At 39.6% G+C, this 136701-nt stretch overlaps 2 protein-coding genes across 6 annotated transcripts; one reads left to right on the top strand and one right to left on the bottom strand.

Annotated features, from left to right (window-relative positions):
- Positions 1-24335: 24335 nt before the first annotated feature.
- Positions 24336-100090, bottom strand: DROSHA (drosha ribonuclease III). Of its 3 annotated transcripts, XM_075052328.1 has the most exons (33): positions 100047-100090; positions 98530-98702; positions 96560-97417; positions 93199-93288; positions 92003-92234; positions 90956-91097; positions 87961-88115; positions 84809-84889; positions 81980-82066; positions 81785-81871; positions 78696-78767; positions 76456-76537; positions 75305-75379; positions 71790-71959; positions 68100-68224; positions 64800-64899; positions 61716-61823; positions 56908-57015; positions 54328-54466; positions 53601-53661; positions 51600-51659; positions 49529-49628; positions 46668-46770; positions 44124-44194; positions 42997-43041; positions 39815-39972; positions 38867-38972; positions 35049-35190; positions 34003-34085; positions 33786-33889; positions 31638-31730; positions 30758-30804; positions 24337-27796 (listed from the first exon to the last, which is right to left on the bottom strand). In XM_075052328.1, the coding sequence occupies exons 3-33, from the start codon at positions 97408-97410 to the stop codon at positions 27666-27668; spliced, it is 4008 nt and encodes a 1335-aa protein (XP_074908429.1). In that variant the 5' UTR covers positions 97411-97417; positions 98530-98702; positions 100047-100090; the 3' UTR covers positions 24337-27665. The 3 variants fall into 3 exon arrangements, with proteins under 3 accessions (XP_074908430.1, XP_074908429.1, XP_074908428.1); XM_075052329.1 differs by lacking the exon at positions 98530-98702 and having other exon boundaries at positions 24336-27796; XM_075052327.1 differs by lacking the exon at positions 100047-100090 and having other exon boundaries at positions 98530-99862.
- Positions 100091-100110: 20 nt separating this feature from the next.
- On the top strand, positions 100111-116621 carry C20H5orf22 (chromosome 20 C5orf22 homolog). 3 transcript variants are annotated; one of them, XM_075052331.1, is made up of 9 exons: positions 100111-100319; positions 102898-103043; positions 104243-104392; positions 108011-108473; positions 110015-110077; positions 112243-112364; positions 113263-113329; positions 113922-114071; positions 115466-116621. In XM_075052331.1, exons 1-8 carry the CDS (start codon positions 100209-100211, stop codon positions 114063-114065), a joined length of 1266 nt encoding a protein of 421 aa, XP_074908432.1. In that variant the 5' UTR covers positions 100111-100208; the 3' UTR covers positions 114066-114071; positions 115466-116621. The 3 variants fall into 3 exon arrangements, with proteins under 3 accessions (XP_074908432.1, XP_074908431.1, XP_074908433.1); XM_075052330.1 differs by having other exon boundaries at positions 100113-100319; positions 113922-114061; XM_075052332.1 differs by lacking the exon at positions 100111-100319 and adding an exon at positions 100349-100542 and having other exon boundaries at positions 113922-114061.
- The last annotated feature ends 20080 nt before the right edge of the window (positions 116622-136701 follow it).

Below are 136701 nucleotides of genomic sequence, written 5' to 3'. Positions count from 1 at the left end.
CCTCAAGGGGGCTGCCACCCACTGGGGCAAAAGGAGCAACCGCGAAGGAGAAAAGTGCTTCTTTTGTCCTGACCTTCCCTGCCGGGATGCCCAGGGTGGCTTCCCCACTGACTCTCTGCCCAGTTTCGCTATCTGTAAAGTGGGGAAATAATGCCTACCTCATCAGGATGTTGCAAGAATTATCTAAGTCGTTCGGAAAATGCTTTAGAGACGGAAAATGCTGGCATTCTGCCAGAGGAACTAAATTCTCGTGTTTCAGGTGTTTGTTTTCTCCGCCCCCAACCCGATTCAAGCCCTGAATGCACAAGTAAGCAAGAATCAATTGTCATTCCAGTGGCCTGAAAAGTAGGGTTTATAACTATAACTCATTTTAAAAAATAAATTACTGGGCCAGGGTTGTTAAAGACTTCACCAAAAGGTAAAATTTTAATCACAAGTCTCTCTGTCGTGTGTTTATCTGCTTTGCCAAGCTAAGTAATTTTTGTCCGGGGTAGGGTGGGGGAAGATGCCATAGTCTCAGGCCAAAACAATTTTCTTTATAGCTTGTGCACCACTAAGTATTTCTGTTGGATTGTCAAACGCATGCAGTTGCTGCTCTTCAAATCCAGCCAGCTAGGAGAGGCTATCTGGAGAAAACCCTAAGGCACTGCCATGGGACATATCCAATTCCAGCAGCTAAAAGCCACCTTGTATCCCAAAGCAGGGACACAGCCCATGGCACTGTGCCAAGGAAAGAAGGATTTTTTTAAAAAATTTTTTTTAGTATACCTCTTACATAACTAATCTCTTTTATTTCATTTTGAAACAATATTTAATACTAGAATTACAAGCATGCATCTAGTTTCCCCCTCCCCCGAATCCAAAGTGAATCAGTTTGAAAACTAAACAGCAGCTCCAATTTACTTCAAAAATAAAGAGAAAAGGGAAAAAAAGTTAATAACAGAAAATTAAAAGGGATGAAAAATTAATCCCTAGAATCCATCACTCCTAGAGAGTTAGAGAGAGCAGTAAGGTTCCCGAGCGTTAGACTTTTACAAGCACAATGACGTAATGTCGTGTCTCGCGACCCAGCTCACAGGGAAGAGGACGAGGCAGCCACGCTGCGGTGCCCAGCTGGGACTGGGAAGGACTCCTTTGCGGTGGGGAGCACACTTATAGGTTTAGGGCAAGGCAGCTAACGGCTTGCAGAAGCCCAGCGTGATAGATAACTGGGTTTTCAGAGCGGAGGGGCCCAGAGTTTCCAAGGGTCCCGAGCCCCCAGTCTCCCTGATGGAGACCTCTCCCGGTGCTCCAGTCCGGCGGAGTGAGGTGCCCAACTCCATCGCTTAGGGGGGCTGAGCCTGTTGCGCCCGTCACGGTGCCAATGGCACGATTAGGCCCTTATTATGCCCTTCGGAGGGCACCCCAGTCCTTTAGGATTATAAAAGCCTCTGAAAGCCTAGCTTCCTTGAAATCAGAGCAACCAGGAGGCGAACTGGCCGAAGCCCGGCTCTGGCACCCAGGAGGGACCGCCTGGGTTTCAGCCACGTGGAGGAGCAGCAGACGCTCAGCATCACCCGTCCCACGTCCCTCAGGTCGGGCCGCTCTCCTCAGAGTCGGTGGAGGCAGAATATTCCTCGGGGGCTCTTCCAAACCGCTCCCTAACGTCTCACCCTTCGGCTGCGCGGGGTGGCCTCGAGCAAATCGCCTCAACCCCAGCGCCCAGCCGGACGCCCCAAGCGAGCCGGTGAGCTGCCCCTTCCCCTCCTCCGGCCCCGAGGAAGCAGATCCGCGTGCGGAGGGGATGGCGGAGGCGGCCGCGGGACCGCACAAGCGTTCAGCCCCGCGAGCTGCTGGCGGGGAAGAGGGACCTACCGTCGCTTGGCTGAAGCCAGACCTCGCACCCCGAAAGGGCTGGGCCACCCTGCAGGTAACCTTGCATTAGTCGCTCTTCGGGGTGGAATAACAAGACGGGAGGATCGCTGATCTCCTTGTAACTACTTTCCTATGGTTGTACAGTGATTTCGTCCGATTTAGTGATTGTTAGTAGCAGTCCAAGCGCAAGGGTTTTTGTTTTTTTTCTTTTTTTTTTCTTTCAATTGAAAACTGGTTTTATCTTGTCCATTGAGTGACACAGTAAATAATAGAGAATGGCTACTCGTGCCTGTTGTGTATATATATTATATATAAAATTATGTTATGTCACCACAAATAGGGTGCCTGAATAGCAAATGGATTCTTCTAGGAAAATTCAAGGCAAATTCGCATCCAAATTATTATTTATGCATCTAGGTTCTAAGGTCTAGTTTTTCCTGCAAATTAGACAGATTTAGCATCTCTCACACAGCAAGAAGAGTTCAATGCTGTCTTTTCTTCTTGCTTGGCAGTACCACAAAGTGCAATTTATAAAATCAGTACTGCATATTAAATATTGAAAGTGCCATATTGCAGTGAATACAAAACTTTGCAGTAGTATTTCTTTGCACTTTGTTGCATGCTGGCGTGCTAGATGATAGAACCGAGTATTTAACAATGCTAGAATTGTCACTCATAGATAAACAAGTGTTAGACTATGGGCTATGAAGTGGGTTTCAAGGCTGTTTTAAGCCTGCTTTTCTTAAAACCACACGTATTTGAGAAGAAGAAATATTATTATGAAGTTTAGCTAAGCCAGGTAGAGAGATGAGCAATGCGGTTGGCTTTTAATTTGTAAAAACATCTGATCTAACACCAGGGGACCTATTAAAAGGTACCAAGGAACTCAGTGGAGTTAACATGAAACAGGGGCATGTTTACATGGGAGACTTTTCCAGCCTTGCTACTGCAGAACAATAACATCTCTACACTTGAAATGGAATAAGGTTTCTAGTATAGCTATTTCATCCCAGCTCCCAAACCAGCCATTTTATTCCAGAAAAATGATTTTTTTACTCCAGAAAAATTATTATTTCAGGTTAAAACTGATTCTATCTCACAGCAGCACCAGTATGGGGAGACACGGCAGCACATACCTCCAATGCAGTCGTGCCAGGACATCTCTCTGTGTAGACAAGCACTTGGAAGAGAGCTGAGGCAGAAACATGCAGTGAGCTCCAGACAAGGGCATTTGGGTGTTTCCACAGGGCTTTACCAACAGTACTGCATGACTGGGATGTGTTCCCACACCTGACATAGACGGAGCTGTGTCTAACCATGAGAAAAACAAGTTGTCTGTGTTTTCTACTTATGGCTGGTAAAAAAAAAAAAAAAAAAATGCTGGGAAAGATTCCGAGTACAACACTTCACCTGCACCAACAGCAGTATTTTCTAAATTTGTCCTAAGAAACAGATATATTTTTCTGACATTTTTTATTTTGTTAGTTATCAGGTCTCACTTCATTCTATGGACAGGTATTTCCTGGCTGTTAGGTGTGAACGGGAGAGGCAACCTTCAAACAATCCAGTTTTGGAAGTAGCAGGCTCCATTACAAGGCACAACATTTCCATTTCTCTGTCACAAAACCAAAAAAATCCCACAAAAACCAACTAACTGAGTATCTGTAGGACCATAAAAAGCAGAACGGTCATAAAGAAGTAGAGAAGGGAGAAATGGCTTTGGGCATGTGTGTCTGCACACGTACAGTATGAATAAAAAGAAGGTAATAATGCACATTGGAAGCTGGCCATGTTTCGAAACCAGATTTATCCATGTTGAGCAGGGCCAGTGGTGCACAGTCACTTCTAACACTTTCACGCTTCCGACATCAGCCAGAGGGAGATTTGCACGGGTAGAGAGACAGACATCATCTTTTTCAGACCAAGCAAATTAAATCCAGGCCATTCCATGCAGCTCTCTAGGAAAGAAAGTCCCTTTGTCATGGTTACTATTAAAACGTGTTAAATTTCTGCAGCAGATCTATCTCGATGGCCTTCTGCAGGGTGAATTATGGACAGTGATTCTGAGCAGGTAACTCCGCGAACACCGCTGTGTTACCTTTTCCTGCCGCCATCTGTTTTAAATCCCTCCACATTTCCTTTGGTTGCAAGTAGTATTGAAGTGTTTCAGAAGACCACTGTCCCAACTGGATGCTGCCATTCCCTGCCCATTTGTGTTTCAATTAGGCTGAGTTCCCTTGTTAAATGAGAGCTGACAAATTAACAGTCATTACGCTGCTTCCAATGAGTATGAACTAAGTCATTAAGTCGTGAAAGGCAGGGTTTTCTTCTAACCCCTCCAGACCTGTGAACAGCAGCCTCCTCCAATAAATATCAAAGCTACAACAGGTTTTGGGTTTTTTTCAGTTTAGTCTTCAGAAAGACTTGTTTTCTTAGAGATTGTTTCTGTACTTAAAGAAGAGGAACAAAAGCATATTTAATGTCTACAGCCTCACATATTGCTCCAGAGGGAAGGCAAAAAACACAGCAGCCAATGCAATGTTTTAATGTCGGTCTCTCCCCTCAGTAGTTTTATTTAGGTACAGCTGAAACAACCTTGATCCTGCCCATCACTTTGCGATATTACACTTTTCAGCCCAGACCTGCATTTATCATACGCTAAACACTTTCCCAAACGGTTCATTAAATTCAGCAGTGGATATGCAAAAGCCATGGCTGGAGTTACAGGGAGTAAAAGAGTCAGAGAACTGGGAGTTTCAGGAGGAAGAACAGAAAGTGGATTGCACGGGGGGGTGGGGGGAGGTAATCACTGATATGCAAGGCCCATGGCATTAAAAGCCACAAAGCTGTCATATTATGCATAGAGTTACTTACAGAACCTGCTCTTTTTTTTTTTTTGCTTCTTTTGCTTTCTTTAAAAAAAAAAAAAAAAAAAGAAAGAAAAAAAAAGGAGCTGCTAACTTCAAATTTCTCCTTCCACAAAGTCAATTTGACAAATAAAGCTTAAGTCCAGCATACAGAGAAATTCTTTCCACTCCCATGGGCTTTTGACCTTTCCTATGAGACTGCACTATTTATGTAAATATACCTGGAGACACTTTCTATAAGCTTTTAGTTTTCTATGATCTATTACTTTAGTGTTTATTAAAGAAACAAATGTATAGAATTATTAAGCATTCAGGTGAACACAACAAAGAAATGACACTGCAAACACAAAATTGTTCTGGATTTTGACACATAAAAAAACTCTTCAGAATCACTGTACTGTTTTAATTCTGTGATTACTTTCATTGCTTTGAAAAATTAAACTTAAAAGAAAGGCCTTATAATAAATGCTATGTGCATCTTAACTGTGTTACTGAGCGAAATCAATCTGGCAAACTCCTATTGCGATTTGTGATTTTTAAACCCTTAAAATAAATGCTTTTCGGTATTGATTTTTTTTGATTAAAAATACTTCCAAGCATAAATTGAAACTGATGCCGCCGCCTGGGAAGATTTACTTGCTGGCATGCCCCAGCCACACAGTCTCTCACGATGTCGTCCCCTGGTTATGCCAAGGGAGCCTCAGCATCGGATGGATCTGGTCACTGCTCAGCACAGAGGGACATTTGTGGGCAGTAAGATTTTTGTCACCCAAGAGATTTACACCTAGAAGCTTCCCTGTGTTGCAAAGGGACCCATGCTGGAATGATTCTCTCTTCTGCAGCGTGGATGGGCAATTTGTTATGGTCAGATGGCAAGTGTGCACTCTTCTCCCTTATATTTCCTGTTCACTGTACTGGCTTCTTTTTGGGGTGTGGGGGTCAGGGGGGGGAAGAAATTTAAGGATTTAATGAGAAACCAATTTGAACAACAATTTCTCACAGACAGAGTGAATTTGCCTTTTTGCAAATTGATTTTTGTAACAAGTTATTTATATGATACTACTTAATAAATCGTTTTTTCTAACTTGGGGCTTTTTTTTCCTAATTCTCTCAATCTCGGTTTTGTATTTACAATGCTATCATAAAGATAAACCTTTGAAAAGATTCTGCAATCACTTTAAGACTCAGGGGTAAATTGACTCAGTCTTTCAAATGCCATTTGTTAAGTGTCTGGCTTGCAACATGCTGTAAGAGCAGCAGGATCACTATTCAGTGACCAGTGAGGCCTCCCAAAAGAATGATATAATTTCAGAAGGCATCATTTAGTGATGCTTACTATGTGGAGGATATAAGTCTAGGATCACAAGCCACATTTTGCATAGCCAAGGTTTCCCAGGAAGTCAGCAGGAGCTTTGTCAAAGTAAAGCATGTGGAATGCCTTCCTTGAAGCATATAAAGTTCATATAATTTATAATAGCACTGTTCAGTTATCTACTTTTCATTGTATGAGGTCCAAAAAAGATTCAGAGGCTTGGTTCACTTATGGAGACCCCAAATGTTATTTGCAATACCTTTTTACATAAGGAGAACAACCTCCAAAGAAAATTATTCATTTTAACACTTCTTTACTAAAAGATCTGTCTACATCTCCAGAAATTCCATCATGTTTCAATTTCTTCCTAAATACAAGGACAAATAAAAGAGTAGGAAAGGTCACAACAAAGCAGTACTTCATCAAAAGCATTAGAATTAACCACAAGAAGTGACCAGTTTACTACTGAAACCCATATGTGGTTTATGAAAGAACCGAGTAACTTTTGTAACCAAAGAGATGAATTAGCCTAAGCATCCACCTGCAATCTTTGATGGACCTCCAGAAGAAAACTTCCGTATGAATAGCCCAAGAACCCAGCTTTTTTAGACACTCGATAGCAGTTTATAAGGCTGTCAATACATAGGTCTACATATTAATTAAAAGTGTTTGTTTTTAACTGTCTCACTATCTGAACACCAACCCTCAGGACCTAAGCACCGCGCTGTACGTGGAGGATGCCCCTCCTGCCCCTCCAGCGAGGACACACACTTGCAGGCGCCAGCCCACAGCGGCCGCGGTCAGCCCACCTCTTGGCTCTGGTACTTTCTGCATTAGAGCAGCCCTACAAGATTTCACAAAACGTCAGCTTGAGCTTTTCATCTTCTGCACAAAGACAGTAGCAGCAGCAGGAATCCTGGCTGTTCACCTGCTGAGGGGTGGGCCAGGCTCTGCAACCCTCCACGGGTACTGAGGGTCCGAGTACCAGAAGCAGGACAGACAGACCCGACCACTTTTATTTACATGGAAGAGGAATCTGCCATATTTCCTATCTTCTTATTTGACTTACTATACCAAAGAACACCTTGATCACAAAGAAAAGGCAACTAAAGGCTAGCATTTCAGAAAACACATTTGATTCTCAGACATTAATTTACCAGGTTTATCTATGCAAAATAACTCCTCCCACCCCCAACAAGCAACACAGAAACCACAAGCCCCCAATATTCATCTTTCATTAATACTACCAAAGTCATCACAGAGACAGGTTAGCCAGACAAGCCATTAAAGCCTACTGTCTCTTACTTTAAAACAGTTTAGCCAGTCCTTGTTGAATTTCAAGGACAGCTCAAACAAGGAAACCAAAGAAAAGAGCAATGCATTTAACTGATACTTTAATACTTGCATAAAAATTGCAGGAATGATCACTTACATGAGCAGCCGAGTGAATTCAGTGTTGGTCCTTCCAATTTTAATCTCAGATAATGTTACTTTTGATGCTGTAAATGAAATCCAAGTTTGTTGGTACAGACTTTTAAAAAAAGAAAAAAGTTACCTATTCTTATCCAAAGCCTTTGAAGCCTTTCCTCTTTCTTACCAGCACTAGTACATCTTTGCCCCGTTTTAGCACGGCCAGCTATCTAGCAAATACCCACCCTCTACATTTTCTTTTCTCTAAACTGACCTTGCCAACTAACAGGTTCCCTGCAGCTGTCTGTCCCTGCATCAGATCCCCAAGGATCTCTGTCCCTCCAAACAGAAAAGCTGAATCCACTTTCCTTATTCCCTGCAAATTAGAAAGCAAACACGAGCATTGTCAGAAGTCCTCAGTCACTCACTATTTCAGAGTCACTCTAGTACTCGTTCTACATTTTTTTAACCTTAGCAAACCACAGAGCACACAAAACCATGTATATGTTGACTAGCTGGGGAGATACTCATAGCTTGATAGCACCTTATCGTGTACCTTTTATTTAAGCAAAAGAGAAAAAACTTACCAGGACCAGGTGAGCAGAGTCAGGAAGACCATGCAAGGGGACATGGTGACCTGAATTTTCCAAAAAGCTTTGGGGTGCTTCCTCTTTTATAAAAAGAAAAAAACCCCAAACAAACCAAAAACAAATCCCCAAGAATCACCTATATACAGCTTTCCTTATACCCCCTGCTAGAACTTTGCCTTTCTTAACTTGAGACTTTGCTGGCTGTCTGCTCATGCATGCATCTTAATTAATAAACAAATGAATAAATCCCCTCCTGATTGCTTTTACATGTTTTTCTAAACATCTGCTTCTACCTACATTGTTAGACAAAGCTGCTCTCTTCTACAACTCAGCTGGGGAACTTATTTCACTCTCTCTCAGGATGCAGTTGGGTATTTCATGTCAATTATCTTAATTGGAAGCAAGATTAACCCATTTCCCAGTCACAGCTCCAGCTTATTAGAACAAACAAACTCTCAAACCTTCTTTAATAAAATAAAACAAAACCCCAAAATGCCCACAAGGAACAAACCTAAACTTTGGTAACAAGACATTGAAAAGAGGACTGAATAAAAGAGCTCTGGTAAGTGAAAGAGTGGGGAAGCCGGTGTAGGGACAGACGGAGAAAGTGGGGGTCCAACCGGCCCGCTGTCTCTAAGTCTGCTTGCCGGTGGCTTGCAGAGGGTGCACTCTTCACCCTGTTCCTCATTTCGTGTACTTTTCTCCCCCATGTACCAAGGCATCCCTGTCGGAACCAAAAAAGAGAGCTAGGTGCACCTCGGTTTTGCCACTGCTGGGCATTTTGATGGCTCAGCTTGTTCATAGTTAGAGTACGGAGCCAGGTTCTCTCTGCCTCCTCCATCTCACACCGGTCCTAGACTTCATCACTCACGTTCAGATGGACATGAACCTAATACCTATTGCCAAAGACAGAAAGTCTAAAGGGATAAAAGGAATCCAGTGACAACAGGGCTGACCCACCTCTTATTGCTCCCAGTGATGGCTGGGTTGCCATGCCTCTTCACGTGGCCTTCGTTCTCTTGCTTACCCATTTTTTGTCAGTGTGAAATGCGTGAAATCTAGAGTTTCCCATACCAGACACATCCCTTATCACATATCTGTGGAGGCAACAGATTTCAACTTTTCTATTTGGCTTCAAGTGGATGCTACCAGCTTTTCGAGAGGCACCCACGTCTTATGCACATGCTGGATACTAGTCTAAGAAGCTGTGCATAGAAATTATTCTACACATTCTACTATCTACTTGCACAGAGCGCAGGGTAAACGGGCAGAATATTTATCCCACAAGGTTATAATATTCTACCCACCCACAGCATCTGCCAGGTACCGATCCAATGATGAGTGTTTTCCCCTTGCCAAGGTTGCACATTCAGAAATAGTAAGTATGATGCTATTTTGATTTTGCTGTTTTCTGGTATTGTCAACCTTTCTCTAAACAATTTTTACAGTTGTTTTTGAGTAGCAGAGAAAAGTCAAAACTACACTTCGAGATTCACCGTTCTAATATCTTGGTATTTAATCAACCTGTAATATAATATTGATTACAAATGCCCTAGAGACAAGAGATTGGTACTTGTCTTTAGAGCAAATACTTCATATAGCTTTTTATTGCAGAAAGAGCCTTTCAAATGTTTTGATACCAAATATCCACCTGGCCCATGGGCTCACTCACTTGCGCAGTCGGAATTTTATCATTGATTCTGCAGGAGTGGAATGGGATTCCTGAAAGGCAATGCAGGTTAACTGTTTGATGACCAGCATTAAGCGCAGCAGAGGACAAAGGGACTCAGATTATCGATGTCGGTCCTGAGAACTATGAAATAAAAGAACCACTTGTGAACAAAGGTCTCTGGCACTAGGATCATAATATATGAAACATTGTGCCAAGACTTCAGCATTTCCTGTTATTGCCCCTTAACTATTACATTGCAAAACCAAAAAACCCCTCATTGTATGTCAGCTGAGATGACATCAAGTTCTGTAAGCTGTCTCCCTTCTCTCTCTGGGTTCCCCCCCTGGAAGGCCACGTCCCCGCTGCAGGCAGCGCTCGCTTTGTGCCAGCTCTCACCACCCCTCCTGCATACCCAGCCTCTAGACCAGCTGGACCCAAGCTGAACTGCAAACTTATTTCATTCAGCTCTTGTTCTTGCATATCCCTTCTTTTATCCTCTAGATAGCCTACAGACATTCATAAACATTTACGCTATAAACTAACTATACACATACAAAGCTGTTACGCTAATGCTTACTCAGTCTTATCATCTTACTCCATCTTGTCTTTTGAAACCTTGCCGGGTACTCAGCCCACGCTCTGGTTTACCCCCACAGTTGTGATTGGACTAGTCACATTTTACTGATGCACGTAGTTCAGGGCACTCACTAGGTACCTTTTAATCGTTGGTAAAGTTCAAAAGACCTTTTCTCTGTGTGCAGTACTGCCAGCACACGAGCTATTCCTGTCATTGCTGGAGCTACTGCTGTGATGAAGTGAGAAAATGCAAACTCCAGAAGATATTTTGATTATTCAAGGAAAAACACTTTCCACTTAGTCTGCCTTCCCACTGCCCAATCTCTTTGGGACAGCAGTGAGTTAGAGGCCACCAGAACTCCTTCTAGGCTCCTTAGCAAGCAAGGCACATTTTTTATTTGGTGTGAGGGGTGTTGAGTACGGGAAAGAGACACATATGGTTCCTCCCATGCTGAAAGCAAGGCCCAGAAAGTAGCTTTAGGAAGCCCTTTTTCCTATGAAAATGGTGGCAGCTAGTGCTCTCTTCCTACTCCCCCGTAGTACCTCCTCCCACTTAGTACCAGCCATAGAAAAGGAAGACAAGAATTGTCTGTATTTGTCTCACCTAAGGACAAAACGGGTTGATGCTGCAGGAAACAGAAAGGTGTGCTGAGGGTCAGCTGGAGAAACGTTGCTCCTGACAGAAATATAACGTGGACTGTCATGAGAGGTTAGTGGACATATTTACATCTCTCCCATAAACCTGAACCATTAATACTGCAGGCACACGAGAGCTGATCAAGGGGAACTCAGAAATCCAAAGGCTGCTCCAAAAAACATGGAGTTGATTTCTAGAACGTGATGGGGGCTCAGAAACTGACTTTGAATTATTTTGTATTTTATGATTATTCGGTCTGTCAGTTCACTGAAACTAGAGGCACTGGTCCTGGTGCATAAAATGAAAAATATGCATAAATCTGGGCAAGATTGGTGCTTTTTTTTCTTCAAGTCTGGGACAAGGATTCAAACTCTAATCAGTCTGAACTGTTATTTGAAAAAACACTTCCACACTTATGAAGACACGCTGATATGCTGCAGATACGAGAATTTATACTCATGACAAAATTATTACATGTACTGTCAGGCACTGTCTTTTCCAGTCCTCAGAAACCCTGCTGCTTTACTGCATTAGATTTCTCATCTGTTTGCTGTAGCAACTTCAAGTCATTTACCATAAAGTCAGAATAAGAATACTTAGACAAAGAAGCTTTGGAGAGAACTCACAAACACAGGAACAGACTCTAGGCCAGGGTTCATTAACACAATTAATGCCATATTTGCAAACTTGCTCCATTTGCAGGGATGGCTACAGCGCTCACTTTGAAATTGGCTCCATACAAATGTACTGGTGGATCCCTCTGCAATGAATGACAAAATGATAGCCTGTTTAATTTCCTATTACATCCTGGATTAACGCGATACCCTCCTTTGTTGCCAATGGTTCTGTAGCTGTAGGAGGATGCTTCTCTAATCAGGTGTTGCTTGCCATGTCCTAGTTTTATGAAGTTAGCTTTGTTCTGCTGTGCTGTAATTATATTTAAGTTGCAGTGGGCTGTACAGTTTAAATGAACAAATGACATTTTGGCATATATTGGTTGTAAAAGGTCTTGGAGTTAGTTTGTTTAGAAGAGAAAAAGAGGAGAAGGGACTGAAGTCCCCAGTCTCCTATTACAGTGTTTGGACAGACGGCTGTATCTGTGCAGAGCGATAGAGCAAGCCAAGGAATAATTGATCAGGCTATTAAAGAGGGAAAAATAATAATGTTACCAAACATTAGTGTTACTGAAACATTTATAGCCCCATCATACAAGCTATTCTGTAACTGAACAGCCTAAAAGTCACACATGTGTGTGTGTTTACACAAAGAGGTTCTTTCTGTGTTACAGATAATTCAGACTCAATAATCACTTTTTTCAAAAGAGTATTTTTGTCAGGGAAAAAAAAAGCCAAACTTCTTGTGTTTTCTTGTATTTACTTCTACATATGCTTCTATATACATGAAGAGATGAGTCTGCCAGGCATAAAGACACACTTTATGACTCCAACTTGTTGATAATTCTACGGAGAATTAGTATGAATTTGTATTCTGTGCTTCCTTAGCTCTGGCTGAGTTGAAAGACTTGATTCTTAAATAAATATTTTAAATTATTTTAAAATCATTTTAGTTACTCTAAAAGAAAAAATTCATCAGGGAAGGACTATCAGTCTTTTTAACTGGAGTGGCACAAATAGTATCTTTATAATGTGTTGCCTATTGTACTTAAGGCTTGAGCTACAATGAGCACAATGCTCCTTCAAATTCCCCCATCTAAATGAAAAGTGATTTTCTTTATTCAAGCCTCTCCAACTAAGAAAGAAAGGGAGAGGAGGTAGATACAGCTCTTTGTAGTACCGCTTAGATGTGAAGGTTAGCCATAAAGTGCATCGCTGTTTTTAAAGGTTTCAAAATGTAAAACAGAGATGCATTCGGACCTGCCTCATAAATGGACCGTTCTAGTTGAAACGTTGAGAAATGAATTCCTGGGTCTGCTTCTGTTTACTGAGAAAGAAAACACTGTGGCCTTCTGAGGCAAGATCTTTAAAGATTTTCGATGAGATTTATGTGGCAGAAAGAGCTTTCAGAGACAAATCGATATAACTAAGTACAGCGCTCTCATACAATCACGCTGATCAGGAAAACTGGCCGCATCATCAGAGGGCTGTCATTTTCTCACTTGCATTGTGTGAGATTGCCTAAGGTTTCTCACAACATTGCAACCAAACCCTCCTGTTGACAGCAGCCAGCGACAACAGGGGGGTCAGGGCAAAGGAGCTGTATCTTCTCCAGCTCGTGGGTTGCTATACACATTTCTTTTCTGACAGACTTGAGATTCCCATTCCCTGGCACCGTATTGCCAGCGCAGACACATTCTCAGATTGCAGCTGTCCCTCTATTAGACAATCTTTATAAAGAAATATAAGGCCAGAGATTGCAAGGAAAAACATATTCTTGCACTTTTTATACATCCAATCTATTTCTTTATTTGGGGATTTTTTTTTAATCAGTCTATTTGCAAAGAATAGAAAGGCAATGCCTCATCTTGAATTGCTAAGCAAGATGTTTCTGATCACCAAGTCTTCACTCTCTCGTTATCAGAGGAACTGATTGCATGGTGTCTTTTTTTTCTTGGCTCCTTCTACTTCATATTAATTCCCACTGCACGGCCCCTTGGCATTGCTCTGGTTTTATTTTGCTACTGTTAGGTGTTTTCAGGTTGGTACTGCTGATGAACCAACTGGTAAGGGCAGGGCTCTTCTGTTCTCAGCATTGCGCAGAGAAAATGGCAGTTCCCATCCCAGCAAACTTAACAAGCACAGGTAGCAGATGTCCAAAGGAATTCAGGTGTGAAACAGTAAAATCAGGAAATTAAGGATTAGGAACTCAGCCTGCCTAGTCACTTCTCAAAATCCTGTTAGACATCTACATGGCTTAAATGTAGCTATGAACCTGACCTGGCCTTTCTTAAATGGAAAAGCGTCCAAAGCAGGACACGCACACTGAATGCCATTCTTGTGTTTTCATTTGCAGAGCACAGACTCTGCCTGCTTGTTCAAATGCACGCACCAGACTCGCGTATGTACCACAAGTTATGCAGAGCCTATGCAAGTCTGGGCAGCTTGCAAATAATATATGCACCAGTGAGAAACTAAAGCAATTGGAATATAAAGTCCTACTTGACAAAAATGAAGGCTATAGATTTTTTTTTTTCATAACTGCGGCAGCTGGCTTAGTAATACAAGAAGTTTGCTGCTGATGGACATTAAAAGCACAAAAGAGTGTGATAAAAGAGAGACTATTATGCAGTATTTTTGTGAAAATGTCCCTCACAGCATTTTAAGGTCAGTTCTGCTACTGAAGTATTAGTCTTAAAAATATGAGAAAAAGATCACATGTAAAATTAGTCAAAATGCTTAGCTGTACTGGTGATAGAAAAAGATGGGGAGCATACAAATTAGGGAAAGAGAAGAAAAAAGAAAGGAACTGAAAAGAGTAACACAGGGGAAAAGAGAAGCCTCAGGAGGAAAATGAACATAGCCTGTAAATAGCTTCAAGGTAACAATGTAAATGAAGGAAGGAAATTACGCCAAGTCTCAGATGAAAACAGAAAAAGAAGTAATGGCCATAAGCAAGCGAAGAAAAAGTTTAGGCGAAACATGAACAAAAATCTAAGAGTAATTACACTAGTTAAAAATTCAGAGGTAGCCGAGGTGCAATTAATGAACATATATAAGAACACTGGACCAAGAATAAAATGATGAAGAGAGCAGATCTGTAAAATTTAAGTTTTGAGATGAAATGAAGAAGAAAATCTTCCCTGGCACCCTGTCTATGATTTTTCTCCACAATGGTCTAATCAACTTCAGATTGGCACAGTGTTCAAATTCTGTTACTTGCAACATACCTGTTTTCTCATTACACCTGCTTGTCCGTATTTTTTTTTTCTTTCGTGACAGCTGACATCAGTGCTATTCTTTTCTTTTTTTTTTTTAATCTTATTTGACTTCTCATCAGTTATACTTCAGTCACCGCATCTCCTCAGCTCATCAGTTTGTTCCCTCTCCATCCAGCTCCTTCAATCAGTATATAGACACAGATGCTTCTTTCACAGGGAGCACTGATTTGACTGTATGTTCCTTCAGTTGCATTTGCCTCAAGCATTTTAAATTCTGTCACGTTCCAAGAGAGCCTGTAACTGTTCAGGTGTAAGAGGTGACTGTTAAAAGCTGTACAAATGGATGACCCTTGTTCAACACGGGACTGGTTTTCAATAGGTCTTTTCTTTCAAGAGACATCTGTGTTTCACTAAGCACATTACGATTTAGTACACAGCATAGATGTTGTTTCATCAGCACTATCTCCTTGATATTTTGACAAACTGTAAATTCATGCTTTTAAAGTCTCAGTTACTCACATGCCAAGGTTTCATTTCAAGGTTCAACTTCCAGCTCAATATAGATGTTTATTAAAGTCAAGGGAAGGATCCTATCAACTCAGATTGAGTTTAGAATGAGACCTTATACTTCTATTCAAGCTTAAGTAATCCAGAACATAAATTTGCCATTTGGATCCTTTACCGTGCAGTCAGTACAATAGCTTCCACTTCTGCTATCACAGACAGCTTTCGAATTCAACGGTCTGTTTTAAGTCCTCACACAACTCTCCACACCTTTGTATGCAAGTGCTCAAAACCCCATAACAGACTTACACTTCCAATACTATAAAGGTCAAGGAGCACTATTTTCTGCTTTTGCAGATGGGCGATTGACTCGCAGTTTAAAAGGATTTGGGCACCTACGTGACCTTGACGACCTGTGCCAAAAGGACTTCTGTGGTGTCCCAGTAGCCCTTAAGTTTTTCCTGGAAAAGCACTTGAACCTGAATTTCCCGGCGCGTGGCCGTAATGCAGAGGGAGCCGGCTGGAGCCACAGCACTCCCATGGATCGCGGGCGGGCTGGCGGAGCAGTAGGGAGCTCCTGCCAGCCCACGGACACTGACGGGAGGCAAAGGGGAGAGAAAGGAAAGACAAAGTTCATAGTCCCTTAACATTTTTCTCCTCATTTTGCCATTCTAAAGCTGCCCTTGCTGGGGTTAATTAACAACTATGCACGCCAGAGCTAAAGGAACAATGCAGACTGCAGGTTTTACCCCTCTCCCGCATTTTCCATAGCAGTGACCAGACCTTGGGATGTAACCTCTGTAAATGCTCTCTCATTACCTTCCTCCTAATTAGTCTCATTTCATTTACGAGGTATATTCTCTGGGGATTTTATATGGTTAAACACATTAAAAAATAAAGCTTCTTGACATTTGAAAATACTCTCACTTCGGAGAAACTGTCACTCCTCCTCACATCTGCACATAAGGGGATGGTCGAAGGAGTCATCTGGGGATAAAGAAGCATCCTCACAGCAAGGGCTATGTAAAGTGTTAGGGAGGTTATGCCATGCTGGCTCAGTTTGAGCACTTGTGTTTAATTACAGCTACATGCCACAAATGTTTAAAGCCTAAATTCAACATATCTAACTATGGGCATTGGAATAATTGGAAAGATAAAAGAGCTGTCACCCTTCGGTTCTCAGACAAAGAGTGGGCGATTCATCCTGCCTAAGCCATGAACTAGTCTCTGGAGGTGTTGGCTCCTCTCTCCACTTATCACAGCAGGGAGCTAGGGGCCACAGCTAAGACTTCAGTGTCTACTATTTGGTAGGATGCATTTCAACCTTAGAGTTTAGTATGGTATATGAACTTTCCAGGAGTTCTTGAGATTGGGGTATTTTCTTTTTCTATAGATGCAACGTGCCGCGAGTTCTAACTTCAGGCACGGTCCTTGAAAGCCTGTTGTGCCAGCCCACGCTTCCCTCCGCCGCTCTGCATGCTTAGTGCATGCAAGCTGGAGACAAATGTTACTGAAAATTCATCCCAGAGCAGCAGAAGCCCAATCAGCACACCTCCCCCAGCATGCTGGCGAAGGTACTTAAAAAACAGAGGCTATTTTGCAGAGCCAGGTATGTTCCCAGGTTGCTGGTATTCATCTTCAGCAAAGTGACAGCGCTCAGTCTTTTCTCCGCTATCCCCTCCTTCGAAACACGAGAGGGATCAATGAGGATTAACCTTCTGGAAGTGCCGTGCCAGAATTCAAAAGAGGAGCTTCTTGTCTCTATACACTGGAACCTCTTCTGACGGGGCGTCTCCTCCGGACTTGCCTTCTCTACATATGTATGCCTCCTTGTACGGAAAAATTGCTGAACAAAAGAAACTGAGTTAAGGTGAACATATTGAGTTGTATTACAAGTTTTAAGACAGAAGGATGTGATCTATTCTGAAAGTCCCTGATGATTTATTTAGTGGGCATATTTTTACATTGTTTCCTTTAACATCACAGAAAAAGTACCTTTAGAGAAGCACAGCTTTTATCTCATCTCCTTTAAAATCACACCACAGAACTCGAAAGAAAGGCTATGCCATGTCAGAATTTAAAACATTCACCTTATGGCTGTCACCCAAAGTAGATGAAATACGTGCCACTGAGTTTTAAATGATTGCTTATGCTGCCAATCATAGTCAGGTTCTCAACTGAATAAGTTCCCACTGTTTCCCTGAAAGTGATGAAGCTGAAACTTTTTATACCAGAAAAGGATCTGGCCCTTAAGTTTCAGCATCTTCCGAATCCAAAGTAATTTTATCCACTTGAATAATTTATCATCATAACCTATTTTTCATTAATTTGACTATGCTCTCGTTCCTCTTGGGCTTGGTACTTACCGTGTAGCTCTACTGTGAAAAACAACGATGTGAAATTAGCACTTTCTTACTCAGCAGATCCTTTTCCTGTGTGAAGTCAGAAAGAGTGCTGCTTAACTTACCATAAAAAGTACTAAAACCTTCCCCCCCCACCCCTTCCCTGCTTTCCACCCAGTAGAACCAATACAGCTGAGGGGAAGCAAACAGGACAGGATTATTGTCTCCTGTATTTACGGGACTATTAACCGAAGTCCAGGGCCACCTGGGCAGCCTGCAGGTCTCTGGACTGCCACCACCACCGCGCCCCCGCCGCAGGCAGCGCAGGGCTGTACGTACAAGCGGAGCTTGCAAAGTGTCACCACTGATGACACGCAAGTTAAAACAAGGCGAGTTCCCCATCGTAGCTGACGTGCTCAACTCGACAGACAGTCACGAGCTTAATATTAATCTTAGGCGTAAGCGTTGCAGGACCAGGGCCACTACAAGTCTCGGGAGTGAAAACCAAATGAGGCTATTTGATGATGAGCTGCAAAACATCTCAGGTGTGAGTCCTTCTGCGCCAATCCTGAGGGATTTGCTTAGCTAAAATAGAATGTGGAATCAGATTGCGGGTCCCAAAGTCAAATAAGCTTTGGGGACAATTTCTTACATCGTAAGAGAGAAAACGATTGCTCTTTCAGAGACAGATAAAGTAACACTGGTGTAAGATCTCTTGTAGAAGACAATACAGTTTGAGGCAATACTCCTTCCAGTTTATTTAATATCTTTTTTTTCCTACTTTTCAAGATAAGTCCTTTTGAAAACTCACAGTACAAATTCTGGATTAGTTTCCCCCAAGGAAGCATATACAATACATAATAAAAATAGGAATTTTCAAAACACCTTTCAGTTTCCCTTTGCCATAAGACACCGTTTATTACCAGAACGTTCTTCAAGTTTAGACACTCTCTAACATACGACTAAATCTGAAGTCACTTCGTCTGTCAAAAGGTAAAGGGCAAGTGAGTTATAAGGGCAGCTGGGTCATCAGAAGTCGTTCTCTTTGGACCCAACGTAGTAAAAAATATCCTCAGCCTTCCAAACAACTAAAGTCCCAAACGGCCAGAAATCCTAGCTTTGCAACAGGCCAACCTATTCAACACAAAGGTCAGTATCATTAAACAGAATAAACAAACCAATCCTATAGCCAGAAATGACAGCTCTGCCTAGGAGGCGCAGCAGTCACACAGCGGTCTCTCCGGGCCCCCTTCGCTCCCGCACTTGCGCGGTCCCAGGCTTCTTCATACACAAACACCCTCTCGGTTGTTTAACTCCACACACGTGTACGCACACATACGTCCGTAGAACGCATCCGCGGGTGGGAGCAGGCAAAAATCCCCTCCAAGCGTGGGAAGCTGCGAGATAAGCCATTACCAGACAGTACAGAAGCAACGTCTGATCGAACTGAGCTCTTCTACACGCGCGCTGTCCTCGGGAGTCCTCCTCCTCCTCGCTGCCTCGCGGGAAAATCTACTTCGGCCAGAGATTAAACCACAGCTCGTAAAGAGAGAGCGGTTCTGCTTCTGCTTTCAGCTCTCCCCAGTCTCCGCGTTCCCACAGCCTGCCTCGGCACCGGTGCCTGCTGCTCCCAGCCCGGGGGCTGCGCTCAAGCACGGGGCGAGGGGTCTCGCCCCCGACCTCCGCCTCCCACCGCGGCCACGGGGGCTGGCGGCCGCTTGTCCTCCTCCCGCGGGAGCCAGGACGCGCGGCAGCCCACGGCTGAGGAGAGGCGATGCTCTTCTCTTTCAGTGGCGTCAACCCACGGCCTCCTTCACCTGTCTGTGGCCGTTACTGGAAGGCAAACAGTTCTCCAAAAATCTGTTTTCAAGGAACCAAGGAAATGGCCTAGGCACTTTGAAACCAAGTACCTTGCATAAACGAGAGCGCAGCTGTTGGCATGCTTCTTTTCTTTTGTAACCACGCTGGAAGTATATCATATGTGCTTAGAGCCGTACTAACCTCCAGTGGGTTCGGTGAGGATACGATCGGCCTTAAAAAACCATCAGCCATTAACATCTGGCCATGGAGCCGGAGCAGAGACCTGCCTCGTCCTGCACGAGGGTAAGGGAGCCAGCGCCGGCTCTGCCGCAGCACACCACCGCTGCTCGGTACAAGATTACGTCTGCCGTGCGTGAGATTTAAAATGCCCACGTTAATGCAGAAATAAAACAACCACTGTATCTAAAGCTAAATGCTGTAAATAAGTAGCTATGCGGTATGAAGAGAGGACGAATCTCAGATGGGGCTTGACGGACGCAGGTTTTGTTCTCATTTCTACTCTTGACCTGTTCGGTGACTTTGAGTAAGCCGTTGCTTACTTTCTATTTCTTTCTGGGTCAGGGACTGCCTGTCATTTTGTGTTCGTAGTCGCTGGCATGAAAAGCGCCAGCGCTAGTGAAGATCCCTGGATACTACTACGATAGAAACAATACTTAAATACCTGTTAAACAAACTATGAACACAGAAAAGACTTTTTTCTTGGTAAAAAGTATCATGTTGCAATGAGTGAAAACTTCAGATGTTTCATAAATAAATAAATAAAATAAATCTGTATTTACCCCAAACACACATATTCAAATATCTTCCTAATTAAACTCTAGATACCTATTACAGCTTTGCTAGATTATTTCCCACCTCCATAATTTATTGAAGTTTTATCACCTCACTTCTTCTAATAAAAAGTATTGATTTGCTATATCATATCCTTAAGATTTATGCTCTGGCTATGCATAAAACTCAACTCTTAATGCATTTTTTTAAAGCCATCATTATCTCAAGCACATGGCACAGAATTGTATTTACGTTACAATGAAACCCCACATTTTTCAGTACATATTTGAAAGTTGTTAACATATTTTTCTGTCCAAATCAACCTGCTTCTCAGCATTGTTGAAATAGGCCTTTTCCTAGCATTTTTGGTAACAGTTCTGCCTTTTCTTACCTCTCCTTGCTTACATGCATAAATGCCCATTTATAAGCCGCCAGCTGAAATAGATGCCAAACTTAATCCAATTGCATAAATTCACAACATAAACTGCAAAAAGTACATCACTACATGCCTGAAGACCTCACAATCTCTCTTAAAATGTCCAACAGAATCCCTCCCCAAATTGTAGTGGAAAGATTCAGTATTTTATTTGCATGGGTGCGCAGTGAAGCTTTTGTTCTCACTGTTGGCACTTGATTTCTGATACAAATGTTGAGGTTTGACTTGCAAGGGCAAAGAGCTCAAGGTGATTCATTTTCTCACAGTGGGCAAGGAATTGATGCCTTATCTGCTAACCAAAAGTAAGGATCAGGTAACTTTGAAATAGGAGACAGTAGTGCTATGGACCACATTAAAACCAAATAAACAAACAATGAAAACATTGAAAAATGAAAAAAAAAAAAAAATTGAAAGCAATGGGAGCAAAAGGAATGGGAAGTTTTGAAAACCAGTTGCTGGGTAAAGCCATACAGTTCTCTGAAAGTTTTGAGGGCTTATAAGGTCGGCAGTGTTCCACCATTTTGGATGTCTGGTCAAACCCCGATTCAAAAAATGGTAAGTAATAACACATAGATGCTTTCGATGGTTAGTGTACAGACACCTACTGAGACAGGATATTGGTTGTAAAATCTGACACATACTGACAGGTGGAAAACATTTGAAATATTTGGCTTGGGTTTTGGAAGAAGACAACAGTGTTGAATGACAGGAATTTTAAACATCAAAGATTAAAACAGGTGTTTTTTTCTTATTTTTTTCCTTTGGATAGCATGATATTTATTTTTTCTTAATGATGACAAAGCTCAAAGACTCTCATGTATTTGACAACGCTTATAATCACAAGAACAGAAGGTAAGAGCAGCAATTTTGGATGACTTGTCCAATGAAGTCATTAAAAATTCTTATCTTAGAGAATTTTAATTAGATTTTTGCTTTTTTTAATAAAAAAAAATTATAATTGGATATTGAATAACATTAGCATTTTCAAGTGCTGCTGGATTGGGAGATGGCTGCTTTTTGTTTGCCAGTTCAAGTATCCCTCTGGAAACAGAGCTGCAATATTTGAATTGTAATGCTAGTTGGCAGCAAAAACTGGTCACCATGTCAGAACTGTTCTGACACAGTAAATGGCTGAAGTAATGACAGGAAGAACTCTGCAGGGAAGTAATTTTTATTTTTTTTTTTAGAAATGTTGGCTCAGCTTGCATCAGTGGGGTCCCATGGGTTCCCATGACCACCATCCCCATCTTTAAATAAAGTCACAAGCTACCTCCAGTGACAAACACTCACCCATCACTGCTGCATCACTTCTGGACCACCGATGTATGAGCTGCTTCTGCCAGCAGTAAAACTTCACAATTTGTCAGCTCAAGAGTCTGTCCTTTGCTAATGGATCACTTTTGAAATGTCTGCTGTAAGTGGAAGGTTTTATTTATTTATTTACTTTTTCCAAAAAGGCGTACAAGCAACACGCTCTTTGGGTTCTGGCTTCTCATAGCAGAGTCCCCCGTTTTAGAGATCTTCTCGATCATTGTTTCCCAAGACTCCGCAGGAAAAAGGGATGAGGGTGACAGTGCCCAGCCCGCATGGCCAAGTTCTCTTTTTCTCTCTCAAAGATACACTCAGGCACGGAAAGAGAAACGTAGCAGGCTTTCAAAGAAAAGATGATATTTAATCCACAGACCAAGGCATCCGCTGGGTGAGGCATCACTGCCCTACCACGGACCTCCTGAAGCCTGGACCCAAGTGACAATTTTGTCCTTATTTTCATCTCTCAGCAACGGAATAGTCCCTTATTCCTGCCACACAGGCACTGTGAATAGCGACAGAATCACATGCTCGAGGCATTCGGGTATGATCATATTGTAAGTCACAGGTATATCATTTATACACTTACTTATGAAAGATTTTGGAATCTTTTTGAGGAACGCAGTGAGGATTTAGACAAAGGGAAATACACCTAGCTAGCGAGGTTTTGGGTGTAATTTGGTGATCCCTTTGTAACCTGGTAAACCTGCTCCCCTGACGGATAGGGAAATCTGAGTGGCTGGAACACTAAACTTATTTATCTTAGGACCCCAGAAAGAATCTGTGAAATTTGAAGGTACCTGAAAAACCAGGCATAGAAACAAAAGATCCAGGACAGTTGGAGAAGTCGTCACTCTTTTCTTTGTCTTTGAGTAGTCCTTGTCTTTTGACTTTTTAAAAACAGGGGAGATATTTCATTTAATTTCTCTTCACAGACTCAGCCCACCTGCTCTGGCCAATACACTCAGCTGCAGCTGCGGGGTCAGCCTCTCTGACCGCACTGCTTTCTGACACCCTGGCAGATCTTTCAGCGTGCTGATACCAGCCAATGCACTCCGGTCAGCAAGGCGCAATGCTCCTTTCCCTCTGCTCATCACCTTCCAGGTCAAGAACGTGCCTACCAGCAGAAAGCACAGACACAAGAGCCCGGGATGGTCTTCTCTTCTGCAACCTTCAGAGGGTTGCTCTAGCTGAGCAACTCACTGCAACAGCAACAAGGCAGGCTACCATGAAGAGAAAAAAAATAAGGAAAACAAAAAAAGACCAGTGCGAATCCACTGACCCTTCTTTCCTTCTACAGACAGAGAATTGCTTTAAAAGGGGAACCCAGAGAAACACTAAGGACATGTGATGGATGGTCTTACCTAACATTTTATTGCTAGGTAGACACAGTATGTCCATAAACATGAACAATTTGCTAAGAAACACACCATCTGTAACTGAAGCTGGGAACACAAAATACATTGGAATATGAGGGAAGAAAAAGTCATGAAATACTTTTGAAAGGCCATTCTCACTAAAATAAAAACCTCCACCTTGCCTATAATTTGAATTGACCAGTACATCTCCAGATTTACAATCCATTTTAACTAGCGTCTTCATACAAAGAGAAATTATGTCTTCAAAATACAAGGAGCTAACCTATTTTTCAGTGGTAGATGGTCTAACGAGCAGCTCTGCAATAAGAATAAATGGTTTTGAGATGTGTCCATGACAGATGAGAGATCCGATTCCCTGCTCCGCCTACCATATTGTTATGGCAATTTTTCTTTTGTGTTAGTCTAATAAGTAAACGCAAGTTCATTACGCAGCCACCAGTATATTTTGCAGCTGCTTTGCAGGTTATTCACTGCATTTGCTTAACTGTGAACGAAAGAACAGACAGCAGAATCCAGAATGCCTGTCCCCTGACACCATGGCTCGCTGGCCAAGAATAATTGCCAGCAACCAATGATGAGACGTGTCACATTTCATTTCTGTGCCTATTCACGATAATATGTCAGCCATTCCAAGAGCTAAGCATTTAGGCTTGCAGGCAACAGGAACCACTTTCTGGTTATTAGTCCCCATTTAGGCAAAACTACTTCAAATGCTCAATGACAAATACATAACCCAGGGGGTGGGATGGGAAGGGGAAGAAGCAGGGTGGGATGTATGGGGGGGTCACAGAAATTTCTATCGCAAGACCACCCCCATCAAAGACAATGCACAATGGTACAACGTAGATGATCAACGCCCTAAGCTCTTACAGGGCTTTCCAAAATTCCACCAAACAGAAACTTTACAAGTGAACAGCATACTTCATTTAAATATGTAGCCTGTATAATCAGAGTCTTTGAAGTAGGGAGACAGATGATCAGGATTTGCCTTTTGATCTTCCCAAATTGTTTTAGTGAGTAACAACTATGCCTGAAGTCTTTTCTGGAAAACTTTATTAGCAACAATGTTTACAACAGTCTTAGAGACCATGGTTCTCTGAGTATCGCTTGTTAAAAAATCTTCCAGAAACTGAAATCTTACAAAGCAAACTTAGGCTCTGGAAATAACAATGATGAATTTTATGTGAATTCAATTAAAATTCCTCATCAAATGAGCTACAAGTCTATTCAATGCTCTGTACATATGCACATAAAAAAAAAGTGCGCTTACAGGATCTACTGGATCCGCACAGATCTCTGTCTTGTTCTTCGTTCACCTACTTGTACCCAAATCAAGTCAACGGATCTTGCACGAGAAGCTCTAGGTGAGAACAGATCAGGCTCTGGAGCAAGCAAAAAAGGACCTTACTTTATCAATAAGCCAGAGACACCTTCACATTTCCAAAAAAGCAGCCAGAGTTGCCTAGTTATAAACTACAGCTGTTCAACTGATTAGCATGAGCTCAGCAATCATTTTTCCCAAATTTAAGGCAATTTAAAGAAACAACTTTCTCTCCTTAGTGAGCGTTAAGGACTGTGCTCACATTACATGTTCTATGCATCTCTTTAAATTACCAGAAACATTCACACCCGCTGGTTTTAGGCAGTGCGTACACAGAAAAACACCGCGGTTTTGACATAGACAAAGGAAACATGAATTTCTTTACCTTTTATTTTGTTTTCTGCCCTCAAGACAAGGAAACCAAAATTTCTTCAGGCAATCTTCCTAGCCCATGCTTATATAGTGAAAAAAGGGAAAATAGTCCACTCATGAAAAAAATGGTTATCATCTACATTTTATTGAGGAAGACCTAAAATTCATTAACTGTAGTAATGGAATGCAGAAATCATTTCAAAAGTTTGTTTGTTTTCAAGCAATTTCTGGGCCAAAGAAGAAAAGAGAACAGTTCTGGGTTCCTCCCTCCAAACAGCATATCTGATAAATTCAATCTATTTTAATGCAAATGTTTATGAATAAGCTCACAGTCTTCTTACAGCTGAAAAGCAAAATGATGTATAGGAAGAATGGAAGTAATGTTAAACTATGAGCTAACAATTCCACTGGGGTACTCTGGTGATATGAGATACGATGAGAGAAATTTGCAAAGCAACCATACACCTGAAAATGAAGTCACTTTGCACGTTCCACATGTTAAACACATGAATCTGGTCACAGTTAAGAGGGAAAAATAAAACAATGGTGTACACAGTTACCCATAACCATCTACCAAGGCACCATTTCAACTTACTGCCAGAAGCACACTGGCAATTATACAAAAGAATTTGAAATACAAGACTTCAGGGTAGGGGAGTTGTTGCTGCTTGCTTTCCAAGCCTGCTGCTGTTCAGAGGCATTTCAGCTTTTTATTTACAGACTGAAGCTGTAAGAAGTTACAATCACTTCTCAAAAGTCAGAGAACAGCAGCATCCAGCAGAGAGCAGCTCCTTGCCTTCATCTTGTTTTTATCCCCTCCTTTATGTTTTAATGGTTTATTATCACTCTCTAAATCACAGGTGGTGTTTGTTTTTTTTCTCTCATCCTCTGAAAAGGATTTAAAGCGTCAATCCATTACAAAAAGGCAATCATAGAAGCTGGAAGAAGTGAGGTAGTGCTGTGGGGTCAAGTTTAAAAAAAAAACACATTTAAGTGCATCTCGCATTGCATGTGTACAAAAATGCGCTTATGAAAATACACGTATTGATTAGCTCAGCAGTGAAACTTTGGGAAGACATTTGGGTAGTCTGAACTTCCGAGCTACACTTGTGTCTACCTGCTTTGGCACTTGCAATAAAGTGCTTTCACGGATGCTCATCGCACACTATAGAAAGGTGCTTCAGACAATTGCTTAATTAGTTGGCTCAGCATAGTGTGGCCATTGGGCACAAGTTTTCTCCCAGGAGTCTGTATGAATTCTTTGGGCCAGACTCATGCATCCACACTCACGAAGCTGCCTGGTATCTTATGACATATATCTGTGTTACTTATATCAGAAAAGATGTGTAAATGACTCACCAAAAAGGATCTGAAGCAGGAAAAAAACGTGCAGTTAAGGAAAACAAGAGTTGTATCTGTTCCACTTAGCAGAAAAGAAAAATAGAGAAATGACTACATGATACATACTAAGGGACTGTTTTAACTTAGAACTCAGCATAACGGAAACGAATACCTTGAAGCAGGCAAATTGAAAGTACGAACACCACACCAACATTTACAATGAAGCTGGTAGTCAGTGGTAAAAACCACCAACAGACACAGTGGATGTTCCACTTTTGGTACCATTCAGAGCTTTTATAGAAGAAACATCCATCTGTCTAATAGAAGCCACAGACACCAAAAATCAAGGGAACTGGGTGACTTAAAACTGTATGCCACCTTTGAACTACACCTTGGGGACAAATTCTGCCTTCCTTTGGATACAACCAGTTTTCAATGAACCCATCTGGAATAGCACCTGTATGGAGTTTCTAATACACTATTTGACTATCACGGTGACACTAGTATCTTCTGGACAAAGAAATCCATCAAAGTAGACACCAGTTTGATAGAGCAAGAAATTGAGAATGAAACTAAACTTGTAAATGTAAACTCAGTACCATCTCTATGAAAAAAGTTGTCACACTCTTGCTTCATATTAACTTTTTTTTTTTTAGAGTTTTATAATACTGATTTAAAGACAAACCCTCCCAACCTTCCACACACACCTGTGTCACATTCCAGATGTGGAATCCACTATTTAAAACAAAACTGAGTATCTTCTTTGCTTAAATTACTGTACCAGTTTCTGTAAAAGGACCTGAAGTTTATGGCTCTGGTTTAGCAGAGTCTAGAAGTACATTCAGCTGCAAAGCTTAAGTTAGGTACATGCTTAAGTGCTCTGCTGAATTAGTTTCTCATATCACTTTCTCTGCCACAGCAGAGTTCATGCAGTAACTTTGCTGGTCACTGACAAAACAGCATTTGGACATAGGAAACAATGGTTAAACAGCTTTTCCTCCTACAAGCTTTTGAAATTAATACTTTATTACTTCATACAAGACAGTAAAAATAATAAAAAGAATCCCACAACTTTTCATAAAAATTAAAAGGATTTAAAAACAAATCTTATTAAAAAGCCAAACAAACTTTGCACTTAAAACCAAACTAAAGAAATACTATATATATACACACTTTTTAAAGAAGAGATTATGATTTTCTATCTAATATCAACAGGCACTCTTCATTCATCATCTGCAAGAAACTAGGTTAGGTCTCCATAGGCCACAGTCAGAGTTATTAAGTAAGTAAATATGCCACTGCTTCTGTGCCCTCCTTTTATTTCCTTGCTTCTTCAGTCTCATCTGGCTCTCTCTCTTGATGCTCTCTTTCCCACCTCATTTCTTTCAACTCTTGTCTGTACTTCCGTTCAATGAACCGTTTCTGATGGGCCATCTGGGGAAAGTTATCTGACACAAGGAGAAATATTTTACATTAATAAACAAACTGGTAACACAAAAAGCCTCAGCTCTTTTTTTTTAAAAAACTTTGATGATATTAGGGGTAGGAAGGAATAATGTTATTACCATTTTTACTCATTTATTTCTAATAATCCATAGTAAACCAGGGCTGTGTGTCATAAGACTTTGGTTTCTTTACGATTTCCACATCTGTTTCCCCTGCTATAAAGCACTGCCAAATCTAATACACTCACAAAAACAAAATATAAAATCCTGGTACAGCAACATGGCCAGGTATTACCTGGATTTTACATTCTGTTCCCTTAGCAACAGGTGGTCGATACCGAAAAACGAATGTGAGACTACTGTCAATGCTGTCAGGGTTTTTTTGTCTTGTTCGCACTCCAAAAAGTATGAGCTACTGGTTCCAAGCATTGTACAGATGTTTCCATTATTGTGATTATTATTATTTTAGACCACGCAGAATCCACTAGATGCCCCACATTATGGCAGGGTTCCTAATGAGAAAGTAATAGTGTAGGAAAATGGAATGTAGTAAAATCTGTTCCTGAAAAAGTTAATGCTTGGCTATGTACCAGAATACAGCCATAGAGTAGTCTAAGAGCATGGATGAGTGAAGACTAGCTAAAACAGACTAGACAAGGCTGAGGTGACAGAGAAATAGCTAGGGGGATGGACGCTTCTGATTTCAGACATTTGTCTGTTGGCTGGTATGTATGTACACTAGTTAGAACTGAGGCTGTAAACCCAGCTTATAGAATTGATCAGAATTGCTCTCAATTTAGCGCACAGCTGACAGAATACGACGTCTTCTGCATGACCAGGGTGCTGACATTCATCTGTGTCTCTGTGCTGCGAAGATCTGCACCCCCCAGCCGTCAGAAAACGAAGAGGTGGTAGAGCACCTGACAGCCTGCAGTTGGCGGTAAATCCTGCTGGGATCACAAAGAGCTCTGGGATCAGCACTGGCTACCTATCTGTGTCTGAGAGGAACGCAAAAGGTTACTACACTGACCTTTAAAGCCATAAACAAATTTGGGAGATGTGTCGGCAAAGGACCGCTCTCTCTCTAGCTGGCTACCGAGAGAATTCAGCTGAGGCTGCTCAGGGAGGAGTCCCTTGGCACCAAGCGTTTTCCTCCTCGTTCTGAGTCCCAGGCAGCACAGATTTGTTCAGCTAGAGAACATGGTGCAGAAGCCACATAATCTGCAGGAGTTTGTGGCAGAGCAGAATGACTTTCTACTGCTTTGTTTTATTGGCCGGTGAAATTTGTACCTTTTATTATATAGTACAGGAATAAAAGGTTTTCATCAGTTATTTACAACTCGGGCATAGGAGGGTATATTTATTTAAACCAGAAAGCAATCTAAGCAAAAGAAAATTGTTTTTAAATTGCTGTTGCTTTTAAAAACACTAGTGCTTTGTTTAATGGAGTTCTGGGATATTTTGTTGCTCATGTTCATCATAAAAATGAAAATCAGATTCTCAGCACTGTGCCTGTAACATGATTCTTAAGAACGCTGAAGAACTCAGCTTGGTAGCAACCTCTTTGTTTATAATCCATTTAAGATGTTGAGACACAAATTTATGTAATAAACACATCATGGCTATCATATATAAACAGGTACATGAAAATTACTTTTACTTGACTTAATACTTATGCATTAAAAAAAATTAAACTAAAAACTCCACAAACATATAAGTAATAAAATAGGTGCCCATAGGAGCTGTGCAGCCTCCATTCCTAAAGACAGTAAAAACTTGACTGGCAAGGCACTGAGAAACATGACCTAACTTCAAAGTTGGTCCCTCTGTTTTGAGGGGTGGTTGGAGTACAGGCCTCTAGAGATCTATGGTATTCAAACAAATACGTATGTCAGAAAAGAGCTGTGAAGTCCTTGGACTGATAGGAGATGAAGGTCACAGCTCTCTGGGTGGTGATACTATCACAAGAAGAAACACTCAAAGAAAACTTCAGTAACATTTTGCAGATATTGAGAGGAGAAGGGAAGTTACATTTTTCTACTTGTCAAATTCACCAGTGGTGAGAAGTATATGCCTAGCAGATGGATATAAAAAAAATTCTGAATTACAGGGATTCATTGTCTTCTGAAATTTTTAAGCTCTGAGATTTCCAGATGTGGAGATAACAGATTAAAAACTTTTGGCATCTGAGAAATTGCCTATTTCTTCCATTGAATCAAATGCAAAAAATGTACTTCCCCATGTTCTTCTGAATAGAGAGCTTCTGCTGCACAAAATGCTTGTAATCTATTTGCTTATAGTACGTCTACACCTGGCACTTTAATTCAACTGACCAAAGTTCTTTCATATAAGAAGTTTGCAAACTCATTCTTTTAATATCTGAGACTCCATTGCAATGAAGGACTGCTCTCATGCTGGCTATCCTGTGCATAATTTTGAGAGATGCATACACAGATCACTAGATCCTCAGCTGATATAAGCCATTCTTAACAGATAAATATTGACTTACATTGGCTGGGGATCTGCCTGTTAGATTTTAACCTAGTGCACTGTATAATCTGAGATCAAATTTTATTTCTAAATTAGCAACTGAAAAGTAATTTTCCTCCTCCCCTAAATTAGAGGATGAGACAACCACAGCTTCAGAGACTACAAAGTTTTATCCCACTGCATATTTAAGCATGGAAACTCTCAAGGAGACTTCACTGAACAGGGTTCCTGCTAAGTTGCAACCTCTGTAGCTGATCAACTGCCTTTAAAAAATACCTGTTGGTATTACATTAGCTTCATCTGTTACAAAATTGTCTTGAAAGTACTAAAACGAAAACTTGCTGCTTAGAAGCTGACAGCATTCAGTGTATACCCCCTGTTCAAATCTTATCCCCCACAAAACCTGCACCTCACATTGCTAAAGACAAAGCATGTGAACTATAAATTATTTTCTTTGATGCCCAAATATCTTACATTTTTCAAGTGCGTCCATTGCAGCTCCCATTTCCGCTTGCTGAATACTGTGAAAGCCAAACACAAATATGTCACATGAGATCTAAGTTGTACAGAATAAACTAAAGTTTCTGACAAAGTGGAACACTAGCTACTCTTTTGTAATAAAACTCTTTGGATAACCAGTAGCTAGTAATTCCCAGAGCGTATGATGTATCAGCCTTTCCATAAATATGTGAGCAATAGCAGTACAGCTCCAGTAGAATATTTTTAAACTTAGATCAATAACACTAACAGAATATTCTAGTCCATTCTTCACTGAAGCATTTGCTTTTACTTGAGAGAAAAAAAGGAACAAAATCACAGAGGTGTGAACGCTATAAAACCAATGATATTTTTATAACCACCACCAGATTTGGTAGCAGAAAATAAGATGAGGTCTTTGGGGTTCATGGTTGAAGTCTTTGCAACTTTAGAAACCATTCTGAAATACCTAGAAGTAATAACATCAGAAAAAAAAAAAAAAAAAAAAAGACCTGAGAGCCTTGCACCCTTAACTTGCCAGCTTAAGTTAGACAGTAATCCAGCAGCAAAGCCAAAGATAAAGTCACTATTTCCTGGAAGCTGTTCTGCAGTTTCTAATCTGAGAGCCACAAGTCAGTTAGCATTGCCAGTCACCTAGCATTGTGAGGCAAGTTGGCCAGAAAAGCTCAAGACCCAAAACTATACAGATGTTGAACCCTTCAGGTGTTTCTGAGGCAGAAACTCAGAATAGCTTGAAGAAGGCTCTATAACTTTCCTTTTCTAAAGCCAACCACACGCTTGTCTATCTCCACGGCTAGTCATTTTGGACACTGACACATTCAGACTGTAACACCATGTGATTAATTTTTCACTATACCTTGGGCCTTTACCGCATCCTATTCTTTCCCCTTTGAAGTAAACAGCTACTGTGTATGTCCTTGCATGAGACGGTCCCACTGTCTGCAAAGTCCTGAAATAAGAAAGATATGATTTATTCAAGCAGGAAGTATTAAAAACCAGAATCTGCTTGCGGCACATACATCACCAAGCTTTCAGTCTGGTCAATACATATAGTGAAATTAGTGCAAAGCGTAGAGCAAGGGTTGAAAGATGCCTGTATAAATCACATTAACCCAGAGATTACCAGTATGGTGCACAATAAAAAGGAGAAATTTACATAAAATGCACCTTATCTATTTTGGTTATATTTATTCCTCCAGGTTCACTCAGGAGCACCATATGAATGTCAAAACCTTAAGCTATAAGCAAAAATGCAAAGTATAACACAAAGGGCTTAAACACTGTGAAAAATTTTATAATTCATATAAACTGTGCATAGCTGTGCAATTGCAAACAATCACACCAATATGATTCTTGTGTGCACTAAAATTTTAGTCCCTGAGAGTTATGCAGTTAGCAAGGTTTTAAAAGGACTTTGTATTGGACATGGTAGCTCTCTACATACTGAATTATCACAGTACAAAGAAATTTTCCATCAGCTTTGAAAAGCTACAGTTTGTCACAAAACAAACTTTCCATTTGAGCTGAAGTCTAGGACATGCATCAACAACCATCTAAAGGGGAAAAAGATAATCCCCTAGACATGCAATGAATTGCTTCTTCTGCTGTTTCTCTCTGCTGTCCCAAATCTCTCTCCACTGTCAGCTCAAGTTCTGTCCACTACCTTGTTTCTTTTTGGAAGGAGCACCAATTTCCCATGAATTTTTAAAGTATCTAACTATAGTACTCTGTTTCCACGCGCTGTGACAAAAGCAAATAAAACCCACCCCAAATTTAAAAGCAATAGTACTGACTGCAGTGAAATATATAACCTCAAGAAAAGGAATTTAACAAGATAATAGGAAGATAACAGCATATTACTAGCTCTAAGCTGTACCATAAAAATCAATTTATCATCACAGCAAAACAAAACAAACATTTGGTACTTGATACTCAGTGGGTTTTACAAGAATCAGGAATTGTTTTTATTGTATTCATCTCCCTCACTGAAGACAAGGCTGTGAGCCCTCATACAGAGACACTGAGGAGTCAGATTTGCAGAGCATCAGTTGCAGTGTTAAAGCAATCATATTTCTGAAGTGCACTGTTTGTCACTATAACCAAACGGCTACATTTCATTGAAAACTTTATTTCAGTAAATGGGACAAATGCACTTTGTCTTTCATTCTTCATACCTTTTTGACATAATAATCCCAATAACACAAGCCTTGAACTTTCATAGCTTTTCTCTCTTCTTTTGGGGACTAACATTGCACCCGTTCTTACATTAACTGAATGGATATGGATGCAATATACAAACTGAAGTTTATTACTGCCTCTCTGAAGCAGCTATTACACTATTTTACAACTGAAAGAGAGAAGGGAGATCCATCCCATCCAGCTTCAGGTATCTACCTGATGTGTACAAGTTAAGAGCTTCATTGCCCTGAGCTCTTCTATCACTAAACAGGAGGACATATGTGGGCTGAATTGCACAGTGAAAATGTCCAAAGCTTGTGTTGCCCTTCAGTGCCTGACTCTGTGGATTAGAAACAGAGCCTACAATCAGGATGTGTAACACAAGGCATTTATTATGCTGCATAATAATGTAGAGTGTAGAGAAACTTCATACTATTACTGAAAATAGAATGGAGGTAACTTGACTTCATACTCAAACAGCCATTGTTCCATTCACTTCACTTAAAATACTGCCATTCCTCACATTAAAAGAACAAATACAGAATGATGCCAACGAAATACTCCATTTGAACATAAAAATTATATTTTCCCTTGCAATTGTACAAGGCAAACTGCTTACTAATTCTTCCTTGTAATGGCTTAAAATGCCTAAGCTTGGAAGACATTGGTTCAACATTTTCCATCTGCAGACAGAGAGAAACTGGAGAGCTTGGATAACTACAATAAAACTAAACTATGGGAAAAACATAGGGTGACTGATTACACCTTCCTCTGTATACAAGGAAGACTGATAATTAGCTTGTATCCATAAGATGCCTGTTCTTACTTGTAAAGAGGAATGTCTGGCTCTTTTCCTTCTGTCCTGAGAGTCAAGCAGCACTGCTGAAGCTGAGATTTAGGATCATTCCAATCTTGATTTAAAATAAACTCCTGTAAGAAGCTCACAAAGATGCTTTTATGATTGAGAGATTGTGGTAAGAGTCTCAAACACAATAATGTGTTAAAACATAGTGGCAGGAAAGTAGGAACCTGACTAATCTTACCTTTAGCCGTGGAAAAAAGCATACATTCATGAAAGTGTGAACATATTCCAAATCTTTATCAATGTACAGGGCAGCAATAAAAGCTGAGGGGGGGAAAAAAGGTACTGTCACTCATCCAAGGAGAACGTTAATGGCTTGCACTTTTAGAAACAAGTATCTCTGAGTACTCGAAAGCCATATTCAATTATGTTTCACAGCAGTGATCTGATGAGGGTATTATTATCCTGCATACACAGGAAAAAATGAAGTTGACCAAGAGATTAAGTGACTTACCCAAATCCACTCAGTCATTTAAAGAGCTAGAAACAACACTCAGCTCCTAATCTCACATTTTAACCAGGAGACCATGGATACTTACAAATAAATCACTACTGGGTACCATAAAAAAATTTAGATATAAGTCACTCCTGTTTGTGTGCTATATCCATTTGCTTAGAGGATCTGGCAAAAACCAATAATGGCTCACAAAATATATCAAAATATACAAGATATGGATTAGCTTGCTTTGCAGAATATTTATCACTGCTTCCACTTTCTTTGAAAAGAAGGTAGCACAAACTTCTATAAATGGGCTAAAAATAATTTAATTTCCATGTAGCTTTGCCTCTTGTGGAGTGACCATTTTGAAACCTCCTAAAATGCAGTCAAATCAACCACAGAAATATCCACCTGCTGAAGGAACTTACTTTATCTTCCAACAGTGACAAGAACATATTAATGTAACATTGAAACTGCTGTTAAGTAGCTCAACTCCGATTAGCTTTAACTTTCCAGACATGCTTTTGACCTGGTCATCATGACCCCTCAATTTCTAAGCCTACAACTTCGTATCTGCAATTACGCCTCCTTCATGCTTTCATACAGACTTAAAAAATCTAGGCTAGTGTTAAAAAATCTGGTTTTCAGAGTTATAGGCATAATTCATTTGAAAACCTGAACATACATTTTTAATAGTGATTTGAGAGATTGCTAATGGCTTTCTTAAACAAGCCCCAAGGAAAAAGAAGTTGCATAAGTACTAAGCTGTTATAACCAAATTAACTCACATTCCAAGAGATCAGCCAAAGTCTTAGTTCGAAGAGCTACAGGTCTTTTTGTCTTGTCATTAGTGATGGCAAATTCTTGCATACCCAGCTCTTCTGCCACCTTGGCCTGTGTCCTGTTGTTCACCAAAGAACTTCTCAACAGCTGCAACAGAAAGAAGTTCCACTCAATAGTAACAATTAGCAGTACCAAACTATGAAAGGTAGGGAGAGCTGGGGAGAAAAAGTTACTTGCATCGTTGTAGCCTCTCACTTCTCTCAGTTTACCGACATTTTGTTTTTGTACACCTCAAATGATTTTCATAAACACACATGCACTCTGATTCTTTCTACTGCTGATTTTTCCTTCTGTTTCAATACTTCTCACTAAATTTCACTTATTCTAGGACTCATTATTTCTGTAACTATGTCTTGCATTTAAAATGCTTGTTTGTGAGCTTCTTTGCAATCATATACCATCTCTTCATCAGTCCTGTACTTTTTCAGCTAACCTGCATTTTTCTAGATTAAGTAATACAGTTATATACATTTTTCCACATAAAGTATAAACACACAATATTCTGGAGTCTATAGAGCAGTCAACAGTGTCCATCAAATAAGAAATAAATAGGCAGTAATTAAGACAAATGCACATTAAAGCAAGACAGTCTAGTGTTTCAGAACAAGCAGATGAGGAAGCCGCTCCATCCATTTAGCCAGAGAAGAAAATGCATAGCTGGACAGCCTGTACATACTGTTTGCTCTACTGAAGGCGGTATAGCTGAGCCAACGCAAAGATCTGGCTCTAACATTTTCAATGTATGACAATGTCCAGGACACCTGGACTCCAGCAGAGTTCCCTGAAATGCTTAATCCTGGCTGCAGGCAGATTGCTTAAATAAACACAGAGCTCTGCCAAAGATACAATCCCATACAGCTTAAAGGAGTATTTTGGAATTTTAGGGTTTCATACAATTTTCTGAACCCCTGGTTAAGGTAAGCTTTTTTCCTGTTTGTTTGCTTTTTTGCTTTAAATGAAACAGCATTAATTTAAGAAGTTAAGGATATTATGGGAGGTGGGGGTGAGAGGGAAAGAATGTCTCTCCCACTGTTTATGTGTAATCTAAAGTTGAGACGCTGCATACACGTTTTTTCTCTCTTTGTCTTCCATATCACATTTTCTCAGCTTATTAGATCCAAGTTATGTGCTACCTGGCTCCAGCATGTCAACTGAGCTTATGAAAATCAAGATTTATTTGCTGCACTTGATACTTCTTCTCTGACAACAGATAAATAAAGAACAGTATGTTCATAATTTGTTTGGCAATGATGTATGAAGCAGATACTCACAATTTGATCTTCATAAACTAGGCAGACTGCAGATAGGATTATTACCTGCCTCCCTAACCTCTGCTTAAACTCATCTACTTATTAATTTCCAAAATTCTTCCCTTTTACGTTCTTATGATAAATAAACAACACTTTCCCCAACAAAATCCTAAGTACAATATGCAACCTAGGAGACAGAAGTGCAGTATCACACATGACAAAAATCTGTTTCTTCTAACAGGAGAAGGATCTCTTTTGCTGTGTTTGCAGAGTATTTATTTTGATGGGAACCGTAATCATGATTAGTACTAACATAAAGAGCAACATATACACTACACAGTGAAGCAGAGATGGGAAAAAAACCCCAGTTATCCTTCTAGCACTGTGGTTATCAACTTGCTCCATATTAGAATTTGCCTCTTCTGTAATTGTGATCTAGCAAGGAACTCAGTCCCCCTTAATGATACTGGGAAAACATGGTACCTGTGCCTTCCCCGAAAGTTTTTTAGAGCTAGTCTCCACCTTGGCAAGACACTGCCTGCATCACTGAAGATCTTGAAATGTGTGACAGATGCTCAACTGGACCTTAACTCTAATTACAAAGTAATTTTTTTTTATTCTTCCATCTTCACCCAGCATACTACTACCCATTGACTGTAGCATAAGCCAGTACAGAAAAAGCTGTATCTTCCAACAGCCAACAAAATTTCATCCTCTTCTTTGGCAGATCACTCGGCTATCTCAGAATATGTAGACAAGACTACGTTGTTCTTTCTTTTTCTTAAACGTAGTTAATTTACAGACATCTCTCCACAAGTAATCACTACACTACTGGCAAGCCACTGCATTCCCAGTCAAGTAGAATCCTCCCATCCTTGACCAAAACTGTCCTCAACACTACAGACACCATTCAGCTGATGTTCTGTTACTATTTTGAATGTAAGTATGTTCCCAGATGACAGAAGGAACTCTGGGTTTGCTGTTTCTCTTCAGATCCCACATCATCAGCCTCCTTTCTCACAAGTTTCATTTAATTTGTCCGCAAATTTAAAAACATTCTAAGACAACTTTCTTTTTCACTGCATGCACATCCCCAGAATTGAAATTTTATTCTCGACGTTGCCTACTTCTCCATATCTCTATGTGTCTTCAGCATGCGTTCTGCTCTTTATAGTTTCCCCTACGAACTTGGGCTGTACAACTTGTTCTAGTTGCCAACACACTAATCATTAAATTACGCAACATGGAGACATTCTGATCATTGGTCTGTGTATTTACACCCATTAGTAGCAACACTTCATATCCTCCCTGCCAAATAGTTCTAGAAAGATTTATCTTACTGTAACAACACTGATGCCTACATTCTTAAAAGTCACCTACAAAGCAAAAAAACCCACAAGTCTTGGATTGCTGCCTTATGTTATTGTTTCTATGAAGAATATTAAAAATCTCTTCCCCTTTTAACTTTTACTTCAAAAGTTCAGGCTTTATCTACTCTGTCTCCTGAATGGTGCAGAAGAATCCATATGAATGTAAATGAAGCTTAAGAACTGGTGAAGAAAAATTAATATTACTTTTTAGTCAGAGCAGTACTTATTTTCTTATAAGCAGCTTTAGCACAAAAGGCCCAAGAAGTATATTCTTGAAAACACATTGCCTGCTAGAGACTTAGCATTGCTATCCCTTTATTGATTTGTGAAAACCACTCCAAGTGGCTAAGAAACTTACAGTGCTACTTCCTAATTTTAACTAGAAGACTCGATTCATATTCCTGATACATGTATTGCTTTTTTTATTCTACTCAAGACTTGAAAACTAAGAAAAATTTAGTAAGTCTAAGAAAATTTATTCTTCACAAAGCCACAGCTGCCTAGCTGCAGTACTACAGGAATCAATCAGGAAAACTACATATACTACCACCCTATGTTTAAAGTACCATAAATTGCTGAAAGATCCCCAAACTAGGTGGTTCAGAGCCCAGGTTAGAGAAGCTGAAAGGCTACAGTAATCAACAACAGATGACTATAACAACAGTAAAATTAAATTCAAAAGCTACCACAGGAACTCCAGATTGAAGACAACAGGAAAACCAGACTAAAATAAATTTTAAAAACTTCTTATCAGGAAGCATAACCCTGCCTGGTTGCAGGTTCAACAGACTGGAAGTCATGAATAAAAAAAACGTCATGTGATGTGCCTATTTAAATAAATGGTTTAAGACACCCATCTTTAAACAAGAACTAGTCTTATCTCTCAATTTCATCACTGACATCCTTAAAATTATTGATCCATTTCACAGACAGAACAAAAATTATTGCACTGAGCTCATAAATCACCATTTCCTATTCATTGCAGTGCTCATGACTTAAAATTAACAAAGCCTTATTAAAGAGCAGTGGTTGCTGAGACTTCTTTTATTAATCAAATCCAGAATAATTCACTAGCTGCTCCCATAATTTCAGTCTCCATCCCACTCTTGCTCTTCTGGAGAGCATGATTGATGGCAGTCTTACCGTTAAGTGCCCTTCATGATGATCGGGGAAATGTATGAATAAATACTCTGTGGCTACCAACTGCATTATGGAGTCACCCAGGAATTCCATCCTCTGGTTGTGGCCTCTGAAAAATGAGACATCAATGGAGCAAAATCAATAAGCACTCAGGAAGGAAAAAACAAAACCAGCATGCACGCACAAATTAAAATAAAGAGTGATCTGAAAGTGAGCCTCGCTCATTTCCAAACGCATTTAAGACAATTTTCCAGTGTTAACCAGGTGAGATGAAAACACAGTTCATTACTGTTGTAACACCAACATTCAGGGAGAAAGCAAATCAGGGCAGCTACATATAAACACAATTATTAGATCACAGATCTGGGACTAATGGAAGGAGAAGAGCAGTTGACGTCAAGTTTGTAATGGGATAAGGTCTCTCCCTGCAACTTCTTATAAGAAAATGAACTAATGAATGCAACAACTTCAATAGAGAAAAAGGTCTGTCCATTCACAAGAAATAAAAGGATCAGGTTTAAACTCATGGGAGATCCTGGACTCTGTAACCACTGGTATGGTTCTACTGTTTGCTTTACAACGGGGCCTGGCAGCTCTACACGCCACAGAACACAAGGGCCGCATTTGGACCGAAGAGCATGATTTTACTTCTTTCCTCTGCCCAAATGCGACTCCAAGTATGTTTTGCTACTGTCTCAGGAGTGATGTGCAAATATCAATGATGCAGGAAGCTCAGAAGAACCACCGGGATGGCTCTAACATCTTCTATAGTCTTTCCCAAGGTATCCACTACTGACTACTGTCAGAGACAGGATAGACTTGTGAACATAGCTACCCTATTCTCTTCTGGAGAACAGATATAACATCTAGAGTTTGTTTCCAAATAAAGCAATCTGGGTTACTAAGAGAAGGACCAACAGAGCTACATGAGGACTCTTGCTGTGTACTCACAGAGTCAGATGGTTAAAGCCTACTGTCCTCAGAGTGAACGCGCGTGCTAGAAGCCGAACATGAGTAAAGATGACTCCAATTGCCTCCTCAAACTCTGTAAGCTTTTGAAGAACTGGAGAGGTCTCAATGAGTTGCCTGTCAGTATTGGACTCCTGCAGCTGTAAATAAAATGAAGTGCAAATAATGACATACAGACACTGTTTCAGAACTTCTCAGAGAAAAGCAAGCCTTCTGTAAACCAAGGGCAAAGAATACACTAAACAAGTAATTCTCTGGACAGCTGAACTGAGAAAACCATGTCTCCTCTGGCTTTTTGTCTTGGATAATTACCACTCAAAGAAGATGTGAGCTCTGATGTATGCTTTTTTAACAGCTGAGGCACTTATAACACATTGCTTATATGGTCCTGTCTCTACATGTGGATAGCATGGACTACTTATTTTCATAAAACATACAATTGTACGTGGTGGAGTCTTCTAATATTATCACATTGTTTGCAACTGAGCAACAGATTAAAAAATTATTAGAATAGGACTGGCAGACTAACAGCATGTCAAGATGAGACAAACCCCAAATCTGTTTCTCCCACTTTCCTTCAGTATCAAAAAATCAAGAACAAATACTTAGTATACAAAATTCAAAAGGGCACAATAACACAAGAAAATTAAAACTATCACTTTGGGTCAGTATCTTTTCTTATCATTTTCTTGTCTGATGTCCTTGATGTGGTGATACTGTTAAATGGCTTTCTGGAGCTGGGAAACGGCTGAAACATTTCCCCCAGCCACTCCGGGCATCTCTCTTGTATAGCAATGCCTTAAAGGAAGAATCATCCAGATGAGGATGCCTGAAGGAAAAGTAAGAACAGCCACAGTTTTTTAAAGTGGCGTTAAGATCTTTTTTTGGGCTTTTTGCCTGTCTCTTTTCTATTAATTGATTACATTCAGTTTGTCTTTTTCCTTAAACACTACTGAGCTTTCAGCTGACATTTTCATGGAACTACATATCCCAGCACCAAAATCCCATGCTTGGGTGATAATGGTCAGTTTGGAGCTCAGCTGCATGTGGAGCTAAGACTGCTTTTTGCTTCCTCATGCACAGGCCTTTATATTTATCTACACAGAATTTTATCTGCTTTTTTACTCCATAGTCACTCTCACATTCTCACAATCAGACTGCAATTCTTCAGCCTGCTGTTGTCCCTGCTACCCTGAATAATTTGGTATTGTCAACAAACTGCCACCTCACTGCTCATCCTCATCCCTAAGCTGTTGATGCGAACAGCCTGTACTTCAGCAAAGATCCCCAGGGAAATCTGCCAGTAGTCTCCATCTCTTGTGAGATGTGGTCATTTCACTCCTGTTCTCCATTTCTTATGTTTCAGCCATTCCTTTAAATCTTGTAAGGACTGACATTATGCACTGGGGTTGCTTGGGCTTTTTTAATTCCTTCTTTTTTTTTTTTTGAAACACATTTTTATAAGCCTTTTTTGAGTGCCTTTCCAACAGCCTGTTAGGAAACCCAGCAGACACTATCATGTGCATCATCACATGTGTTTTTGTCTCCTCTAAATTCTCTTACTCATTTGTGAGGGAGGACTTGTCTTTACATTTTGACTCTTTCTAAAGAGACCACATTTATCCCGGTGACCACTAATTATTTTTTTCATCACTATTTCTACTGACTTGACTACTGCCAAATAACAGGGTTACAGCCCTTCAGTTCTGTATATCTTACGCAGAGCCTTTTTTTTTTTTTTTTTAAATTGGCATCTCATTTGTCATATTGTTATGGTGAAATTTTAATAATTTTTAAAATGCCATTTTTCAGGCTAGCTGTGCCTAAAGGCTAACCTGAGAAGCCTGTGTTTCCCCTAGTGGCAAGCAGAGAGCTAGGATGGCTTCTGGGACATGGAAGAAAATAAATTTTCATCACACAAGTTAAGGTAGTAGCAAGAAACATTAAGCTGCATACATTGACTGTCTCCAATCTCTAAGCAGAGTTCAAGCCTTCTTTGTGCAAGCAGAGATAAAAAGGTTAAAATAAAATAAAGTAAGAGAAAAGAAAGAAATCCAGAGTAAGAAGAATTTTCTTGGGAGCTTGTGCCACCATGCAGGATAGATGGTGCTGAATCTCAAAAGTTTATCTTCCCATTAAGACTCTTTTCTACTTTCACTCACAGAGAGTTGGTCATAAAAACACTTCATGTGCACTGATTTGTTGCAGAAGATTTTGTCTATGTATCCATTACAAACTCCATACAAATATATGAGACATTTCAGATGGAGACCTTAAAGTGACCTTCTGCTGGGAGGGTGTGCTCACAAAAAGTTTCAAAGGAGTCAAACCAACTGCACAAAACATCAGAGATTTGGATGGACAAAAGAAACCTCTCAGATGTTCATATGACCCTGAAAACCTTACTATCTGACTGGATGACAATTTGAATACAGCTATTCTTGCAGCACCCCTGCACACTTGGAAAATGCTACCATGTTTGCTGTGAAGACAAGGAGCTACAGTGCAGAGAGGCTCTGTGACTTGCTCTAGGTCTCCCCTAGAATTCAGTCAGGGAACAATGACTGGGAAACCATTCTCCCAGCCTCCAGCCTTGTAAACTAACAACTCGTGAACTTGTATCCTTCAATACACGGAGGATAAACTAGCCTTCATAATTCCAGTGTTTACTTAGTATTAAAGCTACTGGAACCACCAAAAGAACCATGTTATCATTGCACACACACACACAAAAAAAATCAGAAAATCAGAATCACGCTCTTATTCCATTCAACTAATATACCTCCCTACTATTAAGGTTTCAGTCTTAATTTCAGGTTAACAAAATAGGTACATAAATTGTTTTTATACCCTTTTCCCCAACTTCGAGAAGATGAACAAGAAGCCACCAAAATGTTACCTCTCACTAGATTTATCGTATAAGTGCGGTTATATATCAAACATGAGCAAAGGAAAGGTGAACGATTAATCCTCAGAGAGGCAAAACCTCATTATTTATTAAAAGAAAAGAAAAAAAAACAACCCCAAAAGCAAACACAAAGGCAAATATATATACTCCTTTGGCTACTTTTTTCTGAGATGTCATTACAATGAAAACCTATGGAAAAGCATCCCTGAAAGTAAAACAGAGCTGTGAAATTTATTACAGAAAGGGATACACTTACTTGCAATGGGTGTAGTGGATAATTAAGCCATACATCCCGCAGGTCCTGCAAACATTGAGAGATGCCTTTAATGCTCAAGGGAGTCATTTAACAAATTCCACAGTACTAAATAAAATGTCATTACTTGAAATACCGAACTATTTCAGATGCTGACTCTGCTTATTGCAAATTCAATAGTGCTGGCAAACTAATTTTTAAAATCGTGTATTTGCTGTTCAAACTGCCTGTAGTTCTCCCAATTAGCTTGTGTCAAAGAGGTGGAAAAATCCTTGAACCAAATAAAAAGTGGTTAAAGGAAGAAAAAGATTTGTTTAAGCCTCAGGACTAACTTTATTTGCAAGTACTCCTCAATAGCAAGTTTGATTTCACCAAAGGCAAGGACTAAAGAAAAAAATGAACACTTATTTTCTCCTATTTCATATAGGTTTTCTTCACTACAGGCGCTGAGCAGCAAAAACACTGAGTTACGACAGGCTTCACAATACTTTTATTTCTAATAAGCTTTGTCATTTCACAGACTTGGAGACTTTCAAGAAAGAGAATACTGTATAATTCATCCCCTCACCACTGCCATGTGTATTGTTGCAGGTTACTTTCCTTAGGCATTATATGGGAAAAATTCCAACTAACAGTGATGTAAGACACAGTATGCAAGAATGGATCAGACTTTAGTTATGCAATTGGGTAAATGCTGGATGAAATCCCCTGTATTTTTTTTTCAAAGATATGTTTAAAACTTATAGGAGTAGGATGATTTAACTGATGAAACAGGAATAGTCATTCTACATGTGCATCATTTCCCCAAAGCATGCTGCCTGGATCCACAGCACCCATCTCTGTTGTTAAGAGCAGCACCTTGAATGGAAGTCTGCAGGTTTCCCACGCCACCCGCCCTTCCCTACCTAAGCCAACCAACCAACAGCACACCTGAGGAAACACCCTAACTTTTTTACCAGAACCAGTGCAGCTTGCTGTCCTAAAGATGCTATGCTACATTCAGTTTCCAGGAACTAAGTACAACAGGTGTATACCTGTTCATTTGTGATTCTCACGTAAAACAATGGACAAGAAAGCACGTCTTCAGTTATTTTTAAAATGGAAATCAAATTATATAAATACATAAATACCTTGTCATTGAAAAGTAAACGTCCAAATAATTGTTTTGCTTCTTCTAGGCTCCCCTCTAGATAAACAGCTCCTATATGAAGGGACCAATACGTCAAAGGTCAATAATGCATTAATACTTAGAAAATTACTAAGCACAGGGAAGTCAAAGATCTCTGCCTTCTTCATGTCCAATACATTTATTTTTTGAAAGCATGCTTTCTGTAGTAATTCCTAATTTTCTAAGAAATTTAAAGCATGTTAAACACCAAAATAAATCAATGGTCATAAAATGCACAGAAAAACCTGCGATAGTTAAATCAGTGATAGAAAATGATACACCTAAAGAGCAAAGTTTAAACAAATTAGACCAGAAGCAATCTATTTCTAAAAGTAGTTTCCAGTAAACAGCTAACTATACCATATACATAGATAATGAAAGCCATAAAATACATTTCAATAGCTAGCAAATAATTGTCATTTATTCTGTACTTTCAACAACATTACATTTGGCATATAAACTATGCATCAGGACTATTCCAAACCTCAGTGTCTCCCCAGTATCACAATAATACATTGTCTGAACTGGAAACTGCACCTCTGCATCTCTCAGTTTCTGGAGATTATGATGCTTTTTTTTTTTTTTCCCTCTTTCCCCCCAAACTGCATATACAGCCCTCAGTAGCCCTCCACGTGCCCTTTAGTAACAACCTCTGCAAAACTTGTGCTAGCATACTATATTGTTTGGGTGTACCATATACACTCTGTATCTGCACAGGCACTTTATAAATTCAGTAGCAACATTTTGTCCTTTGATACTCTTTACAGGAAGGCTTCTAAAAACCTCAAACTAGTTCTTGTAAGCACATCCATATAAAAGCAAAGGGAATACATAGCCACATGAAGAACACAGAGAAAGGAAGTCAATGTTCCCACACACAGGGAGAACATGGTTTGCCTTGCTGTGTCTTTCCCTCTCTCTTTCCTTTTAATTCCTCTCTAAGTCAACTACTTTCTTTGGATTCTTTGGAGAACAGTTTGGAGGTTTGTAAGACTATCTTGCTAGAGGCATATTATGAGAGCACAGAATTTCAAACAGGTCCTAGGCAGCCTACTTATACTTTTGGTTATTACTTTCATCACAGGGAAGAAGCACCAGACTTTTAGAAAGGTTCTCAGTTAGGAGCTCCGGACCCCACATATACTTTTATAGTCCCTTAACAAGCTCCCAGATTTTACCTATGGCCCTGACAAAATCTTATTGCTCAATTAACTTTGTGAACCACTTTGTATTGGAGGTTAAACAGCAAGCCTGCTCTCTTAGTGAATCACAATGCTTGCCAAATCATCCTCATCATTACATCCTAGACAAGCTGAAGTATATGAACAAAGCCACAGATACATATCTAGTGTTCCTTTTCTGTTTGTTTTTTTATTTTTAAATTAAAGATCAAAGCACTCACGGAAAGCAAAATAGAGTTAAAAAGAAAACTCTTATTTCTTGATAAGATGAAATGCAATTTGGCCCAAGGCAGAATGCACAGAACTGCTGACAACTAAGCCAACTATGATCTATTTTTCAAAGCAGGACAAAATGCTTTAGGAGCTTGTGTAGCATGTAAAGACCTGGATCAGGGCTAAACCATTCCCATAGCTAATATCATGTACAGTACGTTTGGATTAATATGAAGCCAAATCAGTGAGATTTAGCTTGCTTTGTGTATTCAAACAAGTGAAGTTTTATAAAACATGCTATTTAAAATAGAGCTCGTGTGGATGTAACAGATCAGATTTCCACCTTCCTGCTTATTTGGTCACCATGGTCAGGCAGCCCTGATTTCTTCTCCAACATAAACTTATCGACTAGCGCAGCCAGTCACTAATCAGCATCTTAGTGCCCAACAGCAAATTTGACACAACTCCCCTTCATCCTCAGCTAGAGGGTTTTGGTAGGTTTATTACACCAGCCATGGCATATTACCATGCTTTTTATTTGTAAGGAAAATACAAAGCCCAAAAAATATTTACTTGGCAAATGTCATGTTTAATTCATAGCAGAAGGTTAGCAGGGCACAGAGGAAGCGGGCTGGTGACTTGGTTGGCAGTGCCTGCTGCATTCAGAAAGCAAGCTGCAGAGTTTAAAATTCAGGGCTGAAACGGGACTCCACATTTTTCAGGCCTCTGCAAGAACTATTGGAAGCAGCGAACATGTACTTTTCCTGCCAGGCCATGGTGACTGAACTACTCCCCCCAGATGACTGCAGGTGGCAGGCCACGGTGGCGCAGGAGAGGTGGAGTTCTGCGGTGACGGACAGAAGCGCTACACCGCAATGATGTGAAATGGCAGGATATAGATGAGATTTTCTTTGTAATACTGCACACGTATGTTATACATGCAGCATATGTGCAGGAGATAGGAAGAGGTGAGGAAGATTTAAGAAGCTTTACTATCGCCTACCCTTACTAACAGTACTCAACACAGACCCATGTCTCCTCCATCACAGACAACACGGCATGTAGACATATTAAAACTTAACTGTCTGCACACACGAATACACACACTTTACCTATTAGGGCTTCAAAGCAGTTGGCCATGGCATGGCGGAGATCCGATTCCCTGCAAAGGTCTGGACCATGAGCATAAAGCATAAATCGATCTAGTTCCAGCTTCTGCAGAATATGTGCAAAGAGTTAAAACCACGGCTTTAGAAGTACAAGAGTGCCAGTTCTAGTCACTAGAGTTCAGTTACACTATTATTATGCAGCATCTGGGTCTGAGGGAACTTTAAGGCTTTTCTCCATAGTTTCAGTTCAGACATAGGCTAAAATTAGAAGACTTCATATTTGTTTATCAGAGGCAAGCAACTAGAGTGTGATAGCATGGGAAAGCTAGGAATTATCAAACCAAATTGTCAAGGGAAGCCAGATCAAAACATGTTACTAGTGAGATTTAGGAATGAGTTCAAGAGGAGGGCTGAGGGTGTGACAGAAAAATAGCCTGATACCGGCTGGATGGTGCAATGTGCTGTGTTTCTCGCTGGTAGTTTGCCCTCATGTGATTTGCCTTCAGAAATGCCAAAGGAACATTCAAAGGGAGGAGAGTTAACACTGAGGAAAAGATTTTGCCTATAAGAAGAAGATAAAGTAGAACGGTGAGGAACAGGGACTTTGGTAGACACAATCCATTGAGCATCTGTCTTTTTCCTCTAAGAGTGCCAACAGGTGGTAGTAACAAAAGCCTCTGGGCACCGCGAGCAGGAGACCGATATTTTAACCCGCAGTGCCACCTAGCTTTCTTTTTCCTTTCAAACGTGCATCATTAACATTCATCTGTTGCCTAAACCATAGTTCTGCTTGTCAGTCAGAATCTCAGGTAGTGAGTCAGATATCTTATATATGATAATTCTGCTATAGAAATGCAGGCAAGAGCTACTAGATTCTCTTTACATATTCATCTTTTTGACACAAAACCATTATTGAGATTTTTAAAGAATAGATTTGTGCATCTTGCAAAGTTTGGATGAGAATAGGTTCTTCCCAACTGGATTTAAGTTTCTACTGACTAATTTTTCATTAACTTTCAACTTCATCCTCCTGGAGTATATTTAAGAGGCAAAAGTGGAGACTAAGTTGTTTGAGGTGTGTGGTTTAGACACCTTTCAATTCAAAAAAAGGAGTCTTCCATTTTCAATGAATGAGAGCCTATTCGCTGCTCCAGAACACAGGGAATTACCACTTACAATGTTCCATCACACTTCATAAAGTGCAGGGAGCACTCTTTAGAATCAACATTAAAAGTGGAACATCAATTGTTTTATATCTAATTTAAACTTATTACAGTTTATTGTCATTTGTTCATGTTAACAGGTGTTGTTTGGGTGTTGGCGTGTTTCATGGCTTATCTCCATTTTCAGAGCTTGCATTCAACTTTTTTTGCATGTGTTTTGCTTCTCATTTTTTGATCACAACACGTTTCAGATTATTTTTAAAATTTCTGCTACAATGTCCCTTAGAAGCTACAGAAATGTATTGTTTGATCCTCAATTAAAACAGCATTCCACACACAGGAGACAAATTGATGAGCTGAGAATTACATTGAGTAAATAAACTGAATGCAACATGACACTGCAGGGGATAATTAAAGGGGATGAAACCAGGAACATTGTATAAGATATACGAGAGGAAAGAAGGGTAAGTTGGTAAGTCAGGAATGTACAACAGATATCTAATATTTACAGTTTTATCTAATATAAATAAATACAGTTTAAAAAATGTCGCAATAATTTTTTTTTAAATTGTCCATGTACAATTTTAAAGATTGTGAGCAGACATTAAGAATATACGAGCTATCCTGATGCAGGTTTTAAAATAGTAACATGAATTCAAATGTCAGGCAGTTCAATACCATATTTGTAAACAAACCCCTGATTTGAAACATTTCAATCAATTCATGCTTAACTAAATCATTAAAGAAAGCTTTAGAGAAAAATTATTGTGTTCACTGCCTACCCTATGCCTCTCCTGAGAAATGAGCAAAAAGATGACATGTTGGAAATCACGCAGTTTTTGCCAAAATCTCAAGACTGGATATGCTTGTTTAAATTACTGCGTGAATATGAACAGAGAAGATTAAAAGAGCACTTGAAAACCATCAGCAGTACACAGGGGACATGTTTGCACGCATGCGTGCATGCACAGCTTAATACATTACATCAGTAAGTCTCAGACTTTTTTAAAAAACATGCTAGCAAAATCAAGTATAAGGGAACACCAAATTATCTATGAATAGAGACTTAATCAACTTTCTGTATCATATTCCCGTGCTCCAATATCATGTACAAATGTAAAAAGCTCTGTCATTCACAGAATTAAATGAAATAAAATTCAGAGGCATCTCAATTTTTCCCATGAGATAATACAGCTTTTCACCAAAAGCCTTTTTAACATATTTGTCTTTCACAGTGAATCCGAAAATGACTGTGTAGGTTAGGGAGCAGACAAAATTATCCCCCCCCCCCCAACTTTCTGTACCACCTGCTGCCATGTTTTCCCCATATATTCTATCAGGAAGTCCTTTCATAAACAACCAATTTGTTTCTTTTTCTTCACTAAATTTCTACTACCCACTTCGTTACCTGTGCAATTTAAAGCTAAATATAAACACACCTTCAACATAAGCATCCTAAAACTTATCCTTCTGCCTGCAAAAATTGCTCCTCCTAAAAACATGGTTTGGAGAAAACGCTAAGTCCTACTTCATCTTTAAAATCTACTTTCAAATTAAAAAGAGTTCCTGTATCCCAAATCTTGTACACAAAACACAGTAAAGACACTGATGTTCAAAGCAGGCAGATCCCTCAAGAAACAGTCCACGCACTAATAGTACCCTACCTATGGGTGTCAAATACAGAGATGTATAAAACTGTACCTTAGCCAACATGGCCAGGTGTTGGTTCTGTACAATAGCAGTGCGGTACGTTGCTAATCCTCCTTCCTCCAAAGTGGGAAACAGGTAGTACAAGTGGACACTGGCAAAACAAAAATCAAATCGGATGCTGTCAGCATTTGGTTAAAAATGAAGGACATGTGTCTCTAGGGAACTGTGCCTTTCCCTCAGATCCTAGCTGGTAACACAGGTCCCTTCCCAAGGTGGCAACTCAGCTTGAAGTAAGGTAAAGAAACAAACATTAAAACAATGCTCAATAATATTTGACTGGATAGCATTGGCAGCAGGGGAGGAAGAGTGCCGTTTCTCTACTGGGCAGCACATAATCTTTAAATCCCTGCAATGACATGCAGTTCCATCATCTGAAGGTTATCAGCAGCAGTGGGTTCAGCAAGGTTGACACCTAGAGGATGCTGAGGAATAAAGCACAAGGGAAACATCAGCCTTGAGAAACTGTGCCGCAGGTACGCAGTGCTTTAAGATGATACTACTGATGCAGGCTGGACCACCACTCAGGGTATTTGTTTTACAAGTTTCTTACAGCACTTTAGCAGGTGCTAATGGAGCCAAAGAACAGAACTCAACAACGTGTATTTATCAAATATGTGAAGTCATTAATACCACAGAAAAAAAAGAATAAAAATTATAAGCTTTCTACTGCCTTTAATGATATTTGTTATCATGCAAGTAAGATACTTCATAGAACAGAAACAAAACAAAAAAAAGTAATTCAGTGATCCAACCAAGATCTGAGTAACAGATAAATGATTCTGAATATCTTCATATATGACTACCTAACCCATGTCGGAAAGAAGTTAATACAGAGAGGGTTTTCAACATCCCACAAATAAAGCAGTGGATGGCACTAATTATTAAAATATTTTATTAACCCAGTACACAGGGAAAAAAGTGCAGATGGATGCAGGATTATTTAAGGACAAAAATTGCTATAAAACTTAGAGCAATCTAAATCTAATCTAGCATCATAATTCACAAAAGCAGAGACCTGAAGTCAAGAGAATTAGAAAAAAAATTCAGACTTAAACAGATGCTTACATGCTCTATTGAACAGAAATGTAGCTCAGTTTTTTTCTGACTCGAGACAAAAGTTAGCTCAGGAAGTCAACTGATGGTTGATGAACAATGACAATGAAAAATGCAAGACATTTTAATCAGCAAGTCTTCCATCTTATCAGCCTGTACTGTTGTACGAGAGAAAAGGCCATGGGTTTTAAGGGCACTGAAGACCTTTATAGACAAATAGCTTTTAATACTGAGTAGCTAATGGGTAGTAGAATGGAGATAAGGGCAGTTTTGTTATTCATATAACAAACTTGCTTAAAAGAGAAGCTTTACAGTAAACAAGACAACTCCCCTATTAAAAACAGTAGAACAAAACAGCTGAAAATGGATTATAATCTTTACTTTGTGCAACTGCCTGCCTCTAGTAACTCAGGTAAGAGAGGCCAATGGAGGTAACTGATAATATCACTGTATTGTTCACTGATTTCAGTATACACAAAGCAGACCAAAACTGGAACAATTTTTGATGAATCATGTTTTTTTGTTATTACTTCTAAATAAATTAGATTTGTGCTCAACTATTTTATTTACATACAGACATTATGGAAGCTACAGCCCTAATAACTGGAAATACAAGAATTGCAACACATTCAATATTACCAATAAATGCTTTTCACTTGCAACTAGAAAGAACTCATGGAAAAAAAAATGGCATGCTAAGAAAAATACCCTTCCTTTTAAAAAAAGGGTACAATGTTCAACTTGTCTGTAGCTGAATAATCTCTAACCCCAATCAACTTGAAATTGCACCCCATGAAACAAACTCTAGCTTTTCATTTTGTAATCTTCCTTGTTGTACCATCAGTACTGAAGGAATTTTCAAGAGAGCTGCGTGCAGATGTGCAGCTCTAAGTATCAAGCAGGACTGCAAACATACACCGTCATCAAGTAGACACTGCAAAGCTTAATAAGCCCAACGGTATGACAGTAACATACAAAGGTGAGGACTGTTGAAGAATTCCCCATTTACCTTGTTAAGAACTCCACCACAGCATCTCCCAGAAATTCTAAACGCTCGTTGTGGTTAATCCTGAAAAAGGCATTTTAAGGTTTACTATCATCTAAATAACAAATGCTGGTTATTTACACAATACAATTAAAACAGAACAAATCAGACTTGATTGCTAATCAGCCATGATAGACATTTTTGCAGCCTCCCCACCTTCTCTGGGTTATAATCGTTTCTAAAACAGAATAACAACTACCTGAATCCTGAAACTCAGGACTGACACCACCACCTTTGAAATTTTCAGATGTTCCATTCTGAGCTACTGTCAGAGCTTAATAAATGGAGAAAGGAAACAGTACCATTGATTGGCACTGAGGTCGGGTTTCTTTGTCCATCAGACAGCACCAGAAGACTGAAACAAACAGCCTGTCTTCAGTGTTGTGCATGCAACTAGGGAAAGGTACATACTGAACATCAACACCAGCAGGGTATGATGACTCTGCAACAGATTCGTTGGTATGGCAGAGCTACAATGGAGTTAAGTACTTTCATTTTTCATAGCACCTTTAAATGCCCTGTTTTCTGTAACTTTCTTCAAGTTCAAAAGAAAAAATGGCTGTACAAGATGATGCATTCAAGCATGCCATTAAGCTAGTAGAATCGTATATTTCCTGTGTTTTCCTTTTCTTCTATCACTGCTCCTGATTTTCCTTTGTTTTGCATAAAGTTTCATTTCCTCCAAGCTCTCTGCCTGTTTATGTAACAAAGGACTAACAGGACACAGCAGCCAAAAAAGGACGTGAGTTTGTCTTTGAATATATACAAATTTCTGCTCTACACATCAAAGCATGTAAGTAGCACCATTTTGACTTCACACATGATTGTAACAGAATCAAGGCCATTGCCACAGAGGTTTTTTTTTCCATCCAGAAGATCCTTCTCTAATGTCTGACAGCTTTTATCATAATTTGTACTCCCCCAACAATTATACAGTTACTCTAATTTCTGAAATAGCAGGCCTTTGTTATGGGCTGAAAGAAGTCAAGTACCTCTGCTGTGTAAAACAATAAAGTGTGAGCAAAACTACAACTCCTCTGTGTAGCAACATAGCAGAAAACACAGATCTCTCAGAAGTGGGATCTTATTTGTGTGTTATTTTGTGAGAATTAATGCAATTTAGCCTTATCTCACATTATCTTATAGAGGGCTGAAATAAGCTTGAGGCTGACTCTCAAAGAAAAGGGCATGGTCTAGCTGAAACAGCACTTGGGGAACACTGCAACAATAATTTATTCAGAATTCAACTTCTCCCATTCCTGAGCTTCCTCCAAATTGATGACTCTTAAAAGGCCCAGTTATAGCACTAGTTATACACTAAAATACACTCTGCCCTCTAGTTCACACATTTAGGAGATTTCACATGCAACTGTTTCTTGCATTAGCCCTATGAGCTTTGTTTATTCACTTGGGCTAAATATGGTGCCTGTGGCTATAAACCATATCTTAAACACTATTTATTTGGACAGAATTCTTAGTGGTCATTTAAGAATTATTACATTACAACATTAATCGTTTTTGCATATGTCTTTAAATTGGACCAGTAAATCAGCAAAGCCCACGTTCAGTATCACACTCATGTTAACAAGGTGCCATGTCAGGAAGGTACTACTGTGAGGAAACGTGATGGAGTATCCAATTTATAGCAATGATAACAATAACAACAAATCTTATTTTATTTGGCAGAAAGCAAAAAGGCAGCCTTTTAGTCCTCCTCATTTCAAGGATAAACAAAAAGTGATATCTGTTAAAACCTTCCTCAGGAGTTTTCTGCTTGCATGACCAAACATTTACTATGTCACTGCTAATGGAGGTTCAGCACATCTTCATAATATAAAAGTGAATTGAAAATGACTTTTCATTTCAACTATTTGCAAAAGCTGTTGCTGACAGTAAGTTGGTTGTTTCTACTAAATATCTCCCTCTGCAACAACTTTCCTACTTGCAAACAACTATTTTCCTTACCTGGAAGGAGCTGGATCATCCTGTCCCAAACGAGACATAATATTTATCAGGGTGTTTATCCCTAGAAATATAAACAACACACTATTAAATAAATAACCACTATTTCAATTTGAATAGACTTAGAAAATAATTACTCAAAATGTTACTTTGTAGTTGCTGTCCACAAGATCATCCTGTTATTTCCAGGGTAGAGCAAGTATAATCCTTACAGGTGCTCTCTGCCTAACTGATCGCAGTCCCATTACAATACTATTGTATTTTTGCATTCAGACACCCTGATTAAAATACCACCTTTGTATGAAAAAGACATTCCAAACATTACATAAACAATTTACGTCATTACAGCTGAATAAACTTTTAAGGGGTAAGGAATATTCTGCAGCAGACAGACCACATATTTTCACATTAATAAGGCATTTTTACAAAATATCCTCCAGTTTGCTCACCATATGAGCAGCGAATTAAGGAAACAATACTTGCAAAAGATCAAAGAAAATACATCCTCCCACTTCTTATCCTTGCTCTTTCTCAGCTCTCTACTTGTTGATTAATTTGCAAAATCCAGTCTTTTCAAAAGATCTCACTGGTGTCTATGTATAACCATTGAAATCCTCCACTGAAGGAAGCTCTTAGAAGAACAATGGCCAACGAAATAATAATGGACAAAAGGTTTTATTACTGATTAAGTGTTCAGTGAGAGAAGAATGGTAGTGGTGTAACAGCATACCTTTTTTTCTCATGTGCATATGGTGAACTTTTCTATCTCCATACTTTGGCTGTCGAATCCCACAGTTGGATAAGGAATTTCTGGCATGATCTGGATTCATTCCAAAGTTTAAGTGATGGCTTGGATGAGTCATGGCAAGCTATAAAGTAGAACATACAGGAAAAAAAAAAAGTATTAGATGTATTTTCACAAATGTAAGGAAAAAAATAATCTTAGACTGGTAGTTAATAATTGTTATTTTTTAGTTTGAAGAAAGGCTATAAAGTGACATCATCAATTAGTAGCTTGGTTCCAGCAATTTAAATGTAGGAGGTACTATTTCAGATGTCAGAAAGAACATTTATGCCCAATCATCAGTTTAACTAATTAACTTTCAACAGTTTTTTTTTCTTTAAAGAAAAATTAGTTTAGAAGAGAAAAAGCATGAACTGTCAATTTGCCCTAAGAGTTTTGTTTACCAGTTTTGCTGAACTGATTTCGATACATTTGCTTATTTAAACATATATTCACACTAACATTGCAGCATAAACATTCATATTAAAAATATGAACAACTAAAAGAGCTTCTCAACCATTCACATATTTGATTTAGGTTATTTAAATAGAAAACTTTCCTACTTCAAAAAAACAAACAAGTGGATTATCTCTGGTTATTTACAGAAGAACTCTTTCCATCTTGACTATACAGGGCCACTCTTCAATTGGAAGTGAACAGCAATGGCAGGATTGGTCTTCTGTTTTACATTTGTACCATCTAGCATCATCAAAAGCTTACTCTGCTGCTGACACCGCCAATACAAAAATGGCAGCAGTAAACAGAAATACAGCTAGCTCTTATGACTCCATCCTGCAGACTCACACATTTTCTCCTTCTTTACACAGACACATCTAAAAATATTATGCATGTATAAATGTATGTGTACACACACCTTGTATATAAAACAAGAGACACATTGGCAAATTCAGGCTGCAGAAAGTTACTTCTTAAACACCTGCAGGACTGGTGCTGCAGGCTATAAGCAAATTGATTCCAGTAGTTCATTCAAACATTGTCTGTAGCTTTCCAAACATAAGACTTAGAGAAGTTTTTATTTTAATTATTTTAGAGAGTAAAATTATATTTAATCAACAACAAGAACTTTCTCCAAGTCCTTTTTAAATCCTCGCTAATATTAGTAAGTTTGTCATAATTGCACATTCTCAACTTCTGCTCCATCTGAACTGGATGACACATGACAGCTTCTCTGAATAGTTAAATTAGTGTAATCTTTCTTGCCCAGACTGTACTTTAAAAAAAATACATCATGATGAAACAGGTGCAAAATTACACATCTAATGTTGCCTATGCTTAAGTAGGTGATTGGTACTATATACATTTTTAAAAAGCTCTTTCTCTTCTGGAACAAGTTTGTAGGTTTTAAATAAATTTGCATAGGGATCAAGCATTTAAAAGTACCTTTGTTATAACTAAACATTAATTTGACTGATGCTGACACACTTAATTTAATGCTTTCTCCCCTTTTTGATTGCAATTTGCTTTTTGGTTTGTGTGTTTGGTCTCAACATTTTGAAGATTTCCATCATTGCATTTTTATCTTTCATATTAAAACTAAGGCAGCCCGCAAATAACTAAATCCTACAAGATGCAAAATGTTTAATGTAACTTTCAGTAGGACTAGTCCTGGAACCAACTTCTAGAAAACAGAGAAGCTGTGAGAAAAGATTTCCTTATAAGCTTAAAGTAGTTCAGGAGTAAAGTCTCCATACAAATACAGAAACCGCATGTTTTGAACTTGAAGAAAATTCACCTTTCTCAGCCCCAGTCAGTGGAGGGAGATGATGCTTATTTCAGAGGGAAATCCTGAACAGAAGTCTCCATTTCCCTTCAGTAACTTCAGAAAAAACGTAAGGGGAAAGGGGCCTCTATGCCAAGAGTCAGCCTTCTGGAGCTGATCAATTCCAAATATGCACTTACATAAATGACTGGTTATGCAACATGGATGCATTTAGAACAAATAAGAAATTCTCCTCTCCAGTTCCTGCCCCTGTTTGTAAATGCAAAAATTCCATCATGTACTTGTAGAAATCAAGAGCTGACCAGAAGTTTGCCAATTCCTTTTCACTAGCTATAAATGCATAATAAAAAGGCAACACTTAAGTTATTCTTTTTTTGAATGACAGACTATAAAAGGAAGAACAAAGGCGTGTACGGTCATCTACAGAATAACACTGTATTCTTCACAAATACCTAAAAAAAAGAACTTAGATGGAAATAATGAGTAATGTACCCAACAGTCTTTTCAGTAAGCACATCTTTGTCTTTCTACACATTACAAGCAAATCCAGACCTACCACTAGAGCAAAGGTAGGTGTGTGTCTACAGGCACAATAGATGTCTCTATTTACAAGTCTCTTGGGATAACTGAAACTTCTGAAAGATCTGCAGTGCAAGTAATCAAGTACGTCCACGCTGTGGCAATGCAGTGCATTTCTCAAGTTTGTACAGCAGGCAGTATTATGGATAAACTCAATAATATCAGGAAGACAAACCAGCAAGTAGTTAATTTTTTTCATATCTTACCTGCAGCAAGCACCTATCTCGAAAAGTGTAGCCTATCAATTTGTCCAAATGCATCAGACACTGATGGTAGCGGACATGGTGGGTAAGGACAGGAAGCATCATTGCATGCTAAAAAACAATTGCAATAAGGAAAAGCATTCAACTTCAGTGTACAGAGTACCCAGTTGACCAAGCTATAAATACAAACACTTTCTGTTTGTCACAACACTGAGTTTTACTGCTTTGGTTTAAATGAGAAAAAAAAAAAATCATTTTCCCAAACTTCATCATCAGAGCACTTAAATCATATTTGTCCATCTGCATAACCACAGGGGGGACACAACCCCACTCAGACTAAATAAATAAATACATAAAACCAGTCTTCTACTTAAGTATTTTGAATGAGGTAAAAAATGTCTGGTCACCAGTAACATCAAATTTCAGTAAGCTGTGACTGAATATGACACTATACGTTTGTACCTTCTCATTTAACACCCTGCAGTTTTACCTTGGTACGAAAGATGAAGAAAGAGCATTTCCCCTCTGCCTCATAACATTAGGGAAGAACCACTTTATACCACTTTAACCAGTTTTCCACAAACAGCAGCAGCTACTTGATTTTCAAGCACAGTTATTAGTGCCTTGCTTCATTTCCTTCTGAGGAAGAATTAGGGGCTTTTTAAAACACTGTAGTCTGGCATAACCTGGCTTAATGTGCTAAAAAATATCAGTAAGGTTGCTGTTTGATCATCTAGGAAACAGATAATGTTTTTCTGTTAGGGAAAATTGCAACATAATTAGTTAAATTTTTATTGACAAACCAAAACTCTCCCTCTTTTGGTGTTTTAAAGCAGGAATTCTACACTAATATTGACTTTGGATGGATCTAGGTTGAAATAAGCAAGTAGTACAGTTTATCAGTAAAGTAGTACAGCAAGTACGATATCAATGTCAAAAGTCTTGCATAAGAGTAAAAAGAGCTACATGAGAAATGTATTTAAAGAATTTTATGCATGTGACCATTTCTGTGACACTGAAATCAAATTTCAGTTCTTCTAATCATTCCTATTAGTAACATGACATGAATATATTCAAAAGAATGATGTGTTTTAAGGGAATCAAAATCTGTCTGTCACTATTATTTCAGAAAGAGGAATGTGTATGATTACAGAAGATGAGTATAGAGTTTGGAGAGATGCAAGAAAAAAGCATACAAAGCAGATGATGTATAATTTACAGAATAAATGATGTTACGGATTTCTGCAGGTCATTAAAGAAAGAACAGCAGAAAATACAAACAGGTGAATGTTAAAAGATTGAGAAATTAAGAATAACCAATGGCAATACTTTCTGTTTAAGTAAGACTGTGAAATTCTTGAGAACTGAACACGTAGCTGGAAGGCAATCATAGCATCATTTAGGTTGGAAAAGACTCCTTAAGATCATCAAGTCCAACCGTTAACACTGCCAGCTCCACCACTAAACTGCATCCCTAAGCACCACGTCTACACCTCTTTTAAATACCTCCAGGGATGGTGACTCAACCACTTCCCTGGGCAGCCTGTTCTAGTCAGAGCCTGACAACACTTTGGGTGAAGAAATTTTCCCTAATATCCAACCTAAACCTCCCCTGGTACAACTTGAGGCCATTTCACCTTGTCCTATTGCTTCTTGTTTGGGAGAAGAGACCAACACCCACCTTGCTACAACCTCCTTTCAGGTAGTTGTAGGGAGCGATAAGGTCTCCCCTCAGCCTCCTTTTCTCCAGGCTGAACAACCCCAGTTCCCTCAGCCGCTCCTCATAAGACTTGTGCTCTAGACCCTTTCCCAGCTTCGTTGCTCTTCTCTGGACACACTCCAGCACCTCAATGTCTTTCTCATAATGAGGGGCCCAAAACTGAACACAGTATTCGAGGTGCAGCCTCACCAGTGCTGAGTATGGGGGGAAAATCACCTCCCTGCTCCTGCTGGCCACACTATTTCTCATACAAGCCACAATGCTGTTGGCCTTCTTGACCACCTGGGCACACTGCTGGCTCATATTCATCTGTCTGTCAACCAACACCCCCAGGTCCTTCTCCGGCGGATAGAAGTAGCTAGTTAACAGAAAGAAAAAGACTCTCCGGATCTCTGAATGGCAGAAAAATTCAAAACAACTCCAAGCAAACTGAGTAAGTGTAAGTGAAATTTTATTTTGTTACCATGTCACTCATTTAGAGTTTTCTGAGGGTAATTTACAAGCTAGGAGACCACCCCTCTTATCTCCATAGAAACTGTACAGGTGTACTTCCTATGTCTTCCTTCACAGAAGGAATTCATTTAAAAACAAACAAAAACAAAAACAAAAGAAAACACAACCCAAAACTTGTTTCATGGGACAACTCTGCTTCCCTGCCTGACTGTTGCACTGCACCAGGCAGAAAGAGTCCCTCAAGCAAGGTTTAATACTCTTTATACCAATACATGTTGCCCCAAGCTTGAGGGCTGAAATATAGTTTTAAATTTTTGTCAGCTGTGGTGCAGTGAATGAAGAATTAACATCTGCCTAGGAGCACACAGAAGGCCTTTAATTTGACTCTTGCAGTTATATTGACAAAGTGGCACTTTCATGGCTCTAAATACTTGATTGATTCAGTTAATGTGTTATGTAGGATTTTAACTATTTGATGTTTCTGATGTTTTATGTATTTATCTTTTTATAAGAAAATAAAATATATGCTTTAAAAAATTGTATTAGGCTAAAGAATGGTTAGTGATTAAAAAGAAAGTCTCCTGAAACCATATGGCCACAGGAGCTATCCCATAACTTTGGTATTTGCATCTGGTTATAAACATACAAGTAACTTCTTTTTTTGTTTTTTAAATATATATGATTGTAACTATGTTAACTATGCATGTTCTTTTCCTGCTGCAGCTGGCATGGCAAGGCCAGGAATCTCTTGGGTGCTCCCAGCTAGTGCCACTATCCCCCAGGCTGGCAGATGCTCCTGAGCTGAACCTACTAAGAAGAACCAGGTGAGCTAAAATATTTTGAAATGCATCATTTCTCTCCTTACCCTGAACACTTAACACCGCTGTTGAGGGCACACCAGCAACAATACAGGCAATGGGGGGGTGGGGGCAGGGGGAGGTATCTTCTCAACATGGCCCCATCCTGCCAGACTGCACAGTAAGTGCTGCCCAGCTCAGTGCCACGTTGTGCACTTCATCTACTAGATAACTTTAAGTGAGCCTGGCAGAACACAGCCATTTTACATTTTTGGAACATTTCACTCACCCTTTTTCCTCCCCCTCCGAGCAGTTCACTTCTGAGACTGCAAAGACCAGTGTCATTACTGCTACGTGGAACTTAAAGCAACTATAAGATATCAGAGGGACTTAAAAAATGCTTTTAAAAGCATTAATTTTAAATCACTGCACTTTAGCTCTGCCCACAGAGTTGATTTATGCATATTTAGGTTTAGTCTCTTTAATCTGGGAAAAAGCATGTAGCAACAGCAGCAGCCTTTCATTTTACAGACATACAGTTTGCCTACTTTTGGCCTCTCAAAGAAATCAAATCAAAGGACCTTCACACCAGAACTGGCTGACTTAGATGTTATGGCTGCAGGTGGGCACAAAAACGCAAAATAGCTTTACTTTCATCATTCTTTGGTGTTTTGGTGTCCTTCAACAACAAAACAAAACAGGAATATCCAAGACGACATTAAGAGATGAATCACAGAAATTATAACACGGATCTGTTTCAAAGCTCCTAAATTAGAAATTTACACTGTTTACTTAACCTGTAAAAATAGATACAGTTCACAACAAAAAAATTAGAAAAGGGCTGTAATTTTCCTCAGCTATATGAGAAGATACTGTTCCACTATTCTCCTTCTTTGACTTCAGAAGCAATAGTAGAATCACAAGAAACATTTCAGACAGAAGAAAAGCAATTTTAGTTATTAGCATTTCTCTCCTGTTAGAATTTCCCCTTTGGCCTTACCAGACTTCTAAGATAACAGCGGGATTTCTACCTGTACCTTTGCCTAGCAACACCCAGAGTTTATACTTCATACTGTTAAGTTAATATTAAATTATAAGCCTGTTAATTACTAAATAACATCTCCAAAACAATAGCTAAAAGAGGAATGATGCAATTATACCCTAGTAAATTTATTTGGCTGTTATAACTGCTTGAATTTTACTAATACAATATTATATTAAAATTGCATTATTTTTATCATATCACAAAGCTGGTGGCTGTCAGCTGCTTCAGAATAGGATCTGGAAGAGAGCCGTATGTTGGAGATGTCATACATATGCAACAGTATCTGAAACATATCTTTCTACTGAGGGTCACCTGTTTTAATCCAAAAGTTAGTTGTGGTGCCTCTTTTTTTTTTTTTTCTTTTTTTCAAGCAAAAAGATATTTCTTCATGCTTCACTGCAAAATTTGTTTTTTTAAAAAATACCTAAATAGAAAAATACATTAAAATAAAAATATTTAAACCCAACCCAATTGATGGATGAAGAAGTCCCTGGATTTCCATGCTAGACTCAACGTTTGATTAACCTCCAGCCTCCAGCTGTTCATTCCTACCCCCCTTTCCCTTGTGCTAATCAATGAGTGGCAAGAAAACTAAAATTTTAAAATAACTTCTTTTGGCGTGTGGAGGGGGTGGGCAGGACACTAGAATAGTTCCCCTAAATCAACAGATCTTATTGAGATAAAGGTATGCACTTCCATTTGCTTCTTCAGCCCAGAATCACAGCAAACCCTTGCAAGAGGTAAATGGCAGCTATTGAGAAAGAAAATACATTAGACATCTCTGCGGTTTAGTCACCTGGCAGACGTCAGAGCGTATCCCTGTTTTCCAGAATCCCTGGCTACTCAACTCGACGGTCACTTCACGTCTCATTGTGTTCTTCTGACGAATTTTCTGCAGTGCTTCCTAGACAGGGAGAGAATGGAGCTCCTGTAAAGAACTTTGTACACCAAAGCAGTATCAATGCACATGTGACTGCGTTCACAATACCCATTTAAGGTTCACTTTTGGTGAGCAGTTTCTAAGACTAGTCCAAGTCTTGTAACTGCCAGCCACAAACTGTGGTGGATGTGCTGGAGTACAGTGTAGACAGAGAATTTTGATAGACCAAGAAGAGAACAGCGGTGACTACATTTTTTTTAGTGCAAATGACAGAACCAACTCATACATCCAAGATGATACATAAGTAAGTTAAGGTCCATACAACGAAAGCACCTTCTTTACCCCTGTGTGCAAAACAACCTCTTCATTCAAGTCTGTCACCATGAGTAGTCCTGGTTTGAAGCATTCAGTGGGTGTAAAACAGGCTAAGTAAAGAAAGCTTTTGTTTCGTGATCTTGGCTACTTCATAATAGTTCCTGTTCAACATTGTCAGTACTCCCAGTCTGGGGAAGGAGTTCAGCATTCACTAGCTCTGGAGCCTGTTATGATGAAATCTACCAATATTATTTCAATTAATTTTTTTTTTTAAATTGTTTTGCTTTGACCACTGGCTGTTTGGTATTGTGTAAACAGTTTATTTGTCTCTAGAAACTATGAAAGGGGCAAAATCATTAAAAGAAAATATTTTCTGTAGAAACTGAATGAAAGAAAACCAGCTAAAATAAACCATCCCTGGATCAGGATCTCCTGGTTCCAATACTACAAAGGCCCCAGAGTATGCAAGCTCCCCACACAGCATGCACTAACAGTAAAGACTCCCTCAGTGCTCTTCCTTCTTCAGAACATGAAACTTTTCAAAGCTGCAACCCATCCTCCCTCTCCTTTTCACTACAGGGCATTTGCTCAAAGCTGTCTCTTCCCAACTTCCAGTCTGAAGCCTGTGAGCATCTCTGGGCAGGAATGGGCTGTCTTCTGTTCTGCAGAGACTCACAGAGTGGTTCCAAGAGGCACATCTATCCAGACACAGATTCATCAAACCTCAGACACCTCAATACTGAGGTGTCTAGGGGAGGAGGCTAGTTAGTCCTGGCTCCTTTTATATTCAATGAAGGGGGATAAAAGGCTTCAAGAAATGCATTTCTCTCTCCATTGACTTCAAAGTGAGCCTTCAGGTCCCAATTTATGCACCTGCTGTAAATGCTCAAAGTTAGGTTAGAGGAACAAAGCCCCCAGGCACAACCTTGTCACAAATAATAACATCATACAACCTCATAGTAATGAATGACCGATGGCAGAGGGAACAGAGATGCTTACAGCACTGCACCCCTTGTACATTGTGTAAAATTCACATTTCAAGGCTGTGTCATTGGCTGTTTTCTGGGACGGATGCTACAGTGTTTGCTAGACCTAGCTGTATTTTCAGGCTGACTGAAAATCAGAAGTCCAGTGTTACTCATAATATATGATTCATAATCTTTAAAAGCCCATGTACCAGTCAGGTGCAGCCCTACAGCTCCTCCTAAGTTATTGACACCTCCACTGGCAAAATGCATAGGTTATCCTCACATAAAGCTTCTGTTTCAGCCCTGTATGCCTCTCTGATGGCAAACTACTTGATAAACTCATTATCCTAGATAATAAGGTCTAGAAACAAAAATCAGCATACCACCCAGTAAGCGATAAATACCAAAGGAGCATTTTATCTTTTGAAGCAAAACATAATCACCCCCTACATCCAATCCACTGCAATTTTACAAATAAGTCATCCATTAGCACGTAACGAAAAGATGCCCATATAACAACGATCTTCCCTTCTACTTGCTCTGAGTGTAGAACGATGTAGCAAACAAAGTCATCTCCTACAGGGACAAAAAATTTTTTTTCCTTACAACTGTGGCACAATTAAGTCACAACACTGTGTTTTTTCCCCATTTACCGGTAAGGAAGCTAAGGACTTATTTAATATCAGCATTAATAAAATGTCAACTAAGACTCTTGCTCATGCAACAGCATACTATGCTTTGCAGTTAATAATAAAAATCAGGTGCAATGTCAACAGTATCAAACATTTACCACAACCAAAGCTACACAATTAGCAAACTGGGGAAGACTCAGGAATTGGACTCAGTGATCCTCATGGGTCCTTTCCAACACAGGATATTCTATGATTCTATGAATCATCAGGGTTTCTAATCAATAAGTAAAAAACCAACACCACTTAATTAAATTCCATCTGGTATCAAAGAAGTTAATTTCTCCTCTATGTACTCTTTACATAAGTTGTCCAATTAAAAGTGCCTGGTAGGCATGCACCAGACAAATTCAAAGCTTCAGTCCAAGATGTTAAAAAAACAGATACCTGAGAGCAGGCTGCTTTAGTCTATATTTAGGTGACTTTATTTTTCTGATTTTAATTTCCAATTGGTTGAGCATCTGCTCTTAGGAAATGCTTATTGCTCATCACTTCAGGGGGGAAAAAAAAAAGATAGGAAAGGCAAAAATTCAACAAATACCTCATTTGTCATTAAAGATTACTGAAAATAACAACAACCAGATGATTTCAACTCAAAGATCTTAAGGAATGTCACTACGACTGCCTAATAAATTACGGTTTAAAACCATGCACAAGTGTGGCAGTTTTTATCTCAGAAGAGAAATGTTTAAAATTATGAGCCAGCTAAAAGTGCACTCTGAAGTAAAAACTCCTTCTCTATGCTAAGCTCTTGAAACCATTAATGGCAACGGCTATAAAGAAGTTATGGTCCTATAATGATCGTTTTCATAATTGGGCAAAAAACTTGCAGTAGTTTGACAGCTGAAAAAAGGAAAAAAAATCCATTCGCTAACAAGCAAAGATAAAAGTAAAATCAGTGTTAACAGCCTGAAAAGAAAATCTTTTGTGAGGGATCTCTACTGTTTCCCTAAACAGGGCGGTCATATGGCTTTATTCCACCCTGAATTACTGTGCTCAATTATCAGTTACAGGAAGGCCCAGCATACCTCTCTTTGTGATAATTTCTGTTTATCAGCCTGTTTGACTTTGGGACTATTAGCGAGCAGGTGACGCAGCTTCACATAACTCTTCCACAGCTTTTGGTATCTGAAGGACAAAACCAGAAAACAAATATTTTGGTCAATACAACGGAAGTCTCTCATCGTTTGTCCTTATGAACACACCAGCTGCACCCATATACACACAGATCATCTACAAGCATCCTTTTGCTCCAGAAAAAAAATCTCAAAGCATTTTCCAAGAGAGGTGGCAGTGTCTCTGCAGTTGTTCCAGCAGGCTGGACGCAGCAGCAGAGGAGGCATTAGTGCGCAGTGCAAGGTGAACAGCAAAACTCAGGGCAGAACCCAGGTCTCCCAGATACCCACCCGTCCTCTTCAAAGAGCCACTTTTGCATGCTGAAAAGATTTGCCCGCAGCATGACATCTCAATTCAGGCAGGTGAAAACTCCCTCTTCTCCACAGGTTTACCTATCACTCACTGAAAAGCAGTAGTAACCTTTCCCAAGAAGTGTCTGTTCTTACACTGGCTGAAACATTTCAGTGAAGCACATGAGGAAGAGCTCTACAAGTCATGTGCAACACGAAGTCATTCTGTGAACAATGAAATAAAAGCTTCATTCCCTGGGGGTTTGTGCTGAATGGAAACAGCAAGTCAAGTTTTCTCTGTGATTAGCATATACTTATCCATATCAGGTTTTCTCCAACCGTCTAGCCTTTTCTTATTTTGGGGGTGTTTAATTACACATGAACTTCAATAACAGAACTTTTTGCCTGGTGGGAGTCCCTATGCGGTCTATCACGGATTTTCACAAAATGTGTAAGAACTTGCTCTCTTTGAAGATAACATCCCACCATTATATTCAGCTGCAATTGACCAACAGGTTCAAAAGCTACTATGGGAGGAGCGACCAAGAGAATCACGACATGGACCTTGTGTCCTTAGGAAATGACGCTGTCTTCAAAATAGTATCACCTTTGTAGAGTTTTTTCGAGAAAACCCATAAAACCAGACTTTTAATAGGAAGCAGGGAATTAGAGGACAGATGGAAGAAGTTTACTCAAGTAATTTATTTTCTTTTATATTTACATTATAAAAGATGATCCTCCTCAGCAGCAACATAGAGCAGCGGTTTTAGTAGGAAGTTACCACATTAGTGGCAAAGCAGTAAATGAAGCAGCAGCTTTTCTACTATTTCATAATCTTCCCAGCATCCCACATTCACAGGCACACAAACAGATCTTTTCTTATTGGCATTTTTTCCATAGCTATTTCTCCGCAGCATTCTTGAATGTATACTGTCTGCCTCTAGAGATGCTGATATTTTTTGAGTCTATAAACACATCTAAAGTTGTCAGTCCATAGATTTTTCTTATGATCTGTTCTCCACATTTCTGCAATCTGCAGAATAGCACATCTATTTCTGACAAATCCCCATCCAAAGAAGAAAAATGAGTTAATGAGCAAATCAATCAACCAACCAGAAAACAAACAAATGCCATGAGGAGGTTTCATCCCACAAAAAAGAACCTGAAACTATGATCTACAATATGCGTTTTACTACTAGTATTAATATGGGTGAAACGAGCTCTGTTATTGCAGTTAAGTTTGAGAATTAATAAACAGATTACAATAACTAAAAATCCATATTAGACCTCAAAGAAAAGACACACTAGAGGAAAATCTTTTCTGGGCATTACCTATTCCACATATAAACCAGAGTTAAGCCTGAGATTTATGATGGCACCACAGAGGTCTTTCACAAAAAACTGCTTTGTTACTCTGGTAAAAAGAAGCACGCTTAAATTCTGTAAGCAGCTCTGGGGGAAAAAAAAAAGCCATGGAAATTTTAAAGGAAGTTAAAATTAAAAAAGTGTGGGAAGAATAGTTTTTGTATCTTTATACTGTTTTCAATGCAAAGTACTAGAACTTTATGAATATTTAGAAACTCAGCATCAAAATAGAGATGGTTCTTATATTCTTTGGTCTAATGATTTTCTTTTTATGGGTAAGAAAACTGAAAGATGAGGAGGATTAAAAGTCATGCTCAAAGCCAAAAGAAAATATGTTATTATCTGGATAAGCACTCCCTCTTCCCACTTTCCACCATATTAAATCTAATATTCTCAGCAAGTAGTTGTAGAAGAATATGTCTGTCATACATGCACATATGAGTGTTTGGGCCTCAAAACTGCAGGTGAAATTCAATGTCCTTAAAAGACACTGGAGGAAAATGTATGAGGAAAAAGACAACCTTAACTATACATGCACAAGAGATGGGCTCTATACTGTCTGTAATCATTCAGAAAACAGATCTCCAAATCATTGGAAGAGTTCCCTGAAATTGTCAGAAATTAAGAAAAGAATTGTGAACAAAATACAGCAATCACTTTAATGTCACTAAACAAATCCACAGTGAAACAGTATTTCTAGCTCTGCCTGAAGTTCTGATTCCCTCTCCACTCCTTCATTACATTCCTCCCAATCTCTATAAGGATATGAAAAGTACAGAGAAAAGTAGCATGGACACAACAGCTTCCAAGCTAGGAAACAGTATGTAGACTTGATCCTTCAAGGCATAGAAAGAGACAACTAAGTAGGATATGGCAGGGTGCAAGAAACATAAATGTCGTGAAGAAAGCAAACAGAAAATGGCTATATTCTTCATTGTTAGATCTAAGACCCGAAGAACATTTAATTAAACAATCAAGTAGCAGCTCTGAAAAAGAAGTCAGTCCTTTTTTATATGATGCACAATATTACCGGGGAAGCGATTACCTGGAATGTTCTCCCTGTCAGTAGCATAAAAAGACTCAAACAGTGATTTGAGAAATTTAGAGAAAGAAGGTCTATTCAGGGCTGTTAAACATAACTATCTAAATACATCCTCTAACTCAGAAGTCCATATGCTACAGACCTTTGGAAGCCTTGGGTAAGTATTTCTCCCCCTCTGCCTTCCTGTTACACTTATTTTCTCTCTGAAAACCTGCAACTGGCCTCGCAGAGAAATAACATGGAGCTTGAGGAACCTTTGGCCGGACCTAGAAGACCTGCTCTCTTGAGAAATTTCGTACTGCACATGCATACACATTTCCTTCAGCAGATCCTGAATTATGCCAGAAAAAAGAAGTTATACCTTATGTTCTCTAATTTACAAGAGCTTGTGTCCAATGTCATAAGCACTAAGCTTTATGTTGGACTCAATTAAGCACATAAACAAGCCCTATTTAAGCCACAAATGACAACAGTAATGAGTTTCTGAACGAAAGGTGGAAGGAAGAGCATCTTACTGAGGATCTCCAGCATAACTGAGTTGAGCAGGTCGTATCCCGAAGTGGACAATAATGGGGAAAGTAATTACATCAGGATTGAACTGTTCGCGGTCCAGTTGATCAATACGAACTGAGCTGGGTTTCTAGGAGAAACAACAAAATATAAAAATTGACAACAGCTCCATGGAAAATTTGTTGCCTCTAGCCCACACCATCTAGGAACCATGAAGCAGCATTATTCCAAGCTTATTAAAATACACATAAAACTAATCATTAATATTGTAATAAATATTTGGTAATGACAATGACTGAAACAAAAGTTAGTTGACTTAGCGTTCTCAGCAAAAAAAGGAAGTCTTTTTATTTTCATTTTACAAATTAGGACATCTACCATTTGATTATTTCCGAGAACTTAAAGCAACTTTCTTTGGTCGACCATCACACTGGAAATAAATTTAGGATTAGCATTCTGGCATCCAAGCTCCCACATGCCTGAGCAGTTCACTAAGATCAGGTTACCTCTCTAATTTTAGTTTGGTTCCTGATTTCCCAAAGCAAGTAATGCCATTATTAGATCCATTCAATCACACTGACTAAACAGCATTAAAAAAAATTTGTTATGCTACTCTTAGAAAAGGCTCCTAGGCTGATGTGTAGAATGAGGAATACAGTCTCGTATAATGAGGAGACTTTTGTCCTTTTTATACTTCAAAACCTAAGTTCTTTTTATAGTTAAAAAGGACAATATAGAAGGAGGCAACTTTCACTTCACCTCTAAAAACACAAAAAATGAGTAATTGCACATCACTGCAGAAGACATGCTGCTTACAGAGCTCTCGATCACTTATCTAACATTTAAAAACTCAGTTGAAGGTGCACAGTTTGTCTCCAAGTAAACATTTTCTCCATTACCTGGCAAGCTGCTTTGTTATGTGCCTGCTTACTCCCCACTTTGCAATCAGCTGGATGAGGCCAATATTTTCTGCTTGTCTAAGGTTTCAGAAAAAGGGCATTACTTCTAGTTACCTGCATCTCAAAACTTCTCATTTAGTATTGTGAATTTCTCAAAGATGAGTTTCAGAGTTACAGAAACAGTTCCCACCATTCTCTTCACAAACAATAAAAATTGTGTCAAGAACAAAGCTTTTACCCTTCAAACCACCTTGGTAGAACTGTTCACAGGAATCATTTTCTGCATGGATAAGCAAAGCCTATTCTATAAATAAAGGTAAGGCTCATCAGGTGGCCACATTTCCAATCTATTCTAAAAACCCAAAAACTTAGTTAAAACTTTGACATTCAGATAGAGAAACATTTTCCAAGGGAAAAATGCTTATCAGCTTGCCTTAAGACATGATGCCTGAACATAATGTTACATCTCCTCAGCCAAAAAAAGTGAAAAATAAAAAAAATTAAGTTAGTTAGCTCATGCTGCCAGGCTTTAAAAAAAAAAACAAAAACATATGTATTTGTATTAGTGAAAAAAGCAGCAATATTTTAGAAAGAGTGAAGTATTAAAGAGGATTAAAATTTGTGAACCTTTAAAACTATTCCAACACAAAGTTTCACTGAACTAATGAAAGACCATGAATAAATTAAATGGTTTTAAATAATGCTGAACTGTTGTTAGTTGTTTAAGTAAATCGGATTTATATGCCTATCAAAAGTTTTTCCCTTCTCCATCATGCATATATACACACACCTTACTTTTAAAAAAAATAAAATACATATATAAAACCTAGATCTGCTCATAAGAGGAATTATGATTTCTGAAGTGATGTTGTGGAGGAAAGCAGCAAAATAAAATTTAGTGGTTTTACTTTGTTGTGTCAAGTGGATAAAATTGAATTGAAGAGCTGTCATTTTCTAAAACAGTTTCACATTGTCTCTGTAACAGAACTGTTTTATCTTCTAACATTGTAAAATGCACAGAAAATGCTTTCACACTCTGTGTTTTGCTTACTTTCATACCCAATTGAATATGCTGCAATGAGCAGAAAAAAATCCACAAACTAAGACATTGCAATCTTCCTGAGAGAAACAAACATGTTCTAATGATGGCATTGTAACATGACGTTTCAAAGTGCTGCAGATTTCTTTTATGCTTACATATTTTCCTGTCCACATGCATCTTTAAAAACATTATCTTGTAGAATGCAAAGTTTGTCAGTAAAAATCACACAAAATCTCAAAATTAACACTACCACTCACAAACTGCACTGCCTTGTGCATACAGACATTTACAGTTCAGTGACAGAAGGAAGGAGCATATATGAGTTCCTTCATGCTAAACAAAAAAGCAAGTTTTCAACTAGCTGAAATCAGCAGATCTTCAGCAAAACCACTGAAGTTATGTCAGCATATACCATTCAGATGCTGATGACTTGTGCACTAGCATGTGCTTTGTATCGCAGAAACCACAGGCAACGTTAAGTTAAGCAGTTAACGCTGTCTAACAATTTCTATTATGAGATTCTGGTTTAGCACTCAAGTTTTAACCAGCTCAGGTAGAATTTTCCATAGTGAGAGTTCACATGTATTCTGTATTTCATGTTCCCACAGATGATCTTATTCTTCTTTTGGTTTAGAAAGTTTTAGCCAGAAGGAAAACACTCAGAATGAAATCAAGGGAAAAATAAATTATCCTGCCCAAGTTATGATTAGCTTATAAAGTAGTTTACTAAATGTAATGCTGCCATACTTAAAAATATGAACTTGAAAAATATACTTAGGAAGTCACCCTGGCTGCAGTTTGGGGACAGGTTTTTCAGTTAGCAAACTAAATTTCCCCTGAGGCATGATACCAAGTCACACTTTCTGCACAAGCTAAGAAGTTAAGTTATAAGGAAAGTAGGAAAATGAATTAGGAGAAAGAAAGGTATTACAACCAAGAAAGCTGCATGGCAGTCTAAAATATTAGGTCCAAAACATGCCTCTACTACTGAGATACTACTTTGCAATACTGACCAAACCACGCACACAGAACCCTGCAGCTTTTAGGAGGTATCTATTCTTGTGACCCACATTTCTTAAGTGTGAAAGTCAGAAAACCAGGCTAAATTCACATAAACACTGGAGCTGAAAGGAGCTGTGTTCAGAGAACATATGCTTTAAAATACTAATTGTTCCAAAAATAATAAGGCCATAGGGGTTTCAAGCTTGGCACTGAAAATTAATGGATGCATTCATTAACGTACACAAAATTTCTCAGTGTGAGTGAGAGCAACATAGAAACAGTGTGGAAAAACCACATAGGCAGAAAACACCTTTTCCATATTCACAGCAGAATCTGGACAGTGCACTTTAAATAGAGCTGGAGGGTCAAAAGAGGAAGATGAAAGAAAATGGCAAATAGTTACTAATTCTCTGGTCCTGTGTCAGGGAAAAGAGAATGAGATCATGAACATAAAAGCTTTCTGAGAAAATAATAAAGCAGTGGAGCAAACTACAGTTTCACATACATAAAATATAGCCACTCCTTTTAACGTGCACATTGAAACAGTGCTCGTCTGGAAATCTGCCCTTCAGTAGAGCTGCAGTGGGTGCAATTCTTCCCAGGGTTGGAAAAAGTCAATGAACTGTTCCTATAGCAATCTGCAACTGTCATTCGTCATCTTTTCCCTTTCCAATTCAGCCTGTAGCAAACCCTCTGAAACAAGATATGCACGTGTCATTGGGTTCTTCATATATCAGAATTATTTGCTCTACCATGCCAGGGCTGGTAACGATCATCCCTTTGCATTCTTCTGCATATTTCTGCCATTCCAGTTCTTCCCACTGAAGCATGTTGGCAATCTCCTCTTCAGGTACCAGAGCTTTATTGCATCGTAACAAGTAGAGAAGAATCTGATGCATTGAGAGTACTTCTTTTCCTCCATCTTAAAAACATAAATAAATAAAACACATTTCAGATAGTCACTCCTGAAGTACGAGCAAAAGAGAAAATATGCAGAACACAAAATATTTGGATGAGCAAAATGAAATGCAAAATGCTTAAGCAAGTTGACAAATGTTTTATTGATGAATACTGCGCATGCATGAACACTTTGCTAAACTGGAAGCACTAACAGCAATGGTAGCAAGAGTAACAGTTTCTAACTTGCCTTAAAAAACTTTAAAATGAGCAGGCAGAAGAATCAGTTACATTGTCCAGTTATATCTTCCTTTTCACACTTTTGTAATTCTTTTTACAATGGTAGTTAAAAAGCCTTTAGGCTTTTATGCAGCTTTTTTAAAGAACACTCAAAATTTTACAGGATACTTCTGGATGAATGTAGCAAGTTATCCCTGCATTTAAAACTCATCTATAGTGCTTACATGCTGTACCTGCAGTAATGAAGACTAAAGAGCCTCACGCTGTCATCTGTCACTAAATGAATCAAGGGCACATGAAAACTGCTAAATACTTCTGAGACCCCAGGAAACATGCACAACAAAGGCTGCTTGTAACAAAGGAAGACAGTATAATAAACATCTGACTGGCTCCAGGTAGGCAGTTGCAGATGTGAAGATGCAAACAGGAAAAACAAGTGATGGTCTTGACAGACCACCACTCAGAAGACACTGACTATGCAAATTCAGTATGTTTGCTCATATGAGTAAAAAGATAGACATGTTTGTACAGTGCTTTAATTCTGACACACATCTCTCCAACCCCCTCCTTCAACAACAGGGTGTTAGTCTGTAGTAAGGAGGCATCTTCAAGTTTCATCCCCACAGAGCACAAACGTCGTTTTCCTTTCCCCAGGGAGCAGGAGCAGTCTGGTCCTGCCACTGAGTACATTCTCTCTATCACTACACACACGAAAAAAGGAATGGAGAAAAACCAGAAGTAAAGCCTTAGAGCAACGTGGTGATGATGCCACAGCACAAAGAATAGGATCCCAGGCACACAGGAAAAGCCTCGCAGAACTGCTCTGTAACAGCAATGCTGCATAAGATGATGTCCTCTACAAGACACACGAGGGAGCAAGCACTTCTCTTACTTCAGCTGGGATTACACCACTATGGTACAGAAAAGATGAAAGGGAATGATGTAACTTGGCCTCTTAGAACAATTAACCTCATTCAAACTCCATGAGGGAACCTTAAATAGGGAAAACACATCCCAAACCTCACTGGAAACAGAAAATACTTCCAAATAGCTACAGGGGCAGATTTTTAAATGTGCAAAGTTTTCCTTGAAATTAAAGGGGGACTCAGTTTACAAGACTTTTGTCTTTGTCAGCAACTAGATTATACTGTTACACAAGAGGTAGCCCATGTCCAATCATCACTAAAAAAAAAAAAGCGTAGCCTTACTCACTGAAGATTGCTTACAGCAAGGGTACAGGTTGCTATAGATAGCTGTGCTTAACAGTAGTTAAGACCTGACCTTTCCTGGGTCAGAACATGCAGTACTTGGGACCTCAAATGTTTTTTTTTCCTAGTCTTTTACTCTCTTAATATATTTATCATCATAAAAATCTATCACAATGAATACAATACAGCAACTATTCCGCATGCTGTGCCATCTCTGGCACTCAGTAAACCTGGTATGATTAGCTCAGAGCTATCCAAGGCCTGTCTCTAAGTAATCCACAAAGAAAATCTGACATCCCAAACCTCATATTTTTAGACCATGTTAGAAAAATAAGAAAGAAAGAAAAGTAGAGGGGATGGGAAATCAGCAATTCATTTCTGTGGTTAGAGACAGTTGATGGATGCGTGGAGATCTGTTACACCAATATATCTTCTTTGAATAGACATAGATAGATAATGTTCTGCAAATGTACCTGGAGGAAATAGATTCCCACTCTCTGGAAATTAAAAATCTCCAAGGACATCACAGAATATAATCAATACAAAATGCAAACTTCATTAAAAAAAAAAATCTGTCATAAAGATGCTAAAAGGCAACTACATATGCAGAAATATCAGGAAAAAGACACATTTAAAAATAGTTAGAAGGCTGGGAACCTTAAAGAGGAAACACACAGGAATACATGTTATCGAGACTTATCTTTCCCTATCAGGAAACAATCCAGCCATGCAGAAAGAGCTGACTTCTAAACTAAAATAAAACAAATCAGAATATAAAGACCCCTAACTAACAGGAAAACACCCTCAAGCTACACAAACCAGGCAGGTCAAACTTGTTCTCATTTTGTGATGAGGTCAAGTTAATCAGCCACATGTAGCTTGATGGCTTATTTTGTAAATTGCTTCAGCAGAACCAAATCAATGTTTGCTACCAAGCCTCAGAGCTCTGCTTCTGATTGAACAGTGTTGTGCAGCCAGGAAGGAACAACAATTAGAAATATAGTCATCCAGCCATCAGTACTCTCCACAGTAATGAGCCAAACCTCATTTAGTTACAGCTATAATTAATAGCCCAACTAAGTTTCAAAGCCCAGAGCAGAGAGCACCTCCAGGCCACAGCCCTCATGATGAAGATTGTTCCATGTCTCCTCTGCACCCTCATTCCAGCAGCTGAAACACATCCTCCTGTCCACACAACCCTTGTGGAGCAATCACTGGCAGGATCTCAGCAGGACACATTTTCAATGGAGCCATGACATTTATATCAACTGAAAGTCCGTCCTAGTACGTTAGGATGTGTTAAATGCCCGCACAAGCTGTTCACTCAAAATAAGCGTAACGCTCCACACTGAAGCTTGTCCTTGGCTGGCAGGCTAGTGTTGAATTGCACCAGAATGGTGTTTTTCTGTCATTCAACATTTGCTGCAAGGTCTAAGTTTACATTAAGATAAAGAAAGAAACAATCAGAACAACATGTGCTCAGGTGTGCCAATCATGCTGACACTCAAAACCGCACATCAGGAATTTTAATACAATCACACGGTACCCCAAAGAGCAAAGGGGACATTAAATTCAGTTTCACATGTGAAATTAGGCAATAGTACTCCTCAAATGCCACAGCTCCATCTCAGGGCAGGACAAGGATGACCCAGAACTGCCTAAAATCACCACGACAGAGACAAAAGGTGGAAGTGAGACTTGGTCTGACCATGTGAATCCCAGTTCTGAGTAAACCATCCAGGCTGCCAGCAAGCACTAAAGACTTCAGAGGGAAGCACCAAATCTCTACACTGACCGAACCATTTGACTTGCAGCAAGTTTTTGTTTGTTTGTTTTGTTTTATTTAATGGGGGGGTGTTTTTTGGGGGGTGGTTGTTTTTTTCAGATCTAATTTCCATAAAGCTACATAACACAAACATTACCTGGAAGAAATCTCACAAATCGCGGCATGAAGTGAAATCTGGGGCAGCTAACAGAATCATTTTCAAGTGAAGGACCTTAAATATGAAAGAAACACAGAAAAATTATGAACTGCAATGTTTTTTCAAAAGAAATAAAAAAAGAAGGCCACCCTGCTGCAGATAAAATTATGATGAAATGTGCCAAATGATGCACTAGCTTATTAGTCCCTCCCAATTAGTGGGGAGGTTTTTTTGGTTACAACAACAAAGATAACAAGGAAATTTCCTTGATGCTATTTTGTGGTTTTTTTGTTTCCTATTTCATCATCCAAAGCGTTGCATGCAAAACCAATAAGTACCTGGTGTTAAAAAAGAACAAACAATCAGAACCAGTGGTATGAAAGGCAACATTGATATTAGAATACATCTAGTATCAAACCAAAGAAGGCTACACACAATGTGTGAAACTTGTATGCTCCTCTGTTTAACTGCATAAGTGCAGAGTGCATCTCCATAGACAAAGTCAAGACACCAAAACACACCTACAGATACTGAAATGAAATTCCCTTGATATTCTCAGTTTTCTTTTAGACCAAGGGAAGAATCATCCCTGAAATTCTCCTTTGTCACAGTCTTCACAGAAACATGTATTTTCATCTTGTCAAGTCAAAAACATTCAACTATAATGATACGTTATCCCTCTATGGCTGTCTGTATGACACTGCTTTGCAAGTTGACTGTAGAGAAATGCTGTGCGAATAACTTGTTTGTTAGCTTGTAAAAACAGAGAATAGTTTACCTGACACCTTGGCTTCCAAAATACCATGCACACGATACTGTGCAATATTACAGAGATAATATTTACCACTTGATTAAAAAAGAACAGTTTTGGATTAAGGAAGAAGTTTAGTCTGCAGGAATACAGTACCAAGTTTGTGCATTTCAATTGCTACAGCCCACACTAATGAACTCTAATGTATTTCATCTTCTTGAAGAACAAAGTGGAAGTTTGTCCCTCTCACATAAACCAGCATTTGACTTGTTCTTTTGAGGTCCCTCCTCACTTTTTTCTTTTTAAACCAAAGAACACAACAAAATAGAGTCCTATTTACAAAAGCTGCAATTAATTGGTTTTTTGTATGTTGGGGTTTTTTTTTTCCCCTAAAAGTTACCTTTAAGATTCCAGTCATAGAGCTCCAAAATATCTTTGAATAGATATGAAGAGAACAGCTCAAGACCTCTCACACAAAAATTCTGGGGAAAGAAAAAAATAAACCAGAATTATTTAATATTGTAATACAAGTAATGCCACTCACATATATTTAAATAAAACAATGAAAGAACCAGTGTTTTCATATTTGCCAATTGCTAGACACTGGAAACAGTATTGATATATCTGTAATCACCTACTGTAACATAATAGATTGATCTCTTCAGAAAGCACTGTCAAGAAAGCACTGTAATGAAGACTCTTTAGTCAATGTCCAAATCAACGGTATAGGCAGAAATTATCAATCTGTGATAGTTCACCATGCACTAAAACCCTTTCACCCAAGTAAGCTAAGCAGATGACATATTTCTCAGGAGGATCTTTCTTGTAATTCACTTTTTTCCTACGTGTTCATATTAAATGTTTATAAATCAGTGATACCATGATCACTTCCATACCAAAATATCAGTACAACACAAAGCCAACAGGAGAAGATGGGGGGGGGGGGGGGGGGCGGGAAGAGAGGAGAAAAAAAAAAAGAAAGAAAGAGATTCTTCTCATCAAGTGGGGAAGCACCTCCTTTAAAGCAAAGAGCTTCCATTCAGAAATGAAGGAACTTAAAAAACCTTCCTTAATGAACTAAATCAGGCCACGTTGATATAAATTGTACTGTGATACCAGCCGTAAATTCCAAAGCTAAAAAAAGCTATCTCTTTCACAAGAATGCATTAGTAAAGATGGTCTGCAAACAGTGCTGTAGCTAATTGACCAGGATTCCAGAAAAATGTCAAATTGCCTATTTTGCTTGGTGGCCATTTGTTGTTTTAGAACAAGATTTGGAGACAACACAGCAGATTCAGTAACAAGAAATGAATTGTTTTGATCACATTAATCTTGCTGAGGAATTTCAGAGTTCTTGCATATATTTCAATGATGTTGAGCAACAAAAAAGAGAGATATCTAGCAAGAAAAATGTAAATGTATGCGTGTGCTGGTTTTGGCTGGTGTAGGGTTAATTTTCTTCACAGTAGCTAGCGTGGGGCCATGCTTTGGATTTGTGCTGGAAACAGTGTTGATAACACAGGGAAGTTTTCCTTACTGCTGAGCAGTGCTTGCACAAAGTCAGTGCCTTTTCTGCTTCTCACCCACCCCACCAGCGAGGAGGCTGGGGGGGCACAAGGAGTTGGGAGGGGACACAGCCGGGACAGCTGACCCCGACTGGCCAAAGGGGTATTCCAGACATATGATGTCACGCTCAGCATATAAAGCTGGGGGAAGAAGGAAGGGGGAGACATTCGGAGTTACAGTGTTCTGTCTTCCCAGGTACTTGTTATGCCTGATGGAGCCCTGCTTTCCTGGAGATGGCTGAACACCTGCCTGCCCATGGCAAGTGCTGAATGAATTCCTTGTTTTGCTTTGCTTGCGTGCACAACTTTTGCTTTACCTGTTAAACTGTCTTTATCTGAACCCATGACTTTTCTCACTTTTACTCTTCCAATTCTCTCCCCTATCCCACTGGGGGGAACGAGCGAGCAGCTGTGAGGGGCTTAGTTGCCAGCTGGGGTTAAAGCATGACAATGTGACCAAATTAAACACTGATCTTTGTAGTTAATATGCAGGAGTGTTTCTGTACCTATGCATGCTGTTCCACTGCAACAATTTACTTCACAAACTGGCTTCACCAGAGATTAATTTGTAATAACAACAACAACAAAAAAAAGATCATGAACTCAATGTGCTTTGTTTGTATCTACCGGAAATTTGTTTTGGCAACAGCTTATATTAAGTACTGATAAGCAATCTTCAGAGCTTCAAACTCATGATTAAGTTTCAGCTCTGCCATTGACTTACGTGGTCCTGGCAAACCAGCACCTCCATATGCCTTATTTTCGTCATCCATAAAAGAAGGATAATGCCTAACTCAGCTTACAGATAAGAGTACCTGACGTATATTGTATATAACTTAAAATGAAAAGAAGCTATAGATATAAGCACTTCTTACTATTTGATTTTAATATACGATAGCCTAGGTAGATGGATTTATGCTAGTACCTGTGAGTGCAAGTTCCTTTTCAGCCATTTGTTCAGAATACAGCCTGTCTCTTGGAGACTTCGCGAGATGGGATTCTGAAGAGTTTAATCCACTAAGCATATCGACAACTCATAACCCACTCTGACTTTTTGACTAATTATCCTTCTTACCTCAGGCATCATCTCCTCAATGAAATGAATTGTATAGTCAATGTTAAATCTGATTACTTTACATAGAGGAATCTGGAAGGAAAACAGAAATTCAGCATGAAAAACTATACAGCTTCAAATGTATACTTAATACAATTTTGTTTGCAAAGGCATTACTGTCTGCTGAAAAGGGCACTTACTGAAACAGCTGCTCTGGGGGATCATGCAAAGGCAGGAACACAAGCGTGTGCAAGAGAAGTAACAGTTCTAAATCCCCCCTCTGTAATAACACAGTGCTGACAGGAGGGATGGTAAAGGAAGATTAAATAATGCCATCTACTGGAGATGAAATTTTGTTTAGAAGAAAAAGCAAACCTCAGTAAACCTGCATCTTCTCTCACTTGTATATTTCGAACTGAATTTATTGTTGGTGACACAACATGTCAGATTGATACAGTGACCTGAAGGCAAGGTGTTTTTAGCACACTGCCAATTCTGTTAGCTATACTGTCTTAAAAGATGGCTTTAAGTTATAGCAACACAATGTAAGAACTTCAGGATAAATTTATAGGTTTATACTAATTTCATCCAATAAATATTCTCAGAAGTTCACTCAACTAACTAGTAAGACAAACATCTAATTCTTTTTTTTCACCTTTGAAAAAAAGTTCCTTTGTTTGTGAAGTCCATGGACTACTGAAGGTATGTGTTTTAAATGGGATTTTTTAAAGCAAAAAAGCTAAATTTCTGAAAAACTATAGAAATGCCTAATCCTGCCCTACACATCTACAGCTCTTAGCAAGTTTTACTATTCACTGGCCTTGCAAGCATAAAAGAATCTTAGAACAAGTCAACGGTCTGTGAAAGTTAGGCAACCCAAGGTTATTTTGCATTGATAAGCAGACAAATAAATATCTGAACAGTGCTGGGGTTGCACTGAAATCAATGGAATTAGCACAGGGGCAATATTCTGCTTGCATCTTCTTGCAGCCCACTGTCAAACATTTGACTATTTTGTTTACAAAAATCTGTTGATATCTGCATGATAAACTAAGGAGCTACACCGAATAACCAAACAAAAAATTGCATTTCCTACAATTTGATACAATACGGCATGTGAATACAAGAACAAAAAAACCTTGGAAGTGAAATGTCCCACTTAGAATCCGAGGAGCGGAAATCCTGTTACATTTAAATCAGCGGGGTTTTTAAAAAAAAATAAATACAGGGAGCATTTGCTTACTTTCTAACATGTAAGTTCAACCAGGGGAAGATATTCTGATTCAGAAACTCAGTAGCCTGGGGTATTTTTCTTCGTATTGAGTAGAAAATGAATGCTTTAGTGAAGTGACTACAACCAAAATCTCCATGAATTAGAGTTCCACATACACAAGCAGATACATAGCAAAGGAACATGTGGTTGGTACTGTAAAATTGTTTTGATAGTTATATCAAGAAAATTATAATTTCTCTTATGACTGTACTAACCATTTCCCCTAATATCTGACCTGCTCAATTATTACTGAGTAATAGTAATAACAGTAGTAAGACTTCCAACTGTATGCAAGGCTAAGATGTCAGATTACAGAAATTTGGTTCATTCAAAGATCTTGGTGTTCAGATCTCTATTTTTGCTACCCTTTGCTACTTCCCTTTTATCAAATGTGTTCCAAAATATCTCTCAAACAGCAGTTTCTATGTTGCCAAAAATCATCTCAAGACAGCAAGAGACTCTTTCCAAAGGTCTTTATACCTGTTAGTAACAGGAATTGACAATACAGCGTTGCTTTGTATTTAACTCTGTAAAAAAGTAATAATTTGCTACCGATCACTTCCCCTACTTGGAATGAGAAAACACACACATGCATTTTACAGGAAGAGTAAACAAAATGTCTTCATTAACTACTCATATCACACACAGTTTTCCTTGTTCTCTATATATTAAAGATTTCCATAATTCTCTGCCTTTCTGTCATGCAGTAGACACAAAAATTATAAAGATAAGGTGGTCTCTTTATCCTTTTAATGGGAGTAAAACGAAACCAGTCCTTTTTGCTCATTTGCAAAGTGAAAACGTAAAGCCTTGGGTCAATCTGCCTTGAACCCCAAGGCTGAGTTAATGTTACTGGGCAGGAGTGCTTCACACTGCCACACCACAGGCTGAACTCCACTCTCTCACTGACTTCTTGTCAACATGAGTCCTTTCCCCAGCTCACCAGAAGTAAAGGGTTGTCATATGTTTTACATAAGCAAGCTGTCAGGAAAAAAGTACTTCCTTCTCAGTGCCTCTCAGTTCCAGTAGTCTTACATCCCAGTCCTGTACTGACAACCATTCTTATACTGGGTTTTAGTATTGGTGGTGTAGCTAGTAACAGGTACAAAAATGAAGGAAACAAATAAACACTACAGCATTTGAAAAAACAGTTCTTGAAATATCAAGATACCAAAAAAATCTTCAAGTGTACAGAAATTAAGTCTTCACATATTTTTCATTCAGATATGGCTAACTCAGCTTATATTGGAAAAGCAGGGCAGTCAGGGACCAATCATGTCCTTTTCTTGTTATATTTGCTTTCAAAGCATGAAATTAATTGCCTTTAAATACGTACAGCTTTTAATAAAAATCGTAACTTGCCTAGTTCCTGAAGAAGTTGAACAGATGTTGGAAAGTAGCAGATACATCTAGGTAAGTTTTTAGAAGAGAGAAATCCCTTTAGAGCGGATCTCTGAAAAAAGTCCATTTGTCACTTAAAGGTAAAACCTTTTTTTGTTGATGCCGTTTTGTTAAGCTTTTCCAACTTAACAAACCTGCTCACCCAATTTAAATCCAATTAACAGTTTTAACAAGTTATTCCATTATTTATTTTACTTCCAAACTGTGAAACATGTAAAAACATTACTTTGATGCGCATCACAGTCTGAAGACAATGCTCACCACAATTAGTCAAGACCAAACCTGAGACTCATCAGCACAAATGTCTTTCCCGTCCCCAGTGCTGGCGAGATGTTTGTAACATACACATATTATTGTTTTAGAGAAGTTCTACTTAAGGGCAGAAACAGCTTACCTTCCAAACAAATCCCACGTATGTAGTAATGAAAATACTTACGTTTGTTAGTGGGGCATGTGCAAACATTGAGAACCCTTCAAAGATATATTCATGGTCATCATACTCAATAACAGTAGGTCTGTCTGTCTTAAAAAAGCAAACAAAACCACCAGGGAGTAAGCAAGAAGCAGTACTACTTCCACCACTGGAAACAAAATTAAGAGTCCTAGTTAGAATTATTTATAAAGTACTTACTAAGAAGTTTGTGGGAGGCGACACGGTAATTCGATAGTGGTATAGTCTTCCAGCATTGTTGGTCATGGGGCGACATGGTTTAATGGGCTTAAAGAAAGAGATAAGTAGAATTATGTGTAGAGTCAAGGCAAATTTAGATTAAAAGAGAGAATAAAGCATTTCTAATAGCCATGAAATATGCACTAGGAAAAATTAAATAAAAGCAGGTAGTCATAATTAAGCATTCTAGGAAGAGGGAAAATGTGGCCTTATCTACATTTTCACTTTCAGAAATATTTTTAAAGCTATTCAAAAGGAAAAAAAGGTGAAAAACATTGCTGTAGTTTTTTTATTTTCCTTCTGACTCTCCATCTTTCTTGCACACAGCAGTTAGTTGTTTACGTACCAGAATAATTTGTTTCAGAAACTGATTTTAAAAAGCTTACAAAAATTAACCCGGACCTCACATGAGAAAATCTCAAAGTATGCTATCAAGATAGACAGGTATCAGCTCATCTGCTTGGGGCAAATCTGGGGCCTGAAGAGAAGGGGTTAATCTATCACCACAGGCAGCTCTGGTAACCCTGCTCTGTCTGCCAGGTTATAATGCCTGCCTGTGAGGTCCAAAGGCAGCCAGTCCTCCATGCGCTCTGATGCAACAGCAAACACCTGGAATTCATGTTTTCTTCCAGCTTGTTCTGAAGCAGTCCAGTTTAAAGACCTCCTTTAAAAGGACCTTTAAAGACCTTTAAAATCCTCAAGAGTCAGACAAAACCAGCTTCCCCTATGCCCTACATCCAATTTGCTGCAGTTCAAAGGCTGCCACCAGCCTGTTTGGAATACATCTGTCTGCATGGAAAAAAAAATATGAAAAAAATCACTGCAGCAAGCAGGGTACTACTTTAAACAGCGTTACAAAAGTTGGCCTGATTGAGATGGCAAGATAGCTACACCACTATGCAGCTCTATGCACTTTGCAAAACCCATCCAATAAGTAGGGTAATTACTCTGGCTCTTCATCCCCAAATTGAGCTTCTCGCTGCTGAGACAAGACAGTTACAAACCAGGTAGTTTAAAGCTAGGCAGTTTTATCTACACGACACTGTAAAAACTAGTACATTGGTTGAAGAGAACTAGCATAGTGGTTGATGAGCTCAATGTGACCCATCAGCCTGCGTTTGCAGCCCAGAAAGCCAACTGTATCCTGGGCTGCATCAAAAGAAGCGTGACCAGCAGGGTGAGGGAGGTGATTCTGCCCCTCTACTCCGCTCTGGTGAGACCCCACCTGGAGTGCTGCGTTCAGCTCTGGGGCCTCCCAGCATAAGAAGGACATGGACCTGTTGGAGCAGCCACAAAGATGACCAGAGGGCTGGAGCACCTCTCCTATGAAGACAGGCTGAGAGAGTTGGGGGTGTTCAGCCTGGAGAAGAGAAGGCTCCCGGGAGACCTTACGGCAGCCCTCTATTCCCAGAGAGGGACTTTTTACAAGGGCATGTAGTGATAGGACGAGGGCTAATGGCTTTAAACTGAAAGAGGGTAGATTTAGATTAGATGTCAGGAAGAAGTTCTTCCCTGTGCGGGTGGTGAGGCACTGGAACAGGTTGCCCAGAGGGGCTGTGGCTGCCCCATCCCTGGCAGTGTTCAAGGCCAGGTTGGATGGGGCTTGGAGCAACCTGGTCTAGTGGAAGGTGTCCCTGCCCATGGCAGGAGGGTTGGAACTACATGATCTTTAAGGTCCCTTCCAACCCAAACCATTCTATGATTCTATAATGATATCCTAAAAGATTTTCTGAAACCTCAAATTCCCAGCTGGCCTTGCTCCAGGGAGCAGCTGCCTTCATGCAGCAAGTTTTATATATGAGTTTTCTCCTAAATTTTCTCCCTCCTCCTCTGCAAGAAAAACAGTAAAGACAATGTGGGGAGGAACTGATCCTGAACTGGAGTGATTTATAGCAAGCTTCAGACCAAAGTTATTTTTCTGAACTGGAATAATTTACAGAAACATTCATAAATCCTTAACTGCAGAGAAATAAAAGAATGTTTCAGTAAATATATGTAAAAAGGCATATTGAAAAATGAAATTCTTCAAGAAAAATTACAAAAGGTAAATTGTAAACCCTACATATTAACGTTCTCCAATTCTTTCACAAAAACAAAGTTTTTTAGAATAAAAAAGCTTGAGGCCATCCAAGCACTTTTTTTATTTCCAGAAACAATACTGATCACAAAGCATGCTCTGTACAAATGAATATGTCTAAGGAAAATAACCAAACGCTATTTCAACAACATTTTCAAAAGAAAGGCACTACAATTCTGAAATGTGTTTCAGGAAGCTGATGGAGTCATTTTGTCTAATCACGTATTCACAAAGAAGGTAATAGACTGTTTGACAGTTTGCAGTGCAGACACACTCTAGTGCTAAGGCAAGAACACCTCCTGACAAGCTTCCTGCTCCTGTCAGCAGCAGAATTACTGTTTTACTTACTTTTACTTTTAAAGCAGTCCCTTCACAAAGAGGGCCCTCATAACATACTCATCCACTTGAAGATGGTAGATCTTTGACCACAAGTTCTTTTTTATTAATGTAATTGCGTTTCAGAAACTTCAAAAAAAAAAAAACCAGCCCCTAGAACTAAACAAATGCAAGCAAAAGTTTTCCATAGTTTTCAGGCGGATTTCATTACCAGTATTGCATTTTAAATGTAAGGTTACACAACTAAGTGATTTAAAGTTGCACAGGAGTTTTTACTCAGCGTGTAAATCATGGGAAAAAAAAAAATCAAATCAACCCAAGTATGACCTTACAGCAGCAAGTCTGTATTCATAATTGCAATTCTTAGAATTACTTACCTCTTCGCCAGGATAAATGCCATGTCTTATTCCCGTTCGTCGGGCTTTAGCACTGCACTTGCACAAAGGTCCATCATTCATCTGTCAAAAACAAAATAGGATTCTGTTTTTATTGAAAAATTGGTTTGGAAAAGTATGTTGGTTTTAATGCCCAGAGTGCTGATGCTTCTAAAAGCCTGTCATGCTTAGATTAAGTGGATGTTCTTAAGCCAATAAAACTGAAAACAGTATAGACTAATGTAAGAAAACTGCACAATCGCATTAGAACTTCATCACGGTTTCAGAAACACAAGACAGAAAAATACTCTCAGCAGAATTGTACCACTCTACTATCATATACATCTTTTCCACTTCTTACACGTACAAACACCATGCTGTCTGCCTAAAACAAAATTCGGGCCCTAAACATGCATATACAAATATTTACATGCTGAAATCTCCATGTTCAAACAGTTCCACTAAGTTCACTGACTGAAATCCCATCCCTGACTAACCCCTCTGCCATGTGGCAAGGCTATCATCCTAAGTATGCAAAGCAGACCATTTGAAGATTTTTACTCAGTACTTTAAAGAACTAATGGGAACACTTCAAATCCATCCTATGAACAGATGAGTAAAAAAGAGGAAGGGGAAAAAATATCCACTTCAGTATTCTCTATGGGTGCATCAAGTAGCTATACCAAAAAGGGCCATTGCACACGGTATAAAGCTAGTGTCTTTCTTTCCACTTTTATGATCAATTTCAATGCAGACTATCAATTATTACAATACCCTAAAGCTTTCTGCTCTTAACATCACGCCCATTGCAGAAATCCAACAAAAAAAATCCAGAACCAAACTAGAGAAACAGATTAAGTTCCCAATCCCAGGCTTTAATGAAGTTTTTCAAAGTTTGAATCCAAGGACTGAAGTATGTTTTTTAGACTTAGGAAAAAAACCAAACTTGCAATGCAATACAAAAACCAGCAGAACTTTCCATGCCATTATAAGCAGCCTTAAAATGTAAACAGCAACCATGGTGGGGCTAAATAGTATCATCACACAATAGATATAAAGTGAAGATACCTCAGGAAGCAAGAACCACCAAACCGCTGTTACTGTAGTCTTTAGACAATTGGGAGAGGGACGCAACTTTTTAGTTTTGACGTTAATTCTCTGAATGTTCATCTCAGTCTAATTTCTTCAGGCTGGCACAATGCATACATGCAAAGGAATGTAAGAAGTAGGGCACATCTCATCTCCTTTGGGAACTTAAGTCATGTAATCTCAACAACAGAGTGACACAATGGCTTTTTGTTCACACATTCTTTTCCACACTCTGAGACCCTTGAGGAAAGTACAGGCTCAATGAAATTGAATCATGCTTATAGGTAAAAGCATACTTACTCACTGGCTTATACAGCCACAAAACAGAAGAGTTAAAAAATGCAGTCAATACCAAATTGCTCAACACTGCCCCAAAAATAAGGGCCTACTGAGGCTATTAAAATAATCATCACTTATTTTTGAAAATCTCATCCTTAATTCTTTGCTCCGTTCAGCACTAACTGCCTCTGTTACACTAAATGCACAGACCTAAATTGAGATATGTGAAGTACCTGTAAAGTCCAGGACTTGAGAAGCAAGTCAGATACATATCTATCTTGTTCCTAATGACACCACTCATGGAAAAAAATGCAGTAAAAACACTCAAGAAGCGATGATAAAATGATGTTGAAAGATCACAATTTTACATGGGCAATGGCTTCTAACTTTCTCTGACCATCAGGGCAACACAAACAAGCAGATAACACTTGTAAGAAAAAGGCCACTGTGGTGGCATCGGCTTTAACAATTTATTTTCTGGCAATTGCCAGCACTGCTGGAGATTATCCAAAGTTACAAACACACTGCTCAGATTGAAGGGTTGGGAAGATCCATCCTAAAAATCCAGTTCTGTGTCAGACAGTGTACTTGTACGTGCCAGTGTGCACAGCAATCAATCCTGGTTTATGTAGTGATAGTTAGAAAGCATTTTGGCATACTAGATAAATACCTAGGAAAATTTCAAATATTTTCAAATAAAATCTATCCAGAAGAGGTACAGCACTGGCAAGCTCACCATGATCTGGTTTGATCCTCTTCAAGAAAGATGAAGAGTCAGCCTCAAGAAAGTTTTGGGGAAAGAAAGTTTTTCAGCAGGAAACTTATAAACCACACATTCCTGAATCTATTCATACTACAGTTATTCCACTGCTTTTTATTTAGCTAATATTCTGGCCTAGAACATTACTTTGAAGTGTGCCCAAGAGCTACACATTTTTTTAGTTAAATATCCAAACAGTTCACTAATTTTGTTTTCCATACAAACAAGAACACCTAGCTATGCTCAAATTATTATTTTTTTTTTAACTAGAAGCATAAATATGAGTCTGTAATAGAATATTCAACAGACCTTTGAATTACCACAGTGGCAATAAGCATTGCAGTAACTCTTTGCTTTATGATTTGTTGCATGCTAAACTCGTGCATCACACAAAGTGCCAGAAAAATAAATTTACTGAGGTGCCACTTGACAAGGAGTTAGAATAAACTGTAAAATATTTAAGTAAGAAAGATGAAGACGGCAAATTTGCAAACAAAAACTAGTCTTCTGGGCCATGTATACATTCAAAACAGCACTTCATGAGCTCAGCAATTACATTTAATGAGAACTATAATCTCCACGCAATTACAAAAGAACCATTAGACAAAAAATTAGGAGTATTAATTGCATATTTAAAACATTATTTATCATTACGAGGTGAGAGCATTTAGGTGAAAAATTTGTAAAGGAGGTAAACGTGTTGCGTTTTCTCCATCCCAGAATTCATCTGTGTACCTTTATCTCAGGGCTAAGAGGACAGCATTAGTACATTGTTAGCAATTCAGGTTTTATTAACACTGTCAGATATGATTCCAGCTGAATAATCCCCAGGATTCATGAGCTGCAACCACACTCTTGAAATCAAAAGTGAAGTGCTTTGAAGAAGATGAAAGAGAAAAGGGGAAAGGAGGTTAAAAAATGCGTATTGAAATAGATGTCACTCAGCATGTTTGAGAACAACACAGAATTTATGGTCTACAGAGGAGAACGACTTTCAGACACACGGTACTTTTTCCTCTCACCATACCTGTCCTGGATCATTGTACCATAGTTCTTCATGGAGACGATCAGGGTGTGCTTTTTTACGCTTAATTTCTGCAATGACGTCAAAAACATCTGAATCTGAACTGCTAGAGCAGCTGCTGTCCTCTTCAGAGTCACAGTCTGAGTCACTGGAGCTCTCTGATTCACAGAGGAAAAATAAAGTCAGCTGAAAAACACTTCCACACACTCTCTTCTCCAATAGCAATCCATTCTCTACCATGACACAGCTAACTGTGGCATACCGGAAGTTATTAAAGCTGTGCATGACATTCACACTAACAAAAAGAGGAACAGCAACTGCATTTTTAATTAAAAATGACAGCAAATGCTATGGATATTAAATGCCTATAACAACTGCATCTGTGTGCATGCATGAGAGATTGCTGTTGGCTGTCCAGGAGCACCACCGATCAGTTGTGGAAGAACAATTTCAGTTACATGACAATAAAGATTATAGAGCTATAACCAACACAAGTGTTACCGTAAAGGAAAAAAGGAAGGGGGGAGAGGGGGAAGGGAAAAAAACATGAAAGAGAAAAGAGAAAGAATTTACACAAGGTCACTAGCATGAGCTAAACAGAATGTCTTGCTGTTTAAAAGTTAATTCTGCTTGCTATGAGCAAAGTGCTTATGTCTAGCTTCATTTTACCTAAAAATATTCCTGTCTGTAGCAGAACATTATCTATTTAAGAGTTTTGAAACAGCACATGTGTAGAATTATTATAGAACATGTACTGTTAGACTCATTTTTCAAAATCAATTATTTCTAATAAATCCATTATCACATGTTAGAAACCACAGACAAGAAGAAAACCTGGAACTACTACTAGCTGAGTGAATCCCATTGTAAGTTTTTTGGAAGCCCTGTTCTGTGAGTTTTCCTCCTTAACATATCTCTAACCTCCTGTGGTACTTAGAAGTGGCTCCCTTTCTTATGCACGAAATGTCACTCATTTCCATAAATCTCTCCAACTCCAATTTAAATAAGTACCTTCATAGCCAAGACACATACCATGATGCAAGTAAGGTTTATTATTCTTGGAAGGAGGGATACAACATTTCTTCCATTTCTAAGTTTTGACTTAAGAGAAAACATATTACTACACTGCCAGTGCTTTGAAATACTGTGCAACTATGGTTTAAAATGTGTATTTATTGAATATCAGACTCTCCTTCGTTAAAAGAAAAAGGAGAGAGAAAATGAGAAAATATTACTAGTAAAATGTTTCCTTTAAAAAAAAATAATCAAGATGTATTTTTATACAGTCCATAATTCAGCCTAAGGTGTTATTAAAATACAACCTTGGGACATGTAGTGTACATAGGTCATATATGCTCAGTTGAAATCAAGTTTTGTCTAAATGTGCATACATGTATATTCCTACAAATATTCGCAAATATTCAAGTTTTAAAAGTTCTCTGATAAACATTAATCAGTTGTGTAAGTCTAATTTTAGGTGCAAAATGAGTGTGGGACCTGTGAAAGTAAGCTGGAGTTCTGAAAGACCAATGCAGAACTTTTGGATTTCACATATTGAAATCAGCCTTTCGTGATCTAAAAGTGCTCTTGCAGTGTATTGCTATCTCACTACAACACACAACTACTGCTAACACAAGGCAGAACAGAGCATTTAGTTAAGTACAAAATAAGACAAACTGTTAGACACTATAGAAGCACGGCTGTAGAAGAAGCTGGCACACCAAGTCAGCCCAGGGGACCAGTGCAGACGCAGAGCCTTCAGGTCTTCCAGAAAGAGTGGATAAAGAAACACAGGTAAGTTGCTCTTGGCCCTCTCATATTTTAGCCTGGAGCAGCCAAGGAACTCTTTCTGCAGAGATCTGAGGAAGTGAAGCTTTACACAGGTATGTTGAATGTAGCAGTTTTGTCTTTGCGTCATCCACATGAAAATATACCTCCTGAAAAACCCTACAGTTAACTTTGCTAGCGATTCTTGACTGAATTTAAATATGTGCAAATTCCACTGTTCAAAAAATGGTAAGAAAGACATTTCCTTTATAATAGTTGAATTCACATTTTATTTATTCCTTCACCTTTATTGTATCTTTTTATACTGCGAGCTTGTAACTGACCATGTCATTATATACCCGTATTTCAACTTTAGAATTTTTGATATGTGATTTTTAAAGTTACTAAGCTCAGATATGAGAGTCTGCAGCAGCTCAATGGGCAAACATGAAGCATCAGTTAAAGGTCAAGCCCAACAGAGTATCTAAATTAATGTGATATGCCTAAGACTTTTTTGAACTAATGCAACTGACTGAAAAACACACTGTGAAACACTGAAATGCTGGAAGTATAAAAGGAACAGCTAACAGTTCTCACAAAACAAAATAAAAAAAATAGCTTTCACTGACTCCCGAGTAGACAAATTGCTGTCAAAAAGTACGCCCTGCTAGTTCAACCAGTATTTCCCCAATAACTAATAAAGTTAACAGACTTATTTCACTGCAAGATACATACAGGTGGTGCATGACAATGCAGATAAACTATGTTTTGAAAACTGATACTTCTGCATAAGATCATACCAAGCAGATTTGCACAACCAAAATACAATCCAGAAGAAAGATGAACTCAGTGCCATAACAAGCAGCCATACGAGTTTATCAACACTACCTTTCCTTTCTTTTTAGAAATACAAGACCAGGAGCTCCTCAAAGCCTCTTGTGCACCATGCTTTGGCCTATCTGATCATGCTTAGGGTGCTTTCATGCCATGGAAGAGACTTTAGCATGAGGCAGTGCTGGATACTCTCCATTTTCCCTTAGGCTTTCTGGGTAAAGAATCTAGCTCTACTTCAGTCAAAAGCAACAGTTAAACTCCCTTGGATATGCAATGCAAAGGAAGGATTTAAAAAAATAGAGATTAACCTAACAACTTTATTAAATACACACAAATGCCAAAACCAGGTTAACTACAGATTATTCCATTTCAGACCTTTGTTACCATTTCTGCCTACCTAAATCTTCATCCAACTTGGTCTTTGGTGGCTCCCACGGTGGCCTAGCTGCTTTTGCCTTTGCCTGTCGCTTTCCTAACTCCTCGTCAAACTTTTCATACAAATCTCGGAGCTTGCTTGTTCCTACCACAGTAGAGTCCCCCTGTTAATTAAAAAAAACATAACAACAATAAAAAAAGACAGTGTTGAAATAACACAAGAACACAACATGTACCACTGTTTCACGATGAAAAGCAAGAGGGGGAAAAGGCAGATCTCTGTAGTTCAATGAAACATGGAAATACTTGTTAAGGCTTAGTGTATCAATACATTGCTCCACCAGGTGAATTAGCAGAGAAATTACTTCATTTGCTAGTACATTATCATCAAACCTTTGGCCTAACGAAGCAGAGCTATGGCTAAGCGTATTTAGTACAGCTCAGCATTGATTTTTAACAGGTTTAGAAGAAACAGGAGACCTGTGAAAGTATTTTACAATTAAAAAGAATTTTATCACACACAAGAAACACAAAACCCAGCTCATTTTGTTGCCTGCTTTGAATCACCATGAATTCACTCTCCATGTCATTCTCACAAAAACCCCACAACCAGCCACAAACACAAAAAGCCCACAAAAACATAGAAACCTCCCCCCCTCTATCACTACTCAACCAGCAAGTGTTATTGTAAAGTACAAAGAATCCTGACTTCCTGCTTCTGTACAAAATGTCTCCAAGGTCGTGTGACTATTTGGTGCTTGAGGCATCGTTGCTCAAACACAGGTATAATGGGGAAAAAAAAAATCACCCCTCCCTCCTGGAGAAAAAAAAGTACCCCTCTTCCATGTACACTAATCTGAATGCAAACAGACAGAAGAAACTGATGAAAATAGAGAAGAATACCAACAAATAAAGCCCTTAACAAGGTTAAAAGACTGAGATGGTTGGGAGGAGAGAAGGATTAAACGACACAAAATATGAACCTGCTGAAAGGTTCATATTAATCAAGTAATCAAGTGATCAATAAAGGACTGTGTACAGTAATTTTAGAGCTCTCTGACAAACATACCACTTGATCCATAGGGTCATTGGAATAATAGCTTTCAGAATGGGTACAGCGAACCCAGACTGGCTTAAGCAATTCTTCATCTTCCTCTTCATTTTTTTCAGATGCATTCTCCTCTGATTCTTTGTCTTTGATAGCAGTATAATTTTTCTCTTTGCTGGAGCTCTGGTTCTCAGACCACCTTTCTCTGTCTTCCTCCCATCTGGGTCTCTTTCTCTCTCTGCTTGGAGACCGGCTTAGTGGGACAAACCAAACAAAAGCAAAGCTCTTTATTATTTTAACAGTGACAGTTTTATAATAAACAAATAGTTTGCTTCAGATCAGTACATCATTCTATCAAACAAATACAGCAAAATTCAACTGCCTCTTCCTGTTTTTAACTTGCACCATATAGAGTACTTTGTAGGTTTGACCTACTATAAAAAATGACTTAAAATTGAAAGTGCTTTTGTATTTTAAACCTTATTCAAGAATTAGAATGAAAAATACATGTTATTTTAGATTAAAATTCCTACTTGAATTCTAAGTGACTTTCTTTTAATTTTGTTCCAAAGTTGAAAACTCATCACTAAAAACTGAAAGTCACATCACTCACAACTAAAAGTTAAAATATAAAGAAGTTTTAATACATAGCCCACAAACTATTTGCATGAGAAAAGAATTAGGGTTTTATTAGAAGGATTATACAGAAGCCACACTGCTCGTGTTACTCTAACTCTGGCACTCCTTTGAACAACACAACCTGTGATATTCCTTATGTGTTGCAAGAGTAATGCTTTCAAAAGCTGAATGTAGGAAAACTACTTTTCTTTATCTCCTCTGCCTACAAAGCCAATAATGTTGCACTGATTTCAGCTATGCAGGATTCATAAGGAAAGGAGCATCAATATAAAAAAAGCTCCTAAAAGATGATCTAAACATGGAATAACTTTAATCTTGGTACTTTACGGAATGGAAGCAGATGTAAGACGTCTTTAGGACACAGCAGCGAAGCCCTCTCTCCAGAGATTAATCCTGTTTCTAACTCTCCAAGGTCTTGAGATAACTGACATTTGCACATATAAGCAGATGGTTGTAAATTTAAGACACTCTCTTCTCAGTTTCAAACCAGGCACATATGCACATATACATACACAAAAACTCAGGTGTGGATGCACAGAGCCTCAAATACACAAAAGACTGAATGTAACCTTCCTTACCTTCCTGCTCTCTTGTAATCTTTTTTGTAGGATCTGTCTGGTGATGGTGATCTTCTGTCACGGTGCCTATGCCTCTCCCTCTCCCGCTCCCTTGGAGAGTTCAAAACTTAAGTTAAATGAGAAATCTGGCATTTCATACATTCCACACATGAAAGGAGCACAGAAGCAGGCTGAGATCATGTTATGCTAAATGACACACACATGCTGACTGCTAAAAACCCAGATATTCTTAATGCTGACCAAGAAATTTGTAAGAGACAGTCACCTATCTCCTCCGCCTTTGTCATAAGGCCATCTATCTCATTATGATGGTTAATTCATACCATACAGAGGTAACTTCTGTAAATTCACCACAGTACTTGTTGCTATTCTTCCTCTTCTGTTAAGAATGGCAAAGGCTAAGATTGTATCTTTAACCATTCTTAATGCCTCAAGGAAGGGAAAGAAAACCTATTCCATGCACAATAGTTTTGTAAGCACTGCAACCATTCAAGTGTTTCAGGCAAGCCCTCTCTTCCTGACAGCCACCTCAAGCACACATAAAAAACTGACAGACAGAGAAATGCTGCATCATGCTGAAACTATGAATCTCATCTGTAAGACTCAGCTTGCACATACACATATAGAACTTGACCACCCAGACATAGTTCTGGGGCAGAAGAGCTTTAAATTAACTGAAGGCTTGGGGAAGAGTGGCTGGAAAGCTGCTGAGCAGAAAAAGACCTGGGGGGAATGGTCAACAGCCAGCTGAATATGAGCTGGCAGTGTGCCCAGGTGGCCAAGAAGGCCAACAGCATCGTGGCTTCTATCAGAAATAGTGTGGCCAGCAGGACTAGGGAAGTGATTGTCCCCCCATACTCAGCACCGGTGAGGCCACACCTCAAATACTGTGTTCAGTTTTGGACCCCTCACTACAACACAGACATTGAGGTGCTGGAGTGTGTCCAGAGAAGGGCAGCGAAGCAGGTAAAGGGTCTAGAGCACAAGTCTTATGAGGAGCGGCTGAGGGAACTGGGGTTGTTTACTCTGCAAAAAAGGAGGCGGAGGGGAGACCTTATCGCTCTCTACAACTACCTGAAAGGAGGTTGTAGCAAGGTGGTGGTCAGTCTCTTCTCCCAAGTAACAAGCAACAGGACAAAAGGAAACAGCCTCAAGTTGTACCAGGGGAGGTTTAGATTGGATACTAGGAAAAATTTCTTCACCAAAGGGTTGTCAGGCACTGACTGGAACAGGCTGCCCAGGGAAGCGTTTGAGTCGCCATCCCTGGAAGTATTTAAAAGACATGTAGACATGGTGCTTAGGGACATGGTTTAGTGGTGGAGTTGGCAGGGTTAGGTTAACAGTTGGACTCAATGATCTTAAAAGTCTTTTCCAACCTAAATTGATTCTATGAAATTACTGTGTACATGAGGCAAGCAAAGATTACACAGGCAGTTTTCCTACTCTGCTAACAGCTGACAACTTGTTAGTACACAATCATTTGTGTATCTGTCAAATCTCCTAGTAAATGAGTCTGCTGATACACAAGTATTATAAACATGTGCCTCAGTTGGTCTGGTGGGCTAACAGAATGAGTCAAGATTATTTATGAACATATATATTATGTTTCCATATGCATAACATGAAATAGAATGCAAATTTACAAAGCACAAAGTTCATATAAATTATCTATTGTTCTTCCTCACACCCATTCATCCTTCTGTGTGTGTGCCTTTTCAAGTATGGATTTCAGTCTTCAGAGAGAGCATATTCTATGCCACCTGATTTGCTTGAGAGACGGATGTTGTGCAAAAAAACACACCAAAACCGGCAAAGAGTTCTCATTAAAATAAGCAGATACTTTGTCAAGTAGACCTGGAAGCTGCTGGCCTCAAGCAGTACTCCACAAAAGTTTGGGAAAGCTGCTGAAAACATGCATTTTCAAAACTTAAAACTGAACTTTAAATTCTAAGCAACAAGTTGTGAAATTATGTGGCAAATATTTGAGTCACCTACAAATGGCAGAAAATTCCACAAGCTCATCATACAAGAAAAGGCCAGTGCCTTAATGCCAGCTGCATTCAGTTTTAGGAAAATCCTCTTTTGGATATCAAAGTAAACTTACTGAATGTGAGGTTTGGCTTGGTTTTTTTGGTCTGGTTTTGTTTTGGTTTTGTCTTGAATACATCCATCTACAGTTCTGCAATTAAATCTCTGCATATCTAAATCAAAGTGGCTTCATTTCCACAGGCACTATGCATAAATTCATGTTCACATGTGACATGAGAAAGCTCAGAGCTTCTAAAATTACAGCATGTGATCCAGGTGCCCTGATAAATATTTAAATACTTAACTTTCCAGGATCTCTCTTTGAGTGTTGTGACCTAGATCATTAGACACAAAAAGAGCCATGAAGAGAGCAAATCTAAGACATCTGAAAGATTTAACTGATGATGGTTTGCTCTAAAACACCAAACAAACTGCATCAGGTCAGCTCATAATTTGCAAGCTGTTTTTCTATGAAGCAGAGGGACAGAAACTTCATGACACATCCCAAAATAAGCAGTCCACAGTCATCCATCTGAATCCTAAGATGTCAACATAGCCTACAACTTGCCTATTTCTTTTAACTGGTGTATGCTAATTTTCACCTCAGTCCTCTCTTGAGATCACAGGCTGGCTTGCTGAGGTCTTCACCCTGAACAGAATCACAGAGGCAGGTCCAAGCACCCACTGGGAGGTCCTGTGAAGTCTGCACACACCTGCGCTGGTCTCCGATGAGTATAGAGCAGGATGAAGAACACCGTACAACATGCTTTTCACTAAACCACCTCACTGCAGGGATTAGATATGTGCACCTATCAGGCTATAAACACCACCAAGTGCTGTTTCTCTACAAATACAGGGTTCACTCAAAGACCAACCAAATTCAAGTTAACACCTGGAACTCTAACTCTGCTACCTCAATCTTGAAATTTGAAGTGCTGGGATTTAACCATTTGTAAGGCTCAACTTTGAACACAGACTTTTGCACAAAGTTGTGCCAACTCTACTTTCATGCCACATCTGCATAAGTTTCTATGGTAAATACCTATGAGAGTAGAACACTGCTCAGCAATCCGCTCAGTTTTCAAACGAGAGCTTCTTTGCTTCCAGCTATCTCCAGGGACAAGGGCAACAAGTCTGCCAGCTCACAAAGGTGAGGGAGAAGCAGCATACCTGAAAGGTGTCAAAACAGTAGCTCTCTCCATCAGACCTGAGTACTGGCTACCCCCCGAGCTTGAGGGAAAAACAAGAGTGAGGGAGGAACACTGATGCAAACAAATACTATGGGACAATGATGACAGCTCTCCCTCTGCAGGCAGAAAGTACCTCAAGTTACCTGTTACGCTCATAACTTCTGTGGTGAGGTGATATCCTCCCTCTGTCATAATCTGTCCGGTGCCGACTGCTTTCCTGTCTCCTCCTATCTGGACTCCGGCCTCGATCCCGACGATCCCCATGGTTAGTGGACCGATGCCTGTCACCGTGGATGTGACCATGTTCACGATGTCGGTGCTCGTCATAGTGCTTGCTCCTGTCTGGAGATCGTCGATCACTTTGCGACTTCTCTCCCTGGTACTGACTCGTGTGCCGAAAATGGCTGCTGCCACCACTGCTGTTGGTAGCGCTGCTCGGAAAGGAGCCAGAGTTGTGCTGATAGCTATTGAAGTTTGGTGGTGGAAACGATTGCTGTGAATACCCTGCGGAGTACACAGGCTGGTAGTTGACTTGCTGTGGAATGACTGGGGGGGGGGGAGGATGCGGTACCGTGGGAGGAGGCATCATGTAAGGAAAGGTGCTTTGCCCAGCAGGAGTTCCTGGCACAGGAGTGTTGCTAGGATTTGGCACTGGCGGAGGAGCGGGAGGGAAGCATGGAGGCACCGGGAAGCTCTGCCTCATCTGGTGGTTTGGAAATGGTGGCCTCATGGGACACTGGCTGATGGGATTTTGTGTGGAAGGGGGCACTGGAGGAGGATAGGGCACAAAGTCTGGCCTGGGAGGCATGTAACCAGTGGTTGGAGGGTTTGAATAAGTTGTTGGAGGGGCAGTTTGCTGGTCATACTGGTATTGTACTGAAGGCTGTTGCGGGTGAAGCTGCCGTAGGTTCTGAGGGCGGTAGGTCTGTGTTGAAGTTCTTGCTCCTGGTCCCCCCTGACCACGGGGACATCCTCGCCCGGAATGGAAAGACATGGTTCACCTTTAATGAGGAAAATAAAAGTCCAGTGTCACACAATTTTTGTAGGATGTCCTTAAAGCATTTGCAGGAACTACTCCCAAAGCACTGAAATTACAGTTCCTGCAGCTTCCTTTAACAGAAGCAGTGAATGATGTCCACTGACTTTCACTGGGATCTTTGTGCTCCTTGGACCTCTAGTGCAGGTCATTTATGCCCCTTTTATTCCTTTAAGCCTCTAATCCACGAAAGCACTCTACTGTTTTTAATCCAGAACCCAAACTGGACCATGCTGTCTGACTTAGGGCAAAGTTAATTTCAACAAATGATTGATATGATGACTGGCCAAGGATACAAGCACCACTACTAGTACTCACTAGACACTTTGATATAAAGCCTTCAGATACCCCATACCAAAGAAACCACTCACTTTAACAACTGCAGTTGTGACCTAAAGTCCCCCAACGAGGACTTTCTAGAACATGATTCTAAACTTCAGGCAGAATGACTTTACTAACACCTCATTGCAAGTTACCTGGTCCAACAAATCATGCAAAATTTAAATGAGATAGTAGCAATTTACATTCACAATTGAGACCCCAATTTAGTAAAGGACTGAACACTTCAAAGTATTTTAAGTTAGGTAGGTACAGATTTGTGGAATGAGAATCTTACAGGTTACAGAAAAAAAAAAAAATTATGTAGACTCTGCTGTTACTCCAATTTCATTGAAATAAGTGGTTCCCAAAACATCCCTCAGCTGCCTGCCTGGCCCTGTTACCTTTCCAGCAATTGCCACTGCTTCAAGTAGGCTTATGTCTTGCTCAAAACTATGCATGTTATTTAATACATTGTATTAATGTTTATAAATGAAAACCACTGTGCTTCATTAAGTTAAAATTCATTCTTTAATTACAGTGTTACGTTTCAAGAACTGGAAAAAAGGAAAAAAAAACATTTAAAATAAATTAAAAAAAATCATTCATGTTGTCTTGGCTGGAATGGAGGGAGAGGAAAAAATAATTACTTAAGCAGTCGCAGAAGTGAAATCCTGTTTTCCATAAGGGGGAGAGAGAAAGAAACGAAAGACACAAACGCAATTGGAAAGATTACCAGATAAAGAAAACAAAGCCTACCTTTTACTGCCTTTTACTAAGGCTTTGCTAATGCTGAAGTACAGGCACAGAATATTCTCCCACGTGCTACCATGCAACATGGCCAACCTGGACTGCTCAGAGCAGTGCTTTCAGCTGCATTCTGGTGCCAGTGCTGCAGAAGATGTAGCTTGCTGAGAGACAGCAGACAGCTTCTGGTGAACCAGAGGGAGAAAGGAAAAGAAATGAAGGGGGAAAGAACTCACATCAGAGGAGGAACCATGAGCACCCTAAGTCTCTCCTTATACACACAGGCCTTAGTGGAAGCCACTGGAACTGGTGGTGGTGGTGGCGGCATTCATTCCCTCTCCAGAGCAACCAAAGGCCAAAGTGAGAATCCTGCGTTTCTGGGAGGTAGGGGCCATGATGGCAAAGCCACTTGTTCCTTCCAGTCAGCCTGTGCCTGACCAGTACCCTCCAATCTCATAAGAGCTCTCAAAAAGAAACAACAGGGCAGGGGGAGAGGGGAAAAAGCCCATTTGCATTATTTTGTCTGGCAACAGCGCAACCTTTTGTCATTATTAATTCTAATCCATTAGATGCTGAACCCATTTTGCTTTAGTTCTCCAGTCATGATCCTACATAGCTCAGGCTTGTACTAAAAAACTGTTTTATACTTTGCTGGTACTTACATACACATTTTATTTAAACAGGCTGAGCTAAACTCTTACTACCTTAAACAACTTAAAGCAAAGATCACTGTATCACAGTGCCTTGCCTTAAAGCCATTTCTTTTTAACATGTCATAGCATTCAAACAAAAGGTCTTGCTTATCAGCTCTCTCAAATAGAGCTCTAAGTCTTCCCCAACTCCAGAGAACTGCTCTAGTTCTACCACCTTAATTTCATCGCTTCAGAATGCACAGCATCACTGCCGCAAAAAAATACAAAGAGATAGATGAAATTATTTTCAACACCCAAATTATTTTAAAGCTCCCTCTGCTGCAAACCTAGGTCACGTTCCAGTTTTCATTTAAATTTAAGTAAGTTCAAAAACACTGGAAGGGACAAACTCCCCTTTTCCCGTCGCCTAGGACAGGAAATTTACTGCGCGGGTGGAAGCCGTCACACAGAAGTAACAGAGGTTCCTTGAAAAGACGCCGGGAAAACTCCTCTCCCCGCGGACGCGCAGCAGAGAGCAACAGGGCACCGAGACCCGGCCTCAGCCCACCGCCGCCTCCCAACGGCCCAAAACGGCCACCGAAGGGTCGCCGCAACACGGAGGGGAGACCGGCGCCCGCCGGGGCAGGCTCTCCCGCGCCGCCTTCCCGCTCCCCACACGGAGAGCTCTCCCGGGCCGCAGGCCGGCCGGGGGGGGGGGGGGGCGGCTGCCGCCGTCGCCCGGGCCCCGCCGCCCCGAGAGCGCCGCCCCCGCCGCCCCGGCCCCCGGCTCCTCCGCGGCACCACGCACGGAGCGGAGCGGCCCAAGGGAAGCCCCCGCCCGCCCCGCGGCTCCCCCCCCCCCCGGCCCAGGCGAGCGGCCGGGCCCGCCGAGCCCACCTTGGCGCCCCGCCGCCGAGGCCGGCCCGGCCCGCAGCGCGGCGGCTCCGGAAGAGGAAGGCGGTGGGAGGGCGCCGCGGGCGGAAGCAGGGCCCGCCGGGAGAGAGGCAGGGCCGGCCGCGCTGACGGGCCTCGGCGCGCCCGGCCCGTAGCCGCCGCGGTATGAGCGGCGGGGACACGGGGGCCGACGGCGGGGCCCGCTCCCGGTCCCGCGGGGGCTGCCTGCGGGCCTACCCGGCGCTGCCGGTGTGGGTGGTGGAGGACCACCAGGACGTGAGTGGCCGGGCCGAGCGGTGGAACGGGGCGTCCCTCGGGGGGTGCATGGGGAGCAGCTTCGGTTCTTTCTGTCGTTCGTTCGCTCTTCCTTTACGGGAGGACGCGCCTTGCCGCGCTGTCACCGGGGTCTGCCCGCTGCCGGCGGTTCCGTGGGACCGGCCCAGAGCTCACCCCTGCGTTCTCTTTCACCACGGAAACATAAATCGAGTTCAGTGCTCAGGTGACCTGAATTCCCTTCCCGATCCGGTGATTCAAGTTAACAAATGCCATGATCGGATTTTGGCATCTCTGTAACGGTTGTAGGTGACTTTTTTGTTCCTTTTCTTCTTTGCTGTAGTTAGAGGAAACGATACCTACATCACACTGCTCTTAGAATCAGCTAGGCATTAGTGCGGTACTTAGAAACTCAAACCTACACAGTGTCGACAGCAAATTGGTAAATGTAATCACGTGCTAACAAGGAGATTGCCACGTGATGAGAAAGGTTAAATTGGGAACTTTGCGGTTTTAGTTAAGTAATTGAAAAGGGGAGCAAAGAAGGAATTGCTTTTGAACTGCTGTTTCTGGTTTCCCATATGGTTTGTTTATAGTAGCATAAGCTGAGGCCTTAGTCCTAAGTAAGCAGATTCTTTGCAAACAGACAATTTTAGCGTAATGAAGTTTATTAAAGAAAGTAGTGTTCTGAATTTGTAAGTAGTTTAACGCAGATCAGTTTTGCTAAGACTCACTGAAATATATGATGCTGTGATCAGGCCTTAGTCCTAAGTAAGCAGATTCTTTGCAAACAGACAATTTTAGCGTAATGAAGTTTATTAAAGAAAGTAGTGTTCTGAATTTGTAAGTAGTTTAACGCAGATCAGTTTTGCTAAGACTCACTGAAATATATGATGCTGTGATAGCTGATTTTTTGTGGTAACCCAGGACTTAAGAGTGTCACTGTAATAGGAATACTGAGGTAATTACTATTAATGATTATTCTTTGTTTTATTCACTATATTTCTATTCTCAATTAGCGTAACAAAGTCTATTCATTCTAAACGTGTATGCTGTGTTTTCAGTATACGTGTATATATGTATCGGTCTGTCCTGCATAAAACATAAACGGCTTTTCATCCCAAAGTGTAAGAACTTCACAGAAACTTTATATAGTCCTTTGCTGACACTGATGTTCCTCTAAGGCAAGGTGTCACTAGATGCATCATGCACTGATTAATAATACAGCTGGTGTAAAGGAAATTTTGTTCTTAATCCAAAGCAGCAGAACTTGCAACATTAGAGATGGCGATCTCTTGCGTCTTCCCCCATTCTCTCTTAGTCTCACAATTTGTAGTGACACTTATCTGAGATGAAACTTCAATTTTAATTGCAAAGATTGTAGTTTGTTCAGGTAGGCCAGATTACATGCTTTTTCCAAAGAAGTAAAAGTCATGGATGAGGGAACCCTTCTTATTTTTAACCTTGTTTTATCTACTATTACAGTAGTATACATATTACTGCATATGTAGTGGGTAAACTGGGGAACTTGTTCCTAGACAGATGGAATACAGTTCAAATTTCAGCTGTCAGTCATGTTTTACAGCTACGCCCATGTAGTACGCAGGATTTGTCATCTTAATGGGGTTTTTTTGCCAAAAACAGTAGTTAAGTTTCTGTTGTAATGTAGAGATCGAATGGAGTTTTTGTTGCCCAGTCCTTTTACAGTCTTCACATTCCTTGTATAATAGGGCTGTGATTCACAATCCTTGCTAGATTTGTTCTGGCAGCTAAAGTAGTTACTTTTCCTGTAACTGTGGGACAGACTCCATGTACTGCAGTTTAGTGTAAAAGCTATCATGAATCAGCCATCAGTTTTCTCATTTTACCACCCTACATTATTGCACTTCAGTGGTTTACTATGCTATAAATTGATGAGTTGCCTCATCTCCTGTTTTTCACACCTTTCAGTGAAGACCTTCAGCAGGGGTTAAAGTTGGGCAGTTGAGAAAGGTAGTCTGTTTATTGCAGCCACTAAGTCATGTAGGGATTAGGAATTAAGCTCTTTCATCAAGGGTGATAGGTTTAAAGATAAGCTAAAGTTTAAGTCATGGTAGGGTCAGTTTTCACTCTATATCTGTTAACTTATAAAACACAAGTAATGAAATGTTTTTATCTCCATAGCACCCATGCATGGTGAGGAAACTTTTTAGCATGGAGAAGGCAATGCAGGGGCAGTGTTCTGCAGAAGAGGAAAGGCATTCCTGGTGTTCAGTTGTAAATGAAAAAAATCTAGGAATTGAGCTGAATGGTTAGCGAGAAGAGCTACGGCAAACAAGACTTCCTATAAAGAAGGAAAGAGGGAGTAAAGCTGTGATTCTTCAGCAGCTTCTCGCGTGGAACACTTGGGCTCATAGTGATTACAGTTCATGAGTTGTCTTGCCACTGGAGTTGTTTCCCCTTTATATTGTCTTCTGTCTCCCCATCCCTCTAATACAAATTCAAAAGGAGTAAGAGTGGGACTAGTGTTTTTGCTGTTAAAGCTGTTGCGTTTTTCAGCCCACTGGTTATAATTGAAATATTTTTATTCATGTTGTTTTAGGTGCTGCCTTTCATCTATCGTGCCATTGGTTCAAAGCATCTTCCTGCCAGTAACATCAGCTTTGTTCATCTTGATTCCCATCCAGACCTTCTTATTCCTGTGAATATGCCTGCAGACACTGTATTTGACAAAGAAGCTCTTTTTAGGTAAGTTCGGGCTACTGCATCAGAATACTTTAAGTCTACTTCTTGCTGCCTTTGTTTTACAGTGAATATTGGTATGACTGCATAGGACTTATGAACAAAAGATCTAAGTCAATTTCAAGTTGTATCTTCTGTCTGTTCACTTTTGCTGAAAGCTTTATTTTTTGGAACGGAAAAAGTTATGTTTGTGTTTTATGAATGTGGTCAAATGTTTATGTTGCATATCAAGCAATTTAAGATGTATGAATTTCCTTTGTTTAGTTGTTCAGTAGTATATCACGTTACTAGCCCAGGTAGTTCTTCTGGGTAACAGGAGAGCACTCTTGAGTGGATGCTTTGTCTGAAGAGCTGCAGTTTTAAAACAGCCTTTCTCTCTTCACACTGAAAAATTGACTTTGAGATTGAAATAACATATCTTATGTTGACATGGTGAATATGTGAAGCTGAACAAGATTTTCCTATTAAGATCATTAAGACCAATATTTTCCCCAAAATTCTTAGGTAGGTAGGTAGGTAACAAGCCACAGAGTGATCTCTGCTATTGTCTTTCTCTTCCCATTTTAAAATAAATATTGATTGCTTCAGTATTGTGGTGATTTACAGCAATGACAAGCTGATGCAATTGGTGTGTAAGTAGTTGTATCATCCTACCCACAGTCAATATTTTGTTCTCTTTGTTGGATGAGTAAGAAGTTTTGTGAGCTATATCGTACACCTAAAAAAATAGGGTGTTGATAATGAGGAAAGATGCTAATCTGTAGATGCTGACTGACTCACTTTAATCACTGAGATTATATTTAAAATGTACTTAGGGCAGTTTACAATAAAATACTCTCATGAGGTCAGTTTGAAGTTATTTAGAATAGTGATGCTCCTTGCACTTTCCTCTGTCTGATGTAGCAAAAGAAAAAGGACAACAAATCCATGTGGTTTATAATCAAAGTGCCATGTTAAAAGTGAAGCTGATTGCACTCTCTAATCCTAACTTTTTAAAATCTACTGTGGAGATTTTTGTCTGTCTCATGAATAAAGATTTCCCTCTTTTTCTTTCTTTGATGATGTGACCCTTACACAGAGTTTTAATTTCAGATGATTTGCATGGGGGCTTTCAAGACGCGGAAGGTGTTTGTGGCGTTCTTGACTATGTTTTGCTTACAGGGAAAGTAACAGTTTTTGCTCCTGTCTTTCTCCATACATTACAGTGAATTAAGTATTGAGAACTGGATTATGCCTGCTGTATATGCTGGCCATATTTCTCAAGTAGTATGGCTTCACCCACCCTGGGCTCAGCAGATCTCAGAAGGAAAACACAATTTTTTAATTGGGAAAGACATATCAACAACAACAATGAGGTAAATTGTCTGCTGTCTTATACTAGTAATATAAAGCTATCTCTATAGCTTTTCATGGGCATTTTTTTATATTCTTAGATAAAGATGAAAATTTAATTTGTATGTGTGATTTGCTTAGGACCTAGTGTGACTACCTGTGTGAATGGGCACAGTCAAAATTGTGCCTTAATTTTTTTTTTTTTTTTAATAGGTAATTCTAGCTATTCACATTTCATTTCAGCTACCCAGGTTTTAAATTAGTTCTCATTAAAGTAAAAAAAATCTCAAAAAGCAGTCATTTTTAACAGAGGATTTGGGTAACAGAGGGCAGCAATTAGATCCTCCTCAGCCTTCCCTTATCAGGACGAAACAAGCCCAGTTCCCTCAGGTTCCCCTTGTTCATCACATGCTGCAGACCTCTAATCACCTTAGCAGCCCTCTGTTAGATCTTCAGTTTATTGATGTCTCTCTTGTCCTGGGGGCAGATTATTTCAAATGTGACCTCGCTGGTGCTGAAAAAGGGGAGAAATTTCTTCTCTTGACCTTTTGGCTATGCATTTGCTAATACAATGAAATTTTGTGATTAGTCTTCATCACTGCAGGGTTGTACTGCTCACGCATGCTCAAGTTGCTTTCTGCTGGGATTACCAGTTCCTGTTCTTGCTTGTCTATGCCAGCCCTCTACTGCTGCATGGGGTTATTGCATCCCAGGTGCAGGTTCTTGTATTTATCTTAGTTTAACTTAATGAGATTCTTGTAGGCTGTTCCTCTAGGCTGTCTAGGTCATTCAGGTCAACCTTGCCTTCTAGTGTATCAGCTACCCCTAGGTCAGTGCTGCCTGTAAACTTTCTGAGTGCGTTGCTGAGGGCATTAATGAAGATGTCAAAACAGTAACAATCCCTGAGGAGCACTGCTTACAACTAGCTGCCAGTGAGACTTCAAACCATTGATCATCACCATGGAACTGTTGGTCCAGCCAGTTTTTCACCCACCTTGTACTGCATCCAGTGAGTACATATCAAGGATTATATACATATGATAATAGACATTAAATATTTTTAAGCTTCAGGGAAACCTAATTTTTCAACTTTATCAATAGTGCATCCATTATTTTCTCTTCCAGTTAAAACAGAATTATTGATGGGATATCCTCCTTGCTTTACCGTTCAATCATAGAATGCCAAATTCTAACCTAGCTGATAGTACAGTCTAAAGAAAAAGATACAATTAAGTAAATAAGATCACTTTGATAAAACTGACCTGGAATAAAAGGGGATGCTATTATTTAGCAAATGTCACAAAGTTCATAATTACTTTTTGCACAATTCTATTTCATAGTAACATACTTAAGAAAACTATGTGTTTTAAGACAAACTTTTTTTAACTGTTCTGGATCAAAAGGGAGCGGAGTCACATTTGGGCTATGTAGGGAAAAAAAATCACTTGCTCTACTTTGATTCTGTACTCATATTCAGCTGTTTTCAGCTAGTTCCTTTGATAAGTTTCCCTTCAGGGTGAGCTTACATGGTTAAATGCAGTATGAGTGACTGACCCATGAAGTTCAGAGATTTGTGTTCAGTAGAGTTATAACAAACCAAAATGGGACAGAAAGTGAAGGGCAGCTTTTATTTTATTTTCTAAATGGAACCTAAATGTACCAATCAGGACAAAGTGTGTTTGTCATCCTTATTGTGACAAAACTGGGCATTTAATGCATGTAAAGCTTCCCTTTTTTTTTTTTTCCCCCATTCTATTCTGTGGATGGGAGAAAGCAGTTCAACTTGTATCTCTTTGGTCTTGGTAGTAAAATTTTGGCTTGGTATCAGCCAGGATTCTGTTTTTCTGGTGTGGGGTTTTTTTGTTTGTTTTTTTTTGTTTTGTTTTTTTTTGATGTTAATCTACTAGTTAAGCTCTGAAACAGGTACACAGGCAGGTGGTGAATTCTCCATCCTTTGATAAAGTCAAAACTCAACTGGACGAGGCACTGGGCAGCCTCATCTAGCTTTGAAGTTAGTTCTGCTTCAATCCGATGATTGACTAGAGACTTCCAGATGTCTCTTCCAATCTTAATCATTCTGTGATTCAAGTTCCGATCAGATCCCCTCATCATTCAGCAGGATGCAGCCCATGACAATTTCGCATTCACTGTATGCACTGCATTGTGATTTTGTATAGCTTGAATGGATGTTTACAAATCATGTCTCTTGCCAGCATATCAGAATAAATGTTTTGAAGCAAGTTTAACAGAAGACAGCAGAGAAATGCTTTGTTTTACCACCTTAAATAAAACACTAAAGCTCTACAATTCTGAATCTGAGGCCTAAAGTAAACCTAACTAATAAGACAAAAGCTGGTGCTTTCAGTTACGTTTAACCACGAGAACTAGCATACATATAGAAATACTTCACGATGGCTGAATAGCTCTCCCACAGATCCTCTGGTCGCCTTAGCAATCTTGAAAACAACATTTCAAGCTGCCTTTTGAAAATGGTCAGGTACCTTTTCTTCAGGTTCTAGGCTTACAAAAATCATGAAGGAAGAAAGGGAAGGAATCCTCAGAAATATGAACTTCCTAAAACTTTTGTTGACAACAGGTGGCTGGATAGGTAATAGATACCTGAGTTACTGTCCCACCAAGGTAAAGGCAGTAGCATGAGCTTGTATTGAACCCTGGAGGATTTCTGAGAAAAGACCCTGTGAATGCCCCATCAACAAGATGAGGTTGTTATCCAGGCTGTCATTTTAGCAAGCTCAGGATAATCCAGCCAGAGGACACTGGGGAACAAAGCTTCAAATTTCTGCTGCTTATGGAATTATTTGTCTTTGTGGTTGATTGATGGTTATACCCTGTAATCAAATGAGGCCTTAACACAAGTGAGCAGAAATTCACACTTCTTCTTAAGCTTATTTTTTAATCTGAATTTATGATGCTTAAGGCTTAATGTACTGAAATATGGCTTGAAAATTATATTCTTTAAATTTTCACTGTAAGTGGAGGTTTTGGTGGTGTTGGTTTTGTTTGTTTGGTCGGGTTTTTTTAATTAAGTGCATTCCATTGATATGCAGCTATTCATCCTGAAGTTACTGGCTCTCCCCCACTTAGAATAGGAAATCTATATTGGTGGTAAAAAAAAAAAGTTAAATGCTACCTTTTAATTTATAATATTTTACTAAATCAATATCTGTGGGTTTCAGGGCACTTCTCAAACACAACTAACAGAATTTTCCTTAAAAATTAGGCAATCCAAGACAAAACATCCATAGCTTTGCAGTCTTATATGCCATAATATTGACAATATCTTGTTAAATTCTGGATTTGGTCTTTAAAGTGCAGTTCAATGGCAAATTAATCTTAGAAGCACATAATGTAGAATCTTTTTGTTATCCCTTAAAACCGCACGGGCTATCATAAAAAATATAGAGTGAATTTTAATATATTTATTCTGCAATAAAGAAGTAGAAAAAAACTTCAATTTAAAAACCTGCAGATTAAAATAAATATTTTTGTGTACACAGTTTCATTGCTTTTGTTACCCATCAAGCATTTATTCATTCTTTTCAGGATCCCTAAAGTGTGCCTGCTTTTTCCTAAGCTCTTTGCAAAGATATGTATTAACTGTGAGTTATTGTCAATTGTAGGGTTACAGGTACAGATCATTACTTTTTAAGTGATGGTCTTTATGTCCCTGCTGATCAGCTAGAAAACCAGAAGCCTTTAAATTTACATGTCATTCTCATCAATCCTACTGAAGCATCAAACAGCCGTGAAGAAAATGGTGAAGTAGCATCTGCTAAGAGACTGAAGCTAAACACAGATGACACAGCAAGCACCACTTCTGCCTCTTCATCAGTGGATCCTGGTGACCTTGATCACAGCACCCCAAGTGTGAAGAAAAAGGAAATACAAAATTCGAGTGCCCTGAATAGGGCAGAAACCTTGTCAGAGTGCTCAGCTTCAAGCTCTCTTGGAAATAGTGAATGCCCAATAAGGGAAGTTGTTAAAGATATCTGCCAAGTACTGCAGAAAGGGGATGCATATGTTTTAGACATTGATTTAGATTTTTTTTCAGTTAAAAATCCATTCAAAGAAATGTACACACAGGTAAGCATGGCAACAGAGAGGCCTCTTACCATTCACAAAAGAGTACCAGCCCTAGCATTTTGTCTGTGGAGAAACTTTCATCTAAGATAAATTAGCAGTTCAGCTGATCATGATTAGTGATTCATGGTAGCATTTGAAGGAGAGACATTCTAAGGGAGTGTATGCTCCAAAGAATTACAACAACCTAATAGGGTAGATCCTTGCATTTGAAATTGGTATTGAGTGCACATTCAAGCTCAGAGGTTTATGGCTCACTTCTGCTTGTTGCTTGGGTCATAAAAGCTATGCTTAGGTTTCCAAAGGTAATGTTGCAAATACCCACAGCAAGATTCATCAGGGAGGGATGACAGACTGTTTCAATTTTTACCCCCTATAACATGCTATTGGAAAGCCACAATGGTATCAGGAGACTCTGCCTTTCAAAAGGCATGGTGGTGTTGATTATCCCATGAGTGGTTACTTGTCCTGGTGAGAGGCTGTCACACTTACTTCCTTTGTCTGGAGTGCTGAGTATAAGGATGAGCAGCTGTTGTCTCTGATGCCATGGCTTTGAGCTTAAGACTCTGCCTTGTGTTCCATTTATAACTTGGTTGCACAGGAAAGGTAGCTCACCTGATAGAGTCATGAATAAGTAGATCCTCAAAGGTGCAAAGCAGTTAGCAGCTTTTCTTGATGTGAACAGGATTTTTAGGAACTAACTAATCTGCCCTGAAAATTGGGTGTGGCATTTAGGTTTACAAATTCTTCTGCAATATCCTGACTGGTTTTAGCATTTAAATGTCTCTTTTTGACACTGTTGTAACTTCAGCCTATGCTGGAGAACATCTGACTTCTTTGAGTTTCGGCTAGACTGCTGCTTCCTTGTTCACCATAAAGGAGTGAATATAGTATCCCTGACCTTTGTTAGCTTCTGATAGTCAGTATTTATGATTGCAGTATCTTCAGACAGTGTGCAATGCCATTGCTCTGCAATGCTCTGTTCTAAAAAAAAATCCCTGAGTGTTCACCTTTTAATGCTGTTAAGTAAATAGTGAGATCTTTTTATCCTTGATTAATTAAACCTGAATATTATTAAGGAGTAGGGCTGACAAGCCCAAATTGTGCACTTGTTGTCAGACTAGCCTGATGCCTTTATCTATCCTGTTTTCCTTTACAATCATACTTTCCTGTTGGTTTTGTCTGCCTAAATTTACAATCTCAGTTTTACTCAGCATCTTATTGGACCTTAGTTCAGCAACATGTATGTCTAGTTTCAGAGACTCTTTAACTAACAAACTGTTAATATTTAGCTTTTAAAGCTGTGTTCTTGAAGTCAGGTTTAAAGTTAAGCGACTGCAGAATGTTTGGCTCAGGCCACAAAGTATTGCTTTCTCAAGCCTCACAGCCTCTTCCTCACCTGCATTTATAGAGACTTGGCTGCGGTACTAGAGTAGAGGAATGATCTTAGTGGTCAAATTCTTTTTTTGAAGGAGGGCTTGGAGGATTTTCTTTCTCTTTTGAAGAGACTTAATTTTTTGCCTCATCTTTTTTTTTTCCCAAAGACAGAATATGAGCTTTTGCAAGAGTTGTACAATTTCAAGAAGCCTCATAGAAATGCAACAGAGGTATGGTATTTCTGTGTGGGATGTATGAGGGAATGATTGTTTTGGTTTACCCAATAAAAATCAGTTACGACAAGAAAGGAACCTATGAAAGGTGCTTAATTAAGTGGTCTCCAATTAAGCTATGCAGTATGCTGAATGCTAATCAGCAGCATCTTAGGAGTTCTTTCCTATTAGACGTTTTGTTTGAACTTGTGAACTGGATAAATATTTAGCACGAGTGTGAAAATTAATTTCTGTAAACAAGTGGTAATTGACAAGGAAGAAATGAAAACATAGTAAATGATCTGCAATCTTATTCTTTTTATGGCTCAGCAGGGCTTTGGTTTGGGTATTTTTTTTTTTGTTTGGGGGGTGGTTTGTGGTTTGTTTGGGTTTTTTTTTTACTTCCCACCAGGCTCTCCCCTTCCTTCCCGTATTTGCTCTTCTTTAATAGTCAGAGCTGTGCTAAGTGCCTAACTGGTATTTTACCTATTTATTGAGATGTGGAAAGGACAGTTATACCACTGTAATGTACTTTTCATTGTATGCTTCTGAATCATGGAAATGTAAGTCAGCTGTAGCTGCCAAAACAGTCATTCAGCCCTGAGCCCAAACCACGGAGACAGCCACATTAATGGTTGCTACACCAAGTCATTTCTAATCAAGATCTTGTCTTTGCTTTCATAATCTCATCTGAACACTATTACAGAGAGATTCAACACATAAAATTATCGCAGATTAAAGAATCCTAATAAATATGTGTGTATAAAGAAATGGAGATATGGGGAAGGTTGTGAAATTGATTTTCATATTTCTTAGTCAATCGGCAATAAAAACAGTTACCTATTTAAAAGGTAGTTAAATGTGAAAGGGGTAAACACTTGTGATTTAAGTTCCCAATGTGATTTCAGGGCATAAGTTATTTACAAAAGCCAGCAAATTTATAGGAGGCAACTGAAATGGTTAGCAGACAGTGTGTAATGGATAGGTATAGAATTGAACAAGTCAAGACCAGATTCATGGATGGTTTTATAGTGAGACAGTCAATTTAAAGGATTTGAAGATAGAAAACTAGTGAACTTTGTGCTTTTCAAAATTTCAGAAAATATCCTAGATCTCTAGTCTCTTCAAATTCCTGAGTACAGTTACATTTGTATCATACTACATTATACTATTGTGGTGTTTTAGGGGGTGTTTGGTTTTGGTTTTTAAGTACCATAGAGGGGGATGGGACATGTCTTTAAGGTTAGTTACTGGTGATGCTTAGAAAAGTGTTTTATTCATACCCCAGGATAGGATCATAAATCTGTACTTTATGAATGATTGATACCCCCTCAGCTCTTCTTAAAAATTAGTCCAAAGTTGACATCACTGGCCAAAAGAAGCAGCATCTGTTATATGATACAGCCAGCAGAATCCTAAGAGGGAATTGTTGTGTTCTTAATTGTTACCTATCTTTTCCAAAGTGCTTTGTAATTTCCTTCACACAGCACTGCACTGAGCATTTTTAATACCAAATATGCCAAGCATTGCTTTTCATTTGATACGTTATGTAGGATCTCTTTCTGCAAATGTTTGCATGCACAACTGTTCATGTATGTAGCCTCACTCCAAGAAGATTGCCTCTTTATGTGTTCTGAACTTTTTAAGAAAGGGCATAAAGCTTTGCAGGTCAGAGCAATAACTGACATTTTAAATTAATTCCGTGTTTTTTCAGGCATGCAGTTGAAAGAAGCTCAAAATCTGAAATTTTGTTTTGTTTTTCTGAAAATGCTTTTGACTTAATATATTATTTTTAAACATAAAAAAATTAAATTTTCCTTTCATTATAAAAATGTAAAGCTTGTACTCATCTGAGCATTTCAGTTCTATAGAAACAAATGTAACAATTGGTCATATACAGTTTCTTAGCTCTCCCCAGTGTATACTGCCGGAATGTAGATGTGGCACTTTTTTTATTTGTTGTGGGAAAGACAGAGCAAAGAGAGGTGATATTCTGAAGGTATAACAGCTTCTGCAGGCATTCATTCTGATCCTCTTGAAAAAATGTTCTGTAGTAATGAATCAGTTGTTTTTGATTCCCCACTTCCAGTAGATCAACCATTTCAGAATTTAAATCATAGTGTAAGCCATGATATTCTTACCTCTTTTTTTCCTAACATGCTTTTGTATGTGCTTATTTAAAGGAGGGCTTGCTGGACTGTGTTGAAAACCGTGTTCATCAGCTAGAAGATCTGGAAGCAGCATTTGCAGATTTGTGTGACAATGATGATGAGGAGACCCTACAGAAGTGGGCTTCCTGTCCTGGGTAGGAAACCTCTGAATGGCTTAAAATGCAAACAGTAGTTTGGGAACTGATTAGCCGAGCACTTTGCTAACAGGAAAGGAGAGAGCCTGGATAGGATCTATGCAAGGCTACCGTTTTTCCTTTAGTTCTAGAGGAGGAAGAGTCAGAACAAAAGGAAAGGCCATCTGCTGTCTTCAATGCCATGGTAAGCCTTCCAAGATCAGCCTTGTATAGCTTCATGCAAATTCTATTTTCTGTGGAGGGAGGCACGTTTGGTGACTAAAAATTTAGTGATCTGTGTGAAGGAGAGCTCTCAAAAAAGCAACAAACTACAGATGATATGGAGGACTTCGGTTGTCCCGAAGGTTCTGCTTTCTGTGGAAAAATGGAAGTGAATGAAAGGCTGTACCTGAGCAACAGTGTCCACAAAACATCTCAGCAGCATCTGCTATGCTTTTAAACTAAATGTTTTCAGCTGAAAAGAAACAGCAAAAGTCTGGGCTTTCCCTTGATAGGAAAATCCCTCATTTTCCCCATCAAATGCAGCAGTTACTGCCAGACCTGTGTAACACTGACCACAAGCATTTCCTATCAAGTTCTTATGACTTTGAGGTACAACAGCTTCTCTCCAGGTCCACCCTAAAATAAGTGCAAAGAGGTCCTGCCAGAGGCAGATATAGGGTCTTTGTAAGAAAGACCTGGTGAAACAGTACAATGGTACTGATAATTTTAATTTTTCTCAGGTGCAAGATGACACAGAGGGGCAAATTACATTTTCAAATCCTAGGCCATGATAACTTCTACTTTCTTCTTTTTTCTCTCTCCTTTTTTCGTTTTTTTCTTTTTTTCAACCTCTTGAGGTAAATATATGTGTTTCCAGCTCTTTATGTAATAACTTCTGGTTTTGTTTTCACTCCAGAATGAAGTCACTTGTTCAGCTAGTTCACAGTTTGAAAACCAGGATGGAAAGCCCAGACTATGAAATGGTAGGTGGACTAGGTAAAAGAGCAGAAAGTAGACAGATTTCAAAAGCATAGCTTCAACAAGGAGGGAAAAGATCATGCTTCATTTCAGACTTGCTTCTTGATTCAGGACTTTGTGAGATTTTCGTGGTTTTGAGGTTTTTTTATGTCTTATTAATTAGGCCAGCTTTTCTTCGTAAAGCTTCTAAAATTCTACTCTGCTTGTCTATATTTAGGCGATATTAATGTGATCTTTCAGGACTGTGATGTCTCAGGCTGCTTCCTGTGAAGGAAGGTTTCATTTCACCAGGGTTTGTTCATATACTTTATAGAACTTAAGGTACCTATTTGTAAAAGATCAGACCTGTCATCTTCAAGGTCTGCAGCATACGCTGAATTCATAGGAGAGGTACAGTATACTGGAGATAATGAAACAATCCATACAACCTCCAGAATTTTATTCTTTTTGTTTAAAGAACAAGTTGGGAAAAAAACCCAACTCTTAACTGCCTGAAGAGGTGTAAGTTACCTACTGGGCTAGGGATGGTATCTTAGAGACTTTTTACGCAGATAAACTGTATCAATAGAAATTAAATCCTGTTTAATTTACATGTAGGTCCATCAAGCTGGTCTGACTTGTGATTATATGGAGCTTCCTCACCATGTTAGCACTGAAGAGGAGATCGAAGGCCTCATACAATCCATTAAAGTTCTACTAAAAGATATGCCTAAGCCCACACTTGTGACAGTTGCTCGGTAAGACTGTGTAGGTACTTTTACTTTAAAATGCTCAGACTGTGTTTACAAAGCTAAATAATTCTATCAGTACAGCACTGGTTGGCACATGTTAAATTCTGCCTTAAAGTGGAAGCCTTACAGTGTAGTGAAAATTGACAGTTGAAAATGTTGATCATAAGGCAGTGACAGTATCTACACAACTAAGGGAACGTTCTGTGCTGAGGGCTAGTTTTACTGGGCTTTAGAGTAGCTAGCATAGATTTCAAAAGCAGTGAAAACATGATGACTTAATGAGCTTCAGCATAAGCTTTATAAAGCCTGTGATGAGGCCTTGTGTGTGTTGAGATTGATAGCTGTCACTGGGGCTCATAGATGTCTGCTACTTTTATTACTTGTGCTAGTTAGAGCAAAGCTAGCTTGGACAAGCCTGCCTGGGCTGAAATCACACATGCCTTACTCTCTTGCTCTAGGGTTTATGGTACTACAGATAGGATTTCTGTTTTCGGTGAAACTTGTGATAGAAGTGGTTTTCACCTAATAGGCTGAAAGGGATTTATATTCTAGAAAGCTCTAGTAAAGCTTTGCATGGGGTAAAAGTTACACTTTCAGGACTGTATGGGTATTATTTGGGAGAATGGGGTGGACTTTGAGGCCAGGGACCTGGGAGAACCAGGGATCTGCCCTGGGAAAACTTAATTTGAAGACCACAGTGTATCTGTTGACAAATTGTTGTAATTTAATCACTTCAGAAATACTAAGTGTGCCATTAAAGGGCAGGCAACAATAGCAGAAGCTGACATGAATTGTTTTTGTCAACAAGAAATAGTATGGCTAATACCTGCAGTAAAAGAAGGCTGTATTTCCTGTGCCAGCTGCAGGGTCGTCATCCACTGTTGCAGAGAAAATAGAGAATCATTTATGTAGCTCTTGACAGCTAAAAAAATCCAAGAAGTGTCAGCTCTGCTTTTTTACTAGTGTTTGTTTGCAGTTGATTAATAGTTACTGTACAAAATGTTGTATCACAGGGATTGTGAAGATTTGTTTTTCAAGTTTTCCTACCTATTTTACTAGTAGCATTTGAATTTTTCAATCTTAACTTTCCACCAGTCCTTTAATTGGATCATTTGCTTGAACTTTGACTGCCACCTTCTTTTGTGTCAGAGTCAGGAAGAGAGTAGAATTGGAAGGAAGAATAGGTCACGTTCCTAATCTGCTCCAGACTTTCTATTCAACTTCATGCAAACTGTTACTGTTGAAAGTAGTGAGGAGAAGCACAGCACTACGCTTTGAAGGAATACTGGGAGGCAGAACTCACCACGGTTTGAAAGTAGCTTCAGCCTAGACACAAAGCATTACAAGAATACAAAATGTAGTGATGGTGGTGATATCTGTACTCATGCTTTTTTCAATTCCTTGTTACAGATCAAGCTTGGATGACTATTGCCCTTCAGAGCAGGTTGACATCATTCAAGAGAAGGTCCTCAATTTACTAGGTTCGGTGTATGGCACTCTGGATGTGCACTTAGATTACTCAAGCACCTCATCTTCTTTGTGACCTTTCTTGACGTATTGCCCTCTAATGCAGTGAATTAATTTAAATTGCATATTAGCTATGGTTGCAAGGGGAAAAATACCATTGTTTCAGCAGGTGGCACTAGAACCCAAGCTGACCAACAGCTAGTTTTGAGTTGCATTGCTTTCTTCAAATCAGCCGCATCTGAACTGTTACCTGTTTGGCTTTGTTCAGATTAGTTCTGTGATTATTATTTTTGCTGTCTTGCTTCATAAAATTAGTGCAAGATAAACTATTTTTTGTCTATAAAATGTATTTTTTCACCTGATTTCTTTTAAGTGGCTGGAAAAAATAATATATATATAATTTCTTAAAATAAATTGATTTCTTTTATGTAATTAAACTTGTTTTGATGGAGTTTGGTGAGCAACAGATGTTCCTGAGTTGCATTGTACCTTTTTAAAAAATTATTTCAATAATGCCATTAAGACATTAAGTTTACATAGTGATCTTTCTTAACAGCTGTGGTCGAGATGACCAGGCATCCCTCTATCATTTCTCTAGAGCAGCTTATGGCTTCTGCCCTATCCACAGAATATCATTTATATTTATACTCCCTTGCATTAATATTGTCTTATTTGCCTTAGACTATTTCACTGGTGACTCAGATAATATCCCTAATGTATGACATTAGCTTGGTATTTTCGTTTTTACATATTTTTGAGGATAAAAACTATGTGTGCATGTGCATGCTTTTATCTGTTGAATCCTGTAAAGAGTTGAATTGATGTTTTCTTCAGAAATAGAGATTTAACTTGACTGAAGTCAGCAGCAAAACCTTCTGCACCAGGTTTTCACTCATTTCAGTATTGCTATTTGGAAAATAACAGTTTTAAAACTATTTAATTTAGAAAGCAATCTGGTTCTAGAGAAAACTGCCACTTCCAGAGGAAAAAAAACCCCACAGGATTTATTTGGGAATGAAACTGAAATGGGAAAGAGAAAATACTACCTAGAATATTGTCTTTTATTATGAATAAATTTTGCTTGTAATTTCTTCTGAAATAGTTAAGTTCATTTGTTAACATTAGTATTTGCTCTACAGGGACTGTGCACTCTTACAGTTTTTTACTACTTCTGCTGTTGATATAAATGACTATATTATAGATTGAAAATATAGAATAATTTTAAAATATTTCTTCCAGTAGAATACATTCCATGACCATGGACCTATTTTCTTTGTGCTTATGCATTCTGTCACAAAGATGTGGCGAGCCTTGGATCCAAGATGCTTAATACTTCATAAATTATAAACACCTGTATGCTGCGTACAGAAACAAGTGGACTCAGATGACATACTGCTTGAGTAAAGTTTTTTGTTTTCTTTAGAGTAAGAGATGCTCTTTGCTGGGCTTTGAATGAGGTTGTAGAAAACAAACAAAAAAAAAAACATTGGATCAAAGGTGCCAAGGGTACTTCTGCACCGTGGAGAATTCTGTTAGCCCCAGAAAGAGAAGTGTGCAGGGTGTGATAGCACAGTTCTGCCTGTCTAACTGATATTCTGCTTCCACGTCTCAAAACAGAGCACCTGCAGCACGTCAGCCTGTACCGGGAGCAGCCGCCGCTGTGAGGAGAGACTGGGGGCTGCCCCAGCGGCCCCACCGCCGGGCACAGCTGAGCCCCTCAGCCTCGGGGAAAGCCTGGGGAAGAAAGGGCAAAAGGGCTGAGGGAAACGGGGTGAGAAACAGCCCTGCCAGCCCCGAGGGGAGAGCGGGAGGAGGGCAGGAGGTGCTCCAGGCCCCCCTCCCCGGCAGAGAGAGACCCCCGGTGGGGCAGGGGTTTCCCTGCAGCCCCGGGGAGAGGACCACACCAAAGGGGGTGGGTATCTCCTGAAGGAACAGCAGCCCATGGAGCACCCCAGGTTGGGTCAGGGGAGAAGTGTGAGGAGGAGTAGCAGGGTGGAGCCCTGTTGCCTGTCCATCCCATCAAGGTCCTTGAAGCTGTCCTGAGCGTTTCCTGGGGTCTCAGATTTTCAGGGAATGGCGCAGACAGCACAGCCTTCGAGCCATGACTGTCACCAAGGTGACTTCTCCTCACCCTCCCTCAGGTCTGTCCTGCACTTGCTTTTCTCACTGCTGGGATGTGCACAGGCTCTCAGGTCAGCCCAGTCCCAGGGGTGCAGCCCTGCCACTGACTCTCTAATTCTCCAGTTGTTTCCAAAGGGAGTAACGGTGGAAATGGGAAGGTCCTTGGCCGTACAGGACAATGCGATAAAGCAGACAACCCTCACAGGATAGCTGGAGGGAAGGGACAGAGGGAAAAAGTTAGTGCCCTTGAGCTGGTTGTCTGGTCTGGAAAGAGACCTGTCAGTCCTCTAATGAGGTCTTTGTTTTTGAGTGTGGTGGTTTAATCCCACCATCCAGTCTAGATGATCTAGATTTAGATCTAGATATGGACTTTATTTATGATATTGCATCAAATCAGTTTCTTGGCTCAGAATTCGTGATCTGCAGCCTTGTTGCTTGACTGCTATCCCACAGTGCAGTTCTTGCAGAAATAATACTCTTCAAGAACTTACCTCCTGATAGAAATGCTACAGGGCTACTTAGCCCCTCCAAACACAGGCTGAGAAGGTAAAAACTGCATGTAGAACAGGGGAATTCCTTTTTACCCAAACTGTTTGGGTTACTTTCTTTAGAAGTTGTAAAAGCGGGGGGGGGGGGGGGCAGTTTTAAAGAAATCAGCCCTAATTACATTGTGAGATTTGACAGGAGTGTAGGCCCACTGCTTTTTACGGTGTGTGATTTACTTGTCCCAAGGAAAGATTCTTACAGAAAAATCACATGCCTTGCAAAGTTTACTGTTAAATCAGTTCACCCTCTTCTGTGCTTTTCTGTTGAAGGAAGGATGGCTTGACCTCTGTCGAGCACAATAACATGTCATGTTTTCATTGTGGTATTTCACAACATTTGATCTGTGCTTCAGAACAAACACAAACCCTCACTTCTGTCTCCCCATGAGACAGAAACCCAAAACCCCATCTGCCCATGATGTGTCCTCACCTACTGGGTAGACAGAGTGGCAATCTTAGTCTCTGAAGCTGGTTCCTGTTCTTTACAGAAAGATGGGCCAGTTCTGAGTCAGAAATAAATCACTGCATAATAACAAGTTGAGTGGAAAGAACGTTTGCCTCTTTGGAGCAGTTTTTACCAACCACTGGTCCTTTAGTGCAATGGGAAGGAGTGTGGGGAGAAATGTGCCCTGCAGTAGTGTTAGAGATCCAAATTCAATTACACATGTTCAGAAAGGCTAAAAAAAATCACAAATCTGCCTCCTAGTTCCACCAGCATACTTGTGATTTTGTCACAAGTCACCTTCATCAATGGCACCTTTACAGAAAAAAGCTAGTTTTAAATGCAATATTAGGCAATAAAGGAAAAGATTACACCAATGTTACCGGTTTTCTCTTACATACTTACGTTGTGTTGGACAAACATCAGCTAGTCCAGTTTTACTTCAGAACTGCGGATTGTAATGTCTCTTCAGTTAACAGCTTGCTTTTCTTTCATAGCCAAAAGGCATGCACATTACTGAAAATACTTAAAAAGAGAGGAAATCTGTAGTTAAGGTCTGGAAGGAGCTCAAGAAAGGGCAAAGCAAATGCCTTTGAATTATTCTGTTGTAGAATTTTTAAATAAATGTATAAATTTGTGACATTCTTAATAGCCCTCAGACAGTAAAAAAAGCTTTCAAAATGAAGCTATTAGATATTAAAATGACTTCCTGATGGAAAAAGACCTTTAATTTCAATCTTGTTATAAAGTTAACCAAAAGAAGGGCCTTTAGCTGGTCCTCAGCCTATTGAGGGGCACTGGATCAAGCTGGTCCTTCTCAAAAGATCTGACAGGATGAATCTGCTCTCAAGGCAAGAAGGTACTGCAACAGCTGGTACCTCTTGGGATGGTATTAGAGTCCAGGCAGAACAACAAAGTACACTTCTAGGGCATTTCTACACATACTGTGCAGTCTGTAGCCCTCCCTTCCGCTGCCTTCAGGTCAGAAGCATTAAGGAAGGCCAACAAGGCAAAATTAAGTGTTTCTACATGCCTTTCTTGTCTGAGATTGGATGCTAATTGAATTTGGCTGTACCAAAAAAATCTACCTGAAATTTCTGCCCTTTGTGTCCTTCCTCCTACATAGCCACTAGAAAGATGAAAGTTTGTTGCTCACATGTTATAAAAAAATTTACTGCTAGACTTGCCTTTTCAGGGATCAAATATTTTCCTCACTGCAGAAACAGCTTCCTGCTTGAATGGAGCATATTCATTTCTCTCTGCAATCAGCAATACACTAATTTCCACTCTCAGAAGCACCTGTCAGTAGGACAAGATAATTCTTACAGCCATGAAAATTATCCCTAATAAAGTATGCGTGCAAAGTCTCCAAGTACTTTGAAATTCATACTAGAAAATGATGTACAAACAAATTCATTGTGGAGATGCAGACCTGGGGAGAAAAGATTAAGTCTTCATTTTTTCCCAAAGACGACAGAGGGAAGGGAAACTCAGAGCTCATATCCAGTCAGGAAGTAGGCATCCAGGAAGGCAATCATCGAGAAAGAGGACAGAACTGGTGAGAAGCAGGTGCTACTGAGCACTTTGCTGCCTGCGTTTCTGGCTGAAAAGACTTACTGTGATTCATCTGGAAAAGGCTGAATTTCTAAACCAGCATACACTCCTCTGACAGATGCTCTATGCCAAATTGAAGTCTAGCTCAAGCTCCAGTTCAGGTTCATAGTTCCTTGTGTTAGTGGGTTACACCTGGTCTATTTATACCACAGTTTCCCACAGATATGATATAATTTGATGTTTCCTTCACTTACTTTGTCTCTATTTGTCTTTTACGTGGACTGCAACCAGCCACCTTCAGGCGGGGTTGCTTTTTGCTTTTATGATTATGCAATAGCCAGCTTGCAGGGCCTTAGAGGAAAGCTCAGAAAGCCGCTTTCTATGTCATCCAAAAGTGATGTTTGATAAAAGTGAATCATCTTGCTTTGCGGTTCTATGCAGCTCAAAGCCTTTAAACAGCTAACCATCCTCTTGTGACCCTCCAATTCCTGGCCCCCCACGAGCTGCAATTCTTTCCTGAACTGAGGAATCCTTCCTGACCGTGGAGATACTTGTTATGGTCACTAGGTGGAGCAATAAATGCATCATTTGAAAGCTGCTTGGAGGGCAGAAAGTAAGCTGGAAGAAACCTGGAACCTTTGCAAGTTTATCCCCTGACTAAACTGTGATCATGAAAAAGCAGTGGGATAATTCCCTCCTGGGTATTCAAGGATTTTCTATTATATTCAAAGTTTATCACTACTTTTTACCATTTTAATAGCTGATGCATCTCCAAAAAAAACTTGCAAAGAAATAGGATAGTTCTAAGTAAAATAAGAAAACATGAAGAATGCACTGACAAAGTATCATAAGGTACCTAATTTTTAAGGAAAAAAAAAAACAAACTTCTAATCTTATGAATATGTTTTTTTTAATAACAGTTGTGACCCCAGCATGGTATAGGTATTTTCCCTGCAATGGTACAGGGCCTACTGTAATGCACTGGATAAAAGCCTTAAGACTGTAAATACTACCATTACAGTACATGGGTGTCTTACTTCAATAAAAGTCCTATTTGTTTCTTATGTACTCATTTATCTGTCTTTAGCTATGTCTGGATGTTTCTTTGTTAAAATCATGGTAGCGTATCTCAACTGGAGCACACTGTGTGAGCCAGCACAGACAAGACACAGGTACAACCACTGAACCGCAGATGAAATGCAAAGAGTAAATTTATTTTTGTTACCTCACCAACCGGGGGTTCCCTAAAGCAGCACCTGGGCAGAGGCACACAAGCGGGGATGCAGGCACTGCTGAGCTCAGTCCATGCTAGAGGACCGCTGACCCTGCTGGTTTGCTGCTATATGTCTAAAAATTCCCTTAACTCTTTTGGGGTGTAAATACATGTGATCTGCACTCCCCCAACACCTTGTTCCTGCTGCCCCCCCATTTTTATAAGGGGTTGTGTTTCTACCACCTCCCAGCCTTACAAATCCGACTTAAACTCAACCTTGGAGTTCAGGGATTCACTCTAGATATTTCCATCCCATTCCTTGCGATCCCACAAAAGTTTTGTGGTGAGAGCACAAACTTGGGAAACTGAAACCTTTTCACATATCTGCCCCTTCATTTATTAGCGATACATGCTACCAACCACTCCACAGTACCTTGCAGCCCATGGCACCGCTCTGCTTGAGTAGTGATTACTTCTTGTGTGATCACCTTTGCATCTTATAAAGTCCCAACTTCCCTTTCCAACTCTCTCATTTTAGTCCGTAATGCTACAACTTCACAATCAAGAGCTCTAAGACTGGTGACTAATAACCATCCCAATCTACCCGCTACCTTGCGAGAAGACTTTGATACCACTTTCCATGGCAATACACACATAGCCATTTCAATTGTCTGGGGGGTAATGACTGCCCCATCATCTCTTTCAGGCCAGGCTTCTGGCAGAGCCAATGTAGCCAGGAAAGTGGCCATGGGGATCCAGCACTCAGTATTGGGCCATTCCAGAATACGGGGAGGCACCGTCATGGTCTCCCCAGTCCCCGATTTCTTTGCCGTTCATGGCATAGCTGTTCCTGGATCCTGCCGACTACACCGAATGTGTGAGTCAGCACAGAGAGAACACAGGAACAACTGCAAAACCATGGATGAAATGCAGAGAGTAAATTTATTTTCATTACCTTGCCAACCAGGGGATCCTCTAGCATGGACCAAGCTCAGTGGTACTTGCATCCCCCCTTGTGTGCTTCTGCCCAGGTGCTGCTTTGGGGATCCCCCAGTTGGTGAGGTTAATGAAAATAAATTTACTCTTTGCATTTCATCTGTGGTTTTGTGGTTGTTCCTGCATCCTGTCTGTGCTGACACACACACACATTCACTATGGTTCTGCAGAATTAAAGTAACATCATGAATTGTCTATGTGTTAGCCAAGTTATTTGTGGCTTTCAGGCACAGTTTTTGTTCATGAATGTCAGATTGGTATAATCTGAAATCTATGACTGTGCAATACATTCCAGAAAATGGCAGTCTTACATAATCACAAATACATTAGTTCCTACATTATGAGGACACTTGCAAGGTTTTTTTTTCTACTTTGGCAAAAAGTAATCAAACAAAACCAGAAACAGGTATCTCTGTTTATCGCTTCTGCTGGATATGGCTTATTTATTGACCTCCATTACATGTGTCTGCCTCTATTTCTCAGCTTATTTCAATATCTACTGTGCAGAGCAGGACAACAAAACTGTAATGCATAACACCTCTAATCAGTTCTGTAAGGATGGGACATGAAGGCCCATCAGAAATAAACTCACTTGGAGATATCAGCATAGCAGTGCCATATAAGACAGCAGCTCCACATCGTCTCTTGTAGTTAGATGCCCCCACCAGCTCTGCTGCTCCCCTTGGCACCACTGAGGAGTTAGCATGCCCACTTTGGAGGGCATTTACAGATATTCCTCAGCAGCAGAAGTATGCAGAGAGCTCTATCTTAATTGTGGCTCAGCTTCCAATTCGCACCATCAGCCTGATCATTTTGGTATGAATAGTAAAACTATCACGCATTTGTGTGCAATACAAAATAGGGTCTTAAACCAGATATACTGAGCAGAGACTGTCTTCCCTGTGCATCACCAGCTCTCCACCCCAGCCACACTGCAGTTTCCCTGCTTTGCACTGTGGAATGAAATGAGCTTTTTCAGGAAAAATGGACAGGGGATGAGTCAGATGGCTGAAGTTACCGTGCCCTCTGTTATCTTTTCTTCCCCTCATTGCAGGCTTTCTGTCTTTGTCTCTGGCAGCTCTGTCCCTTCCCTTTCCCTGATGACTGCACTGTGAGTTGATCTCCCTAGCCACTGACAGAGCTGGACTGTGGGGGTCAAAGAGTCAACTGCATGAGCACTTTCCTTCTGCTGCTGCTGTTGAGGAAGAAAATTACTCTTCAGCAAGGTCAGTCTTGGTGGAAGAGACCCATTTCTAGGAGAGCTGGGATAATGGTCCTGTCTTCTTATGCTTCCAGTGGGCAGCACCTGGAAGGGCTCCTCCTGGCCCACCTGATGGCCCCATTAGTGCCACAAACCCTTTGCATGTCCCCTCCACTCTCAGGAGGGTAGGTGAGGGGAAAAACATCAGGTTTTTGCCTTCAGCTTTCAGTGTCTCTTGCAGAAGGAACTCCTCTGTGCCCGCAGTGGCGGTGCGGCTCCCACATCCCAGTGCAGATGGGAAGTCGTGACCCAGCAAACTCAGTCCCAGCTCTTGCCTTGGCACAGACCTCCTCCCTCACCCTCATCAGCTTCAGCCGTAGACCCATGTCGGGACAGAGGCAGTCTGGCTAGGTCCACAGGGGAGTACCATAACACCCCCACAAAGGCAGATTAATTCCGTACTTTTCTTTCAGTCTGCGGGCCGCTGGCTGCCCCGCTTCTCTGTCACAAACACAGCTCACGAAGGTGCTGGATCCTTTCGCTGGTGATCATTTCCCTGCAGCCTTACAAAGACTCCTACCTCCCTCCTATCTCAGATAAGGGAACTCTCTTCTGCAAGGAAAAGCTGCTACTTGCCATATCCCCAAATATTCAAGAAATGGCTTTGGTCTGAATTTTCATCTGGCTCTGTTTTGTGGTTGTTTTTTGTTGGGTTTTTTTACAGTTTAATTGCAATTCACTTTGGGCATACTTAATTTCAAATAGTGATATTTAGCCCTCTCAAGGAAGGAGCCACCTCACTGGAGAGAGACAAATTATTCCGGTCCTTCCTCACTAAATGCTAGTTACATATTTTCAGCAGTTTCCATAAGTGTCCTAATGGTTTTGCACATCTTCTACCACAGGGGACTGCATTGTCTGCTAGGGAGCTTTCTTATGGGATTGCTTACCTTTAGCAGAATCATTAGCATATAATTTTAGTCAAGGCCCTTGGCAAAACAGAGAAAAATAATATTACATTTGTGTTTGTCTTTCACTACATTACAGAATGAGGTCCGTTATGTGCAAACTTAGAGCTGGAACTCCTAAAAGTTCTCTAAATAGGTCTAACACGTGTCTGTCTCTCACCCGCCCTAAGTGATATTAAATCTTAGATTTATTCAATGTACAGTGTCAGTCCGTCAAGAAACATCTCCCAGCAGTGTTATTAATATGAAGCTGAGCTAATACACTGAAACTCACTATGCTATGTTCTGTTCTAATGTTTATGTTCTCTCTACTCTGTGTGCTGCCCAGCATCTCTTCCAGCCATTCTTGTTATTGCCATAAACACGTTTTGGAAAACACTAATTTAGTAAGACAGCAAGGTGTATAAAAGCCTTCTGGAATCCTCTACCCCACACAATGTGGTCCTTCCCTGCTGCTTGATTTTGCTCAGCTCTGAATGCTAGAGTCCAAGCTAACTCAAATACCCGACTTCAATGCATCAAAGCCTGCCTTGGGGCTTTCTTCTCTTTACTTCAGCTTTATTTATTTTTTCTCTTAAAGGTAGTGCAGGTCACTAGCTACCTAATTCCTGTTAACGCTGAATTTCTGCTATCATCTATGTAATTCCAGTTGCCCAAACTCAAATTTCCCTTTGTTCCAGGCAGCTTACTGCTTCTCCAAATCCCTCCCTACCTTGGCTCTAGGCTAGTCCTTAAATTGGGAGCCGGGTGGTCCTCCTCAGTCAGCATATAGGGCTAATTCTTCTCAAAAAGTAACTCTGATGTGCTAAATCTTAGTCCTTCCTCACACTTTGAACATTAAAAAAGAAAGACAATTCTTTTTTTTTTCTTTTTTTTTTTTTCTGTTAAAGTGTGGCATTTTGTAAATTCCTGTAACTAAAACCAGATCTTGGATGGATTCTGTTTCCATGCCTCTGAGTGCTATTTTATTTCAAGTAAATATAGGACTGCTCACAGCTGGTTCGTTAAAGTTCCTGAGAAGTGCAAATCAAAAGCTGATGCATTAGTAACTTCCATTTCCCAGATAGACCAAAAATTTCAATGTAGGCAACAATATCACGTCAGACAGAAATACCTCACTAATAGCATATTTTGTTTCCTTGTTTATAAATTGCAAGAAGAATAAAAATATGTTTATAAAATATGCATGATGATACACTACAGTTTTCATAGGCTGCTTGACAGCAAAAAAGGAAAATTGGTCAGTCCTTCAGTCCCTAGGAAAGAGTTACTGTTCTTGGAGGTTTGACAGAATAAATTCTGTGCATTAAAATTCCTGCCTTTGACAACGTTATGGATGCTGCTGCTTCTTTTGTAATAGGTCACTTCATTTATCATTAGACAGTGAAGAAGAATAGATGTAGTTCCCCTTTTTTCCTTTGTTACTCAGATTTCAAGAAGGCAAGCAATCCCAGGAACTAAACCTCTGCTCCTTCCCCTCCCACCTGTTTATCCTTTATTTTAATCTACGTCCTCCCCCTTGGTTCTCTCCTCTTTGCTTCTAAGCCTTTAATTCAGTTGCTGTTTTCTGACTCTAGACAATAGTAATTCAGGCCCCACACTCTGAAAAACACCTTTCTTAATTTGCCTTTGTGTTAATCAATTACACAGTTTCTTTCATTCAATTCAGGCAAGAGGAGAACGGAAAGCTACTCTTACCGCCTCGGACTTTCAGGCTCTTCCTTTTGCCCTTCCTGGTCCTGGGTTCTGTGTTACAGCAGGAAACGCAGGTCTGCTAGAGCTGCGAGCCGTGTCCAGCATTCAGCCTTAAAAACACATAAGGCACAAGACACCTCTAAGCCTTGAATGCCGAAGTATTAAATATCCTACTTTAGCCACCTCTGATGCCATAGTATTAAATATCTTACTTTAAGTCACAACCCTGTGCACAATCCAGAGTAAGTAACACTAAAATCATCAGACATCTTATTAAAGAGAGAATGGTAAGTTATACAGTCGTGCTGCTTAAGCCCTTTGCCAAAATGTCCTCATAATTAGGTCCAACAGCTGAAAAGGAGGACTGGTCAGTGAACAAAATGCCTGGGACTGGCCCCATGGTGAAGAAACACTTTTAAAGCACTAAATGCTATTGGGGATGACTTCCCACTAATGTGTTTATTTTTGGTGTTGCTTGTGATTCTTCAGTTTTCTGAGGAAACTCTGGTAAATACCTGACACAGGTCAGTAACCTTTTAAAAAGTGACTGGAAACAGAAGAGAGGCTGCTCACTTAAAAGTGTTTTTAGGAGACATTCCCAAATATAAATGAGCTGTATTATCCCCTTCCTTTGTGTCTTATGTCCTTCCCTACCCTGCAAAAGATGCTCCTTCAATTTCCATTTCTCCCTTTCCTGTTTTGATGTCTAATTTTTGATGTCTAATTTTATAACTCATAGCTGGTAAATATTGGTTGCTCATTTAAAAAAAAAATCCACCTCCTTCTTGATTCACTGGTGTCATGGTTTAACTCCAGCCAGCAACTAAGCACCACGCAGCCGCTCACTCACTTCACCCCCACCCAGTGGAATGGGGGAGAGAATCAGGAAAAAAAAGTAAAACTCATGGGTTGAAGTAAAGACATTTTAATAGGACAGAAAAGAAGAAACTAGTAATGATAGTAATAACAATAATAAAATGACAATAATTATACCAATAAAAGGATTGGAATATACATAACAAGTGATGCACAATGTAACTGCTCACCACCTGCTGACTGATGCCCAGTTAGTTCCCGAGCTGCAATCCCTCCCCACCCAACTCCCCCCAGTTCCTATACTAGATGTGATGTCACATGGTATGGAATACCCCTTTGGCCAGTTTGGGTCAGCTGTCCTGGCTGTGTCCCCTCCCAACTTCTTGTGCCCCTCCAGCTTTCTTGCTGGCTGGGCATGAGAAGCTGAAAAAATCCTTGACTTAGTCTAAACACTACTTAGCAACAACTGAAAACATCAGTGTGTTATCAACATTCTTCTCGTACTGAATCCAAAACATAACACTATACCAGCTACTAGGAAGAAAATTAACTCAATCCCAGCTGAAACCAGGACAACTGGAAATAATGAAACTTCAGCATTTTTATCTGTATTTTTACTAGTTTGTAAAAATTTTTCATACTGAATTGGTCAAAATTGCTTATGTTTTTAATGTTTGCTTCAATGTGGAGTCCTTGAAATATTTTTTTGAGTAAGATTAAGGAAATGTATGAATAAAAATAATTTCAGCTGAAAAGTGAAAAGTTTTAGTTGAAATAATATCAAAATGTTCCAACTTACATATTTCAGAAGAAAAATACATTTTTCTGATATAAAAAAAAATTATTAAGAATAGTAAGAAAACCATTGTTAACCAGGATGCTGAAATACTGCCTAAAACTTAACAATTGTGGGTTGGTGATTTACTGTACTTAATTTCTTCTGTGTTTTTCTTCCAGAAGCAGTCCTTGTCATATTTTATGTCTAAAGTGAAAGAAAAAAAAGTTCATTTAAAAAAAGCCCACCACAGTAGTCTGCAAGTCACAGCAGCTTCCAAGTTTCCTTCCAAGACCTCCCTTTTAGTGATGTCCATAGTTCCACAGGAGTAATCAATAAAACTGATGAACGGGCTTTAACAGCTGGATTATTTATTGTAAATAATTTATTTACTACATTTAGCTTTCTTCCCTGTTAGTAAAAAGCATAACTTACTTCTGGATTTTACAAATTAGTTTGCTATGTGCAATTGTTTGCTTTTTTGCATGAATGAAAGATAGCTTTCCAGAATGTTTGGGTTTCGCACCAAAAAGTTTATTTATTCCTGGTAATATTTATGTATATGTTTCTGAAAGCTTTCTTCTACTGTCTGTGCCCATTTCTTAGCTTTGATGATTTTCAAATCAGGCCGGTGCTCATTTGTTCCCACCAGAAAGTTATTTTGTTATGTGAATACGACCATCCTATGTTCAGCTTGTTACCTAGGTATAAAAAGAAAGCGATCATTGTATTGATGACACATTGCAACATGGCATATTAAGAATCACTTAAGAGAAGTTACTATGCCATTTAACTTGTAAGTATAGGGCAGGTATGAATAATATGTCATCAATGGCTTTAGAGATTTACTTGTAGAAAGTGTTATATAGAGTTACAAACAGCTTGTTGGTCTCTGGTATTAGAAGCTACATTCTAGAGCTAGAATCTGTACAATACAATCCCTTATATGTACATTAGTGCACATCTATAACTGTATGCAAAATCTGTAATTATAAAGTGTGTAGCGCTTCATCTTTTATTAAAACTTATTTTAGACATACATCAATCTTAATCAACCTACACTTTATTCAACCTTCTCAATCACAGTGAGTGTTCCACTGAGTAAAAGAAAAAAGGAAGAAGGAAATATTATTCCATCATTTGTCATGTTTGTTACTGCAGAATTTTTGTGTCCCTGATTCTTTGTGTATTTCTGATTGACCAGTGAAAACACCAGAATTAGTAAGCTGTTATTGAAAGGGTGACTATTAATATATTAAGTACCTTTGACATTATCTTAAATATGTTTGTTCTCTGAGAGTTCTCCCTGTGGCCAGCAGGATTAATACTGTTTTGATGATATAGTTTTGATTTTCAGAATTATATGTTTCCTAAGGATGGAATAGCATTAGATATGAGGTGTCTGCTGATAAAGGTCAAGTTGTATATATTGTTTTCAAACAATGATAGCTAGAGAAAGGGATTTTTTTTTTTCCTTTAAAAATAAGAATGTAACTTACAAGGAAAATAATGTATTGTTTGTATTTGCCACATTTGGAAAATTGAGCTTCCAGTTGCAAAACATAAACCTGAGAAGAAATTTATGGACAAAACAATTTTCTATTTTTTTTTTTCCAGAACCAGAGATCATATATAGTCACACACACAAGTAACATAGGTATTTCATAGAGCAGAAAAATATTCCCACCTATGGTTTAGAAGCTTTAATTGCTTCATAAGCTGAGGAAGATTTCAGGATAACAAAGGATGCTGGTGCTGATTCTCCGGTCCTGGAAGGAAGGGACAGTGACAGACCTACTTACTTGTACTCTGTACCAAGCTATCAAGCAAAAGGAGCTGAATTACCACTTTAAGCCCTCTCCATTCTGTATGTGGAGGACAGAGAAACAGTTCAGTCTGGAGGAGAGCTTCAGAAGTTCTCAGAAATGTGTAGCCTTCTAAAGAAGTGAGACAGCTATCACCACAGTGTGGGAGTGAGTGTGACCGTTGTCCTCCATCTTCCCTTTCCCCCAAATAAGTGCCGATTCTGTTGACCTGCTTCAGGCAAACTCTGTGGATGATTAGTGTCTCAAACTTGTCAGCCTCACCCTCCCATAAGCTCTGTGTAAAAAGCAAACCAGGAATCGGGAAGAGACTTTACAAATGCTCCCAGTGAGACAGCATCAGGAGCCAACTCTATTAGACTCTAGAGAATACACAGACACACACACAACCCTTCTGGACCTCCCAGTGGTGGAGAGAAGTCCGGCAGCTGCTCAGTCTCTCTGACACAATGGCATCATGCAGAAGACAAAACTGCACAAGGAAAGAAGCCTCCTTAGTTCTGGTCGATCTGAGTCTCTTTGATCTTCACCCAGCCTGCCACGATCGGGGGCTAAAGCTGTCTGTCCCAGGGGTCACCTCTTGTGTGTCTAGGGTCAAACACAGCAAGTGTGGACACAACCATGAGAAAGAGTGCAGCAGTCAGAGGTGAAGAGGAAACTCAGAGATCAGCAAACCAGAGGTTTGTTAGGACCAAAGACAGCTCCAGAACATCTGCAGCAGAAAAACACAATTAAAATCAAAGTCAGTCACTCGGAGTGCAATGGATACAGCTGTTCTTGGTACCACAGTTTGCCCAAGATAAGAAACTCCTGTACAATACTGAGCCTGGGAGAAAGACATACTTTGACTCTGATGACACTCACATGTGAATATACTTTTACTAGTTTTGGAGGTTTTTCTGACAATGGGATGGGGGGATGCTAGGAGGAAATGTGGGCTCTTACACAGTGTTTTCCAGGTAATCTGGAACTGATGAGTTCCACACTGCTGGAGATTGAGTAGAAATAGCCTGACTGTCCGAGGAGAATCAGGAAAGCATGCATCTTGGGCAATAGAAGCAGCAGCTTCAAAGACAAAAACATCTGAATCAGCCCTTTACTGCAGACAATGGTTATTCCATTTTCTATGGGTTAAAGGAACATTATAACAGTTTTGACCCTTTTGAAAGTTAAGCCCTTTTGATACTTTGGAAGGCTTTTTTACTGGAAAATAAAACAGCTGCTAAAGGTTGTCTCACCACCTCATCTTGCAAAGTGAAACCTGGGACCTCAAGACATTTAAAAGGGCTGGACATTAACTCCTATAAAAATTAAGTGATCAGTAATATATGTGTATAGCAGATTTCATTCCTACTAGTCTTTAACTGCACACTGAGACACAAGACTCTGGAGATAATCATAAAAATTACATAATCTTTTTTTTTTCCTTTTTTCTCCGGGAGTATTTAATTGCTGTGGTAGCTTATCTTAGGCCTTTACTGACAGGCTTTCCTCTTTCAGTCTTCTGGAAGGTTCCAGATCTGTAAATAAAATTACTTGCTTTGGTCTTATATAGTCATATACTTCTTCATTCTTGTGAGAAAATGAAAGGTTTTCATAGGTAGCTTAACGCTTCATTTACTTTTACTTGCAGTGCTTAGTGTGCCATTTAGAGATGTCTAGGTACTTGTTAATTCTGATCTTTAAACTACCTGCTGTTAAGGGCAACAGCTGCTTCACCCAGAGAGTTGAGACCCTCAGGCTTTTTTCAGTTTTCCCCAACTCAGTGTAACTAGTTATAGCTCTCTTTTTAGATTTTTATGCTTCATCAAATGTTCTTATATTTCAATTTTAACATTCCCCAGATTTAAAGGAGATAGAAAGCGTGTTAAGAATGGTGACAGACCTTTAAAAGGAGATGCCACAAGCACTACTTCTACTGAGGAAATCGTATAATTGAGGCGCCAGGGAGTTCAGAGGGTGAATCGGTAGCTGTAATGAGGCAGAAGTGGGGTTTAGTGGCTGTAGCAGATGGTAGCTGGTGAAGAGGATGTGTGACATGGTGAGAAGGGAAAAGCAGAGGAGGATGAAGAAGCTGTGGCATGGGTCTGAGGAGCTGCCTGAAGTCAGGCTGTGTTGGAGAGTGGTCCGTGATGTGTATATTTATAATGAGTAGGGACTGGGGACCACTGAGTTTATTCTCAGTAATCAACTAGGGGGTGGAAGAAGACTGTTGAAACTGAAGAGAGTAACTGGAGGGTGTGTTTGGGAAGCATGAGTCGGGTTGTGGGGACTAGTGCTTCCTGGAAACCTGGATCATTCAAAACACTAGTGGTGTTGAGTGAGACATGGAGTTAGCGCTCTGCTTATGAAAGAAAACTTCTCTATTGATTAAATTAGCTGCCCAGTCCCAGCTATTTTCTGGATTATATAGGTGAAACTAGGAAGGGCTGCCAAAATAACCTGGAACAGTGCACAGTTTTTAATCTCAGTAGCCTTGAGTAAACAGCATTTGTTCACTGAATCCTTTTAGGCTGATATCTCATTTCTTGGGGTGCCCTCATGATGAAGAGGTCACCCAGGGATTTCTCTTATTGCTCAGGATGGGAACTGTGTAATATTGTAATGTATGTAGCCAGGGGCTGCATGCATTATATCCCCCTTTTTTCCCTCAGAATGAGAAAGCATGAAATAAAATGGCAGGATCTTTCACTTTTTAAAAAACTTGTTGGATTTGTGAGATAGTGGAATCCTAGAGATGAAGGAGAAATAACTAGAAAAATTGGGAAACTGACTGTTATTGAAGAATACCACTTAATGTGGTGGTCAACTGAAATAAAGAGAGAGGCTGGGGGATGAAGGGATTGAGAGCAGCCCTGCAGAGAAGGACTTGGGGGTACCAGTGGGTGAAAAGCCAGGCATGAGCTGGCAATGTGCACTTGCAGCCCAGAAAGCCTATCATATCCTGGGCTGCATCAAAAGAAGCGTGGCGAGCATTTCGAGGGAGGTGATTCTGCCCCTCTGCTCTGCTCTGGTGGGACCCCACCTGGAGTGCTGCATCCAGATCTGGTGTCCTCAGCACAGGAAAGACACGGACCTGTGGGAGCAGGTCCAGAGGAGGGCCACAAAAATGATCAGAAGGGTGGAACACCTCTCCTGTGAGGACAGGCTGAGACAGTTGGGGTTGTTCAGCCTACTTCCCTGGGATCTTTACTGCTTTTGAACAGTGAGACTCAAAAGAATGGTCAGAGGGCCTGACTGCTTGAATATTCAGCCTGCAGACTTCATGAACCTGAAAGCAATCAAGTCCTAAGCCTTGTGAAGTGTTGATTGATTCAAACTTCTATCGGAAGACATTAGCAAACCATCTTTATAAAGGTTCAGACTTAGGAATTTGTCACCTTGCATAAGAAGAGCTCAGCAGAAGTTGTTGACCCCAGCCAGATCCTTCAGAAATGAATAATGAGTTAAAATTTCTCTTTTGCTACTTACTAAGCCTTTAGGATTTCAGCCAGTCCTTTACAGGAAAATGAGTGTTTATTCTTCTGTGCCCTGAAACCCTGTGGGGTTTGGAAGTGCTCAGCCTGGAAAATTAGAGGCTCCATAAATGCTTACATCCTCTGCATGAAGTTTAAAGATCTGGGAATGTAAGCCAGGTTCTCTCCAGGTACATTCCTGGCACAGGACCTGCCCCAAAAATAGTAAAAACAGAATCATAGAATGGCTGAGGTTGGAAGGGACCTCTGGAGGTCACCTGGTCTGACCCAATTCCTCAAGCAGGGCCAACTAGAACCAGTTGCCCAAGTCCACGTCCAGGCAGCTTTTGAGTATCTCCAAGGATGGGGACTCCACCACCCCTCTGGGCAGCCTGTGCAGTGCTTGGTCACCCTCACAGTAAAAAAGTGTTCAGAGAGAACCTCCTGTGTTTCAGTTTGCACCCATTGCCTCTTGTCCCATCAAAAACACCTCTCTGAGGATGTGGAAGGAGTGCACATAGACTGATACACGGTGTAAAATAACTTGGTCTTTTTCCTTAGCAGGACATAAGCTTTCTTTGGGGAAAAGCCTGATTGCCTGCTGTTGCTTGCAAAAGGCTCTTGCTAATGTTAGCCTTTAATGGACTGTGCAATCCTCTGTTCAGGGAACATCCCAGGTAAATCCTGTGTCTTACTTCCCTCTGCTGACAGCTGCCCAGGAGGTGGTCCTAAGCTGTGGATGGAAATGCCAGTAAAGTGGCAGGGGTGGGGTTAAGAATATCTATTTCAAAGCAGACACCTCTACAGAATTGCGAAGATATATTGCTCTGTCAAGTCTGTCAAGTCTGTACTTACTAGGTCTTATAATCTAGACTTTTTTACTGGGTTTGAAATGTTGTTAATTTCTTGAACATTAAGACTCTTCCCTTAAGACAGTGTATATTCCCCATTTTCTCATGTTGCTCAAGTTTCCCTCTGGATGTGAACAGTAGCATAATACATTCAAGGGAGATTATTTTGAGTGAAACTTCAAGATTTTTTTTGAAAGCATTTTCTCTCATAATGTGGACCAGAGATCTTTAAAAGATCCCAGGAGATGCCTAATTGTTTTAAAGAAATTATATCTTGTACTAATCCATCCTGGTCCATCTTGTATAAAATGATGAACCTTTGAGAGCTTTAAACCCACCAAAACAGACAAGGAAACTCACGAGGAAAGATGGTAGCATTCTTATTTTTTTTGAATACGTGTAGGTACTGGTTCAGACTTTGTTCAGCTGAAATAGCTCAAGAATTGGGAAAGAACTGTCATGATGTAAAAATATTCTGCTAGGAAACTTTTCTCATGGTACCTACTTATTGAGGCAGTTGTCTCCTCAAAAGGTAATGCCTTCAGATATAATTTTAGTATTCCAGGTTAAACAGCTCTTGTTATCTTCATTCACTGCTCAAGAGGTTGTGATCTTAGTTCTTAAGACAATTGAATTATGCTAGAATAAAAGCAGCAAATTGCATTCACATAGGAATATGAAGAGTGTAGTAACTTGAGATTGCACATAGGAACTGAATTGCTCTTTAACATTCATTTCATTTTGATTGTTGTTTTGAAATCCATCTGTACTGAATCTCTCCTATGGAGACAGGTTGAATGAAACTGGCATTTTGCAATACTACAGTTATTGTACCATCTTATTCTCTTCTCTGAAATAAACCATTCTTCAGGGTGAAGATGAAGCTACATTTATTGCTCACTGATTCTTACTCTGTTTCAAGTAAAAGAAATTTAAAACTATCTTTACATTCTGATTTTCTGAAACAGAAAAGATATGAAAATGCTAGTGTAATCTATAAACTTTATAGAGTAGGATTAGACTTTCACAAGAGAAACAGAAATGCAGGCCTCTATTGCTTGCTTGAAAGGGCACAGCATCCAGTGAGAGGGTATAGCAATTAAATGTTAGAATAAAAATTGAGTTTTTTTCAGAAAGACATATGGAAGGGAATAACATTTTGAAGATATGCTTTTACTCTGTAGAAAGAGAGAGAGAGGAGTGTACTGCAGAGAAAAATGAAAGATGGGCTATTGCCCTTCCTTTCTTTTTGTAAAAGCTCTTGGGGTATGTAAATTTTCAAGCTATTGGCATTAGATTCAACAGTGAACTTGGTTTCTCCAAGGCATAAATTAGCATGGCTCTTGTCCTGGACAAAATAGTTTCATGGATTCTGTTCTCTCTCTATATGGTTGTGCATGTTGTCTCAAAATGTGATGTGCTTTTTGAGGTTTGGGGTAGGACAGTGAGTAGGAGCAATGCTGTTTAAACCAGAATTCACTACCATGTGGATAGAAGTTGACTCTGGGTATAGTGTGACTAGTTTCAGAGGAAAAGCAGTTAAACATACTGGACCTGGAGGCTATTTCCCAGGTTAGATGCAGCTCCTAAGCACCATGCTTGTGTGTTAAATCCTCAGGGTGGTCCTGATCTGCATCCTTGCACCTCGCGTGAAGTTGGAGATTTCTGATCTGGGACTTCTTGTTTCATGAAACTAATTCTCAAGGAGTCAGTTACACACAAGTAAAACTCCTCTAAGAACAGGAAAAAAATAAAGCTAAGGAGAGTGAAAACAAGGTCTTTTGAAGTTGGTTCAGTCTCCCCGTGCCCAAGGAAAGTTGTTCAACAGAATCCCTGTTCAGGCTCGGGTCTGCCAGCCTCCCACCTCTCAGGAGGGTTATGATAACTGGCTGCAGTTTCCTTTGGTGAACAGGGTTTTCTTCATTATTTTCCACTTAAGAATTTTTTCTTCAAAATATATCTGTCCCCTGTTGCATATTCATGAAACACCTGTGATAAATATTATCGTGTTTTAAAAACTAAGCAGTAGCCGTTGCTCTTGAAGATAACATGATGTATACATACCTGGAATCGGAACATTTCTGTGCACGCCCTTTCCTTAGTGCAAGTATCTTCTTCCCTCAAATCTATGGAGTTTCCCTCTTCAGTATATCTTGTTAATTAAAGTTAATATTCCTTCTTTTATAATTAAGGAGAAATGATGGAGTGCAGAAAACTCTGTCTCTGCAACTTGACCCCTGAGCTTGGCTGTGAAGTTCTCTAGCATACAGTTAAATACAGTGTCACGTCACTTCATCTAATTTTATTCTGTGTCAACAAGGAGCTACTCCTTGCTTTGTAGTGGTGTATCAGAGCTGAAACTCCACCCATGGTACTTTTCAGTTTAAAAGCTTCTTTGCAAATGATCATCTCCCTACCTCCACTTCTGGGAATTTCTTTTTTTCTGAGTAATTTGCAGAAAAATTTTCTGCCATCTCTAATGCTACTTACAGTGAAGCATACGGTTCAGCAGAGTAAAAAACTTTCTGTACTTCAAGCTGCAGCTCAACCTGTGGCTCTTTTCCCCAAGTACATTTTTTTAAGGTGTGGACTTTGCATGTTAAGATGTCCTCAAGAACATAAAAAATCAAGACAAACAGCCACATGTATACCAACTGCAATAAGCAGGATTGAAAACAGTAAGCAATGGCTAAAAGTGGTGAAATGGTAAAATTGCTGCTATGA

This window comes from Buteo buteo, chromosome 20 (genome assembly GCF_964188355.1).
Source record: "Buteo buteo chromosome 20, bButBut1.hap1.1, whole genome shotgun sequence".
In the NCBI taxonomy this organism is placed as follows: Eukaryota; Metazoa; Chordata; class Aves; order Accipitriformes; family Accipitridae; genus Buteo; species Buteo buteo.
The sequence above is the reverse complement of the archived record's forward strand: the minus strand, read 5'-3'. Positions and strand labels throughout refer to the sequence as shown.

Coding starts and splice junctions, on each gene's coding strand:
- DROSHA (XM_075052329.1), bottom strand. CDS start 97,410: ATGTCTTTCCATTCCGGGCGAGGATGTCCCCGTGGTCAGGGGGGACCA. Junction 93,289..96,559: donor AGAAGTTATGAGCGTAACAG/GTAACTTGAGGT, acceptor GAACTCTCCAAG/GGAGCGGGAGAGGGAGAGGC. Junction 49,629..51,599: donor GTGGTGGAGTTCTTAACAAG/GTAAATGGGGAA, acceptor TTGTTTTGCCAG/TGTCCACTTGTACTACCTGT.
- C20H5orf22 (XM_075052330.1), top strand. CDS start 100,209: ATGAGCGGCGGGGACACGGGGGCCGACGGCGGGGCCCGCTCCCGGTCC. Junction 100,320..102,897: donor TGGTGGAGGACCACCAGGAC/GTGAGTGGCCGG, acceptor ATGTTGTTTTAG/GTGCTGCCTTTCATCTATCG. Junction 110,078..112,242: donor CTCATAGAAATGCAACAGAG/GTATGGTATTTC, acceptor GCTTATTTAAAG/GAGGGCTTGCTGGACTGTGT.